The sequence below is a fragment of the Antechinus flavipes genome, chromosome 4, assembly GCF_016432865.1.
Source record: "Antechinus flavipes isolate AdamAnt ecotype Samford, QLD, Australia chromosome 4, AdamAnt_v2, whole genome shotgun sequence".
Classification (NCBI taxonomy): domain Eukaryota; kingdom Metazoa; phylum Chordata; class Mammalia; order Dasyuromorphia; family Dasyuridae; genus Antechinus; species Antechinus flavipes.
In genome coordinates this window covers 297,202,730-297,324,625 of record NC_067401.1, presented here as the reverse complement: position 1 = coordinate 297,324,625, position 121,896 = coordinate 297,202,730, and the positions used below count along the sequence as shown (strand labels likewise).

Sequence of the window (121,896 nt, the reverse complement as noted above, 5' to 3'; positions counted from 1 at the left end):
TGGATCAGGGGCCAGCTTGTGAAGTGCTTTAAAAGCTAAACAAAGAGGTTTCTATTTCCTCCTAGAGATCACAAGAACCTTTGGCGTATATTGGGCAAGGAGATGACATGGATCAGATACAGATCTGCTTAAGGAAAATGCAGTACTGAGGATGAACTGAAGTGGAAAGAAATTAGAGACGAAGAGATTAATTAGGAGGCCATTGCTATAATTCCAATTGATGAGGTCCTAAAGTAAGGCAGTGGCTATGTGACCAGAAAGAAGTACACTCAAAGGCCAAATGAACTTTGGTTTTGAAGTTTAATTAAAATTAGTATACAGTACAACCACGTAAACAACAAAAATGTCAACAACTTAACCCCACAGTGTTGGGAAAATAAGCCTCCATGACATTTCAGCACCCCTCAGTGTTTTCTATATATTTCACAGAAATTATGAAAAACTGTACATAACTACAGTTATATCCAGAATTTAGGGACTGGAATTTTTTGGTCCAGACTTTCAGCTAATACACCCAGAAAGGTCACAGATGGAGAAAGATCTACTTCCTCTCTTGCTTACAGTGTTCACAAATAACTACACATTGCACAGTTTTATTTCATAAAGCCTGCTCAGATAAAAACTACTTCAAATAATTTAAAAGCACAAGTCTGGCCTAACCTAGAATGAATAATATGTGTCAGAGAGTAAAATGTGTTTTTTCCAAAACACCTCTTTCAACCATCTTGCTACAAACAACTATTGGACTGTGTCTTTGTCATTCTTGCAGTAGGATACTTTGAAATAAAAACAAATTAAAACCCCTTTTTCTCAGTCTCATTAACATCTGTTTTTAGAGCCAAATGTGGTTATTTGACCCCAGAGTGCTGAGCTGAGATAAGAAATCATATTCAATAAATCAAGCTGGAATTGCTATATTACCTTCGTCTTCTATTGGTATGAAGAGCAGTATTTTTTGTGTTCCATTTTTATTAATTCACATTTTGGCTTCACAGATATTTTGAAAAGGATAGATACACATGTAAAGAAAGCTTTGTGGTATTACCCAAAGTTCAAGTGAGGAGTATGTGAGAAGTGATGAAACATTAGCATAAAGAAGGAAAACTGTTCTCTTAGGATCTGGATCACTAGGAAGTCTTCTGAAGTTCACAAAAACTGAAACTACTCTTGAAAAATGACCAAGTGTTTCACATCCTCAATAATGATGGAACCTAGGCAATTGATGATCACAAGAGAACAGACCATGGCTGAATTTAAAACAAGAACAATAGCACATAATTGCTAAAAAACCATCATTCTTGTTGGTGTGCTTTTAAAGCTTCAAGTAATCTGAGGTCTTCTAGGAGAAGAAAAATAAAAATACTTAAAACTTTTCACTATTAAAAGAAAGGAAATAAACCACAATAATAAGAAGGTGAAATTTAAACAGGCCTGCTGCTAAGACTCTATCAGATAAAATATATCTTAAAAGTCAATGTAACTATCATATAAGGTTTTCTTTTTAAATAACTGCACATTCCCACTTAACTCTGTGAAGATCTAAAATTTGATCAAGAAAATTTAAGTTATTTTAATTCATGTTAAATAATACTCTGTACAAATTGCACATATTACACCAAATAGCTTAAGATCACAGTTACAGAAAGGAAAATACCACTTACTCATTTGACTTTTGCCAGTCCACAAGAAAAATCACAGACCTTTATGGTCAAGACCAACATCAACTGCAATATTGTGTAAACAGTAAAAAGAGGTTGTCTTTGAACCTCTCCAGCAAGATCCTATTAGAACACATGCACATATCCCATGTATGTCAATATATTTAAAATATACATATATACACCCATATAATGTGTGTATAGATGTAGTATTTATATGTATATATGCGTAGACACAAACATAGTGAGTATGTGTGTACATGTGTAACTAATGAGATGTATCTATACCTATATCAATACAGATATATCTATAGCTATCTATATGCATTTAGATATGTATAGCGAAGGCTTTATTGATAGATTGCATAAGGATACATCTATCAATATAGCAAAATCTCTATACATATAGCAAAAAATATTTAATTATATACATATAAATAGCTAGACATAATATCTATATCCAGATATGGATAGAAATAGATACACACACACATATAATGAAAACAAAAAGCCTTTAGGAAGATCCTATTTTTTTTTTCCAGTGATAGTACACCAGCCTAATGCTCAGTACCACATCAAGTTTCTTTCACAATGGGCTTATAAAAGGGCAGTCATTGCAGTCTGGTTTATTGGTTTGAGACAGTCTCTAGGGGCTGAATAACCATCATTCATTAAAGGATTCATTTGAGGCTTCTGATAGTCAGTATCATAGTCTTCTGTGGGTAAGGAACTTTTGACTTTTGGTTTATCGTAGTCACCCTCCCCTGGCTTAGGACCTTGAGGCAGCTGGTATTCTCCATGTTTGGTATCCACTCTACCTGGACTGGAGAAGCTGCCAGAGGAAAGAGAATGTTTGTGAGCTGGAGCAAGGACAGGCACGTTGTAGCCCCCTTCAGGAAAGGCTTTCTCTCTCATTAAGTGCCGTTCTATAATTGGAGTAGCATATTCAGGCTCCTGATTTGTCAGAGGCAATGCGTACTCATGGCGGCTGGTTGGATGAGGGCAAGCATAGTGGTTTTCTGGCTCAGAGTTTTTCCCTGTCTCATTTGCTTCTGTGTCCATCGGTCTGAAGGTGGAACCTTTTCTCATGACTGTCCCAGTCCCAATCATGAGGGGTTGATGATAATCTAAAAACCAAATAGATGATTAAAGCTGATTAGGTAAATGATGCTGCCATATTATTTTAGTCATTACATTTCTATTTGTCTGCCGAAGGCACCAACTGTATTTCCTAGAGAGGAGAGCTAGAAGTAAATGAATGTTATTTTTTCTGTCCCAGTAATACCTTGCACTTCCATTTCTCTCCTTCCATCATTCCTTGCTCTAAATAACAATGAAAACTTTTAAATTTAGGTATAATGCTGTGTCAATTGGTAGTCAAGTCTTTAATTAATTCTGAGTTTGGAATATTTGTTAGTTGTTGTAGACCAATAAAAAATTAATTATTAAATAGCAAAAGTACCCATAGGAGATTTTTCCCCTCTATATGACACATCAATTAACCTAATTTATGCCAAGAGCTATTCTAGAGATTGGCTATAAGATAGTAAAGGTTCCTATTCTTAAGGACATATACACATGGGAAGATATGACAGTATAAGGCAAAATGTGATAGATTAATTGATTAATCAATGAATTACTTATATTCCTTCACCCTTTTTTCCTCATATATGGCTTATCTTGATATTGCTTGGGCTCCACATCTCCGTCTCCTCACTTGGCTGCTCCACAGATATATGTCTTCACTGAACATATTCATGGGTCTTAGCTTAGCCTTTTGGCCAAAGAATTAAGGTTCATTCTCAATTACTTCAAGGACTAACACTCCCAGACTTACCTCCTACTTTTACCATTTCCCTAATGTCACCAATTAAGACCAATTAATGTTTCTCAATTATTAACTCATTAAGAAGTTGTTCTTGACTTGTAAATTAAGAATAAAAGTCCTCAATGGCCCACTGCCATTGTAGCCAATTCTTCTAGTCCTCTATAAAATTCTATACATGGGGGCAACCGAGTGGTACAGTAGATAGAGCACCAGCCCTGAAATCAGGAGGACCTGAGTTCAAATCTGGTCTCAGACACTTAACACTTCCTAGCTGTGCGACCCTGGGCAAGTCACAACCCCAATTGCCTCAAAAAAAGAAAGAAAGAAAAACAAAGAGAGAGAGAGAGAGAATAAAATGAATCACAAAAGGACATGAGGTGATGGAGGAAAAAGATTATAACCATATATGATAAAGTATAATAGCAAAAGCTGACCAGCTAATTAAAATTTTATTTTACATAAAAATACTTATACTTGGAATACTTTAAGAAACATTATTTTGAGTACATGAGTGTCCCATTTCTTTTTTAAGGTCATACATCTCCTTACAGATAAGCTTTACTCAATTTCTCCTACATGTGTCCCCTGGCAATACAATCTAAAGGCCCCTTGGGTGTTATGTAATGCTAGATTCATATTTTAATAGTAATAATTTTCTGAAGATTGTATCTATTGTCACAAGGCAACCACATAGAACTACTGGAAATATATTCACATTAAAATATGAATATTTTTAAATAAAAGCCTTTGTGAAGTGTTTTTAATGACTTTATCATTCTCTCTAAAACAATTTCCCAAATGCAATCTAGCCCACTCTCTTTCTACTGTTTAATTCTAGGCTCATTTTATTATATATTCTCATTGTCTGCCTAACAAATAAAAGACAGCATTTTACAGTGGAATAGCACTGGATTTAGATCAAAAGTCCTGGCTTTAAACTGATGGTTTGTGACTTATCTGATTCTGGACAAGTAGCATCACCTGTCTAAGCCTTAATTTTCTGTACATTAACTCTTCCATTAGAATATAAACTCATTGAAGGCAAAAATTGTTTTCTGTTTTCCCTATGTATCCCAAGTCCTTAACACAGAATTTGGCACATGATGAATGATTATATAAATGCTTTATTGTTTGATTTATCCATTTGGATCTTTCTGAGTAGAAACTTAGACTGAACTAATAGTATAAAAATAGATTTTTGTAGCTGCAAACATCCAAAGACAACTGAAAATATTTCATAATTCTGCAAATGTGATTTCATCTTAACTGAATCAGGCCCTAGATCATTTCCATATGCTTTCCTTGTCCAAGATAAAAAAACACACATACTTATATCTATAGATATGCAGATTTGCATACATATGGGAATAAGTGTATGTGTGTATATAGTAGGTAATATTCAGTCATATGCTCACTGCACAGCTGACCTTAAATTCATCCCAAACTGTGAAATCTCACTGCTGCATGGTCACCACCTGATTCCTCTAGGTTGGTGGAGTAGTACTGGTGAAAAAAAAAAGCACAAAACTGAGCTGATTTGACTTACTACAAATTCACAGTCTATAAATTAAGCCAGCCTTTTTCTGATGCTTGGTAATCCTTAAGTTCTACTCATCAATTCTTTTATCTTTTTCTCTACATCAATTATGCCAAACATTTTCTTTTCCCTTCTTACTATCAAATCTATTCCCTAACACTTATGCAGACAGATGATCAAGCCTATTTCACTGAGTTCACAAAGTTTTCTTAATTCTAATACCCTTCTTCATTCTTTAATAATATTATTAATATCACTATTATTATATATATTAATATTATATAATAATTTTAATAATAATAATAATATATAAATAATAATATTATTCCCAAAGACTAATTTAAACCCAAAGAGTCTTAGTATGGTATGAATATCACACAATAAGAGCACCAATAATTAAAGTTTCTAGATCTCATTACTATCATCTCTAACTTACCTACATTCTGCAAGTCCCACTATGGGCTTACATAGGACTAAGAGATTTAATTTTTTTTCTGTTGTACAGGTCACTCTGGCCCAAAATATTTATTACTGATGATGAGTTTATTTCTCTATTCTTAAGATGGTCCAAAAACAAGAGGTGGAGCTTGGAAGTAGAAGAGAAATAAACATTAATTAAGCACCTGTGCTAGGTACTCTGAAAGTGCTATTGCCATTTTTATTTTACAATTGAGGAAACTGAGGCAGGCAGAAGTCAACTCACTAGCCAAGGGACATAAGCAACTCAAGTTTCATGATTTCAGGTCTAGCACTCTATCCACTGTACCACCCAGCTACATAAGACAACATCTGAAGTTTTTCCTGAGCTTGATGGAACCTGCTTCAGTTTATATTCTGTTGATAGTCCCTGGGAATCCAGGCTCACTTGGCTCACCCCAAACCAACATGAAGCACTGATATAGGGCATTAGTGGAGTAATACACCAAATATTGTTTTAATGAATGCCAAGCTGGTAATCTATAATATACACAACCCTAAATTAATAATATTAGATCTAGAAAAAGGGCATGCCTACAATATTAGATATATTTCACTTGTTCTCTTTGGCCTTACTCCTCAAAACTTCAATACTTTCAGAAAATCCCTAGAATGGGATAATCTAGTAGACTATTTTAAAAGTTACTGCATAAAGCAAATACCCAGTAATTGGAAAATGGCTAAGAGAGAAGTTGTGGTATGTAAATAAAATGGAATATTACTATTTATAATATCATATATACAAGAAAACATGGGAAGAAGTATCAGAGCTGATGATACAGAATAAAATAAGCAAATCAAATGGGTTAATAGATCTAAAATACTTTGAAATTTTAAAGTGCTATAAAAACACTAGCAGTCAGTAAACAAAAGCAAGAAAATAGTACAAACAATGCTGACAATATAAATGAATAAAATAATTTTTAAATAACTGAAACTAAATGCTGTGAAATAAATCATTATGACCTATTTTTAGCCCCAAAGAAGACAAATGAAAATATTTATTTTCAGAGATAGGAAACTATGGCTACAGAACACGATGTCAATTTTTTTTTTGCTGTTTCATGAATTTTACTGACCTATTACTTTTCCCTTTTTTTTGTCCTTTGTAATAAGGTTCTGGGAGGAAAAAGAGGGAGGAATATATTGGTGATATGGTAATATGAAAGTAAAAGTTTTATTTTTTGGAAATGTAATTGTATATATTATGGCAAGACTATTGATTTTAAAAGAAAAAAATGCACTCAAATGCTATTAACTATAGTGACTATACCATAATATTTCAATTATGGAGAGCATGACCATCTTTCTTTGATAATTTAGAATTATTGTGAAATCTGATAGTGGCTCCAGGTCAGCATCATGCTTATTAGTTATTAGAACTGTTAGCACTTGAGTAAAATCAGTGCTGAACACATGGCACACATCACAGATTCTCAGTTCTTTAAATATCTTTCTGATGGAAGTTTGTTTATGGCTTCTCTGAATTAGAATGCTGTAAAAAAAAAAAAAATCCTGGTAATGATGGTTCTAGTTTTTGGATTAGACATAAATGAGAGCTGAGTAAAATTATGTTTCCCCTCAGGTCATATTATTGCCTGATCACATAAAACTCCTCAGGTCAAAGAAGATAATTTTCATCAGAGGTTAGATATTTACCTGCCATGTCACTTGTGACTAAGTCTAATTTCTGTGTCATCTTTTCATTTTCGTAACTGATGGTGTAGTCTGATGACTGACGTCTGACAAAGGGCTGTTTGAGCAGCTTCCAACAGCCTGGAATAAAGATGAAGCAATTAAAGAAAAAAAAAAAGGAAACAATCCACATGTATACTAAACATTTTGTAGAGGAGTTTTCAAAAGATAAAAGCTCTTTTATAAATGTACATCCTGAAATCTGCTCAGGGTACTAAGGTTCCAAAAGTTTATGACACTAACTGCTATAGGGAAATGTAAGAGATACATACACACACCTGCATATGCATGAACACACAATAGACATTATAGGCTTTATATAATGGTCTTGCTGTCTTGGATATTCAATAACTTAGAAAATCCAGTTTGATTATTGGGATTTTCAGATGCTAAAAAACAGCAGCATACTGCATTTGCTGACAAATGCTAATAATATTCTAATAATATTTACAAAGGCTGTCTCCCATACCTGTCAGGTACTCTCTCCTCACCCCTCTACCTCCTAGAGGTAGTTTCCTTCATAATTCAGTTCAAGGGCTACCTTCTAATATAATACTTTTCCTGATTCCCTGAACTCTTGGGGATGCCCTGCAAAATCATGTTGTATTTATTTATTTTTTCTTATTCTAATCTATTGACTCCCCTCAGTTGGATGTAAGCTCCTTGAGGGCAAGAACAATTAATTTTATTTTTGTATCTTTAGCACCTAGTGTCATTTCTAGCACATAGTAGGCACTTAATGATTGCTGATTGTGATTAATATGGAAGAAGGCTCTTACCTATCTTCACTGATTCCCACATTAGTCTTGTTTCATGGCAACCCCCTGAGCCAAATCCTATCTAATCTTCCAGTTAAGAAGCTCATTCTGCTATAATAGGATCCTGAAAATTGTATAAGCTATGCTATTTTTAGAGGTAGGCAGTCCTAAAAAAAAAAAAAAAAAAAATCCCAATTTTTAAGCTCCTTGGCAGAATAAGGGGAGGGTGGGATACCCCAAAGCTTCTTGGTGGCTACTGAGAAAACAGTTAATTTAAATTAATAGGTAGCCACTTTAAAAATCTACAGAAGAGCAATATCATATATGCAGTGGTCAAATACTGCAGAAGATAATAAGGGACTTAAAATGGAACATAAAAATCTTATTTTCTTTGGATTGTAGAGATAGAATACATTTCTACAATCCTATCGCTACCTTAAAGATGTGACAGGCTTCTGAATTAGTACTTGCTGTTCTAACAAAACTAAGAGAAAGTGGGTATTTTTTTTTTCAACTGGGAAATCCTGCAACTTCATGGAAAGTCAATGAAAACTATTAATATTTTTGATCAACCTGTTTTCTGTGCCTCAGCTGATCCATAAGGATTTCCTTTTGTCTTCCTTCTAGAAAGATTAAAAGAAGAAAAAAATAAGATACAGAATTTAACATCTCTGAAAGCATATTTTTGTCTTTACATCTCAAAAACAATTGCTCATAACTAAAAGAAAGTATTTGTACTTTATATTTTGGAATTTGGCATCTATAAATGTATTTTTCATCATTTATTTTACTACATTATTTAGAAAAACTCAGCCCTAGAAGTATTTGGAAAAAAAAAAAAAAGTACCAAGCTAAAGTGCATTCTTAAAAAGATTAAAATGTAAAATGACATCTCAAATTGTCAAAAATGACAAAAATCTACAGTTAAAAGCTTTCACTGTAGTCTACTATGGACTTTCATCAAATAATGGGCTCTCTAAAAGCATTAAACTAAAATACACTGAAACCAAGACAATTGTTAGCAATTAGCAAATAACAATAGTCTGGAGCTCTAAAATCCAGACATTTTATATCCCATATCAGATATTAATCAGAAAGTTACATCATTTTGTTTACACTAACATGAAGAAAACATTCCTTCCTTACCAGAAGCCAAAGCTTTTTAAATCATGGCAAGAAATTATAGTAAGGCATAGATTAATTAACAGGAAATGCTTTCATTCTTAGTCCTGATCCTACTCACTGTAACCCTGGATAGGAATCATAGGATTTTTGAATTGGAAGATAGCTTAACACCTTATGTTTTTGTTGAATCATTTTGGAAACCTAGACCCTGAAGAGTTTCTAAGATCACATATGTAGCTGAATCAAATCTCCAAATGCTTGGTCCAATGTTCTTTTAATTCTGACACATTGCTTCCAGGAGATATATTTTGTCCCACAGAAACAAAACAAAACCCTAAACTTGTCAAAAAGATTGATTTAACAACTCAAGGTACCTACATTAAACGAACAATGTCATTTCCAGAATGTTTCTTCAACAACGTACTAAATTCATATTTAAGGCTTTTATCTTCCAAAAAACAAAATTACTCACCATCTCCCTAACTTATACTCAAAAATAATGTTATTTTGAATACTTTTTCCAGTGGAAATGGAAGGAAGTCAGAGAAGCAAACTTTTAGGTTCTACTACTGTATTTATTTTAATAAATAAAATTAAAATCACATACTTTTTCACAGCAGCAAAGATACCCATTGCAACTACGAACAAGACCACAAAGAGCACCAGTGGAATGAGTATAGTCCTCAGTTTTATACCTAAAAAAATACATTCTGACTCAGATCAATTCAAATAGATTCCATTTATTTGAAACTGAACATAATATGGCATGAGGCAATAAAAGAATGGAGAAAATTAGTATATAAGTTATTGTAGAAATTGAGGCCCATCTACTAATAACTGTAGTTTTTGTGCATCAATGAGATGAATTTTATTGATATGAAAGGGGAATACCAGAAATTCAAGGTGAAACTTACAAAAACAGCATTTCAAGTAACTGTTAATTAAACATGGGCCTAGTTCCTATGTTTCCAGGATTTATAATATGCTCTGAGAAGGCTTTATAGATAAATCAGAATATAAGAAGTTTAAAACAGGCCTTTTCACTCAGGATTTTTTCTTGCTAGCTGACCAAAATTTACAGTGGAACCTATGAAACAGTTTATTACCATTAGAAGTTCTAGCATTCCCCAACAAGAGACCCCGGGGCTAAACTATTTTTTTAGAATTTGGAGTATGTAGGTTAGATAGGGAGGAAAAGATAGGAATGTAGATTTCCCTACCCCACCTCCAATAGAATGTGAGTTCCCAGAGGTCTGGGACTGTCTCCTTTTTGTCTTTTATATATCAACGTCCAGAATAGTCTCTGGTAGACAAGAAGTGTTTAGTAAATGTTTTTAAAATAAATGAACCCTGCAGTTTGAGAATACTAAACAGTCTTTGCCTTGGGCTTCAGCTTTTAAATCACACTGAAAATATTTTAATATTGCAGGAAGACATATCTAGAAGGAAGAAAATAGAACGGGATGGGATGTTTTTGGTATAGCTCTTTCTGCTTAATGAAATAGTAGGTGATTTAAGTAGCAGTTGGTACAGACCCCAAATTGCCCTTCCTACAACTTATGAAAACAAAGAAAGGGAGACTACTCTTTGCTCCTTTAATTCCAGAAGGTATCTCTGAAAACCATAACTCAAAAGACCTTTAGGAAAGTTACTTTTTAAAGTACTTTTTAAAGCATTCACTTTAAATGAAAGAAGGAAAAGAGGGATAGTGAAAAAAAAATGCAATGAAAGTTGAACTGTTCATTTGGTGCCCTTGTATATGTTAAAAAAAAAGGGGGGGGGGGAGGAAGACCAAGAAAAATATATCAGCATCTTAACTCACAAAACACTTGTATTCAGAGCATCTAAACTAAACCTATTTATCTCTAATCAGCGGAAAAAACTCAGGTGTCCATTTTCAGAATGTATCACAGTCTACCTGGAGCTTCTATTAGGTATCTGGAGCAGTGGAATTTATCAGATAAAAAAGGACCCTAAATGTGCTTCTTTCCTCGCAATAATCTTCTGAGACAGGTAATTCACCTACTGTACTAGTATTTCAATACTAGCTTTTTAACTTGCTCACAATACCTATATATATAATAAAAATTCCAATACAACAGAAGTCCCCCAAAGGGGACTAAGTCAAAGGCAAGTTCCTTTTGGCATGTTAATAACTAAGGCAGGCATTATGACGAATTTCCTTGGGTCATACCATGATAGCTGTATGTTGAAATAAATACCCTTTTGGTAGATCTCAAATCCAATCTTTTATCTGATTGTGTGTGTGTCTATCTACATATATGTATACATCTACTTCTATAGCTATATCTAATTTAGATGTGATAGTAATTTGAGTGTTTATTTCACAGGGTCATCCTGAAGAAACTGCGTTATATATCTTAAAATGTTATATAAATTCAACTTATTATTCTCATTATCACCATAACTATCCTCAGTTACTTCATCTGTAAAAAAAAGGGATAACAATAGTGAATGCTATTTTTAGCACACACTACACACACACATACATATATACATATATATGTATTTACAAAATAACATTAATTTTAAAGTTATTTTGTATGTTTAAAAATATAATTAAAAAAAAAAGAAACTGTTGGCTTAAAAGCTTAGAATAAATCATTCAGAGCACATTCCTCATTTTTCTCTGCAAGTTATCTGTGGAAAACTAGTAGAAAATTAGAGAAAAGAATACTTAGAAGTCCATCAATTCTTAAGTAAGTAGCAATCTTTCTTGATTTAGCAAATGGGTGGAGTACCTTTTGGAGAGGCAATGTGAATGATAGAAAGAACATTGGTTTTATATTTTAAAGCCCTGATTTTGAATCCTAACTCGGGTGCTTTTTGAGCTCTGAGGTCTCCAGATTAACCTTGAGGAGCCACAGATGCTTTCTTTTTAAAATGGATATAATAATAATTTGAGTATCTGTTTCATAGGGTCATTCTGAAGATATAACTTGGAAAACCTTAAAATGTTATATAAATGCAAATTATTATTCTCAATATCATTATCACTATCCTCAATTATCTCATCTGTAAAAAGGGGATACTATTATTAAGTGCCTACTTTTGAGAATCAAAAGAGATAATAAGTATAGTGCAGTTTGCAAATTGTGAAGTACTTTATAAATGTCAGGTATTATTATGATTAAAGGAGATAAAATGAAAAATCAAAGTGTAATTCAGTTATACCTCTTTCTTCTTCTTCAGAAAAGGGGATGGGTTTTGTAAGAGTTTTATCTTCTTTCCCAATTGAGACACCTGTACTTGGACTTGGCTTGTGCCAAACAAATGAATTATTACCTGCCAAAGGAGAATAAGGAAGGGAGAAGGGAAAAGTTTAAAAAAAAAAATCTACATTTGAAGTATAAGAAACAATGGAAACATTAGGAATCATTAATGTTTTCCATGAGTCCTACCTTGGGTAATCTGACAACCAATCAGTTCCACTTTCAGAGCAATTCTCTGATGCCAGGTCTTTGGAATAATTCTCACATATCTGGCCACGATGGGAGGGATGAAATTGTTCCGTACTGGGTCTCTAAAGTTAGAGTTACCTTGAAATATCTATAAGAACAATTCTTTTTTTTAAAAAACAAAACCACTTGTGTATGTGTGTGTATGTGTGTATGTATATTTATAATAAAAGGTTAGTGTACCAATCTAACTGTGAAACTAGTTCACATAAAACTAAGATAACTTGCATTAATTAGAAATTCCTGTGAGTACTAATAGTACCAGACTTGTTTTAAAAAAGCATAAGCCATCTTACTATTTCTACCATGACCCCTTTGCATACAAAGGCAGCTTTCTTTTTTTTTTTTTTGGCCTGAAAATCCCTGGGCTTCATGTTAGTTTATGGTAGTGGCTGTTCAGATTTGTATTTAAGATCAAAACTGACTTTTCACTTTTCTTGTAATCTGGGTGGCCACTCTAAGCATTAACAAAATTGCCTCTCCTACCATTTTAGGGTTATGAATCAACTTTGAGTTTTTTCAATTACTTTTTTTTTAAACTGCATTCAATTAGGCTTCACTGCTAATTTACAGAAATACTTTAATGTTCTGAATGAGTCAACATAAAGATAAAGATTTAGGTATCTTTTAAAAATTCAAACTTTATTTTGATTAGTATATTAATTCACTGTGATTGGCTATTTTTACCAGTTGCTTAAAAAAAAGTTAAAGATAACATCAAAAATTCAAGCATCTCAAAGATTCCCTTTTACTATTTTTATAGCTTACTGTATCAAAGTTAATCTGCTAATAGATAATAGATTGTAAATATCTTGAGGGAAGGAGCTGCATTTAGTCATGTGGTATATCCCATTGATTTCTCTAAGTAGCTCAGAAAAGAAATATTTACTGAATAAATGAGGCTTTTTAAAGGCAGAAAACTGAGGTAGCATGATAGAGGTAGCAGGAATACCAGATATAAAATCCTGCTTTTGATACATACTGGCTTTCTGATCTTCTGTAAAATTTTTAACCTCTTAGCTCCCCAGGCAACTCTCCAACACTGAAAATTATAGACAAATTGCTGTTGTGAATTGGGAGATGGAGGTTCCACCATAGGAGTTCTCTATATTGTTGAAATTTATACTATATTCTAAAAAAAGAGGAATGTTATATGTTAAGCAGGGATGAGAAATTCATCTCAAAATTCAAATATTTCAGACTATGGAACAGTTCTAAATTTGAGATCTATGAACTTTCCAAAAATATGTAATTATATTTTATATAATTATATATTATATAATGTATATATATAAAACATAATTTATATAATATAATTTTCTTTGTAATTCTATGTTTTCTTTTTTACATAACTTTGTTATGTATTCAAAAGGAATAGTACACACGTATTTTATTTTCTCCTTATTCTGAGGAATTCTATAGACTTTACTAGCCCATCAAAGGGATCCATGACACAAAAAAGATCATGTGATTTTTGCAGCTACTTTTCTTATTCATATATGATCAAGAAAGGTATCTAATTTCTCTTTCAATATTGAAAAACACATTCTATAGTTATCATCTCATACCATTTGAAAACTAAGTTTACCAAAATGTCTATATCCCTTGGCTCAGATTACACTGCTTGATATATAACTACAGTGGTTAATAATAGGAAGAAAGGGCTCACATATACCACCAAGCTATTGGAAGCAGCAATTTTTGCAGTGGAAAAGAACTGGAAAACAAAGTAGTACTGTGGTAAATGAATATAATAGGACATTATTACACTATAAGAAAAAATTAAAGGAATACGTAAGCATGAAAGAATTTATAGGAACTCATACAAAGTTAAATAAGCAGGACCAGGTAAAAATATATACTATGATAGCAATAATGTAAATAAAAAAAAATTGAAACGAACACTGTGAAATCACAATGACCAAAATGATTAAACTTGGATACCTACTGACCTCAAGATTCAAGAATTCATATGTATAAAAGCATTTATAGCAGCTTTTTTTGTAGTAGCAAAGGTTTCGAAAATGAGGGAATGCGCGTAAATTGGGAAATGGCTGAAAGAGTTTTGGTCTATGAATCTGATGGAATATTATTGTACTGTAAGACATGATAAAGGGAATAGTTTTGGCAAAAGACAGAAAGACTTGTGTGAACTTATACTGCAGAGTGAAGTGAATAGAACAAGGAGAATAATTTATACAATAACAGCAATATTGTAAAGACAAACAACTTTGAAAAATTCAAGAACTCTGATTAACACAATTACCAACTGCAATTCCAGAGGACTCAATATGAAACATGCTACCTGATAAAGAGGTGACAGTCTCAGAGAATAGACCGAGACATGATTTTTTTGTTTTGTTTTCAACATGGCTGGTGTGGGGATCATTTTGCTTGATTATACTTGTTTGTAACAAGGGTTTTGTTTTTATTTTGGGGGAAGAAGCAGTAGGTAAAAATACACATTTAAAAATACAATAAAATTCACTTAAAAATTATAATGGCTGAATTTGGTTCCAGAGAAGAGATATGGAAAAATACCTCTCCCTGGTTCTTTGCAGAGACAGTGGATGCACTATGGGTATGCAAGATTGGATATTATGTCAGACTTTTTTTTTTAATATATGTTGGTTAACATTGCTGAAGTGGGATTTTAGGGGGAATTTTTTTTTTCTTTGATAGTTTTCTGAGAGGAAAAGAGGACCCTATATTGGAAAGTGCTGGTAATTAGAAAACAAAAGATGACAACAAAAACATATTAAAAATGAAGAATAGTTTCCCCAAAACAGATTCTTCACCTCAGTTATTCTTCTTACCTTTTCTTCATTGTTCACAATTCCTTTGTAGGTCTTCCACTTGGAGTTGGAATTTTTGAAATTCATCACAAAAGACTTAACATAAAAGTTGAAATTTGTTTGGGTGGATCCTGTAGTCCTAATCCCTTATAACAAGATAGTTTCTCTTGGTTAGTTTTCTTTTTAAACATTTCCCCCCATATTTAGGTACGTATACCACATTCAAAATCTTCTAAAACTTCCCCTTTTTTTTTTTTTCTATAATAGAGCACAGACTTCTTAAATATATTAACATGTTTCTTTCTAATTAACTTCATTTTGCTGCTCAGGAAAGAAACAGTTTTATAATTAAGGGAATTTTTCCTAATTCTTGGGGGAGAAAAACCTTCATGTCATGTATTTTTATATAAAGCTTCATACAGCAAAGGAAATTTTTTTTAATAATCTAAAATTTATATATGAAATTGAAGAGCTGCTGAATTATCTTCTCATTTTCATCTTGAAACATATGTTGATTATGTTAGACAAATGGAACCAACCCAACACATGTCCCTCATTCTCTCACACATTGAGATTTTGAAGAGTCATTTCATTTTAAAAAATCTGTAAAGCACTTTGTCCATTAGTAGTCTGTCAATAAGTACTTGTGAAGTACCTACAATGTGCCAAACACTGTGCTAAATACTTGGAATAAAAGGAAAGGCAAAAGACAGTCTCTGGTTTTGATGAGCTTATGTTGATGGGGGAAACGATGCAAAGAATTATTTACAAACAAGACACATACAGGATAAACTGAAGCTATTCAAAAGAGGGAAGGTATTAAGCAGGTCTAGAAGCTTCAAAGAAGGACATTATGTAAATCAAAAAGTATTATTTCAATGCAGCCTATTATGAAATGGATTCCTAAATTCTCACCCTCCTCTATACCTACAAAATTAATTTTAAGTGTTTAGATACCTGTTATTTTCTTTTTCTCGCCTAAATCTATTTCTAGCCACTCCCCAGATTTGTGGTTGGTGCTAGTGTCTCCTGAAGCCCATGATGGTCCTTGGTCCTGGAGCCGTGCTTGGGCAGGAGACCAATGAATCTCTTCTCCGTTTTCACTGACCCAATGCCAGGAAGAAGAGGCTGTGATTTGCTTGGCAGGTTCCAGACTCAGAGATTTATTACACCCTACAATAAAAGAACAGTATAACTCAGGTACAGATCTAGTGATGAACAGTGAAAGAAAGCAAACTAAGAATTAAACCTCTTATTGGTCTAGAATTACTCAGCTGATTTTCTGGTTATTGATGTGATAGGGATGACTCAAGTGACTTAGGTGAATTTGGAAGAATAAATGAATTTGTTTGAATGATCCAAACTTGTATTTAACATATGGATACTGAAGTAGTTTAAAGATATGCAGTTAGCAAGATAACTGTATAAATATGTATACATATGTTGTATTTAACATATACTTTAACATATTTAACATGTATGAGACTACCTGCCATCTAGGGGAGGGGGTGGGAAAGAGGGGAAAAATTGGAACAGAAATTTTTACAAGGGTCAATGTTGAAAAATTACACATGTATATGTTTTGTCAATAAAAAGCTATTAAAAAAAAAAAAAAAAACACCTGCCCAAATGATGAAAAAAAAAAATGTATACACTTTTGTGTTGTCAACTTCCAAATTCCATTAGGAAGTCTAGTAATTTGTTCATAAAAATATCCAACTTAGTGTATATCTTACATCCCATAGATTCCTTTTGTATCCTCTTAACCTTATCCTGATACCTGATGCTACTCCTGGCTTAATTACATAAGAAGTCAGAGCTCAGGGATCTGACAGGGTCAAGATTCATCAAATTTTAAAAGAATGGGGACAATGGTCCTAGAAGCTGGAGTATGTCAGGCTGCTTTGGCTGATTCCCTTAGGACTGGTAAAGCATTCCAGTAAGCCTTCCCTTTGAGGGAATTGTGAAGATTAGGACAAGTGTTTAATTATAGGAATTAAATGTACCACACTGACTCCATCTTGTGATTCAATTCTGGAGTTAGTTCAGTTTCCTTTTTATTCAATTATGGGTTTAATCCAATTTCTGTCTTCTCAGAAATCTTTATTGTGACAATTGAGAGAAAACCTTATTGCATTATTTGAACCTAGTCCTGCATAGCTGGGAAGCTGGACCACCTCTACCTGTTGTTTAGATACCCTTTAACTAAAGACCTAGGTTATGCTGATCAGAAACCTAGTCAGACCCAAAGATTGATGCAAAGAGTTTTCTTACAGTTGTACATCTCAAACACCTCATATAACTATCTGAAAACTAGCCCTGTATTAATCAAAGAATTATTGTTTCCACGTTCCTTTGATTGTTCACAGTTTTGGAGAATGAGATACTGTGTTTTCTGATTTCAGGGAAATATATCGGTTCATTCTCCCCCTCCCAATCTGAAAAGTCCCTAAACTTTCTTTCCTACAATTAGAAATCAGATTATCTAATGTTGTATCCTGATTGTTTTAATTAATTGATCTTATTTAATTCATTGTAATGTAGAACAGTCAGTCTCCCCTGTTCTCAGGTTCTAGTGCCAAAACTGAGGAAAGTGATTAGTCACAATTTATATTAATTATAATTATATAATTATATGATATATTATATATAATGTATATTAATTATAGTCACAAATTATATTAATAAATCAATATACTTGGAAGTTCAAACCTTTGTTTCCTCAGTCATTTCTTCTTTTACCCACCACATGTTGATACATTATTTGCTTTTTTATCTAGGGCTCTGTTTGTATTCCTTTACTCTGGCACATTATATTCACTAATGAAAATCTCATTGTCAAATTAAAACATCTGCCTTCTCTGCTCAGACTGAGAAGCTAAGTGAGTACATTTGTCTATCTGGGTATATATCTATAGAACTATACTGGAGAAAGTTTTTATAAGAATATAAAATCAGATCTTGATATGCTGCTATGGGGAAAAGGGACCTAACAAGTATTTAACCAAGCTCTTATGTTTACATAATCATGTTAATTAAGGCAAGTGAGATGGATTGACTCTGGGAAAATAAGTTGTTTCCTCAATGACTCCAAGCTTCACCCTGAAATAAAGACCCATCTTTTAAAGGTCAATATTCTGACAACAAGTCATGTAGACTGAGAATTAAAGCTGAAGGAAACTTAAAGGAGAGGGGCATAATAGGCAAGAGTAGCCTGTAATTAGTAACCAGTAATTGGACAAGATAAACAGCACAAAAGATGTCATCAGAAAGATGTAAAGAAAGAGAAGAAAAGCCAATGGACATCATGTATGTATCAATATATTTTCAACAATATTAGAGGAAAGTTAAGTTCCTTAAATTTGCTCAAAATAACTAATATTTATCTTGTGTTTTAATGTTTACAAACTGCTTTAAGGTATTATTTCATTTGATCCTCATAACAATTTTGTAAGGAAAGTGTTATTATTAACTATTTTATAGATGAGGAAATTGAGACAAGTTAAGTAATTTGCCCAATATGACTTAGTCAGAAAGTGTCTAAAGCAGGATTAGAACATCCATATCTAGTATTTTACCCACAGTACCACCTAGCTGCTTATAAAAATTAAATAGTGGTGTTGAGATTATCTTTACCTTTTTTCCTCAGATAAAGTGTGGCAGATACTGACCTTAGTATCATTTCTCATTTCACTTCGGGTGGGGGAAAAGGAGAAGATGAAGACCTGAAACAGCTTTGGTGTGTTTAACTTAAAGTAGGCAACTCTATCAACTATAAATCATAGTGCTTCTCATGGGTTATTAATAAGCTTTTTTTCTTTTATAGTTATTTCCTCAATTTTCTCTTCCAAACATCATAAAATGAATGTTGCTTAGCTCTCTTCAATAGCCAACATTTCAAAAGATGAAGAAGGCATATAATAGTAACTAATGGGAAACTATAAACATTCATAATCTCCAAGAAATTATTACAATATTTCTTACCATTGGATGGAAACACAAATCGCTTTTGTGACAGAGAACCACTAGGAGAAAAAAAAAGAAAAAAAAGAAAATGCTTATTGTTAGACGAGTTTCTCCAAGAGCAAAATAAGCATGTATACTTTATATAATGTAGACACACTGTACACAAATGTTAAAGGATATCTAAAGGCCATGAAATGACATGTGCATAAAATATACCATCTCCCAAATTCTGAGAATTTTCCCTGGTTATCTCCTATCCCTTGAATTTTCATCTTCCTTATCTTTGTCTCCTATCCTTCCAAGATTCTTTCAAGTCCCAGTTAAAATCCCAGTTTCTTTAAGAAGCTTTTCCAGATCTCCCTTCATAATAGTGGCTCTTCTCTGTCATTTACTTCCAATTTAACCATAGATATCTTCTTTGTACATAGTTGTTTGTTTGCCATCTCCCAAATTAAACTGAAAAATTTCCTTGACAGCAGGGATTATTTCTTTGTCTTTGTTTGTATCTTTAGTGCTTAGATGATACCTGGCACAGAAGGAGCTTAATAAATGCTTGTTGACTGACTGATATGCTTTAGAAAGCATACTTTCCTTTAGTAGTGACCTCAATTTTCCATTCATTCTCAATATTAAAATTTCAGTTAAGAGAACAAAAATTTTTCATCATTCTTTATCTGATATATTTTCACTGTTGTACAATCTTCCTTTTCCAGATTTAAAAGATGCTCTTAGCCATAAATTTTTTTATTATTAAAGCTTGTTATTTTCAAAACACATACATAGATAATTTTTCAACATTAACCCTTGCAAAACCTTGTATTCCAAATTTTCCCCCTCTTTTTCCCCACCCCCTTCTCTAGATATTGGCCATAAAATTTTACTCTAGAAAATCACCTATGTACCATAGCCATTGCCAATCAATATTGAGCCTTGGTATCAATCGGAACATCTGCTTTCCCTTCTTTCTGGCCTTGGACTTGCTCTATTTCATGAGATGTCCCAGTTCTGCTCATTTCACTCCTGGCTGAATTCACTCTCTGAACTTATATGCCTTATGTGCTATTTTGTTTTCACAAAGGCTACATCAAACATTTTCTTTAAGTCTGCAGTTATCATCCTAGAGAGTACTAAAAAACAAAACAAAACACTGACAATTATATTTCAATATAATTAGATTGTTTTGTAATGCTATGTATTTTATGCATTTAAAAATATTATTCTGAGAAAGCATCTACAGGTGTCATCAGACTACCAAAGGGGTCAAAGACAAAAAAGTTAAGAACCTTTGCCTTAAGGCCTGGGATCTTGCCCCCTTCCAGTATTCTTGGTACATGAGTTTTCATCCTACTTATTCTAAGGAAAAAAAAAAATCAAGGATGCCATCTGCATTCTATTTCCTGTTTGTAGACTTTTGCATAGTTACTCCCAAGTCTAGAATTATACACTTTCTCCTCATCTCTAAGAATTTCTAGCTTCCTTCAAAGCTCAGTTTAGGTATCAGCCATCTATAGGAAACTATTCTGATCCCTCGGATTGTTATGATCCTCTTCCTTGGAAAAATACTTTGTAAATACATTTATATTAAGTTATTTGTGCACATATTTCTTTCAATAGAATGCTAGCTCCTTAAGAGTAAGCATTCTCTCTTTTTCTATGTATCCCCAGTTCCTAGGTTTATACCTGGCTTAAGAAAGGTGCTTACTAAATGCTTGTTGACTGATTTAGAAAACTCCTGTCATTGCTCACCAAATCCTACCAATTCATCTCTCATACAATCTGTTGCATCCTTCTATTTTTCTTCATTTCAATTAGTTCAGATCCTGTCAGACCTGGACAACCTTGTACCCTAAAGATCACGAGACCTTTCTATCTGACTCACAGATGAAATCTTTCTTATATTGTCTCCCTTTTTACAACATAAGCTTCTAGAGAACAGGAACTGTCTTACTTTTCTATCTTTAAGCCTAGGGCTTAGCACACTGCTTTGTGCATAAGTGCTTAATAAAACATTCTAGTAATCATTCATTCACTATTCTAAGACATCAATTCATTTTCTTACCTTTAGTCTTTCTTGATTCATCTTGTATACTACTGTCAGACTAATTATCCTAAAACACCCCTTTCACCCTGTTTTGCTCAAAAACCTTTAGAGATTTCCTACAGCTTATAAAATCTAAAGATTGATGACTCATCAGGAAATTAAACACTTTCCAAAATTTCCAGCTAATTTTCTGTGCAAATCTGATGCTTGTCAGCCTATTCGACTCAGATGCCAAATATATTCTCCCTTTTCTTAGCTTAAGAGTTACCTACCTTACCCACAATACTCCCATCTCCCCATTATACACTTCGACAACGATATTGTATGAGGATGTATTCTGATGGAAGTGGATTTCTCTGACAAAGAGACTTAACTGAGTTTCATTGGATAAATGATGGACAGAAACAGCTACACCCAAAGTAGGAATACTGGGAAATGAATGTGAACTATTTGATTTTTGATTTTCTTCCTGAGTTATTTTTACCTTCTGAATCCAATTCTCCCTGTGCAGCGGGAGAACTGTTCGGTTCTGCAAATATGTATTGTATCTAGGATATACTGCAACATATTTAACATATATAGGACTGCTTGCCATCTTGGGGGGGGGAGGAGGGAGGGAGGGGAAAAAACGAAACATAAGTGATTGCAAGGGATAATGCTGTGTAAAAATTATCCTGGCATGGATTCTGTCGATACAAAGTTATTATTAAATAAAATTAAATTTAAAAAAAAAAAATACTCCCATCTCCCATTTTTACCTTTGCTCCAGCTGTCCTCCATACCTGGAAGACCTCCCCCTTTTTGCTTATGGCTCTCAGAATCTTTTATCCATTAAAACCCAATTCAAGCACCAAGATATTCCAGAGTTCACCAGTTACTAGCAACTTCTTTTCCAACAACACCTTGTATTCATTTTGCATATACTTAAATATATTCCCATTAAAATATAAACTCCTAGAGAGCAGGGACTTTTTCCACTTTTGCCTTTGTATCTACTTTGGCACAATGCCTAAGATTTAACAGGTACTTAGTCAATCAATGTTTTCTAATTGATCACTAACTCTGTTGTCCACACATTCATCTTCCTTTGCCAAATTCAAACTTTCCAATTCTATCCCATTCATCAGACCAAATTCAAATATCACTTCCTCCATGAGTTTCCTGATCCTTCAGACATAAGAGATTTCTCTGTTCTTTGAATTCCTAGTACAATAATTATTAATATCACTTATATACTATGCTTGATGACTTAAGTTTTTTGTTCTATAGTTTGTGTTTGTTTTGTAGTTCTCTGTATTCCAAAATGTACTATAAGATCCTGAATTAAGAATCACTTTTTTCCCCCTTTTGGTGTCCTTCCCCAATTCTGTTGCCTGCCCATTGTATCACTCACTCAATCAACAAGCATCTACTAAATAAAGTAGTAAAAGCTCAATTTTTTTCATCAATCAATATTAGTGAAGGGAAATGTTGAACATTGAACATTCAGAGACTTTTTTTTAACTAAATAGAATTAAATAAATGCTGCACATTTATTTAATTAAAATACAAAAATAAAATATATTTTAAGTAGGGAATTCACACATTTCAAATTATCTCTTGAATGATTGTATATTACTTAATAAAAATGCTTACTTTACTGTGCCTCTGCTCTTGGACCTATTAAGAGGTATTTGTTGTGTGTCTATTCTTGGAAGAATGATTTTATTTATTTGCTTATTTTTAATTAAAGCTTTTTATTTTTAATATATACATGGATAACTTTCAACAGAATGATTTAGTTAATTGATTATTACTAAGACAAACCATTGAAACTAATTCAAACACCCCCAACCCAAATCTGCAATACCAGAATCAATAAATCAAATAATAAATATTCATTTATTTATTTTTGGCAAGGCACTGTGCTAGACATTGGAGATACAGGTATAACAAATGAAACAATCCCCAACTTCAATGAGTTTACATTTTAATGGAGGAGGAAACGTGTGTGTGTGTGTGTGTATAAATATAACATAAAACAAATAAATATGCACACTTACCTATAACTATATATGTATATTATATGTATATACATACATGTATATGCATGTACACATATATGCATATGTACATTATACACACACACAAAGCAGTTAAATACAATTTACTATAAGAGGGAGAACAGTAGACTTTGGCAGAGAATCAGGAAAAGCATCATGCAGAAAATGCTGTCTGCATTTTAAAGGATGTGAGACATCACAAGGAAGAGCTGAAGGAGGAGTGTATTCCAACCAGTACAAAATGAAGAAGAGAAAAAAAGTCCAGTTTGGCTGGATTACAAAGTGTAAGAAGAAGAGTAATGCTCAATGAGACTGGAAAGGTGAAAGCCAGGTTGTGTAACACTTTAAAATCTAAACAAAGGTATTTATATTTTATTCTAGTGGCAACAGAAAACCATTAGAGTTGGTTGAATAGACATCACATGGTTAGATCTGCTCTTGAGGAAAATTACTTTGGCAGAAGGGCATATTATGTACTGGAGTGGTGAGACTTGAGGCAGGAAGACCAACTAGGAGAATATTGCTGTAATTTAAGTGAGAAGTGATGAGAGCCTGAACTAGGTGGAAGCTGTGTGAGAGGAAAGATGGGGTCAAATGACAAGGAGACATGAAAAGATTTGACAATTGCTTGGATATGCAAACAGAGGGAGAGGAAGGAATTGATGATAATGCAAAGATTATAAACCAGCAATACTGGAAGGATGGTGATTCTTTTAAAAGAAATAGGGAACTTTGGAAAAAAGGAGGGTTTAGGGGAAAACAGAATGAGCTCAGTTTTAGACATGCTAAGTTTGCATTTTATTTATTAATGTTGGCAGCTCTCTTCTGCCTGACTGTAGTATAAGTTACAACAATAAAGGGTATGGGAGTCAGCACAAAGTAACTTGGATTATCCTTCCAACTATGCCATCCATTATAATCTTGAGCAAGTAACTTAAACCTATCTGTAACTTATTATTTGAAAAAGCCCTTCATCTTACACTCATTATAGACATATTTGGGGAGCGTCAAAAAAATAGACTATTAATAAATGCAGTATTTCTGGAATTTGGGGGTAAGAGGCAATAAGCTGGAGTGGAAGGAAAAAAAAAAAAACTATCCCTACCCTCTTCTTGAAAATCTCAGATACTAACTACAGCTTTGCTCTATAATTAGTTACTTAACCTGGGTCAGTCTTATTCCCTTTATGGGTTTCTGCATCTCTGTCTGGAAAACAGAGATAATTATTTTACTACCCACCCCTTAAAGGATGACTAAAAAGAGCAAATGAAATAGCCTACAGAGGGCTAGTCTCATGTTAGGAAGACTCGAATTTAAGTCCTAACTGTTGTACACACTGGTTCATAGATCTAGAGCTAGAAGGGAATTTTAGAGCATCCTCATTTTGCAGATGAAGAAACTTAGATGAAGGGGGGTTAAATATTTTGCATAAGGTCACTTATATAGGCATGTAGCAGAAGCAGGTTTGGAAACCAATTCTTGCTATCCCATATTTAACCCTCCTTCCCACTGTACTCTGTTGCTTCTCACAAAATAGGAGGATGTTAGTTAACTCTTTATCCACTCACTACATCCTAATGTCTCTAAGACCCTAAGGGTTGTTGATCTGTGGTAGATAGGGAGAATTCCTATACTGACTTCCTCCACCAATCACCACCTTCCACCTGCAAGCCCTCCAAAGAAAAAGCCAAATAGAAATATAAAATATTATTATCACTATGATACAAAAATCCAAATGGCAAAAATTACTTCTTTGATGAAGAATAAAATGTAAGGACATTTCTGTAAAAGACTGACAGACACATGCATTTGAAAGCAGCTATATGTCCAGGATGTAAGGGAACTTACTTTTATATGTCTTATGATCATGGAGGGGAACTATAAATAATTATGGCAGTTTTTGGAGTATCAGAACAGGATCAGATAAAAGTCATAGAACTGTTAACTGGAAAAATACATGAGCTTTCTTGAAGAGAAGCTTCTTAACATTTATCAATTAGTGTGGATTAACTACTACTAATAATAATTAGTATTTACATAATACAATAAAGTTTACAAAGTATTAATATATTAATTATTTCATATGATCCTCACAACAACTCTGGTATTCAAGTGGCATTATTATCTCTATTTTACAGAAGAGAACATTCAGGATGATGAAGGTTAAGTTACTTACCAAAAATCACACAATTAATATTTGCCCAAGGTAGAATTCAAATTCAGGTCTTCCTGATACCAAGTCCTGGGCTTTATGCCTTGTGCCACTAAGCTCTATCTGTTTATCAAGTTAGTTCAGATATTAAAATACCAAAGATTATGTATAATTATTCAGATGTCAAAATAAACTGTCTTCCAAGAATGACCCAATAGTTTAAAAATCTATTGGTAGGCATTTTCTTCTGTCATATGGTGGGCCTTCTAGAGCTGATAACATTCAATAAAAAACAATTTGGATAGAGTACCAATTTCTTTAATTCCCTTTTGGCTTTGCTTAGATAACACATTTAGTTTTCTTTCTTTCTTAAATATTCAAGAGCATTATCAAAATAAATTTCCTGAGGAATCACTTTTCTTCCTGAATCCAGTAATTCTTTGCCCTTGAAATGTCCTTAGATTTCTGCTCTTTTCTGTTTTCTCTGATAGTTCCTACAAATAATGAATCTATGTCCCTTATCCTTATGAACTTCCTTCCTGGTCTGTATTCTGCCCCTTTCCTCCTACTCCAGGGGAATAGATTGCAACAAAATGTTCTTTAAACATATTAAGATTTCAAGTACTCTTCAGTGGAAATGTTCTCTCTGTGTATAATTGGGCCAAGAGGTCCTTGGCCCATCCCGAACTTTTATTAATCTGTAATGTCTGGGGTAAGAGATTTCACTGTAAAAAGAAATCAAGCAGTTAAACAAAGGCCAAGGCCAAGAATAATTGTGTAAGACTGTTCTCTGATGTGGGGTTTAAAGAGAACTGGGTGTTTACAATTCTACTAGGAATAGTGGGAGTTTGGGAAATATTGCCCATTGCTTCTTTCTAAAATGGTAGAAAAAAGTGTTGAGGAATTGATTAAAGGTGATGACTTATGCCTAAAGCTAATAAAAAATTCTGGAAGGTTGCATTTTTTAAATGTACTTGTAAACCTTTAAAAAAGCTAAATAAATGTAAAATAGATAATGTACACTGTAGTCTAATATATTGGTAGTATACTTTTAATAGTAAAACAAACACACACATACACACATACATATACCCCTTTTAAAATTTAGAGCCAGAAAACCTAAGTTCAAACCTAGTATCATACTACTTAATAATAACATCATATAAAATATATATTATTATAATTAACACTAATTAATAAAATTTTATAAACATTATGTATAATTGTTTTATAAACATAATTTATAAAAAATATAAACAAAATAATTGTAAAATATTTTATGTGCATTATTAATTTTGATTTTCATGACTGCCCCATGAAGCAGGTCATGAAAATGAAAAGAGGAAATGTGTTCAAAGAAGTTGATAAAGTTGCCCAATGTCACAGTTAATAAATAGAAAGGTCAGAAATGAATTTTTGTCTGCAGGACTCCAAATCCAACTCCTTAAAAAAAAAAAAAAACTTTTTTTAGATTTTTATTTTCAAAATATATACATATAGTTTTCAACATTCATCCTTGAAAAACCTTGTGTTTCAAATTTTTCCATCTCCCTTTCTCCCACACCGTCCTTTATATAGCAAATAATCCAATATATCCAATCCTTTTTTCCATTACACTACTTTGAAAAAAAAAAAAGGAAAGAAAGAAAAGGAAATGAAAGAAATTGTGAAAAGAGTGGCTTAGGGGACTAGCAGACATGACTTACCTGATTTGTGACCCCATACCCCACTCCAATCAGGGTCCCCAATTTTCTTCTCCCATATTGTCATTTATTTTCACTTCTTTTTATCAGAATATCTGAAATTCTGCTAATATGAGTTAATGAGGATGCACATCCTTTTTAAAGGAGGCAGCTAGGTAGACCACTGGGTCTGGAATCAAGAAAACTCATTTTCCTGATACAATCTCAGATGCTTACTAGCTGTGTGATTGAGGGCAGGTCATTTAATCCTGTTTGCCTTAGTTTCCTCACCTGTCAAATGAGTGGGGAAGAAAATGGCAAATCACTATCTTTGCCAAGACAACCCCAAATAGAAATCATGAAAAGTCAAACATAACTGAACAAAAACATCATTTTTTTAAAAGTGCAAATACTTCTGGGAAAGTTATGGGACTACCATTCATGAGTATGAATCAATCAATTTAAAAAGAGTGGCTAGCCTAAGAAGTGTCTAGGAATAACAAATAGCCTAATATAAGAAAACAAGGTTTTCTCTTTCTATTTTCCTCTCTACTGGGCTGATACAGCATTTCCAGGATGTATTCCCTCTTCCTGAATCTATTCTTGTCTCCTTAAGTGAGGAAGTGAATTGACCGAGGATGAACTTGCTTCCAGCTGAATGTAGGATCTTTACTTTAGGGACTGAAAGATACAACATATACATTTATGTTGCCTTTTCCCAGATCCAATGAAAGAATAAGCTTGTTTTGTTTGAACTTATTTATTTGTTAAAAGAGAAGCTTTTTGGGGAAGGAAGGGCACGGGAGAAGAAAATAGTGGGAGGGATGATAGTAACACACATAAATACACACAAAAAGAATTGTTCAGTTGTGTCCAACTTTGTGATCCCATTTGGGGTTTTCTTGGCAAAGCTCCTGGAGTGGTTTGCCATTTCCTTCTGATCATTTTACATACTGAGGCAAAGAAGGTTAAGTGATTTGCCCAGGGCCACAGACAATAACTAGTCTGAGACTTGGTTTGAACTCATGAAGATGAAATCTTTCTGTTCCAGTCTAGGATTCTATCTATTGTACCAAAAAGCATCAATGAAACATTTAAAAAATACACAGAAAAGAATAGAAGGAAATTCAGAAGGGAAGAGAGAAGAGGGATTGAATTAAATTTAATATCTATTTTTTTAAAAGTCAAACTGGATGAAATAGAAACTCACGCTGTCATTCTCTTTATCTGTTCTTTGTATGATAAGAAAATGTTTATGTTATCAGGTTCAAAATAACAAAAAAGAAAAACTGTTAAGAAAATAATATCTTTATACAGGGAGAACATTCATATATATATGACTACACAGGTAGCTCCCTAGTTAACAAAATTTGGTTTAAAAAAATGCAATTTTCTTTTGTTCAGATTGGTATTAGTAGCAACTAACAAATTGATGCCACAATTAACTCTAACTTTCTGGAATAATATATTAATGTACACAAGTGTGTATATAGATCATGACAACTACAGTCTGGTACTAAGATCATGTAAAACTAAATAGACCCAGGAAGGTCAAAGTCACATCTGACATTAAGGGCTCACTGCACACAAGCAATAGCATTTGATAAGGATAATTTTTACTACAAATCATAAAATGACATGAAACCTTAATGTACCAAATCACCATAAACTGGCTTATGATCACATCTACATATCTCTCTATCTATGAAATGTTTCATTTTAGGAAAGATTTTAAGCTTTAAAGCACACTGCTTAAGATCTAAAGAAATGGGAGGATGTTACTTAGCTTAAATATACCTCTAATAGAGTTACTGTGAAAAGTCCATAATCTTTTTGAGCCTTTGGTGTTAAAGAAAATGTGAAATAGCAAACTAAAGGGATGTTAAGATTATAAAAACTGGGGAATAGACAGTGATAGCCTCTGTTTCAAACTATGCCCAAATGAGACAATTGAGGGGACAGACTGGGGACCATCTTAGAGGGAATGAATTATGATTAGTGGGGTAGAGAATTTAGTTGGGACTTCCGGCAAGTCAGGAAAACAAGGAGACAGAAATAGAGAATTTCAGGCATGGCAGGCAGTCACTTACTACCAACACAACCTTGGACAAATAAGACAATCTCTTTGGATTTCATTTTCTTCATTTAAAAAGTGAGGGAGTCAGATTAGAAAACCTCTAACATCCCTATTGCTGGTTAGTCATTTCAGCCATGTTTGACTCTTCATCACCCAATTTGGCAAAGATATTGGGCCAGTTTGAAATTTTCTTCTCCAGCTTCTTTTACAGATGAAGAGAATGAGGGTTAAGTGACTTGTTCGGGATTACAGTATCTGAAGCCTTATTTGAGCACCATCTAAGGCTCTAATGTATGATCTTATAATCTTATTGCATATCATATATTTGGAAGATCTTGAAATGCCAATCAATGACAGACAAACCTATATATTTTACTATTATTTATTATTACTAATTATTTATACTCATTTGTGTAGAACTAGACTACAAGGTTATTTACCAGTTTCCTCTTGAATCTAACTTTCATTTCCAGAAGTCTTCCTCAGGTTATCTACTGTTATCAATTCAATTCAGTAATCATGTATTATATGACTATTGTGTGTCAGGTACTGGGCTAGGTATTGGGATACAAAGATAAAAAACAAATAAACCAATCCTCAAGATGCTTGCAGGGACAAATCTACATGTTCTCCATCTATTATACACAACATATATGTATATGTATGTGTATATATGTATACATATATATCCAGTTGCCTTCAACAGAGCTTAGAAGTAAAAAGTATATAAAAAAGTAAAAAGCATGTGAATGACCAAATTGTTCTTAATATTATAATTTTCAAAACAAACATAAAGGATCTATGAAGGAAGATACTCTCTACTTCCAAATAGAAGTATGTATAGTATGGTTATATATTTATATATCTTATATATATATATATATATATATATATATATATATATATATATATATGTATATGTATATGTCAAATGATGGCCTTCTCTAGCCTAGATAGAAAGGTTGGAAGAGAGGGAGATGTTCAAAATTAAAAATATAAACAAAAAATTCAAATTAATTTTTAAAAAGGCAGTAAAAGGTACATTTTGACAGATTTCCTATTTCAATATCTTTTGCACATTCTCAGCTAATTAGTAATTTAGCAAATATGTAAAAACCAGTAATAGATCAAAGCTTCCTATGTCTTGCAAAAGAGGGTGGGAAATGGTGGCAGGGAGAAGTGTGACCTATATCACCTCAATTTAAATGTCAGCACTGCCAATGAGCCCTTTTACAAGCTACATTTATCTTCCACAAGGAAAGGAAATCATCAGAACTCATTATGGCACATACAAATTTCCTCTTAAATGATAAACAGTAAGCATTATATTCCTTCTGCTCTCTCTAATGGGAGCTGGCTAATTATGCCTCCAGGGTTAACTTCTATATAAGAGAGAAAAAGCAAAATGGTGACACTTACACCTTGGAGAAGATGCCATTGGCTAGAATTCCTTCATATGAGCCAATTCTTTCTGACTGAAGTACACTGAGCACATTGATCTGGCCCCCCAGTTCATCGGCAATCACTCCAGCGTGTACTGCTGCTTTGCATAATAAGGAGGTCTGAAATACAGAAGAAACAGTACTAAGATTCTCAGTAAAACATTCAGGGAATTAAAAATAAAGTACCACACAAGTAGGATTTCTATTTCTTTCTTTCTTTCTTTCTTTCTTTTTTTTGGTTTATTTTACATTTAGATTCTTTCTCTAGGTCTATTAGCAGTGAGCAGCTGGAATCATTTCAAAGATTACTACTCCTCACTAACTAGAGTAACCCTAAATCCCAAAAAGATCCTATAGTATAAGGGAAAGAATAAGTCATCTGAGGGTTCATGAAACTTGACTTTGCCACTAATACAATGTATAGAGTCTCTTAACCACTCTAGACCCTAGTTTGCTTATATATAAATAGAAGAGATTAGATTAATCTACCATTAAAGTTTCTTTGAACTTCTACAATATTAAAGGTAATATATCAATGTGATGTCTAACCATGATTCTAATAGACTGCTGATGGTGATACTACTCCTACTTGCAGACAGAGAACTAATGGTCTCTGGGTACAGAATGAGACACATTTTTTTCTGTCTTTTTTTGTTTGTTTGTTTGTTTGTTTGTTTTAAAACTTTTTACTTTTAAATATATGCATAAATAATTTTCAACATTCACCTTTGCAAAATCTTGCCCCTCCCCCAAATAACTAATGCTCCCATATATTAAACACGTGCAATTCTTCTACACATATTTTTACGATTATTCTATACAAGAAAAATCAGAGCAAAAAAGGAAAGAAATGAGAAAAAACAAAATGCAAGCAAACAACAATAAAAAAAGGTGAAAATATTATGTTGTGATCCACTTTCAATCCCCATAGTCCTCTGAGCTTTGATGATAACTTGTAGCTGGTAAATTAATGTACTGAATCATTAGCCCATTTCATAGTCTATCTTCCCAGCAAGCTTCCATTGCCCTCCAAAAAACCTTTCCAACAACAACAAAAAAGCTTGGAAAATGGGGTCTTTTCTGGTTCTTACTGAGAGAGGAAGCATTTCAATCACAACAAGAAAGACATCATTAGAAATTTCCCACACACATCTGATTCTTTCGTAAAAGCAGTAGGTCACCATGATCTTTTCTAGGTTGTTTTACTGTTTTTGGAATACCTTCACTTTTAATGAACTAACAATACTATGAAACAATACCAAGTACTCAGACAACGCTCTTGAAGTCACTATCTTATACCGACAATTAGAGGATTTCCTTAATTCTAATTTAATCACTTTACAGCTCAAGCATGCACTTGGTGCTTCTCAGAAAAGCCAGATAATTTCTTAGTCAATTTCAAGTGGAACCAATGACATTATCTACAATAAACAACTCTGAAACATACCAGCTACCTACAGAATACTGCCAAATGTCACAGATTAGTCATAAGACTTAGAGGCATGTAAAAAGAAAATAATTATCCATTATCCAATAACTGAAATATCTTTTTAAAAACAAGGCAAAACAAAATAAAACCAAAAAACCTTCTCAGGAAAAATAAGTTTGTCTAAAATGTTATGACAAGATTGATAGTACTATGAGATCAACTAAGCTATTATATATAAAATACTTAGGAGCCACAAAACATTAGAGAAATATGGGTAAGTAGGCAGTAGGAAGACCTAAGTTTGAATCCTCCTAATTAGTTGTGTGACCTTGGGAAAGTACTAGGGTCTTTTGGGGGTTCTAGTTTCATAGGGTCCCTTCTGGTTCTCAATATATTAACCTATGATATTATTATTGGAACTTGAACACTTCAAAAGATTTTTGATTTTAATCACAGTTATTTCTCCAGGCTATGTCAAGCTTTTATGTCAAACATTTTAAAAGACCAGATTCTAGGAATATAAAATTATAAATTAGAATGAGAAATGTTTGCACACCCCAAAGCTCTTTTTATGTACATTGTATTCTAAATGTTTTAGAAGAGGAATTTTCTGATGTATTTTTTCCTCTGGGAAGAATTCATAACAAGAGGGTTACCAAGGGACAAGAATTAGGATGAAAGGATTGGAAACAATGTATGAACAGAAAGGAAATGACTAGTTATTTGGACAGAATGGTTACTGCGTTATGAAAAATTTTCGTGACAATCTTCTGGGAGATATGTTTGTGTATGTAAATATGCAGGCAGCTAGGTAGCACAGGGGGATAAAGAACTCGGTCAATGAGCCACAAGTCATTTAAGTGTTTGCCTCAGTTTGCTCATCTATAAAATAAACTGGAGAAGGAAATGGCATCTGTGCCAAGAAAATCCCAAATGGGGTCCCAAAGAGTCCCAACTGAACAAATAAATAAATAAATATAGTTATGTATGTTTGTGGGTAGGGTTATATGTATACTTGTATATGTATACTTATAATATAAAATCTGGAACATAAATCAAGTACTGGTGATGAGGTCAGTGACAATTGCTAGTTCAAAATACTTGTGTGACAAAATCACAATGGCCATTCTTTGCCAAAAGGGATATTTATTTAGGAGAAGAGGTTACAGACAAAATGAAGAGGTAAAATAGACACTGGGAGTGATAAGGAGTTTGGAAGAATCCAATAAAAAGAATATGCCATGAGGCCTTTGACTGATAGGTTAAATCCATAAAAAAGTTATTAGACTAACTAGAGTTAGCCATAGTAAAGAGAAAGATGCTATTAAAGGGAAGATGTTATGAGGGAGAGAAAATACCTCACAATGGGCTTAGTCCTAAAAAAGACTTAAAGATCTTCATTATACATATATCTTTTATAGAGGAAATATAATCTTGGGGTTATCTCAGGGGAGGAAGGTAAAAAAGGCATTAATTAGGATGTTTAGTGAGATGTTGACACTTCTTTGAAGATACTAACAAAAGTAGTCTGGGAAAGTCTAGGTTCCCATCACAGGTATTTTAAAGATGCTAACCAAAGCAGACTGGACACATCCTGGTTGCTGTAACTATGGTGCAGAGACAGTTTCAGAAACTTAGTTCTCAGAATGAGCATTTTAGCATCTTCTGAAAAAGGGAGAGACTAAGTTGATTTTAGGATTCATGAGTGGTTGAACAATTTATAGCTATCATTTAAATTTTTTTCATTGGTCAAGAAATTATCTTTTTTATTGAAGTTTTTTTTTTTATTTTCAAAACATATGCAAGGATAATTTTTTCAACACTGACCCATGAAAAACCTTGTGTTTCAATTTTCCTCTCCCTTCTCCCCATCCCCTCCCATAGATGGCATGTAATACAATCTATGTTAAAGATGGTAAAAATATATGTTAAATCCAAAATAGTCATACAAAATTGTATAGTTTATACAATTATCATGTATGTCTATCATTTAAAGGCAAAAAATAGTGACCATCTTGCTATTTTGTGTTAGAAAGAGTTCTCTTTGCCATTTCACTACCAGTATGTTTGTAAGTTTTACAAATAATATACTGAGAAACCTAAAAGATTTTATTTTTACTTATGTATGGGATAGTATTGACCACAAAAACAGAGATTCTTAGAATAAGAAAAAGCAAAAAAGGGGTCATTAAATCTTGCAAGAAAGGTCATCTCCCATCTGACAAGATGTTTGTCAGTAAAAGGAGTGCAAAATAAAAACTGCAAAACACAAGATTGAGCAGTCTGAATGCAGAAGCCTTCACCCCCAACTGGCCTTTTCTCCCACTATCTGGGGGAGTCCAGGGTTATATTCTAATTGTGGAAATCTATCCCAGAAATAAAAAAACAAATTGTCTATAAAAGAGGTACTTAAATACTAATTAATAAGTGGTGGGAAACAGGAGGGGACAACCACATGCAACTTTTTTTATCTATACCTCCTTGTTATTATAAAGTCTCAAGCTACAATTAAGGTATAGTTTAAAGATATATCCCCATGAGAGTGTCTTTACTCAGTTAATTCCATACACTCATGCTCTCATCTACTTTGTAAAGACAAGAGAATTTGCATGCTGGTATACAGATGGATCCTCTCCAAATATTGGGAACACTCCTATAACTAGATCTCTCTCTCTTTTTTAATTAAAGTTTTTTTATTTTCAAAACATATGTATGGATAATTTTTCAACACTGACTTTTGCAAAACCTTGTGTTCCAATTCCCCCTTTCCCTTGATGTAATCCAATATATGTTAAACATGGTTTTAAAAAATGGTTAAATTCAATATATACATACATATTTACACAATTATCATGCTACACAAGAAAAATCAGATCAACAAGGAAAAAAATGAGAAAGAAAATAAAATTCAAATAAACAACAACAACAAAAAGAGTGAAAATGCTATGTTGTGATCCACAGTCAGTTAGGCCTCTTTCTGGGTGTAGATGGCTCTCTTCATCACAAGATCACTGGAACTGGCCTGAATCATCTCATTGTTGAAGAGAGCCATGTCCATCAGAATGGATCATTATATAATCTTGTTATTGCCATGTACAATGATCTCCTGGTTCTGCTCATTTCACTTAACAATCCGTTCTTGTAATTCTCTCCAGGTTTCTCTGAAATCGTACTGCTGATCATCTCTTATAATATTCCATAACATTCATATACCACAATTTATTCAGCCAATCTCCAACTGATGGGCATCCACTCAAGTTTCCAGTTTCTTGCCACTACAAAAAAGGCTGCCACAAACATTTTTTGAACATGTGGGTCCTTTTCTCCTTTTTAGGATCTCTTTGGGATACAGACCCAGTAGAAACATTGTGAGATCAAAGGGTAGGCCCACTTTGATAGCCCTTTGAGCACAGCTCCAAATTCCTCTCCAGAATGGTTGGATCAGTTCACAACTCCACCAACAATGTATTAGTGTCCCAGTTTTCCCACATCCTCTCCAACATTCGTCATTATCTTTTCCTGTCATCTTAGCCAATCTGAGAAGTATGTAGTGGTATCTCAGAGTTGTCTTAATTTGCATTTCTCAGATCAATATAATTTGCATTTTTCTGATCAATGTGATTTAGAGCATTTTTCATATGACTAGAAATAGTTTCAATTACTTCATCTGAAAATTCTCTGTTCAGTCCTTTGACTATCAATTAGAGAATGCTTGAATTCTTAAAAATTTGAGTCAACTCTATATATTTTAGAAATGAGGCCTTTATCAGAACCATTAAGTGCAAAAATGTTTTCCCTAACTAGATCTCTTTGAAAAGAAAAAGATACATAGAAAAATACTGAAAAAAATAAATTACATTTGTGGTTTTTTATAAACCAGATTTGGAGAGGGAAAAGATTATATATATATAATATGTGTGTGTGTGAGATATTAAAGGTTTCCATCTCCTTTGACTATCTCTCATGTTGCTTTTAAGGAAACAATATCAAACATTCATTTTTTTTCCCTAAGTACTTTCTTATATTGATTACTTACATCACTGTATCCCTCTACCACATTCCCAGAGATAGTGCCTACTATGTCTCTGCAGCCAGCTGGACAGAATTTGCTGTAGTGAAAGGAAAAAGAACTGGTTAAGATGAGGGGATGCAAATGCATCTTGTTTTAAAAGCAAACTTGATCTAGGAAAACCTGAATTTATACAAAAGAAAAATTAGGATGTGATTCTTTTAAAAAGTATTCTCTGCTTCATGTAAGTATTGATGAATAGCTTAAAACTACACTGAAATTTTGGGGACAGATAACAATAGGAAACAGTCCAAAGAGATAATCAAAATAGTAGTTCCTCCACCTGTGTTTCCTTTAGGCTTTCTCCAGGTTATGTATACAACAACCATGCTGGCCAAATAAATAAGTTTCATAAACTTTCTACATTATCCCACTATGTTCACAGTACCAACTCAAGAAACAAAGATGCAAGAACTAAACCTAATCTATGTGAACCTGAGGTTTATATTTATTGATCTTTTCACATTTTTTGGCTGCTTCTTTATATTCTCATATGAGTTTATATCTACCTGTATTTAGGAAAGTTCTCTAAGAAAGAAGTATATATAAGAGGTTCTTGAATGAGGCAGATCTGTCTGAGAATTATCATATCAACAATTGTCTGGTGGTATTTGGACCCCACTTATCTGCCTGCTCTGACTTTAATAGATTTCCAATTCCACTGGACACATTACACTTTTGTTATAGCTTGAATTACTCACCAGAACAGCACAATGGTCCAATTGTACCATTATCCCATGGACCTATTCCTTCTTTTAAGAATAAGTAAAATGAACACCTACTGACCCAAGTATTCATTACCACTAAGTTTTCTTAAAAAGACCACATCTGGATTGGGCCAGAAGGGACACAGGAATATCTATAAACTTTGTACTAGTAACAATATGCCTACAGGATGCACTGTAGACTGAAAATCACAACAAAATTGAAAGAATAAAGGAGCATTGTAAAGATCACTTTAAATCTTTTCCAGGTCAATTCCTAGACCAAAGATCATCATTGGTACTATTAAGAGATTTCTTATTCAGTTAGTGGGTGAATTCTGCTATGTGATTTTGTTTTGGAAAGACCATTACAATAGCACCTGGGATGGTTTTGAAAATAACCAAATACCAACTAAGACAAGATTGTGGCAATCTGAGGGTACTTGAAAATACCAATATTTACCTGTATTCATTCTTCGATGAATGGTTAGCACGAGACAAGCATGTTATTAAATCTGTCACAAGAAAAGAGAGATTTAATTAGCTGACTGAACTGTGGTTAGGATTCACATGCCTTTAATGTTTATAGTCTATGAAAAACGGATAAAGTTTCTAAATTTTTTACATGCAAACTACTAATCTGAATTTTCTTCATTTAAAACAAAACAAAGGAACCCCTCCCCAAAGAAGTATGCATCCCGTTTTCCTTCCTCTCCATTTGTCCTACTCTTTGTTATGACTTTTCAGTTTTAATCTCCTGGGAATATACAGGATCTAGGTTGAATACAAAAACTGACATGCACTACATGTCTACAATGGTCAAGCTCTGTCCATGTAATAGGGAAACAATTTAAGAAGCCAGCTGTGGCTCATGAAGGTTACCATAAATATCCCATATTAGGATAATAATGCACTATATGCAATGTGACAATATGTGGTAAACCACTCTGTGTGGGACAAGATGCTAAATATAAATAGGTATCAAGAAAGATCCAAAAGGTGGAAATTTCTACATTTTCCATTTCTGTGCCTCAGCTTCCTCATCAATAAAATAAGGAGATAGGTAGATTAGAAGTTTTTAATCTAGGGTCCATAAACTCTAATTGATACTGTAATTGTGTTTCATAATTAGTTTCTCCATTAATGCTATGTTTTTTATTTTATGCAAGGGATAATCAGGTTTCACCAGACTGTCAGAGATCCATGATACAAAAAAAAACAACAACACAAAGGTTAAGAAGCTTAAGTTAATGATTTTTAAGGTCCTTTCCAGCTCTAAACCAAACACCTTCTCTACATATTTGTGTGTATTACTGATGTTTAATGTTCAGCACCAAATGATAGTGTTCGGTCATGGGAAGAATTCATGATGGCCATTCTCTTTGGCAAAAATTAGGTTTATTTAAGAGAAGTTACACATGTATTTTTTTTTTTTTACCATGTTTGATATATATTGATTATTTGCCATCTCAGGGAGGGGAGGAGGGGGGAATTGGAACATAAGGTTTTGCAAGGGTCAATGTTGAAAAATTATTCAAGCATATGTTTTGAAAATAAAAAGCTTTAATAAAAAAAAGAACAAGTTACAGACAAAATGAAAATATACAATAGATTAGGAATGGTTAATATGAAATAAAATTGGGAAAGCAATAGGGTTATCAAGGAAAGGAGTTTGGAAGAATCTATTAAAAGAATATGTCATGAAATGAGAATACTCTATTAATGGGAAGGCTAAATCCATAAAGGGCTTTAAAAAAAGGTAGTTAGCTATAAGAAGGAAAAAGATCCCATGAGGCATATAGTGGGAGGGATGAAAGGAGAGATATTATGAAGTATGGGGGAGGGGTGAGGAAAAAGACACCATGAGACAGACTGTTGAAGGGGCTTACCCAAAAGGAATTCAGCAAGGATGGCATGGGCCATGGACAAATTTATAGAGGATATTTAAACTTGGAGGTTTGACATACCTTGGATTTCTGAATAGACACAGCAAGGTGCAGCTACTCAGGACCTCCACAGAGGGTGAGACTTTAATGTTAAAGAGATCCCCATCAATCCCCTCCCCTGCTTTCCTCAGGGATAATTTTGTCAGTACTTCAGTCAGAGAAAGACCCCACCCAGTTAGTTAGGACCTCATTATTACTAATATTAAGCAGATGAAGGGAGTACAACATTTTTTAAACATGTACATACAACTTAGATCAATTTTCAGAATACTCCATTTTCTAGTTCTCTTCCTTTATCAAGTTTCAAAGTGTGTGTGTGTGTGTGTGTGTGTGTGTGTGTGTGTTTTTTAAATCTAGGTACTTTGAAACAGTTCAGCTGGAACTCTTCTTTTTAAATGTGAGCAGAATAAGGAGGAGATGGCTTTCCTGCCTTTTTTTTTTTTTTTTTTTTTTTTTTTTCTCATTTGTTTGGATTAAACTCCCAGTTACAGGGATGTATGAACAGATGAATATTTAGAAAGATAGTTAAAAGAAAACAGGTTCACACCAACCATTTAGTCTGCCATACCTGGATGATCACTACTAGCATAGGACAACAAAAATCCACGCCCAGAAATATGGGATGCACTCTGAAAGTGAACAGTCACTTCATTTGTATCCAGGTTTAATATTTTGGGAATAGTCATGTTTCCACAATATGGACCTGAAAAAGAGAACAAATTTTTTTTTGAGATTTCAAAATTTTCCTGAGTATAAATAATTGAAAGAGTGGTTATGTGAGTCAATGGAGAGAGTGCCTAACCTGGAGTCAGGAAGATTCATCTTTCTGAATTCAAAGATAGCTTCAGACATTTACTAGTTTTGTAATCCTGGTCAAGTTACTTAACCCTGTTTACCTCAGTTTCCTTATCTGTAAAATAAGCTGGAGAAGGAAATGGTAAACCAATCTAGTATCTTTGCCAAGAAAAACCCAAATGAGGCCATGAAAGGTTGGACAGGACTTAAAAATAACTGAACAACAGCAATAAGAAATAATGAGTAGAAGGTTAATTTTTCTTAAAGATCAAATATATCTGAGAACATCCTTACTGAAAATTCCAATCTCCCATTTCCATCAAAATCAATCTTGTTTAATAAGGTATTAATGGTTGCCAGATGCCTATTTATTCAAACAAACCTTAGGAAAGGCTTGGATGTTCCAATGAACTAAGAAAAAATGAGTTCTGGAATATGTAAATAGGCTTACTCATTAAATGTTAGAACTAGAAGGATCTTTAGCCTGGTCCAATCCTTCATTTTACAAATAAGGAAACAAAAAGTCAAAACGAGAGGTGGCTTGATGATGTTAAACACTTAGAATCCCCAGTACTAGGAATAGTTTGGAAGAATCAAGTTCAAATCTAGTCTCAGCTACATGACTCTGCCTTAAATTTCTCAATTGTAAATTAGGGATAATATTGTAAAGCTATGTACTTGGCACAACAAGTACTTAATTTCTCTTTTTCTTTCCTTCCTTCCTTCCTTTCATTCCTTCCCTTTCTTCCCAAGTCTCCTGACTCCAGATCTACTGAAATCTTTTTAGTTGTCACCACTCCTACCTACTACATATGAAAAGAATATGAAGATGATTATTATATACCAATGAGGCATTTATATTTTTTTTAATATTTTATTTTTCCAAATAAATGTAAAGATAGTTTTCAACACTCATTTTTCTAAAATGAAATGTTTCAAATTTTTCTCCCTCCTTCCCCATACTCCTCCCCTCCCCAAGACAGCAAGCAATTTGATATAGGTTAAATATGTACAATTCTTTTAAACATATTTTCATATTTGTCATGTTGTGCAAGAAAAATCAGACCAAAAGGGGAAAAAAGAAAAAAAACATGAGCAGAAACAAACAAAAAAAGATGAAAATACTATGCTTCGATCCATATTCAGTTTCCACATTCTCTTTCTGGATGTAATTGGCATTTTCCATCCCAAATCTATTGGAACTGACTTGAATCATTACATTGTTGGAGAAGAACCATGTCCATCACAGTTGATCATCACATAATTTTGTTGTTACTGTGTACTATGTGCTCTCACTTCTGCTCACTTCACTTAGGATCAATTCATATAAGTCTTTCCAGGCTTTTCTGAAATCAGCTTGCTCATAATTTCTTATAAAATAATAATGTCTTATTACATTTGTATACCATAACTTATTCAGCCATTCTCTAATTCATGGGCATCCATTTAATTTCCAGTTCTCTGACACTACAAAAAGGGCTGCTACAAGAATTTTTACATATGTGGTTCCTTTTCCCTCTTTTATGATCTGTTTGAGCTACAGACTAAGTAGTCAGACTGATAGATCAAAAGTTATGCACAATTTTATAGCCCTTTGAGTCTAACTCTAAATTGCTCTCCAGAATGGCTGGATCATTTCACAACTGCACCAACAATTTAGTTTTCCCACATTCTTCCTAACAGTCATCATTATCTTTTCCTGTCACCTTAGTAAATCTGAGAAGTGGGAAGAAGTACCTCAGGGTTGCCTTAATTTGCATTTCCCTAATTAATAGTGATTAAGAGCATTTAAAAAAATGAGTATAAATGGCTTTAATTTCTTCATCTTAAATTTGTCTGCTCATATCCGTTTACCATTTATCAACTGGGGAATGACTTTCATTTTTATAAATTTGGGTCAGGTCTCTATATATTTTAGAAATGAGGCCTTTAACAGAAACACTGAATTTTTTTTTTTTAAGATTCTTACAGTCAGTATTTCCAACTGTAAGAAACTTTTCCAAAAATATAAATAAATTTTTTAAAAAGAAGGTTTTTCCCCCCAGCTTTCTTTCTAATTTTATCTGCATTGGTTTTGTTTGTGCAAAGCTTTTTTAATTTAATGAATTCAAAATTATCCATTTTGATTTTTCATAATGGTCTCTATTCTTCCTTGGCCAAAACTTCTTCCTTTCTTTATGTAAAAAGAAAATTAAGAATGAGAGAAACTCAAAAGCAAAGGCAAGAAGCCACTATGAACAAAATTTACCTCATCAGAATATGGTTATCTGACACAATTCTATAGCATCTTCCTGGTTTTCCTTAAATAGTACTTATCAATCAATCCACATTTATGGATTGTAGTATAGGATTGTAGGATGAAGTGCTTCTTATATTTGAAGTCCTGTGTCTGGAGGTACAAAGAAAAGCGCTAAGTAGTTCCTGCCCTCAAAGAGCTTACTTTACACTAGAAGAGGTAACACACACACACACACACACACACACACACACACACACACGTGTTTAGGTGTGTGTGATGAAAAAGAAGAAACATGAGAGTTGGAATATTTCTTGCAGCCCAATATTGCCACCATTTAACTTCTTCTTTCAGATTTGTTCATTACAAATACATATCTACTTATTCCCAGAATACTTCTGTTTAGTATCCAACTCACAGTCTTCCTCTCCACCCCAATCACTGCTCTCATAATATGAGAACACATTATATATAGTGATATTCCCACAAATATCCTAACATCTTAGTTCCTCCATCTACTTATTTCTCATGACCTATTCCTCCACTCCACCAGCTGTGGCAGTGAGAATGAAGCCCAATTAGTGAGAATGAAGTGTAAACAACAGCTCCTTTCTTCCCTCTCTATATTTCAGAATATTTGGAAATATTCTAAAATTTAAATCTCTAACCTTTTCTTCAGAAACCCTCAAATTGGCAGTGAGGAGAAAGAGCTGATCCTGGCTGGGAGCCCAGCACAGGTTTGGTTTCATTTTTTTATCTTTCTTTCTATGTTACTTGATATTGCTACTAAGTTACATGGCCATCAACAGACATTTTCTCTGAGCCTTTATGTGTATCGTTCAAGGCTGAAAGGAGAAACTATTCCATGAAAGCAGAGTTCTCTAGAATGAGGGCCAAGTCTACAATTCTGGTAATTGCTGAGATTATTACAAAGCATACCTGCTAGACTATACACCCAAAATGAGAGAATAAAGAGATAAGCCAGTATCTGAGAGGAGTGTCGGTAGGGGGTTGGTTGGATTATCCCCAACTGCATATGAAGGCACTGACTCACACACTCACTTCTCCTAAGAGCCAAAGAAATAGTTGAAGCCGGAAGAGTAAATTAAATTGCCAAGGGAGAAATACATAGAAAAGACAGAAAATTCTAGTTTAAGAATGAACTTGTCTGAAAGGGAACAGAAAGTAATAAATTATGTCATCAATATGTCTTTTCATTTAATTTCTCATCTAACAAAATGAGAGTTGGAGCTTTAACAACATCCTATTACCAACAATGCTGTATGAATAGCTCTATCACTGAGCTGATAGATACTTTCTATTCCATTCAAAAAACACTTAAATGTTTATGATGTACAAGGCTCCATATAATGTGGTGTGGAGATAGCAAAAGATGAGATGTTGCTTTCATGGTTTATAATTTAGTACAGTGGATGAGATAAATATACAAATCACCAGGGTGTGTGTTGGTGCTAATAAATGTTTAACAAGAGACTCTCCAAAAAAAACCAGGAGGAAAATATCTACAGCACACTTTTTTTTAAATTAAAGCTTTTTATTTACAAAACATTTGCATGGGTAATTTTTCAACATTGACTCTTGCAAAACTTTTTGTTCCAAATTTTTCCCTCCTTACCCGCACCCCCTTTCCTAGATGGCAAGTAATCCAATACATGTACAACACACTTTTTAACTTTATCTGCCATTATTAACATTTTCTCCATGACTTTCTTAGAAGTATAGCCAGAAGTATTAAATAAACTGGCAGTTTGTAACGTTCTTGAGTGCTGGATGAATCTTATTAAATTGTAATTTAGAAATATTTAACAAAATAAATAAAAATACCATTCAAACAGCCAAAGTTAATATGTAGTTTTTCCAAGTCAACATATGACTGACCTTAGGTATGATTGAGTGGCCCTATCTCTATTTGAGTTTGACACTACTGGTCTAGATGTTCAAAAATAGAATAAACCACACTTACATTTGCCAAGGAATGTCCATATTTTCCCAAACCAGTATGAGCTAGATCTAGTACACTCCCATAAATAAGCACTAAAAGAAAGATGCAGTCAAGTATAGAACTTTAGAGGATGGAAAGGTTATATTTGAATTTGGATGCGAAGAATTTGGCCTGAATTAAGACAAGTTTCAGGAAGGAGGCAGCTGGGATTTGAAAGATCAGTAGTAGGATCAATGTCAAAATGTGATTGATTGTAAAGAGACAGAGATGGGAAAGATTTTGTTCAGGAGCAGTCAACAGACAAATCTGACAATAGCCAAGTAATTGTGTAATTAATCATCAGTAGGAGTTGTGACTGGAAAGTAAGATTAAGATCTGATTTCACAGAACTTTATATGCCAGGGCTAATGAGTTTGGACATTATCCTATAGGTCAAGGCTTCTTAAAACTTTTTCCACTCATGATCCTTTTTGCTGGAGTAATTTTATGCAATCCTGGATATATAGGTATGTAAAACATGCATACTTAACAAACATTTATTGAAAATAAATCATAATTTTGCAATTCCTACATTCAGTTACATGACCTTTTTGGGGTCGTGACCCACAGCAGTTTAAGAAGCTTTGCTATAGGTAGTGGAGAGTTGTAAGATTTCTGAACAGAAAAGTGATATCATCACAAATTTAAAAATCAAATATATACCACACAAACACACATAGTATAAGTGGAGAGACTTTTAAAGTTGGTTCTCCCCATAACAAAATATGCACAATAATCATGAGGATATGGCTAACTAAACTATGAATCCAAATTAAAACAAAACAAATAAACAACAACCAGATATGAACCAGAACCAGAATAAATCATAACTATATTTTTCCTGGGCCTCTTAATTTTATATAATGAAGTAGAATGTGCTTATGTGTCAAGCTCACCTAACCTAACATCCTCCTTCTGTTATTTATTATTATTTTAGTGAAATCCACAGATAAAATTTAAATGCTTTCTTGCTTTCAGACTTCATCTTTTAAGGATTAAATTTTTCCATATCTGTGCGATAAAAGACATGCATTTTTTTTTGTTTTGTTTTGTTTTTTGTAATTTGAAGGAATTATAAAAGAAAGCAGATGGGAAGGACAGGAGAAAAAAAGAGAATTATCACATTTAAAATACATAGTATGTGTACTCTCTCTGATTGTTGCCCAAGACTTGTCATTAGCACTGTGCTGAAAGGTCTATAAAACCCTTTGATCCGGAAATATCATTATGAAGTCTGTATCCCAAAGATATATTAAAAAAAAAAAAAAAGAGGAAGGGGGAGAAGACCTGTTTGTATAAAAACACTTAATAGTAGTTCTTTTTATGATGGCAAAGAAATTGAAAGATGTCCATCAACTGAGAAATGACTGAATGAATTGTAGTATATGTTTGTAATGGAATGCCATTGTGCTATAAGAAATGATGGGCAGGGTGGTTTTGGAAAAATCTGAATTTACATGAACTGATGTAAAAAGAAGTAAACAGAACAGGAGAACATTGTACACAATAACAGTGATATTTTATGATGATCAACTATGAGTGACAACTATTCTCAGCAATAAAATGATCCAAGACAATCTAAAGCACTCATGATGAAAAATGCTATCCACCCCCAGAAAAAAAAACTGATGGAATTTGGATGCAGATCAAAGCATACTACTTTTCACTTTATTTTTTTTGTAAGTTTTTTTTTGGTCTGTCATTTCACAACATGACTAATATGGAAATGTGTTTTACACGATTGCACATGCAGAAACTATATCAAATTGCTTATAGGTCTCAAGGGAAGTGTAAGAGAAGGAAACGAGGGAATTTGGAACTCAAAATTTTAAAAAACAAATGTTAAAAACTGTTTTTACATGCAATTGGGAAAATATATTATAAGCATAGTAAGAAGACACTGATTATTAGTCTTATTTTCATAGTGATGAATACAAATATCATTCAATCTGAAGTCCAAGGACTTGGGTTAAAATACTGCCTTTGATATTCATTGACAAGTCATTAAACCTTCCTAGATAACAGTTTCATCATTTGATGAGAGGTCTATATTCCCTCAAGTCTCTTCCTGGCACTGAATCTAAGATGCAATGATCCTAAGCATGACAATAAGAAATCTAGATCACATCACATAAACGAGTCAGTAAAGAATCTTGCCCCCTCCCATTTAACACTATTTTATTTTTTCCTATTACATGTAAAAATAGTTTTCAACTCTTTTATAAAAATTTTTGAGTTCCAATTTTTTTTCTTCTTTCCCTTCATTCTTTCCCTAGAACAGCAAACATTTTGATATTGGTTATACATGTACAAGCATTTTAAACTTATTTCCACATTAGTCATGTTGTGAAAGAAGAATCAGAACAAAAGGGGGAAAAATTATGAGAAAGAAAAAAAAAAGAAAATTACTTTGCATTCAGACTTCATAGTTCTTTCTCTAGATGTAGATATTTTCCATCATGAGGATTTTGGAAATGTCAGGTCACTGTATTGCTAAAAACAGCCATAAATGATGAATAGCTGATCATCATACAATGCTGCTAAATATTTACAATATTCTCGGGCTCTGCCCAATTCATTCAGTATCATTTCCCAGGTTTTTCTGAAATCTGCCTGTTTAGTATTTCTTATAGCACAATAGTATTTTATTAGAATCCTATATCACAACTTGCTCCAAGTGATGGGTATCTCCTCAATTTCCAATTCATTACCACCACAAAAGAAACTGCTATAATATTTTTGTACATGTAGGTCCTTTCCCATTTTTTAAAATCTTTTTGGGATACAGACCTAGTAGAGGTATTGCTGGAACAAAGGGTATGGGAATTTTTACAGCCCTTTGAACATAACTCCAAACTGCTCTTCAGAATGGTTTGATCAGTTTGCAACTCCACCAACTATGTATTAATGTACCAATTTTTTCCACATCTTCTCCAACATCTATCATTTTCCTTTTGTCAGTCAAGAATCTTAAGCAGAAACCATAACTCAGGTGATCGTCATTCTTTTCTCCTAATTGACTTTTACAGAAACAGAAATAAAAGATCAACCCATTTTTCTGCCAGCCCACAGATGGGGCACTATCTATATGATCTTTCATCTAAATGTGGCATCCACAAGTATAATGCTGTTTTGTAAATGAACATTTTTCTTTCCTCACTAATCTTTACAGGAGTAAAACAGTTATATCTACATATTATTTGAGCAACTACCATCAATCCCAACATTCCAGCTCTTTTGCAAAGTTCATTTGAAAACAGCAAGAAACCAGTGTTAGCAATGGCTTAATTTGGTTTTCAGTTAGAATGCATCTGAACAATTGGCTGGATCATGTGAAATAAAGTAAATAAATTATTATTCTTTATGGAATTTGTCTGAGAATTGAGAATCGCTAAATTAAGGGGTGTGTGTGTGTGTGTGTGTGTGTGTGTGTGTGTGTATGTAAATTGCTTGTGTCTTCTCAAAAACAGAGAATTTCACAAGGGACATGACTTTTTAAATTTTTTTTTTTTTGGACAGGGGTTGAAGAAAGAAAATTTGAAAACACATTTCACCCTTATCCAACTCTCAATGTTATTACAAACTGTAATAAGAACATAAGAATGTAGAAGAAAGGTCCTTCCCACCTACTCTTCTTTCTTAATCTTTCTCTGACAAATACATATAATTTATTTGAAAAAGTTAATCACAGTCATAGTGATAACAGATTGTAGATAAGGTAGCTCAGCTATATTGCTCAGGGTAAGATAACTACATCAATGGCTATTAGTAGACCTGATATTCTCTCTCTCTCTCGTTTTTTTAATAGCTTTTTATTTACAAGTTATATGTATGGGTAATTTTACAGCATTGACAACTGCCAAACCTTTCGTTCCAATTTTTCCCCTCCTTCCCCCTACAACCTCCTCTAGATGGCAGGATGACCAATACATGTTAAATATATTAAAGTATAAATTAAATACAAAATAAGTATACATGACCAAACCATTATTTTACTGTACAAAAAGAATCAGACCCTGAAATATTGTACAATTAGCCTGTGAAGGAAATAAAAAATGCAGGCAGGCAAAAATATAGGGATTGGGAATTCAATGTAATGGTTCTTAGTCATCTCCCAGAGTTCTTTCACTGGCATAGCTGGTTCATTTCATTACTGCTCCATTGGAACTGATTTGGTTCATCTCATTGCTGAGGATGGCCACGTCCATCAGAACTGATCATCATATAGTATTGTTGAAGTATATAATGATCTCCTGGCTCTGCTCATTTGACTTAGCATCAGTTCTTGTAAGTCTCTCCAGGCCTTTCTGAAATCATCCTGTTGGTCATTTCTTACTGAACAATAATATTCCATAATATTCATAGACTACAATTTGTTCAGCCATTCTCTAATTGATGAGCATCTATTCAGTTTCCAGTTTCTGGTCACTACAAAGAAGGCTGCCACAAACATTCTTGCACATACAGGTCCCTTTCCCTTTTTTAGACCTGATATTCTTAAAGAGTTTCTAATCTGTAATAAGAAATACTTAATATTTAAATAGTATTTAAAAGAAATATTTAATTGTTTTTGAATTCAGAGATAAAATGGAAGTAGATGTGAGAGAAAATGAACAGGAGATAAGAAGTAGAAACAAATTAATGAGAAGCCATAGAAAGAACTTATCTAAAAGTCTGCTATTTCAAAATGTATTATTACATTTTGGTTTTGATTTTTTCATATTCTGTATCCCCATCCTTGAGCATTCTCAACTATAATCAAACTCCTCATTACTATAAGAATTTTTTTCAAAACAAATGCTTCCAAATAGCTTGCTGATTATGTAAATCATATATACATACATACACACATACCACTATTTGTATACTGATGCATGTACATTTACATATATTTAAACTATTAGTAGTCTTGGTTTCCTTCAACTTTAGCTCAAGTCCTACCTTCTGCCACAAAACTTTACTGGTCCACCATCTTCCTTTCTGATATTACAAAACGCTTTGTATATCTTGTATGAACCTAATTATTTAATTTTTTCTCTTCCAGAAGAAACTAGCTGATGCAATGGATAAAGTGCTGGCCCTGAAGTTAGGAAGATCCAAGTTCAAATCCAGCTCAGACACTTGTATAAACCCAAGCAAGTCAACAAATTTCTGAATGAGTTTCTTTAACTGTAAAATGGGAATAATGACAAGTCACCTCTCAATGTTGTTGTGAAGAGCAAATGAAAAAAATATTTGTAAATCCCTTAATAATAGGTACATAACAGGTACTTAATAAATACTTCTTCTTCCTCTCTTTCTGCCTTTCTAGTAGGATGTAAAATCTTGGAGGGCAGATGTTGGTTTTGCCTCTCTGTATTCCTAACAATTAACATTGTGTTTGGAAGATAGTAAATGCTTAACAATAGTGGACTTAACCTAATTTTGCATATGAACAGGTTCCAGCAAAATCTAGCAGAGGACTCACAATTGTAGTTCACATGGTCCTCTGTTTTAAAAGGGCTTCCTGGTCAGATTGGAGTGAGACCCTGACCTACCTCCTAGTTCTGAGAATATCTAAGTCTGTGAACCATATTCTGGTACAAGACTCCTAGGCTTCCTGAGACTGTACCCTAACACATCACAATGAAATGTTCATGTATAGCTAATACCTAAAATGGGGCTTCGAGATTAGACTAATAAGACTCTGGGCATGTCTGTACATCTCACAAGGCTAGACTTGTTAAATTTCTTCATTTATAACTTCAAGTCAGCATGACAGCTAACCCAAGTCTTATTTCACTGGAGTGCATTCTTTTCCAATTAGCCAACAAACAGGTTCACTCCAGTACCTAGTCAACAGTTAGATCAGAACACCCAATGCTCTGAAGGCAAGGGAGGAGTCCTGGGTCACTAGAAGGAGTAGGTGAGAAGTCCACTGGGAAAGTCTTTCTAAGGGCCATTTTAGTATCAAGTCCAGGGCCTAGCACCCAATGAGTTGGCTACACAGCAGAGTGATGTAGTGAGTTCCTAAAAGTGGGAGAGAAACCAAGGTTCAATGCCTCCCATTCATGTTTACTAGTCCCATGATCCTGGACAAATCACCATTTATTTGTGCCTCAATTTCTAATCTATCAAACTGAAAAAAATACTACTGGTAGTATCTACTATCAGGGTTGTCCTGAGGATCAAATAACTGTGTGTATATATAATATAATATAAACATAAAAACATATAAACTATATACATATATAGTTCATATATATATATGGAGAGAGAGAGAGATTGATTATATATATATATAGAACCTGTTAATATGCAAAATTAGGTTAAATCAACAAGTATTATCAAGCATTTACAGAGGAATGTATACAGAGAATACAGAGAGGCAAAACCAACATCTGCCCTCTAAGATTTTACATCCTACTAGAAAGGCAGAAAGAGAGGAAGAAGTATTTATTAAGTACCTATTACTATGCTAAAGGACTTAAAAATATTTTTTAATTTGCTCCTCACAACTATATCTATATCTATATGTTTATATAGATATATATAGAAAGAGACCATATATATCTATATAGATATATATCTACATAGGTATAGATATATGTACACATGTATGCACAGTTGCTGTTTGCAAAGCATGTATATGTATACATATAGTATGTATATAAAAAGTGGGAGGAATATTTCCGGGTTATATTAGGGAAGACAAATGCAGTTTATACTAGTTCTAGTCCAGAACCTTCAGTTATCCAAAAGAGAGCCTCAAGTCAGACAGCAACATTAGTGATATCACAACTCCAGCAGCTGCTGGGGGATAGTGGGTGGGTATGGCATAGGAAATGGGGAAATACCTGACTTCTAGAAGTATACAAAAGTGGAGGACAATGTCTAGAAATTCCTGAGCATCTTCCTAATGTCCAACTGAGATAATGTGATTCAGAGGGCAAAACCCAGGGCTTCATTTTATTCTCTTCATGGCCATACTTGTTGGATTAAAAATTTCTATATCTTCATTAAATAATGATTAATATCACCAATGCCTGATTCATAGAAGGCATTTACTAAATGCTTGTTGATTGACTGGTTATTGGCTCAAACCCTGTAGCTTAAACTCTGAATCCAGGGGTAGTACTTAGGCCTCTGGATTTGTAGGTTTCAATCCATGAATTCAAGCAGCCTCTGTGTCTACGCTGATACTTTAAGAAGCTCTGAGCTATTTGCCTTCTGAGGAGTTCTGTCTCCGCTTCAAAAGGAGTGCCTTTCATATCTTAGAATCATGCAATCAGAAACAAACTGAACCTAAAAGATGAACTCCTGCAAATAAAGAAATAGAGGCTGCTAAAAAGTTAATTTTTCTAATGTTGTACAGGTAGTGAAGTAACAGGTGGATTTACTCCAGATCGCCTGTTGTTTGGAAGATGTTTTTCAGTTAAAAAACAAACAAACAAACAAAAAGAAAACTTTCACAATCCATGAATGAGAATGAGAATATGCAGTGTGGGTGTAGAGGGTTGGAGCAGCAGGATCAGAGGATCTGCTATCTAATGTTGCTTTGGTCACACACTACTCTTGTAACCTTAGCCAAATCACTTAATCTCCCTGGATTTCAGGCTTTTCATTTGTAAAAATATAATTTGATTGGATGGTGTCTGAGGTTCCTTCTAACTCTGGATCTATGTCCCTTACAACACAAAGTTTGTGCAGCTGTGAAAAAAAAAATGCCCAGTTGATAGAAATTCATTCAGTCTCCAACTTCCTGCTATAGAAGATAATTCTGCTCTATAACAGATCTTCCCGAACCCCATTTCCCACCCTACCTTCCATTTTCCCTATATAAATCTTCCCAACTTTGTCAGGACCAGGTGCTATTGAATCACAATCAAACCACACAGAGCTTGAGCTGTAAGTTCCCTTTGGCAAGATCACTGTGTTTAGAAGGTAGCTCTAAAAAATTAATAGGACTATAACATTCCATTGCAGAGAGAACTACCAGAAACAATAGCTCTTCTTCTTCTTCTTCTTTTTTTTTTTTACTTTATTATTATAGCTTTTTATTTACAAGGCATATGCATGGGTAATTTTTCAACAATGACCCTTGCTAAATCTTCTGTTCCCAAATTTTCCCCTCCTTCCTCCCATCCTCTCCCCTAGATGGCAAGTAGTCCAATACATGTTAAATACATTAAAATATATGTTAAATCCAATATATGTATACAGATTTATACAGCTATCTTGCTGCACAAGAAAAATCAGATTTAGAAAGAAAAAAAAACTCTGAGAAGGAAAGCAAAAATGCAAGCAAACAATAACAGAAAGAGTGGAAATGCTATGTTGTGGTCCACACTCATTTCCTCTTTCTGGATGTAGATGATTCTCTTCATTACTGAACAATTGGAACTGATTTGGATCCTTTCATTGCTGAAGAAAGCCACGTCCTCAGAGTTGATCATCATATAGTCTTGTTGTTGCCATGTATAACGATCTCCTGGTTCTGCTCATTTCACTCAGCATCAATTCATGTAAGTCTCTTTAGGTCTCTCTAAAATCATCCTGATGGTCATTTCTTATAGAACAACAATATTCCATAACATTCATATATCATAACTTATTTAGTCATTCTCCAACTGATGGGCATCCACTCAGTTTCCAGTTCATTGCCATTTCAAAAAGGGCTGCCACAAACATTTTTGCACATGTGGGTCCCTTTCCCTCCTTTAAGATCTCTTTGGGATATAAACCTTGTAGTAACACTGATGGGTCAAAGGATAGGCACAGTTTGACAACTTTTTGGAAGCTCCTTTTCTTTAAAAACTAGAGATGTGTCAATTTCATTCTAATAATAAGTACAGATTTTCAAGATGTCAGAATTTTATACAGCACTGAAGTCAGTCATTTATCTAGTATTTATTTAGCATTTATGGTGACTCTAACATTATTAGTAGGAAAAGAGAAAGACAAATCGTTCACAGTCTAGAACTCCTTCAAAAGGGACTGAAATGTTTAAGATAAATTATGACTTTTTTAGAAGTTTTTCCAGAAGTAGGCATTTCACTTTTCTTGGATGAATGACCTGCTCAAGGCCCTCAAGAATATTGTGAATGGGGCCAGAAATATAACTTGGACACCCACTCTTCTGCTCAATCGTCCACAAGGAAAGGAGACAGAACTTTCTAGCAAAAAATCTATGCATGCAAAAAAAAAAATGACATAAATAAAACTGTATATAAATATGAATATATCTATAGATGGATGGATAGATAGGTATACATATATCCACTGTTATATATGTTATGAATGTGTGTCTATTTGCCTTCAGAAGAACTTTGGCAAGCAGTTTGCAAAAAGAGCTGAAACTTCAAAGGCCAGTCGAGTTGGATCAGCCTTCCTGCCCACTGGTTCTTCAGCACAAGTCAAGAGATAAAGCTGACAGGTATTTGTCTCTGAATAGAAATGAAAGTGAATAGTGGCAGTTTGTCCACAATTATCAAGTCCATTTGCTTTTCTTATCTTTTATCTTAAAAAAGAGAAACTTTTAACATGAAAAAAGCATCTTTCATGTTATGTCACAAAACCAAGCTACATCAAGAATCTAGGCATATGTGTTTAGCCAGATCTCAATTAAGCAGCCTCATCAGTGCTGGGATCCTCCTCACCTTCACAAAGGCACAGCTTTCCATTTGGTCAAAGGTTCTTAATTTCTTTGAGGCATAGATTCCCTTTTACTGTTTGCAGAATCTTATAGACTGCTTTTATTTTCAAATGAATAAATTAAAATATTTGGGGCCACAAAGGAAAGAAATTACAGTGAAATAAATTATTAAAATATTATTAAACTGGAGAATGGTTTTTCTTCCTGGAAACCCATTTATGTTAATAGCAGCCAGGTGTAGAGTCTAAAAATACTTGATTCAGCCCCCTTTGAAAAGCAACTAAATATTATACTGTGAATATCCTCTGTATCAGGCTTTTACCCTAAAGAGATGAAAGAAAGAGGAAAAGGATCCATATATACAAAAATATTTATAGCAATTCTTTTTGCTTTGGCAAAGAGTAGAAAATGAAGGGGGTGGGTACCCATCAACTGGGGAATTACTGGACAAGTTATGACATATGGATATGATAGAATACTACTGTGCTGTATGAAATGATGAAGTGGATGATTTCAGAGAAACTTGGAAAGACATATGAATCAATACAGAATGAAGTGAGCAGAGCCAAGAAAACAATTTTTTTTACAATAACAATATTGTAAAGACTTTGAAAATCTTAGAAAATCTGATCCATCCCTTGATCAACCATTCCTGAGGACTCATAATGAAATAGGTCATCTACCTCCAAAGAGAGAGGTGATACTCAAGAGGATCGAATGAGACATAAGATTTTTTTTTTTTGACATGGCCAATGCAGAAATTCGTTTTGCTTGACTATGAATGTTTGTAACAGGATTTTTTTTTTCTTGCTTTCTTAATTAATATCTCTCTCTCTCTCTCTCTCTCTCTCTCTCTGTGTGTGTGTGTGTGTGTGTGTGTGTGTGTGTACAAAAAGGAGGTGGGAGGGAGAGAAAGTAAATCTGTTTTTAAAAATTAGTTTAGAAAAGGATGAAAATAACTTAGATTCTTCTTTTCCCTTCCCTCCTTCCTCTTCTCGGCACCCACCCTTCTTGTCAAGAAGGAGAAACTTTTAAATTTATATAAGGAGTAGAAGCTTTAGTAACTACTCCTTGGATTATAACACCTAACTCTTATGGGCCACTACATTGAAAAGAAAGGGAGCAGGAAAGGAAAAAGAGGGAAAGGGAAACCTGCCTAATACATTTTTTTTTTCCTTACCAGTCAACTCTCCCCACAATTTCAAAAGCTCCTAGTCTACGCTCCATGATTTTATATTCTATTGAGGGGATACAATATATACATTTTTGGTTAACACAAAACAGATATACAAAGTCAAATAGGTTTTTTTTTTATTTTTATAGCTTTTTATTTACAAGTTATATGCATGGGTAATTTTACAGCATTGACAACTGCCAAACCTTTTGTTCCAATTTTTCCCCTCCTTCCCCCCATCCCCTCCCCCAGATGGTAGGTTGACCAATACATGTTAAATACGTTAAAGTATAAATTAAATATAATATAAGTATATCTGTCCAAACAGTTATTTTGCTATACAAAAAGAATCAGACAAAGTCAAATAGTTTTAAGAGAGAACACTAGAAACTGTGGAATGAGGAAAGACCTGGTGTTCCAAGTGTGATATGGGCTTTGGAAAAGCTAGTCACTAGGTAGCTCAGTGGAGTGAGTGCTGGGCCTGGAGTCTTCTCGAGTCCAAATCTGGCCTCAGACATGACCCTGGGAAAGTCACTTAATCCTATTTGCCTCAGTTTCCCTATCTGTAAAATGAGCTCGAAAAGGAAATGGAAAAACATAACTTTTGCAAAAAACAAACAAACAAACAAAAACAAACCAAAAAACCAAATGGATCCTGAAGAGCTTAATGTGACTGAATAACATCAACAAGCATTTCTACAAAGTGGAAGATGAAGATAGAATACATTTTCAAGTTAGCAGATCATTTGTTCAAAAGCACAATGGCAGGGATTTTGTATAAGAAAATGAATTTGTGGGATTAAGAATCAAGATGGCAGAGTAAAGGCAGGGACTCATCGGAGCTACCCCCTTAAATCTTTCAAAATACCTTTCAATAATTACTCTAAGCAAATTCTAGAGTAGCAGAACCCACAAAAAAGATGGACTAAAACAATTTTCCAGCCCAAAACAACTTAGAAAGGTCTGTTATACCCCAGTGACAGTGGAGTGCAGTTCAGCACAGGTATTGAACATCAGACCCCAGAAAACTAAGAGAGAGCTTTTAGAAGAAAATTTACAGGAATCTCTTGACTGGCACCAAGGGCAGAACTTAGTTGCACTGGATCTGGATTGCAGTCATGTTCATAGTCCCAGGGTAAGTAAAACATGCTTGCAGACTAGTGCACAGTACAGGAGAGTTTTAAACACACTTTTTTCTAGATCATATCATGTTGAAAGAGCCAAAAACTCACAGATTCCGAGAATTACCTCTGAAAATGGCAGCATAAAGAAATCTAAAGCTTTGGATAATGCTGCTCCCCCCACTCTGGAAGCAAGGCCCCATTTTTGCATAGAATTGAAAGTCAAGAAATAGACTGGAAAATGAAAAGAAAAATGAGAAAAAGCAGAAAAATATCCTAACTGTAGCAAGCTACTATGATGATAAGGAAGTTCAAGTCACAAGCTCAGAAGAAGACAAAGTCAAAACTTTTGCATCCAAAGAAAATAAGAATTGGCCCCAAGTAATGGAAGAGCTCAAAAGGGATTTTTAAAATCAAGTAAAAGAAGTAAAGAAAAAAATTGGGAAAAGACATGAGAGTGAGACAATAAAATATGAAAAAAAGTAAAAAACTTCATAAAGGAGGCACACAAAATGCTAAAGAAGAAAATACCTTAAAAAAACAAAATAGGCCTAGTGGTAACAGAGGCACAAAAACCCAATGAAGAGAAGATTACCTTGAGAAGCAAAATTGGCCAAATGGAAAAAAAGATATAAAAAGACTCATTGAAGAAAATAATTTTAAAAAATTAGAATTGGCTAAATGGAAAAGTATGTACAAAAATCCACGGAAGGAAATCATTCCTTAAATTGGACAAGCTTAAGTGAGTGACTGCAAAAACAATCAAAAGAATGAAAAAAGTAACAGAAAAAATGTGAAATATCTAAATGGGAAAACAACTGACCTAAAAAATAGTCAGGAGAGATGATTTAAAAATCACTGGGCTACCTAAAAGCCATGATCAAAAAAAAAAAAAAAAAAAAAAAAGAGCCTAGACATCATCTTTCAAGAAATTATCCAGGAAAATTCCTTGATATTCTAGAACAGAGGGTAAAATGGGAAATTGTAAAAAAATCTCCTGAAAGAGTCCCCAAAATGAAAACTACTCAGGAATAATAGCTCAATTCCACAGCTTCCAGATCAAGGGGGAAATACTGCAAGCAGTCAGAAAAAAAACCACAATTCAAATATCATGGAAGCACAGCCAGAATAATATAAGATTTCACAGTTTTTACATTACAGGATCAAAAAACTTGGAATATGATATTCTGCAGGGTAAAAGCTATGATTACAATTAAGAATCATTTATCGAGAAAAACTGAATATAATCCTTCAAGAAAAGAATGAAAATTCAATGAAATAGAGTATTTTCAAAAGTATTCCTGATAAGAAGACCAGAACTGAATAGAAAATTTGACTTTCAAATACACAAATCAAAAGAATTGTAAAAGTGAACAGAAAGAGAAATCATAAGAGATTCAATAAGGGGAAAAATGACATTTGTAATTCCTAAAAATTTTCTCATTCTTAGGGCAGTTAAATGCCTATACATAGGCAGAAAGCATAGGTGTAAGCTGAAAATGATACTATGATTATCTTTAAAAAAATAAAATTGAGGGGTAAAAGAAGAATGCACTGGAAGAAGGGGAATGGGAGAGGCAGAATGGGGCAAATTATCTGACATAAAAGGAGTCCAAAAAAGATTTTACAATGAAGGGAGAAATAAGAGAAAGGAGGGAGAGGAGCATGTGAACCTTATTACCACTGGAATTGGCTTTAAGAGGCAATAACATACCCACTGCAGCTGGGTGTAAAAATGCATCTTGTCATAAAGGAAAGTAATAGGGGAAGGGGATAAGAGAAAAGAGAAGAGGCTGACAAAGATGTCATTTCTCAGACATAAAGAAAACAGAATCAAATTTATAGAAATAAGAACTACTCCTCAAGAGCAATTTGGAACTATGCTCAAAAAGTTATCAAACTGCGCATACCCTTTGATCCAGCAGTGTTTCTACTGGGCTTATACCCCAAAGAGATACTAAAGAAGGGAAAGGGACCTGTATGTGCCAAAATGTTTGTGGCAGCCCTGTTTGTAGTGGCTAGAAGCTGGAAAATGAATGGATGCCCATCAATTGGAGAATGGTTGAGTAAATTGTGGTATATGAACATTATGGAATATTATTGTTCTGTAAGGAATGACCAGCAGGATGAATGCAGAGAGGTTTGGAAAGACTTACATGAACTGATGATAAGTGAAATGAGCAGAACCAGGAGATCGTTATATACCTCAACAACGATACTGTTTGAGGATGTATTCTGATGGAAGTGGATCTCTTTGATAAAGAGAGCTAATTCAGTTTCAGTTGATCAAGGATGGACAGAAGCAGCTACATCCAGAGAAAGAACACTGGGAAATGAATATAAACTGCTTGCACTTCTGTTTTTTACCTCGGTTATTTATGCCTTCTGAATCCAATTCTCCCTGTGCAACAAGAGAACTGTTTGGTTCTGCACACATATATTGTATCTAGGATATACTGTAACCTATTTAACATGTAAAGGACTGCTTGCCATTTAGGGGAGGGGGTGGAGGGAGGGAGGGGAAAAATCAGAACAGAAGTGAGTGCAAGGGATAATGCTGTAAAAAATTACCCTGGCATGGGTTCTGTCAATAAAAAGTTTAAAAAAAAAAACAAAACTATTCCTTAATTGATAAATGGTCAAAGGATATGAACAGGCAATTTCCAGACAAAGTAATTAAAACTATCTACAGTTATATAAAGAGTTCTAAATTACTAATGATTAGAAAAATACAAGTCTTCAATCAATTGTGGAGCCTAAAAATGTACCACTCTGTGACCAATTATTGATAAGCCTGAACTTAGGTTAGGCTGAAAGACATATAGTCTATATGCAGATGAGTCCTTGAAGCCCTATGTGATTGGCAATAGCTTTCAATTTGCATTCTCCTGGCTTTTGAGTATCCAGAATTATTCATATACCATGATGGGATACTATAGTAGGATTTTGGTGTTTTTTTCTTAACTTCTTTATAAAAAGAAAAAATGTGGACACATCTTTGGCTTGTAACAGGAGTTGTAAACTGGAGTTATTTTATTCAAGTGTAAATATGAGTTCAGAACAAACCTATCTATCTTATGCATTTCAGATTAGGTGATATGGCATCCAAGTGATTAATGAATAGGAAGTTCTAAATTGCAAATTTCTGTACTATTTTGTAGTGAAGGATAAAATACAAACAGTTTGAAGAAAGTGCTATGTTTATGTGAAGAGAGGAGTAGGGTATGGGTGTGGGTGTGAGTGTGAGTGAGTATATAGGTTGGAATTAAATTAGCATGCCTAGCATCAGAGCTTTTAAAAAAATGTCTCATATGAGATTTTCAAAGTAATGACACATTGTAAAAATGACTTCAAAGATCCATTTTCTAAAATAAAATAAAACTAGGTTCTGTGTAAAAAAGAAAAGAATGGAAAAGAAAAATGCAAAGTAAAATCATTCTGAGCCACCACCACACAACTGTCAAAATTGGCTAATATGACAGAAAAGAAAAATGATAAAATTTCGAGAGGAAATGGGAAAATTAAAACAATAATGCATTGTTGATGAAATTGTTAGTAGTTATATGTATAAAAACATTTATAGCACCCCTTTTAGTGGTGGCAAAGAACTGGAAATTGAGGGAATGTCTACTAATTGGGGAATTCCTGGAAAAGTTGTGACATATGAGTATGATGGAATATTATTGTGCTTTAAGAAATGACAAGCAGTGCATTTTGTTTTCTTATTCATTTACTTTCTTTTTTTCTTTTGATCTGATTTTTCTTGCAGCAAGAGAATTGAATAAATATGTTTATACATATTGGATTTAACATATATTTTAACATGTTTAACATATATATTGCTAAGGACGGGGTGGGGGAAAGGAGGAGAAAATCTGAAATACAAGGCTATGCAAAGGTCAATGTTGTTAAATTATCCGTGCCTATGTTTTGAAAATAAAAAGCTTTACTTTTTAAAAAAAAGAAAATAAATGACAAGCAGGATGCTCTCAGAAAAAACCTGTAAAGACTTACATCAATTAAAGAAAATTAACTAGTATGTCCCTTGAGACAATGCATGAAGTATAGAAAGAGGAAATAAATCTACAAAGAAAGGTAAGTGAAAACTGTATTGTAGAGATTTTAAAAAGTTAGGCTGAGAGTATATTTTATCCTAGAAGCAATGAAAGCTACAAAGATTTCTTTGTAGAATGACATGGTCAGAACTAGGTTTTAGAAGCATCAATTTGGCATTTGTGGAAAATGGAATGGAGAGGGGAAAAATCAAAAGACTAATGCAGTCAGTGCATTAATACAGGGAAAAGATAAGGGTTTGAATTAAGGGGTAGAAGTGTGAATAGAAAGGAGGCAGATGTGAGAAATGTGTGGAGGTAATATTCATAGAACATGGCAACTGATAGGGCATGGGGAGAGGAAACATTTAAGACTTCAAGGTTGCAAATGTGCATGATTAAAAGAATGGGGATATCTTTAATAGGGATCCCAAACAGAAGGCTAGAGAAAGAGAGGGTCTGGAAGAAAACATGATCTGGAAGAAAACCTGCCTCTTACTAGTTGTGTAACCTAAACAACTCATTAAACCTCCCTGGGACTTAGTTTCCTGAAACATAAAATGAGAGAATTTGATTAGATGGTCTCCATGGTCCCTTCAAGGTCTAAATCTATGAAACAATGATATGAGGTCAAGTAGGGTTAGACAGGTGTTTAGACTTGCATGGAAATTTAACCACCATTGAATATTGTTTCTAAGAAAAAAAATTCTCTCCTTTTAAGCCAACCTTTTTAACAAATAAATTTTTGGTACATAGCCCACTTTAAAGGTAGGGACCACCTATACTATTTATCCATACTACTCTCTTTCCCTCCCCAAACTACAGGAGGCAATTGTTAGATTTAGTCTTAGGATACTCATTAAATTATTATTAAGCAAATCTTTCACTTGCATCAAAAATTTTAGCAGTATTTCCTACTATTCCCATTCCTATTGTCTATTTTGCAAAGTAAAAATCAAGAATTCCTCCATTTCTGAAGCACAGACAGGGATTTAAAATGGAAAAATGTAGATGGGAGGGATAAAAAGTATAGAAAATTCATAGGAAATGCTACTGGCTGTCTTAGTTTCAAAAGTGTGCAAATAATTTAGCAGAATGTGAGTTAATTTGTTAGTAATATAATTAGGATACCAACATAAATTAATTTTCCTTTTATCGTCCACCTTTCCTCCTTGTTCATTTACAATGAAATGTTTTAAACTTTAAAGCATACTTCTTTCTTTATAAATGTCTCAGAATTCTTCTGGTCAAAATGTTTGCCTAAAAGGCAAGGCCATCTGGCTTCAATAGCTGATCAAACAATGATCAAGAAATCTAATGAAAACCTGGAGTGACTTGTTATATTTCTGGACTGTATAAGATATCAGCCACTGACTACTGACAAGAGAAAATAATCTTATTCTCTACCATTCTCTCCTTTCCCTACTGAGGCAAAGGCAGCCCCAATTCTGGGTAGCTTTGAAGTATATCAGAGACCAGAGGTGGAACAAGAGAAGTAACATGTGCAGCCTGAAAGTCTCCATATCTAGAAAAAGTAAGAGTGGTGGAGTCTGGGAAGCAGTAGCAGGTATCAACCAGCCTGACATAGTGTTTAAAGCAGACTATCTCAGACAGAAGAGCAAATATTTTGTCCTTAGGCACTAGAAAGCACCCTAAATAAATGATACTCTGAACCTTAAAGATCTAGGAGGGCCAAACTTTGGGAAGTCTGGGCAAGAAGCCAGGATAATTCCAATTGGGGCCATCAACCCCACCCACAAGTATAAGAGCTTTGCTCTGGCATCATGCCCAAATTCTGCACTGAAAGCTGAAGAGATAAGTAAAAAAACAAACAAAAAACAAACAAAAAACATCCAGAATTCTAATTTCATAATAGCTGAGCAAAGACTCAAAGGAAAACAATATATTTTCTACAAAGACTTATGAACACACATAAGGGACTTCAGAGATCCTCTAGAATAGTCTTGTCACTTTAGGAATTAATAAACAGTTTTAATGGTTGGTGGGGCATATAGGTACTTTTCTTTATACAACTGATATAAGTATCATAAGTAACTATATTCTATAATTGTGTTACATAAGTAAATATAATAAAATAATATAAAATAAGTATCATATAAGTAAAAACAATTTCAAATGCACCAGAGAGTTAAAATTTTTAAATCCTTTTGAAAAGGCACTATTTGCCTGTAGTGTAAATTTAAATTTTCATCATTTCAGTTTCCTTACAGCAAACTATACCAGTACTAGACTAGGGAAGAAGTAATTTGGCTCTATTCAACTCTTAAAATTTTAATTTGAAAAAATGTTTTATAGATTTACCTTTTTTAAAAAAAATCACCATTACTTTTCAAAGACTCTTCCTCATCCACAGCCAAGAAAAACAAATTGACATATCAGTCATGTCTGACAAAGTATGCCTCATTCTGTTCAGAGAGAGAACTACAAAGCCTGAATGTAAATCAACACATGCTATGCTCACTTTTTTTTCTTGTTTTTTTTCCTCTTGTGGTTTTTCCCTTTTGTTCTGATTTTTCTCTCCCAACATGATTCATAAAGAAATGTGTATTTTAAAAAGTAATATACATATATCTATACACAAACATATATATACATATATATGTACATACACACACACACAGAAAAAAGAAAACAATAAAGGCGGGAGAGCTATGCCTTATTCTGCAATTCACCATTTCGTTGTTGAAGGGCAAGAGGCATATTTCACCACCACCCATCCTCTGAAGTTACAACTGTTCCTCAGTTCTGATGTTTTTCAATGTTGTCTTCCTTGACATTATTATAGTTACTAACAAAACTGTTCTCTTGGTTCTGCTTACTATGGCTTTAGTTCATATAAGTCTTCCCCAGTTTTTAAAATCCATTAGATTAACCATTTTTTACTGCACAATATTACAATAAGATTATCTTCTTATACTATAGTTTGTCTAACCATTCCCCAGTCAACAGGAACCTACTCTCTTTTAAATTCTTTATTATTACAGAAAAGTTTGTTCTAAGTATTTTTTTACTCATAGGACCATTTCCTCTATCTTTGATTAGTATTAACTTTTATGTTATAATTATATTGGTCTCATAAGGATAAAAGGTACATTTTAGATGTCATAAAGAGAAATCAGGGTACCTGGGTTAGTTCCAGTCGTGTTGGCAACACACAGTACAGAGATTTTAGGACAAAATCCTTCTTTTTTTAACCTCTTCACTTGCTAAATGGGTTTATTCACAATGTAGCTCAAAATAATAGCAACATTTTGGTGGGGGTGATTGTAATTAATGGCTTCAAAAACATTTGGATTATCTTCTGAGGAAGGTTTTGGTAAATCTTTAGGACACAGATGTTTCTGATGGCTCAGGTTTGAAATGGTCTATCATAAGTCACAAAATTTAAATCTGACTTCACAAAATAAATACCTTTGGCACTGGAAGTATTCTAGAATTTCCTGTCTTTCAAAATATATTCATGTATAAAAGTAATATTAAAAAAATCCCCCTTGCCTTCCCTTAATTTGAGCTCTTCACATTTTCAAGAGATGGAGTGAGGTGGGTTGCAAAGCCACATTTCTTATTCCTTTGAATTGAAAAAGCTTCATGAAGGAAGTAGTTTGATAAATATATTTTTTCAACTAGTAAAAATATTTGGAGGAAAGAGATCAAAGAATAAGAAAAAGGATTTGTAAATACAAAAATATTTATAGTAGCTCCCCTTCAGCTGGGCAATGACTAAACAAATTGTAATATATGATTGTGATGGAATACCGTTGTGCCATAAGAAATAACAAAAAAGATGTTTTCAGAAAACCCTGGGATGACTTACATGAACTGACGCAAAGTGAAATAAGTAGAACCAGGAGAACATTGTACACAATAATGGCAATACTGTATGATAATGAATTTTGAATGTCTTAGCTATTCTCAGCAACACAATGATCCAAGATAATTCTGAAAGACTTAGGATAAAATACGCTATATACCTCCAGAGAAAGAACTGATGGAAACTAGATGCAATATGAACTATACTTTTTACTTTTTTGAAAAGGGAGTGGTCTGCATTTTACATGATTAATATGGAAATATTTTGCAAGAATGAACACATATAATCTATAATAAATTGCTTACTCTCTCAGTGTGAGAGGGGAAGAATAATTTGGAACTCAAAATTTTTAAAAATGTTAAAAATTTTTGTTTACATTTAATTGAGAAAAAAACAAGTATTTAGTGGGTTTGAATCAAAAAATATTTTAGGCAGCATCTGAGAAGTTATAATACAAAACCATTTAAATATATAATGAATACAATGCTATCTATATTTACCACACATATAAAGACAATATGGTTTCACATCTAGGATGTCTCTATTAAATGTAAGCTTCTTAGGGGAAGGAGCTATTGTTCTTTTTGCTTATATCTACACAACAATGCTTATCAGAATGACTATTCCATAAAAGACATTTAATAAATGCTTATTGACTATCAGATTGACCTGATGATGGAATCGAATCTCTGAGTTGATTCTAATCTAAACCTTGTGCTCCCAGTACATCAGCAATTAACAAATCAAAAAGCATTTATTAGGCTTTGATTTGTGTGCTATGTCCTGAACAAATGAACAAACAAAAACCTATTTTCACCAAGCTTACAATAGAAAAAAACAGCAGACCAAAGTGAATGAAGAATAAAGATAGGAGAAGGGGTACAGAAAGAGAAGATAGATTAGGGAGTTCCAGATGGCTTGAGGGAGAACCAGAAAACTGAGGGTGACCTAATGGAGTGCTAATGGAAAAGATTATGAAGATCAGTGAAGGGTTTTAAGGAGAGAGTGATGGATATGGAGTGTCAAGCAAAAAATAGATAATTTAGCTAACAGCACTTTGGCTAACTGCAAAGGAAGAAAAATGAGAGCAACCTGAGGCAGAGAAGAGAAAATGAGTGAAAATAAGGGTCAATTATGTTAAAGAAATTAGAAAGTAAAACCTAAAGAGAATATTCTAGAAAGGCAGAGGCTGATGATAATTGGTTACTGTAAGGAGGGTGAGGTAAAAATTGAGTGTAGAAAGGGTGAAATTTGCTCAGATGGGTAAATGTATAGCTCATTAGAAAACCGATATTTTGGCAAGCATATGTCTCTATGCATATGGGCCATATGTCTTCAGTGTCTTCTTTTCAGCATTCTAAAATTATTACTCTGTTCCCGAAAATACGTATTATAGAGCAACAAAGTTAAATCCTTATGTGCTACCTCATCTATGTCAACAAGGATTATAGGGAACTACAGGTGGTACTGTCCTATAGCAAACCTGTGTCATTTTCCTAATTTCCCAGATATTTGTAGTTTAAGTGCTTATAACTCATTCTTTGTTTGAAACAGCAAGAAGAAGAAATGACAGGCAATTTCTTTCTAAAGGTGGACTATTATTGAGTTCTGTTCACTTGTTATCTCATTGGCTTCACAGGTACATTGCAATTTTTAAACAAATGACTCAGATATAATTTTAAACTTCTTTAAAATTGTTGTATGAGTCACATGTATTAGCTCTTTAAATGAAAGTCAGAAGTCAAAACAGCAAAATAATGAACTACTACCTTTATATTCTTCCAGTAAGTAGATGTATCGTTTATCAATGTCATGAATCTCATTTTAAGTATTTTATAACATCAATGTAAAAACATAGGAATGTACACAAAGCGAATTGAGCTGGGAATTAATAATGATCAAATCACTATTATGGAAGTGGATTTCAAGATGAAATATGCATTCTTGATTTTACTCTTCAAAATTCTAGTGAATTTGGTCAAAGTTACCTAAGAACTTTGGATGGCTAAATCAAATTTCTTATTCTTTCACTATTAGTCTATATATAATGTTTGCCATCCATAGTACCCTTCATGTATATAATTTGGAAAAAAAAAGCTCAAAGCAAAATTAGATAAAATCATTTATAATGAATGAGCCTGACTCATCTGCTTAAAATTCTACTGCCCTATATCTATTTCATCTTGATCTCTTAAAAAAAAAAAATCACCCACAGAATGAGTTCCATACTTTCAAATCCTTTGAAAGCTAATTTTAGATGATTTTTTAAAATTGGCTTACTCTACTTCAGCATTTCCTTAGAAAGGAATCCAATATATAACTGATAAATTCAAATGTGAGAAGTTTCTTCATTGTCCTTTTGAATAAAATTATTCCGTTACATTTGAAGCATATTGGTTTTTTACTGCCAGTTGCAAAAATTATCACATCTAAAAATTATAATATAATTATAGCTATACCTGAGAAAGGTAATAGGATTATTAATGCAATTAGAATATTTTTCTGCATATATAATGCTCAAATCCAATATGTTATTTAACTTGATAATAAATAAGAATAAAGATCACTGTCTTCATTTGGTTATATTTTAACTTTTCTCAAAAGCAGTGAAATATTCTTCCAGATGCCCCATTCTTTTGAGCTGTCTCTTAAATATCCAGGATTCTTTTAGTTGTGGTAAAAAGGAACTGACTACCAAGCCAAAGAAAACTATCTGCATACTTATATCTTTAGGCACTTGACTTGTATAAGAAACAAGCACTTTCTCAAATATTTATTTTCTTGGCAGTATATAAATTGACACGATTTTAAAATCTATAGTTCAATACTGCTTAACTTAAGAAATACCACTATTAGACCTCCACCCCAAGATCCAAAGAGATCAAAGAAAGATGAAAAGGACTCCTATAAATATTTACAGCAGCTCTTTTTGTGAAGGCAAAGAACCAGAATTTACGGAAATGTCTATCAATTGAGGAATGAATGGCTGAACAAATTATGGTATATGAGTAAAATGGAATGATAATATGTTGTTAGAAACGACGAAATAGATGGTTTAAGAGAAACTTGGGAAGACTTATACGACCCAATGAAGAGTGAAGTGAGCAGAACCAAAACAAATATATTTTAACAACACTGTAGAAACAGGTTATCTATCTCTTAATGGAGGCACAAATAGAGAAAATACAGAGTATTTTAAAAGTCTTAATGTGGTTCTAAGTTTCTAAAGCAGCAGGACCAGTGGCAAGATGCCCAGGGTGGACAACTGGAAACTGTGCCCAACATGTTACTGCTGTACATGGTTAAACAAAAAGGCGTGATGGGTGATAATGATCTGCGCCTAACCATCCACAGCAGGATATTTCCAGATCACCCTTCACTGTCAGTCAGCCACCCTGGACATCTTATAACCTGTCCTGCTGCTGTTTTGTTCTTCCACCAGCACTTCCCAACAGCATCATTAGTCCCAGGACTAATAGCTTGGAACTCTGTCCCAGAGCTGAACATAAATGGTCAGTGAGTCAGCGCAAATTCCCCTAACTAACTATATTTGGCTGGTCCCCAGACCATATTTTCACATCTTTCTCCTCTTGCTATCTTGGGACTTTCTGGTATCTGCCTTGCTCCAGCTACATATCCTCCTTCCCCAAGTTTTTCCCATTGCCTCCCCAACAATCTATGTTGAATTTCTTTCTCTGAAAATAGTAATCAAATCCAAAATGATAATACCATTATTTCTGGAAAGGGCATTGATATCCCTATGGTTCCATTCACCATTTCTATGACCCTTTTTTTCCCTAACCCGCCCCCAAGTTTCCTTTTGTGGCCATTAGTCTTTGTTTTCTTCCATTAGATTGTAAGTTCCATGAAAGTAGGTACTCTTATCATATTCTTCCTCCCTCCCTCTGTAATCTAGCTAACTGTTCTTCTCTTTGTTCCTCACTCAGAATACTTAATGTCCTACCTCCATACAGTATATCCACCAAAAGTGAATATCATCTTCTCTTTACCTCTGCCTCTTAGAGCTCTTCTCTTCCTCCCAAATGTAGCTCAGACACCACCTTCTGCAGAAGCTGTTATTGATTCCTTCAACTGCTCATACCATCCTTTCTAAACTACTCTGTAAAAATTTGAATTTACTTTATATTTATGTTGTATATATTTTTATACATACTTGCTATCTATAGAATGTAAACTTACTGAGTATGGATGATTTCATTCCTTTTATTTGTATCTTAGACATTTAATAGTACCTAGCACACAGGGTGCATTTAATAAGAACCTAATATTAATTTTAAAAATAATATGTTGTTATAAAGTAATAAAAAATAAAAGAGCTATACATGTAATCTCACAAAAGATGAGGAAACTGAGGCTAAGAGACTACATAATAAAAGTCATACAGCTAGTAGTTAAGTGTTTGAGGCACAATTTTATCTCAGGTCTTCAGACTTCAAGTCTAGTCCTCTATCTAATGCATTACTAGCTGCTTGATCTGTGTCTCTGTACTCCTAGTGATCAACACATAGTAGGAACTTCAGAAATTATTTTTTCATTCATTCATTCATTCATTCATTCATTCTCATCCTGTGTAACTCTCATCTATTTCCTCCTGCAAATCCTCCTCAGGAAGTTTATCCACTTTATCTATTTACTTATTTAGCCACTATATTTATTCAGATCTTTTGATAATGCATGGATACAAATGGAGACTGTTATCTGTTTTCCATTCTGTACTACATAACTGACTCATCTCTTTTTCTGGTCACACATCTGATGATGCTGTTTACGCTATCTCTCAAATACAATTTATTGGTAATATATTGGAAATACTCTAGCTCATGTTAGTGCTTAGCAAAGTGCTTGATACATAGTTAGCACTTAATAAAAACTTGCTAATTGACATGTCACTTCATAACCCTTTGGGAGATTTATAATTTTAATTCTTTAGAGAATACAGTATAACCTGACTCTTACTCACAGGACTCTATTAGAAGAATGCTGATTTTTTTTTAAAAAAGGAACTTTATTATAAGGAGAAACTTTGTTGTTGTTCAGTTGTTTCGTACTCTTTGGACCTTATTTGGAGTTTTCTTGGCAAAGGTAATGGAGTGGTTTGCCATTTCCTTCTCTGGCTCATTTTATAGATGGGAAATCGGAGACAAACAGGGCTAACTGACTTACTGAGGATCACTCAGCAAGTGTTTGAGGCCAGATTTGAACTCAGGGAGCTGAATCTTCTTAGCTCTAGGCTCAGCACGTTATCCACTGTGTCATTTAGCTACCCAGGGAAAAACTTTGGATCACAGAAAGCACTGAACAATTTCCAAAAAGCAATTTAAATCAGTGTCCTCTTCCTATTTAATTCTGAGCTTGAGTCATTGCCTAAGATATTTGTACTAATGGACCAACTCCATGGTATGTGCATCCATCCACCCACCCAAGTTCTAAAGAAGAGGTTTCACCTATTTGGTATCCCATGTGGATGGTTAGAAAATGCTGTGCAATATTCTGGGACTTGAAACAATAAGCATAATGACATCTACAAACAAGAGTATTTGCACCTATAAGAAATTCTTCAATTTGGCCAGTGAACAGGACTTCCTTTATGACAATAGCAAATTTTGGTAAACATTCAGTTTGATATTAATAAATCAGAGGGTAATTGAATATGGTATTGTTTTGTTGTTAGACTTTTAAAGAGATTTTGACATATGCATAGGAAACATTAGATAAAGGTCTTTAATGGAAAAAATACTGGTCTTGGAGTCTGAGGACATTGGTTCATTTCTCATCTCTTTATATTTATTATGAATGTGACCATTAGCAAATTATTTAGCCTTTCTGGGGCTTAGGCTACTCAGCTGTGAAATGAGGGGGTTAGACTTGCTGGCCTATAAAGTCTTTTCCAATTCTCACTCTATATAATCCATTGATCATCTTGCTCTATGAAATAAAATACTTTTTCACTGTCCACAAACAGTAAGTACAATAGAATCTAATATCCTCTGGTTAAAAATAGTCAACTAGATGGTGAAGTCGATAAAGCACCTGGGCCAGAGTCAGGAAGGTTAATTTTTGTGAGTTCAAATTGGGCTTAAGTTATGTAACCCTAGGCAAGATACTTTACATTGTCTGCCTTGGTTTCCTCATTTTTAAAATGAGCCAGAGGAGGGAAAAGGGAAATCAATCTAGTATTTTTGCCAAGTAAACCTCAAATAGGGTCATGAAAAGACAGAAAGGACTGAACAAGCATGAGAACAATAATTACAAAGATGGGATCCACTATAGAAAAGCATTTGCTAAAGACTGGCTATTCCCTCATCAGAAAGCTTCAGCAAGGATGCTCTCTATATATGCAGAGATTATTCTCCAAGTTTAGATTTTGTAAAGAAAGGAATGAAGACTTATAAACGAATGATACTTCCTTAGTACCCTATTCCGATTTGTTCCAAGTATTTGATATCCTCTCCTCTTACAGCTATTAAATTAAAGATGATACATCTGGTAGTATTGTAAGAAATAGCAAATAATAAAATGGCAATAACCTAGTGTCTGTATTATGCTTCTCTCTGTTCCCAATAATGTGAGAGAGCAAATACAAGTTCTGACTGACTGCTGTGAAACCTGTGTGGGTGGTCAAATTTGTTGATAGTGCATTCTGTTGTTAGGAATGTGAATTACAAAAGTGCCTTTAGTATGTGAGCCAAGAGTTACAAAACAATGCTGACACAGGGGTGAAATTTTTTTTTAAAATTAACTGCAATGATACGTTTTTTTTTAAAGCCTCTTTTCAGTATATTCACAGATGAACTTTTGCAGAGCTTAGTTAATAAAAATGTGATGTATATATACATAAAGAGAAATCAAACTCCTTATGTAATAGCTCTCTTGATTTTTTAAAATGTTAGTGAATTTAAAATATCAACATTTTATCAAGTAAGGATTTGAGTACCAACTAATAAAAACCAAATTGAATACAGCAATATTTCGAATTAACAACAAAAAAAGACATGTTATAACACTTCTCTTTGCTGTCACAAATAGTGTTAGCAAAGTAGAAATTCTATGAAACATGGTGATAAGATTCTAGAAGATGAAGTCTTTCTCTACTCCCTCTAGATGAAATATGTTACCTCTGCAGACTCACCGGCTCCCTCAGGACAATACTCTACACAGTGACACACAGCTGTATCCTACTGAAGCCTGGAGAGTTCTGATCCTGTTGCCAGGTGATAGCAAGGCTTAAGGGATAGGGAGAGCACTGTGCCTGAAGCCAGGAAAATCTGGGTTCAAATCTCGTCTGACTAGTTATGTGATCTTGAGCAAATCATTTAACCTATTTGCCTCAGTTTCCTTAATTGTAAAGTGGGGATAATAAGAGAATCTTACCTCCTAGGGTTGTTGTGAGGACAAAATGAAATACTATTTGTAAAGCACTTAGCACAGCATCTGCAGTAAGCATTATATAAAAATGTTATTATATTATAGTTATTATTAATAATAATTATAATTTATAATAATAGTATTAAATAATAAAATTATAATTTATAATAACAATAGTATTAACTAATAAACTTATAATTTATAATAATAATATATGGAGGTAACTAGAGGTATGTAAGCTCCAGGAATGAGAAGCCAGGTCCATGTTCTGATATACCCCAAGAACTATCTACATCTGAGATAATACTACTATTATTTCCCTGGGAATACACTAAATTTGAGAAATCAGTGCTAACAAATCTAGAACTTCTTTCAACACACTCCTCACCCCCAGATTGACTTTGCCAAAAACTCTGACCTCAGAGGACTTGCCAAACAAAATTCTTTACTGCATAACACACACCAACAAGAGATACTTTGCCCCCAAATTTAAATATTGATAAAATTCATCTTTGATACAAAGGTAACTTATACAAAAATGGAAGAGTTCCAAAAAGCTAGACATTTTCTTAAGTAAAGAATGGAAAAAATAAGCTTAAATGATTCTCAATTGAAGCAAAAATATACTTGAGAGAGGTCTGATCATTTTTATTTTCTTCCTTAAGGACAAAGCTTTGAAGCTCTGGAACCTGAGAAAGATTAATAATTAATTTACTAGCTTTTATTGCTATAAGTGAATTATAGTTCTATTACATATTTACTAGAAGCATCTTAGGAAACGAGTGCAAGGGATAATGTTGTAAAAAAATTACCCCGGCATGGATTCTGTCAATATAAAGTAATTATTAAATAAAAATTTAAAAAAAAAAAAAAAAAAGAAGAAGCATCTTAGGCTCCAAGCTTCAGAAATTCAGAAATTTTATGAAGTTCACCATTTATTTTCAAACCTAGCATGTCTGACACATGGTTAATCTGTACCTTTCTCTATTTACACATCCTAAAGTATTTCCCACCATCTTTATCCACATAATTCAAAACTCCCAGAATCACTACTCACCCCAGAAACCTGCCTAACAGTGTGTGACCTGACCATTCTGGTTACTCTCACTCCACCCATCATGCCTTAGGCAATAAGATGGCAGCAAAGGAAGATTATACCTGCCACTTTGTCAGCAAGTGAAAATTAATTAATTACTCATGACTGGAAAAGATAGGAAGGAGGTTTTCCCAAAGGAGACATAATCTGACCCTGAGGCACCCTACCTTATCATTTTCTACTTCCATTTAGGCTCTGACATACAAACGCTTTTCCAGAAGAAGAGCTATTTTCCCCAGCTAATGTTGTTTTTAGAACACTTCTTAGTAAGCTCATAAACATTTGGTGATGAGAAGTACTAAATAGCAAATTGGTCCCAGAAGCCTCAAGCATTCCCAGATTTCTGATTTTTCAACTTAATGCAAATGGGAGATGCAGCCCCCCCAAAAAACACAGCATCATCTTTATAAGTTTCCAACTACTTGAAGCTTTTGCAGGAGTAATTAAGCAGCCTGTCATTAACAGAGATAGAAAGTACACTGGGATAAAAATCTTAAGGGTTTTTTTTTTTCCATGGTGTCTGTCTGGGAAAGTTTCAGTAACTGAATATGCTCATCACTGGTCTGGACCTGCAGAGTGTGGGAGAACTCAACAGGACAGAAATCAACATTCTGGGCCAAGAACAAAAGGAAGGCCAGTCAAATTTTGTTAGTAAACATGTAGTCTCCATGCTTGAAAATAACGCTTCCACATAATAAGCTTCTACATAATAGCCAATGACTTTCATAGAGCTAAGTGAAATATATGCCATGAAATGACAATTCTGTAAATGTAATATAAAAAAAATAATTTTACATTGATTATGTAAATGTAAAAAGGATTTTCTTAAATCTTTATATTTAAATTTAGCAAACATTTGTTAAATTTCTATTATACCCAGGATTCTTAGGAACCTATAGGTTGGAGGTTCGGGGTAGGCTGGCATTTCAAATTCAATCTAGTATTTCTCACCAATTTCTCAAAAACCCTTTATTAGCAGCTACAAACCTAGCACTGGTGACACAAAGACAAGAAGAAAACAACAGGATTCTTGAGGGCCTTCCCTTCAAGGACTTTTCTTATACTTGAAGGGAAATAGGAAGCATATAGAATAATAAATACAAAATATTTACAGAGATGCTTCTGGGGAAGGACATAAGTCTAATATGCATGAGTGGTTTGCTATCAATAGAACAAGTGTTCCAGAGGGTATAATTAAAAGGGAAAAGGTAGAGTGGAGTAGGAACACAGGAGGAATGGAGTTAACAAGGATGGATATGAGGAATCAGGTGGTGGCTACTGAAAGGAACTTCACTCTAAGCAAACTGCAAGTTAGAATCACAGGGCTTCTAAATAGAACCAGAGGGTCGATTGTCTCTCTTCACAAAAAAGTGAGAGAAGAGAAGAAAGGTAAATACATTTAATTATTTGGGTAATGGTCAAGGCTAAGGTCTGTAGACTCCTGGGGCTTGGTTGATTATAGAGAGATAAGGCTGATTTCATTAGTTTAACATTCAAGAGTCATAGGTTACATAATGTCTAGTTTTTTAGGCACTATTCTCAGAGCTTGTCCATGAAGATAAAGGAAATAGGGCAAATGTGGGGCTTATAAAAAATGCAAATTTGGTAAGTTTCTATATTTGTAGATATGCTACTGGGAAAAATGTAAGCTCCTCACAGGCAGGCTTAATTTTGTTTTTTGTCTTTGTGAGGGAAAAACAGGAAACACAATCACTTCACCACATCTTTACCTGTAACAACACAGAAATCCCACAATCTCCTGATGGTTCAATAATAGAAAGTAAGGATAAATATAATATAATAAACTATATAAAGTAGATAATCTCATCCACAGTTGTAATAAATATATGTATTGTCCTTGGATAAGAGATAAGAAGAGTCTTGTCTAGTTATCCCAATCCTATAGTTTCTCTAAAAGGCCTTCTTTCACAATTGTGAGAGTATTTGGTCACCTCCTTTTGCCTCCTGCCCTTGAACAGGGAATGTGTTTTCATTCAGGTAACAAACCCTGCCAGCTGCATGGGAACTACAATCACAGAATACCATTTCTTTCTTGCTAAAATAATTCCCCCTTTTTCTGCCTTCCCCTCTCCTGTGAAAGATGTTCCTTATGTAGCCTAAGTTGCTAGAGAATGCTGCTGTTTGACTCTATACTCTAAATGAGCCTACAGCATTATAAAAACATACACTTTAGGAAGTTGAAGCCATTATCAGCAATTTTCTTGGCATTAATACATTTCTTTGCTTTCAATATCCCCTCCTATATTTGATCCACAGTCATGACCTCTATTAACAGGTATGTTTCTGTAAGAGGTCCCATTACAGCATTGCTCAACATTTCCATGTGTATCCCTAGCAGTAAAATAGTACCCGACATTAAGGAGGTGGGAAGGTGTTGAATTGAATTGAATTAAGCTATTTGTAGTATTCTGTCCCCATATTCTTTCCCCACAATATATCAATCCAGACAATTTACATACCATACTGAGCTGAGGAATTGCCGAAGACTAAGAAGTTGGATTTACACGTCTGAGATTCAATATCCACATCTGCGAGCCTCAAGATCAATTTTTTCCCCTGAGGGACTGTAATAGTCTTTTTACATATGGTATGATTGGGGTAAGTCGCTGGATAATTCTTAGATGCCAATGTGCCACTGTCTTGGTAAGTCACCATGTGCCCACATCCATCACCTGTATGAAAAAAGAAAAGGATTAGAAGAGTGAGGAAGTACAAGTTTCTTGCAGTAAAATTTCTTTTTCATGAACTCCTTGCTAAATATTCGTTTATTTTTATTCTTTTCTTTTCATGTTTTATATTCTTTTATTTTTATTCTGATATTAAAATACCAAATAGAATGAGCATTTATTTTCATAAACTGTAGATTTCCATTATATTCAGTTTGTCTTTATTTTTAAGTACATAAGAAGTTGAATTTGTAGCTTTCAAAGCTGTCCTGCTTGTCTGTGCTTCTTTCTGGCTTTTCTCCTATTCTCTACTTAAAAAAAAAAAATGCTGCAATGACTCTCTCCTTTTTTTTTTAAACTAGTATTCTCTCCAAGTGACATGTGTGACTCCAATTTTAGATATCAGATAATTCTGAAGTAAACCCTTAGCAGATTTTCTTTTCTTCAATTTAATTTCCTGACCAAAAGAGAAAAAAGTGATATGATAGATAGATAGATAGATAGATAGATATGTAGCACTAGCCTCAGAGACCTAACAAGAACAGAAAATTCAAGGTTGGCTTCTGAAACATTCTGACTCTGAGATTCAGGGCAAGTTATTAAATCTATCAGTGTTTCAAGAAATTCTCTAAATCGCAGATCAATCATTCATCTACTTTGGTAGCAAGAACTTATAAGGAGTTCTCTACATAAAATGATAGACAAAAAGTCCTCTTGCTGCAAATAACTTTAATGGCTTTGCATCTGATCATGAAAAACCTCTGATAAATACATTACTTTATTACAAAGATAACTACATGTAAAGGAGTATGTCTTGGTAAAGAGAAGGCACTTCTCCCTATAAAGGGGTGAAGGAGAAGGGGAAAGGGATTGGAGTGAAGAGAGATGAAGAAGGAAAAAGAAGGAAATCTTAGAGAAAAATCTGTTTTTCTTTCCAGACAAATATGAGGCAGAGAAATAAACTGAGAGGACTGTGGGAAGGAGAGTTATGGGAACTCTAAAGAGATTTTAAAATATTTAGAAAAGCTGTTGTGTCAAGTAAGATAATCATTCAATTAAGGAGGTGTCAAGGGCTTGCCTTTGCTACAATAAGATCCTAGTTGAGATTATATAACACAAATTAGTAATGGTCCCAATCAATATGGTTTCCTAATTTTCTTCAGTTTGGTTCAATAGCATGTAAATAGAAATTAAATATACGTTTGGATGTTTGGAGCAATCAAAAGCTACCATTTGGCAGGACAATGATAAGGAGAACAAGGAACTTGAGAAAAGAATTTAGTATGAAATTGAAACAGTTTACCAGTTTAGTAGTGAAGATGGAAAAGGGAGTAGGATAGAGCTAATGTAGAAATGATAGCCTAGAAAAGAACTGAGTGATGGAGGTATTAGAGGTTGAGAAGATAATGAAGAACAAGATTAGGAACTGCAAGGAATGAAATATGGAATGAGAAAAGATGATAATTAGATGAAGGATTCTTAGAGTGGATTTTTTTGTTTGTTTTAAAGAAATATAATGAAAATGAAGAGGGAAATAGTTTTTAAAGATATACAAATTTACCAGAATTACACAAAGACTTTGTAATGAAATAAATCCCAATGGTTAGCTAAACAGTTTGAAATATCAAATAGAGTAGCATTTCTTAAGAGATAACATGGTATAGTAAAGATAGCATGAATATTGTTGTATTAACTATGGGCAAGTCACTAAATCTCCAGGGACCTCATTTTCTTCATTTATTTAAAAAAAAACCAATAAATATATATTCATCTATAATAATTCTAAGATCATCTGCCTTATCACCAGGTTAAAAGAAAAGCATTCTATAAATGTCATCCATGATTATTTTCTTTATATAACTCCTGAACAAATCATCTAATAAGCTCTTATTGAGCAATGTATTCAGCGCTGTGCTAAAAATCCTAAGATGGATGCAAAAGTATAAGACTTTTGCCATCAAGAAGCTTTTATAACCTGATTGATGAGATATAGTATCATTTGTATAAGGAGAAAATAAAAACTCAAACTCCCACTAATTTTTTCCTGAGAAATTGTGAGTAGATCAGAGTGTCCCAAAAGTCTTGTGCAGTCTTAAGGTATTAGACTTTAAATTGGGACTTTGGGGACTCCCTATATAAGTCATAAACTATAAAACTAGGCCACATAGGTATAAAACTGTGTTGTAATCAAATAGGACACATAAAATTTAATCTGACAGCAATTTAATGATGTGTATAATTGCTATTGTGCTACATAGTAATGAGATATAAATGACAAACAGTTCTAGGAAATGATCATATGTCTACGCAGCTAAACCAAACATGAATGGAAGTCATCTGGAGGAAGCGAGGGAAGAGTAAAGTATACAACAGGAAGCTACTCTGACTCTCTTCTCTTTGAAGACTTTAGGATCCCAAGAAACTAGACTTCCCTATTTTACTGGTGAGTTATCGATTATCTACAAGACCTGGAAAGCTGGAACCATACACTCTCCTCCCTTAGTTGAATAGTTTCTACTACAACAATCTCCTTTTCATTCTTCCATGAGATGCTTGAGTCAATTAGATTGACTCTTTACCTTCATCACTTGAACATTCTAACTGTAAACAGGCTTGTTGTGTCTGAACCTAAAACTTAATTGTACAAACTTTTTTTTCTCCAAAACATACCCATATCTCCCCCCAATACATACACACACATCCTGCTAAACACACAATTTCCCCTTCTGTATCCTTAGGTAGTAAAGGAGAAAATCCATCTCTGTCTCACAATTAAAAAGGCTTCTTACACTTCCTCCTCTCCTTATTCTTTGACTACTGCTCCACTCCTTCCCTGTCAGAAAAATTAAGGAAATCTCCCACTGCCAAGTCACTCAGGGTCCTAATAATATTCAATGATACATACTATTTCCAAGGCCAAGGTAAAGGGATAGCCAGTCCAGCCTCCACAAACTGGTCACAGGATTCTAGCACTCACCAATTTAGTCCTCACTCCCAATATTCGGGGCCTCCCAGAATACCCAGTTTATGGGTACTCACTGCCAGAGTCAGGGAGGACCAGCTACCTATGTCTCTCAGAATCCATATTTAAAAAAAAAAAAAAAGCCTTGACCCATCAAGTCCTTTCTTCCCTCTTCATTACTGGGAGAAGGGCTCACAAACAGCCCTTCTTGATCCTTCTGGGCAGCATTGGGGAAAGGAGAGCTTCACATACTGACAGCATAAACCCTCACAATGTAAGGGGCACCCCTGGCCCAAAGCCTGAAATTCCATCAATTACAAATTCTTTTGCATTAGTAAGGAAACACTCGGGGTAGAAGGGGAAGGAATGGGGGAAATGGATCTTTCTTTCTAAGTTATCTACAGTGATTTCATTTGAAGTCTTCTTAGTGACAAAGTACTGAGGACAAATGGAGAAGAGAACACATTTTGAGCTACGTCAGGACAATTCAAGAGAAGGTATTCTTGAGACTGATGTTAGAAGCTTCGAAGACAGAAAGGATAGAGAGCACCAAAGACAAACCACAATTTTCCCTATAGCTAATACCAGCCCTCTATACAAGGAGTCAAACAAACATGTCATAATTTTAGCAGGTCTCTATTGAACCTTTCCCCTAAGCCCTTCCTGAGAGCCAACTCAAAGTTTTAGTTTTCTGATGATGTGTACAGAAACCAGGGGGTTGTTTTCTTGGGAGAGGCTCTAAACTAGCTCTCCACAACAAAAAGAAGACAGTCTGGGATAATTCTATGCTGTAAGCACATTATTGGAAAGCATGTATAAGACTATATAATTAAGTATCGAACTGTGAGCTGTTGACCACAAGCAAAGTTCAGAAGGGAGTAATCACAGCAACCTTCATGGAAGACAGGAGATGAGCTAGCCTTTGAAATAATAATAGCACCTGACATTTATATAATTGTTTTAGATGGGCAGAATTTCGTGATATCTACAGGAAGGGGAAGGTTGTCTAAGTCAAGCAATCAATCAATCAGTATTTATTAAGCATCTACTAGATGTCAGGCTCTAGGCTAGGTTCTAAGTGATTTATATTCAATAGGAGAATACATACATACATACAGACATACATACTTCTATAGATATATTAGACAAAATAATGGGGAGAAGTATTAGCAATTGGAAAGAAGAAATTTTTTAAAATGTCTTATAGGAAGCGTTCTTCAGCTAAGCTCTGAAAGAAACTAGCTCAATGGTAGGCTGAAGAAGTAATAAATTCTAAGCATGAGGGACAGCCAAGTAAAGGCAGGATGCTGGGAGATAGAGCATCCATTTGAAGAAAAGTAACAAAACTAGTTTGGCTGGACCGTGTAGTCATATATAATAAGGTTATTAAGGTAGGTTAGAGCGACATTATAAAAGGCTCTGTTAAACACAGAAGATTGCACTTGATCCTCAAGGTAACTGGAAGTCAGTGGAGTTTATTGCACAGGAGAATGGAATAGGCAGATCAGTGCATCCATTTAGGGATTTTAGTAAGTTGTGTCTAAGCTGAATCGGAGTACCAAGAAACATGTGGGAAGGATACCAATTAGGAAGCTAGGCAAGGGAAGATGAGAGATTGAGCCAGCTAGGATAGTGACCTGAAGTGGAGAGATTACATATGAGATGTAGAAGCAGCAATGACAAAATTTATCAACTTATGGGATATATGGATAAGTGAGAGTGAATTGATCATCAATTGAGGTTGAAAACCTGAGGAAATGGTGGTGTTCTGGACAGAATTAAGGAAGTCCTGGATTTGGCAAGGAATATAATAAATTCTGTTTTAAATATGTTAAGTTTGAGATGCCTAAAAGTTACTTCATTGGAAATATCCAGTAAGCAAGTAGTAATGTAGTAACAGAGCTCAGAAGAAACTTGATTTAAAGATCTGGGTGTCTTCTGAATACAGACATTAATTAAACCCAAAAGAGCAACTGAGTTAACCAAATAAGAAAAGAGTAAGGAAAGAAGGATCCTGACAGAACTTTGGGATCATAAACATACATGCTCTGTGCACATATTTCCTTGAAATATACCCACAGTTTAGATGTAAAGATGATAAGAATAACACATATAAAAAGCAAAATAACTAGAATGATCACTACGTGTTTGTGGGATGGTGAGGGAGAGAAGAGGATGCTTTTTGTTGTAGGAGTGGTTTTAATTCAGATGTCTAATTTCACCTATATAGGGATTCCACCAAGGGGATCTATAACTAGGCTGCAATTTATTGTCTTAGAGTTAGTCACCTGAAAGTTATGAGAGGTTAAATGACTCCCTTTAATCATAAAGCTAGTGCTATCAGAGGCAAAGCTAGCTTTAACCAATTTTAAAACTAGTCCTCTCTTATGGAGCTGTCTATGATAACATAAAAGTACATTGGGGAAAAGAGATTTTTTTTAAAGAAGAAAAGGATCCATATGCAAAAAATATCAACAACTCTTTGTGGAGACAAAAAACAGCCCAACAAATGAAGAATGACTAGAGAAATTTTGAAATTTTATAAATATATTGGAATACTATTGAACCCTGAAAAATTATGAAAGATATGGTCAGAGAAACCTAGAATTGATGCAAAGTAATTTGCAATGATATGATACAAAGTATGAATTGAATTGATTATGAATTGATACAAAGTAAATTGGGCAGACTCAAGAAAATAATTTGTGTAATAAGAACAATATTGTAAAAAAAAAATGATTCTGAGAGAAATAGGAGAGGTAAATTGTGCCACAACTAACCGCAATTACAAGGACTCCTTATAAAACTTTCTAGCCTCTTCCTGGTTGAAAGTGATGGACTCAGGATAAAGAAAGGAAATATATGTTTTTTGGACATGGCCAATGTGAGAATTTGTTTTGCTTGACTATTGATATATGATTTCCCCCCCTTTTTCAATGGGAGGAGAAGAGGGTGAAAAGAAAAGGTAGGAAGGAAAGAAAATATATTTTTGTTGATTATTTTATTTAAATTTTTATTTAAGTACAAAATTGGCCAAGCAGGATGGAGGGTGGTAAATGGAAGATCCTGAAGAACAAGTAGAAGAATCTAGACTTGATTAAAAAAAATTAAAAAGTCACAAATTTAGAATTAAAGGCCCAGAATTGAAATCCTGGTCTCCCTACTTGTCTAGCAACCACTATACCCTTTTTGAGCCTTGGGTTCCTCATGTATAAAATGAAGGGATTGGACTAGATAGATGACTTGTAAGTTTCCTTTTCAGGTCTCAAAGAACCCAGGACAGGTCATTTAAGTACAATAATTCAGTAGTAGTAGTAGTAGTAGCAGCTACACAAAATAACACCAAGTCCAACTCTGAGGCTATCTACAAGAGTTGATAAAAGTAGTAAAAAAGCAAAAATACACACCTGGTCCCTTGCATAGATATTACATCATTCCTGGATTACTGAAATAGCTTATTAATTAGTCTCCTAAATGTAAGACTACCTTCTCCATTCTTCCACACAATAGCCAACGTGATATTCCCAAAGTATAGATCTGACCATATCACCCCCTTGACTAAAAAGTTCTCAATCACTTCTAGGAGCAACCATAAACTCCTCAGTTTGGCTTTTATCTAGCCCTAGACTCTTACTAACTAGCTGGGCAAATCAATTATGTTTGCCTCAACTGTAAAACTGACTGGTGTCCTCAACTGTAAAATGACGATACCATCTATCTTGCTAAGATTTATGAGGATCAAATTAGAAACACTTCTAAAGTACTTAGGAACATAGTACTTAGTACTATACAGATGCTTAATTCTCTTCCCCTTCTTTTTAAAGCCTTTTATAATCTGGACCCAGACTTAATATTCTTCTTTTGCTTCTGACTTTCCAGGACCCCATTTGAGGTTTTCTTGGCAAAGATAATGGAATAGTTTGCCATTTCTTTCTCCAGTCCATTTTACAGATGAGGAACTAAGACAAAGTTAAATGACTTGCTAGTACCTGGGCCAGATTTGAATTCAAGTTGTTTTTCTGACTGCTACTCTATTCACACATGACAGCTCACTTCTCAACTTTTTTGCCTTTATAAAGGTTGAACAGTGCCCCTCCCCACCATTCCACCCCATAAATACACACTCTTTCATTATGCTTGGAATTCACGGTGTTCTTGTCTCTTCCTTCAGAGCTTAGCTCATACACTATGAGACCTTTCCTCCTATCCCCAGCTGCTATAGTGTTCCCTCTCTGTATTTACTTTAGATATGCTTTATATGTGTTTGTTATAGAATATTTAATTTCTGTATTAATAACTAGTATCAATATAATTGATGAATTTAAGGTTAAATTAAGGTTTGAAAAGCCCTTTTAGTTCATTTAATGGTAGGTAATTGTTATATTATCCCCATTTTACAAATGAAAAAAATGAGATTTGGAGAGGATAAGTAAATTACTTAGGATCACACAGCTAGTTTTCAGGATTTGACCTCAGGTTTTCCTAGCACCTAATACAGGACTGTTTCTGCCTAGCCCACAAGCCCACTTGCTGATTACAAAGCTATGTGTTCTATAAGGAGAAAAAAATGGTGAGCCAGGTGAACCATACGTGAAAGTGGTTCTGGAAGTCTGCTGTTTTTACGTGACTTTTTTCTTACATCTATTTTGTCCCTAGGAAATCATGTGTACTGACTGGATTGTGAGCTCCTTGAGGTCTTGGGTGGAGAACATTGAAAAATCTGGGCAGTGAAGAATCTAGGTAATAGGTGCAACCCCTTGATAACAGTTGACTTGCTTGTCAGAGATTGCAGGGCTCCCAATAATTAGTTTGTCAGCTTTATACAATAAGAATTGCAATAGGGACCTTCTGGAATAGATGAGATTAGTTGGAAGGCTGATGGAAGAGTGAAAGCCTGGAGCCTAATGGAAAAGAGAAAGGCAAGAAAATGCATTTTAAGGAAAATCTCAACAAGAAAAAACTGAATTTGAAAGTCAAGAATAAAAGTAACTGCTAGATATGGAAGAAATAGACAAAGAGATGTCTATTCTTAAGCCTGAATGAGAAAATGAACAATACAATAAGACAGTAACAAAAATAGGGAAGTTTGGAGAAAGAGCTGATTGGGGGAGAGGGGCCAGATAAGTGACATTTAACCTTTATCTCCAGTTCACATGCTATAAAGTAGCTAAGAGTAACTAAATAACTACTACTATTTTTCACTTTATATAATGCTTTCTAAAATATAACATTTTCACATAATATTCTCATCTGATCCTCACAACCATCTGGTAAGGTCACAAAAACATTTTTATTCCTATTTTATACATAAGGAAATCAATTAAGCATTCTTTTCATTATGCAATGATGTTTCTTCTAAAAAATATTAGTGATTTATTTGGTTTTTTAATATTCATTATCATTTCTCAAACCCACCCCAGTTGAATCTTTTCTTATGACAAAAAAAGTCAAGCAAAACACAACTCACAAAGATTTTAGGTCTGCAACATTCCATGTTAGGGATCTTCTACTTTTCTATTGAGAGGTGTTTTTGATCATGGGTCCATGCAACTGATCTAAATGTTGACATTTGTGTAATTATTATGCATATTTTCCGGTAAGTTCAGATATCCTCATGCTGCATCAGTTCAAATTTTCCCATATTTCTTTGAATGCCTCATATTTTTGTTGCCTTTGATACAATAGCACTCAATTATATTCATATGCTACAATTTGTCAGTCATTGCTCAATCCAGGGGAACCAGGTTTTTGTCACCAAAATTTATTTATCTCTTTTTACAGATAAAAAACTGAGGCTTTTTCAGAACTACAAAAACAAAAGCATACGTAAGTATTTTAAACTTGACTATCAGGAAATTCATGTGAGTGTGTCATCAAAAGCTTCCTCTACAACTTCCTCACCAAGTCCCTCCAGTTCTTGAACCAAGATCAAATCAACTCTACCAATGTTCCAGAATAAGGTGTGTCAATCTATTTCTCATTAGCCTTCTGAGATTTCCCTCCCTATAAATGCCCTTCCCAGACGCTACTTCACTAAGTATGTAGTGTCATCCACTAGACTGTAAACTTGGAAAGACTAAAATAGATTTTGTTTGTGTTTTTTTTTTTTCCTTTCATGTAGAATTACAAATTATCATGCTTGGAACAAAATAAGCAATAAGTGTTTCTTTTTTCACTTTATTCATCCTTCCTTGTGTTTAAATGTATTTATAGGAAATATTTTCACCCTTGCCCTTTAACAAATCCTTCCACATAATTTCATAACATTTATCTCTCTATTATAAAAGGCAAGTTGTTCTAAGTTTAAGTTTTTTCAGGTCTCCCTAGAAAGGGGAGCATGAAGAGAACAATATTACACTGTTTTCAATGAGAATTGCTCCCTTTTCCAGCAATAGAGATAAAAAATAGGAGTGGAGAATAAAGAAGGAAAGGAAGGTGCTATACATGTTTTTCTCAATGAATTGCTCAGGCAGCCAAAGATTACAATATTTTCTATTTCTTCCAACTCTATAACTGAGTGTCTTCCCCACTCCAGAATACATGGGCTGGGCTGCCCAGAAAATGAAGTATTTCTAAGTTAAATCCCATTCTCTATTACTCTTCTCTTTTGGTTTCCAAGAAAGTCATAATTTCATATTGGTTTAATCTCAATGGACCAATTATTTTCCTCTTTATTTCCTTAAAATGATCTAGAAAGAGTTCAATTTATAAGATTTTGCTTAGAAAATGTCAAAATCCTTACTAGAATTTTGAAAATACCCCAATATATCTTGCACCTGAAAAGCATTTTTTCCATAGTGAACCCTAAAAAATAGACTAAAAAGTAGTCAAAGCATTACAGCACATCTATCATTAAATATTGCCAAAAGAATCTAAATTTGAATCCCTGCTGGGCAATTTAACACCTGGGTGATTCTGGGCAAATTACCACAATTCCCTGAGTTGCCACATCTAAGAAGGAGGGGTCCAGGATGGAAAAGGTGGTTTCTAAGATTCCTTTGGTTTAAATCAATCATTTCTGGGAGGTTATTCTCTTTTTCCTCTAGATTTAAAAGAGTTAAAACCAAAGAATTGATCAGACCTTACCTTTTAATCTTTAATAATCTTTATTCTCAGAATGCTAAATTGAAATTTCTGGCTAGGCAATATTAATAAAATCAAAAATTAAATTTTCAATGATGCTCAAGTTTCTTTTTAATCTAATCTAATTCCACCCACTAAGAAAGGAAAACATTAACTTCCTTAAAACACTATTTCCCTTTGATTAAAAAATCATATTCCATTAACAGGAAAAAGGAGTGGAACAAAATGAAACCATACCTGAGCAAGATTAGATTCTGTAATTCCTAAACCAGCTATTCTAATTAAGGTATTTAGAAGGACAATGTTTCAACTGAGAGGTCCTTATTGGGAAATGACTAATCTGTATGGCTGTTTTCTTCCCCACTACTGAATTAACCCTTAAGTGAGTTAGAGAGAAAAGATATCACTAAGATAAAAAACATTTCAAGCAACATGATTTCAATGCTGTTGAAACATTCAAGTTGCAGCAAGTTTCCAAGACATTCAAGTCATGAACTTGTGGGTGGGAGAAAAATTTTTCCCATGTCTGAGATCAAGTCTGAGCCCTTGATGATGAAGATCTTTTCAACCACAACAGTAGAGACAGAATCTTATTATAGGGCTCTTTGTTTGACTAGGAAAGCAGTCTGTAAAGTGTGGGATTTATATATCATGACATAGGGAATCTTAGGTCTGAATTTTGCCATTTGACTATCGACATTGTGATGAAAGGAGGCTGGTAGAGGATGTAATAAATCACTGATCCTGCAGTGAGGAAGACCTAACTTCAACTCCAGCCTCAGATACTTCCTAGCTGGGAGACCTCTCTCAACCTCAGTTTCTTCATCTGTAAAATGGGATTAATTACAGCATTTATCTCCCAGGATTGCTGTGAAAATACAATGAGGTCATAGTTGTAAAGTATTTTGCAAACGTTGAAGCATAATATAATTGTCAGCTATTAACTTCTCAAGCAAGTAGGTTATGCAATGGTAGGATGATAAAATCAGAAGAGTCATCTTCATGAGTTCAAATCCAGCCTCAGACACTTACTAGCTTTGTGACCCTGAACAAATCACTTTACCCTGTTTATCTCAATTTCCTCATCTGTAAAATGAACTGGAAAAGAAAATGGCAAACCATTACAGTATCTTTGTCAAGAAAGTCCCAAAATAGGATCACAAAGAGTTGGATTAAAAGAACAAGAAATTATTTTCTCTGGGCTTCAGTTTTCCTTCTCTAGAACAAAAAAGGGAGTTGAACTTGATGATCCTGATAGCTCTTTGCAGCACTACGGTCCATGAACTAATAAACTCTAAGGTTCTCTTTTAGTACAACATCTATTGAACACTATGTTGAGACAAAAGGCCAGAGGGACTTGAAACCAAGTATCAAGTTCGCAGATATTTCTGAGAATTTCTTTAAGTCATATCCCTCCTATCTATGATTGTTCTCAGTTACATCAATAACTTTATTAAACTGATGTAAAAGTTAATGAAGAGTGTGGTTCTTTAATCTCAACAAATAAAAAAGTGAATAAAATTAAGGTAAAATCAAAAGTTAATCAATAGCATATTTGTAATATAATATTTCCTGTCAGTTAAAAATACTATTCAGGAACAAAGCATGGAGTCAAACTTATTTAACTGAGCCTATATAATGCAAGCCTGAATAAAGGATACTTCCATGTAAGAATAAAGTTAGGCTCTATTTTAAGCTTTACAAAGATAACAGACAAAAAAAAAAAAAAACAAAAACAAAAACAATATTCTTCTCTTCTCCAAGAGTAAGTTAGGTGGCAAAGCAGGGACTGAAATAAAATTTTTTGACTTTCAATCCATATTTTTTTCTAGCCAAAAGATTCTTGAATGTGTTTTTTTTTTCTTTTTTGCAATTACATTTTGATGTACATGGGATAGCCATTTGCAACAATCTAGTCCTTGGTACTGTCCAAAGTTCGATAAGTGTTTGTAAATTGTAAGGATTTTCATTGGAAGACTTCAAAATAATTTTATATCTATTTTACTTTACATTTATACTGAAATACTTTATATTTAAATTCCTCAAATCTTGAGGAAAATGCATTAATAATAATGCCAAAAAGATGGCACTGAATTAATGGAAAATTTGAAGTCAGGACATACAGTTCTTAAATCAGGCTGACTAAACAATCTGCTGTGTGACCTTAAGCAAGTCACATATTCTGTTTTCATTTCCTAATTCTATAGGATATGTTAGGATGGAAACTCCTTTAAAGCAGAATTTGTTTTTTTCTTTTTTTCTTTTTTTTTTTTTTTGCATTTGTATCTCTCATGCCTTGCACAGGGCCTATCACAAGAAGCATTTAATATATGCTTATTGATCTTGGAAAAATTACTTAGGAGTGTATAATCAGACTGAATCTTGAGTAACATTCTATACCTCCAGTAAGAGTTCTTAAGAAGTTCATGAAGTTCATGAACTTGTTTTTTGAATGTTTTGATAATTGTATTTTTAATATACTTGATTTCCTTTGTTAGAAAATATGTTTCATTTTATGCATTTAAAACTTTCTTCTGAAAAAAAGCACACACACACAAAAGCTTAAGAACCCCTGTTCTGGATGGTCTGGAAAAATTGTCAGTGATTTTTTAATGGCAATATTTACCTAGTACCCACAAAGTTCTGGGCCAAAATGAGAACTACACATAAAAGAATCAATCCCCCAAACACATACTCCTGGGAGCAAAATTCTGGTGAGAGGAAGCTTTTGACCTTAGAGTTCTAAAAATAACATTGAAATTTTGACTACTCTCATTACACTAGTCCTCAGAAGGAAGTCCCTCTTCTACCATACCCTCTCCTCCCTACTATTACACTATGCCCATGTTTTCATCATTAATATCCTAATTAATCAGCTTTAGCTGCATGAGAGATTTAACGGTAATTTTGTAGATGAAAGATAGGACGGAAAAAACAAGAGCACAAAGTGATCGGTTCAAAGACAATTGTTTGTCTCTGCTTAATAGATGCTCAGGATGAGGAAGTCAGTAGTGGTGGTTGACCTTTATTCATAATAATGTCAGGATGTTGATGCAATATTCAAGCTGCTCTCACTAAAAGAGTTGTGGACACATATGGGAATCTTTCCTTGTCTTTATAAAGGATACATTTGCTAAATTTATTTCCAGTATTTGAACATGCATATTTTCAACTTTTGGATGAAATGAACTATAACTAAAAAGGTCACTTCTCTCCCTTGAGCCCAGAAAGTCACGTATATTATTATGAAGCTAAGTAAAGATAATCTAACTATTCTTAATTAAGGGTGCAAACATCCCCTTCCTTTCTGATATTCCCTCTCTGACACTGGCTTCAGTGACATTGCACTCTCCTGGCCTCCTCTCCTAATAACAACTTCTGGGGTGTCCTAACTGGCTCATTTTTCTCTTGCCTCCTTAATGTCAATGACCCCAAAGTTCTTCCCTTGGCTCTCTTCTCTCTACATTTTCCTCCTGCTGTTCATTATAGGTCTAGCAGGATGAGTGGTGTGAAGGAATCAAGATCAAGGAGTTGTTGTAGCTGGAATGGGAGATGCAGAAAGGGAAGCATACTACAAAATAGGTTGGAAAATGGGTTGGAACAAGAAGTCTTTATGTTTTGTTTTTTTTATATTTTCCAACTATCCAAAGAATTTCCTTATTTCAGCTATTATTACCTTAAATCACTTCATCATATATCCCTCTGAAAGGAACTCAAAGGCCATCTAGTCCAATCTTTACCTGAATAAGATTCCTTTCTACATTATTCCTAACATGTGGTCATTCAAGATTTTGCTTCAAGGTCTCTCGTGAGGAAATACCTATTAACCTGCCAAGAAACCCTTTCTCTTTTCAAGAGGGTTCTAATTATTAGGAACATTTCCTTACACCAATCTTTAATTTATTTTTGAAATTTTCACTGATTGCTATTAAATCCTCCTCATAGCTACTGAAGTACTGTTAACAAATGGAATATACAAAGATAACAAACTAATCTGTGATTTAGAAAATCATTTGGTAACTAAAGTGGGCAAAGGAAATATAGTGGAGTGAAACGAGATAGGGAGACCAACAAGAATGCCATTTAATGTAAGAGGTGATGCATGAAGTAGGAGAATCTACATCAGGGTGATGGCTTTCTAAGTGGAGAGAAAGGAGAAATATAAAAGTAGAGATGTTGTCAACATGGAGGATATGTGGAACGTGACAGAGAAGTTGACTTTAAGGATAGGATACCTGACCCACAGGTGTTTAATGAATGCTTGTTGACTTATCATTCGCCAGGTAAGAGATGTTAAAGGTCTGAGCAAGGGATGAATGAGTAAATGAAAAAAAGGAGACATAAAAAAGGAAGGTTATAGATGCAAAAACAAGATCTGGTGATTGAGAATATAGATGAAGTGACTGGGAGTAAGGAGTTAAAAAAGATGCCATGGTTATTAAAATGGGAGATTTATGAGTACTGTGGGGCCTTCAAAAAGAAGATGGGAGTTCAGAAAAAGGAAGGCTTGAAGGAAAATATGAATTCAGTTTGGGACATGATAGTTTGAGGTAGCCCTGAGCCACACAGTTTAAAATAACTAAAAAGCAACTTATGATTAGAGACTGGCACTCAGGATACACCATTAAGGCTATAGAAAGGTGCTAACTCAATCCCTGAGAGACCATGAGATCACCAATTCAGATATCACAGAGAGAAAAGAGACAGTGGTCCAAGTCGGAGTTCTGGAAAACATTCATAGTTCGTAAGCAAAATCTGAATTAATAGGAGCCTGAGAAGGTACTGTCATGTCAGATAAGAAAAAGAGGAAAGGAGTCATAAAGAACTAGAGAGGAAAGAATATTCACAAGAAGACTGTGTCAAAAGTTGCAGGAAGTCAAGAAGGACTGAGAAAAGCACAATGTATTTAAATAAAGAGATCACTAGTGCTTGTGGAGAGAGCACTTTTAGGGATGGAATAGATAACTAAGAAGACATCTGAATAATAAGAAAGGAGGAAGAGGGAAGAGGAACCTCCTTGGGAATATTTTAAAAGAATTATGAGATGAGGTATGGGAGGAATAGATGCCCTGGGAGATTTGAGAGGGGATGAGGTTTGAAATAGAAGGCTATACAAAAGGCAGATATAAAAGGACTGCCTTGCTACAATTAGGGCCCAGTTAAGACCATGTAATTATATATATATATATATGTAATATATATATACATATTTGTAGTGGATATAGTATGATTTTTATGGCAGTTGAATTGCATAGTGAATAGGACACTGAACCTGAAGTCAGGAAGGCCTAATTTCTAATCCAAATTTAGTCACTTATTAGCTGTGTGACCTTGCATACCTCAATTTCTTCATCTGTAAAATCTACCTCCTTAGTGTTATGGGCCAGAACTCTGAACTTGAAACAAGGATTCTTACAAGGTACTAAGTGGAATTGATGAGACAATGGCTATCTAGTTTAGCATGGTGTTTAATAATTCTCTAAGTTCAGTATGATTGATTTAATCTTACAACAAATAATGGTTTCCTAGTGATATAATGATTGGTTTATACTCAGTGTAGAGCATATAAGTTAGGAGCCTCACCAGGTTCATTCAGAGCTAGAGAAGGCAAGCTGACTGGAGGCTGAAAGCACAAGCCCTTGGACTCAGATTCATTCACACCATCCTGGTGGCAGTCTCTCCCCTTTAGTTTCTCCACTGAAACCGAGGCTCCGGAAGGCCTTTAAGAAAGCTAACCAGGCCCCAGGAAAGGAGACAAGATTTTAAAATAGATAATCAAGGATTTGGATTTTAACCCCTTGGCTACTCTTCTGGTGATTACTCTGCTGAAAAGAAGGCTGCTCCAGAGACCCCCAGGAAAACCGAACCAGGGAACATTACACCTTAGTGTTAAGGAATGATAAAATAAGATCCGTAATATTTGTAAAAAAAAATGTTTTGTAAATCTCAAAACACTAAGTGCTACTTCTTATCATCATCATCATCAAAATCATCACCATTATTATTCTCTAGCTTCATTCAGTGGCAAATGATGAAAAACAACAGCAGCATGATTGATGGTAAAAGGAGAAGGGGGAAAGAGATGCAAGAGCAAAAGGCAACTTCAAGCTGAAGTGATTCACAAAAGTATTGTTGAGAATGTAGCCAGTTCAGGGTGAAAAGCTGGAAAAGAACTGAGGGGTGGAGAGACTGGAGGTCATAATGACAAAGAACAAGGTTAGAAATTATAAGGCAGAAGGAAAGATAGCATGATAAAGGTAACTCAAGTTTGTAAACATCAAAATGGAATAATTGTGAGTGACAGCAAAGCTGGGGAAGAGAGAAGTAGGTCTTTGGAATTGAGAAGAATGAGGATATTTGGAGGAGTACCAATATGTATATGGAAATCTGCTGATGTAAAGCAGGAACTAGAAGAGAGAGAGACTGTGAGCTCATTGAACTCAGAGAGAAAGGGAGGAGACTATCCTAATATATATAAATAACAACCACCTAAATCTGGACTGGAGTAAATTTAAATAGCATGAAATTTAAAGGAAAAGAAGTTGCTGAGGTGATACTGATTAATAGAGAATCTAGAAGCAGCAATGAGGAACAAAATGATACAAAGCTAGCATTTATATAGAACTTTAGGGTTTGCAAAGCACTTTGTAAGGATCAAAAAATCCTCACAGACAACCCTGCAAGGCAGGTGAAATTATTGCTAATTTTATAAATGAGGAAACTGAGGTACAAAGAGGTCTATTTCTGTCTCCCTCAGCTCTACCAACAGGTGAGTCAGGGTTTTCTGAGTGAAAGTGTAACTAGAACTGGAATGAGGACCAGGAATTCAGACAGGAGCCAGATCTTTAAGTGCAAGTGAGAATGGAAATGTTTAAAGTGAAAATACGTTGGTGAAAATTCCAGAGAACAAAGCAGAAGGGATGGATAGATCTAGAAGGAAGGAGTACATCAGAACATGATTTTTAAAACGGATATGGACAAAACTTTTTTTTAAAATAATTATAACTTTTTATTGACAGAACATATGCATGTGTAATTTTTTACATTATTCCTTGTACTCACTTCTGTTTCGATTTTTCCCTCGACCCCCTCCCCTAGATGGCAGGCAGTCTTATACATGTTAAATATGTTATAGTATATCCTAGATATAAAATATGTGTGCAGAACCAAACAGTTCTCTTGTTGCACAGGAAGAATTGGATTCAGAAGGTAAACAGTATAGCCTGAAAATCTATCTGTGTAGTGGGGAAAGGAGGGAAGCAACATGGGTGTTTTAGATGTGTTTATGAGGAGGGGGGAGGATACAGCTGTGGTCATTTCCCTATGCAAACAGTTTACACTCATTTCCCAGTGTTCTTTCTTTGGGTGTAGCTGCTTCTGTCTATCATTGATCAATTGGAACTGAATTAGATCTTCTCTTTGTCGAAGATATCCACTTCCATCAGAATACATCCTCATACAGTATCATTGTTGAAGTGTATAATGATCTCCTGGTCCTGCTTGTTTCATTCAGCATCAGTTCATGTAAGTCTCTCCAGGCCTTTCCGAAATCATCCTGCTGATCATTTCTTACAGAACAATAATATTCCATAACATTCATATACAATTTACCCAACCATTCTCCTCATTTTCCAGTTTCTAGCCACTACAAACAGGGCTGCCACAAACATTTTGGCACATACAGGTCCCTTTCCCTTCTTTAGTTAGTTAGTAACTAACACTGCTGGACCAAAGGGTATGCACAGTTTGATAACTTTTGGGCATAATTCCAGATTGCTCTCCAGAATGATTGGATTCGTTCACAACTCCACCAACAATGCATCAATGGACAAAACTTTTTAAAGGAAAAGAAATTCAGTTTTGTTTTGTTTTTTTAATAAATAGTAACAATACTTGGAAAACAATCATTCATATCTGAGTTTCTGCTAACAGCAACTCTATCTTGTATATATTTTTCAAAGTACTTTCATCACAAACACCCAGAAAATTAAGCCAATTTTACCACAGTCATTTTATAGAAAATGAGACTTTGAGAGGATCATTTGCAAATGGTGATGTCAGAACTCAATTCCTAGTCTCCTGAATCCAAATTCATTATACCATGATCCTAGATAAAATTGAAAACATCATGCTCCCTCCACTTGACCCCAGATTTCCTTTCTATAGAAAAAAATGACTGTGGATATGTCATTACTGAGATTAGCTATTCTTCAAAATTCAGAAGTAGCAAATTGGATCTTAGTAGACTGATAAGGTCAAGTACTTTCTTTTCTATTACAAGTGTAATTAACTCAAGGTATAATAGAATTTTTCTAAAATAACATCAAAGACTTCATATTAAAAAGAATCCTGTTTTCTAAGTATGAATTATTTGATTTGTTTTTTAAGCAGATAAACACTTGTATTTTGCAACCTGCAGGTACACTGCTTTAGGTCAAATTGAATGAATATATGAAAAGAGTGTAATGTGTATTAAAGGTAAAAAAGTAGAAAAAAAGTAGCATTTGTAATATGTAGACAAGTTGGTCAATTCTAAAACCATTCTGGGTTAATTTGACTGTAAGAGAACATAAATAAAAGACAGATGAGTAGGAATATGTGTTAATGCACTTATATGAAAAAAAAGAGAAAAGCAATCAATGTTTACTGAGCAGAAAATAGGAAGTCTTGGTAGGGGGAAAAAATGACATCTTGTCATGTATCTAATGAGGCAAAAATGCTAGTGAGTTAGGAGACCAAAAATTGAATGCTATCAAACTAAATACTTGTCATGCTATCCCTTTCTTCAGAGAGAAAGGGAAATAAGAATATACTCTTCCCAAATGATGTGTACTGCTTTCCTGTACTATCCTTATCTATCATAAAAAGCTATTAGTTATCATCTATCATTTTGAAGGAAAATATCAAAATTTCTTCTATGGCAAATAGAGATGTATAAATGACATAAAAGAATCATTACAAATTGTGGAGAACTACAGTAATTTATTAAATTCCAATGGAGATCTAAATAATGATAGAGTAGATTTGAAGCCAGAATGTTTGGGTATGACTCAGGCAAGTCACTTTACCTTTTATGCCTCAATTTCTACATCTGGAAGATGGAACTAGTAGATGCTCTAAAATCCCTTCTAACTTTAGGTCTTGTGAAATAAGTATACGGTTCTTCTCTACCTTGTTTTCCATTAAACACTAGCATGCATTTAGAAGGGCACGAGGACTGGCAGAAAAAGACATGTTCTATGGCCGTCCAAAATTCTGAAAGTCAACAATAGGGAAATGACCACAGCTGTATCTTCCCCCCTCCTCATAAACACATCTAAAACACCCATGTTGCTTCCCTCCTTTCCCCACTACACAGACAGATTTTCAGACTATTCTGAAGAAACAGGGATATTTTTCTCCTCCTCTCCTTGATAGTATGGACTTAAGTAGGCTCTTCTTTCCCCAGAAAAGTTTTTTGGGGACTAAACAAAGTCGGTGTTGTTTAGAGATTAAGAACGAATTTTAGTCATCCTGATTCTGGAAACAAGATAACTGCTCCCCATTCAAAAAAACAAAACAAAACAAAGAATGGGTTGATAGAAAGAAATAGAGCAGTTCCATGGGCACCAGGGTCTATTTAATCTTCTTTTAGGGCTGAAACCTACTACAGAAATCTAAAGTGTATTCTTTTTTGTGGGTAAGAAGGAAGAGCTCTGAGTTAAAACAACTACTTTAAAATAATGTGACTAAAAACACACGATAGTCAGTCTGCTCAGGTTTTCCTTGAGTGCACTGGTAGTTTAAGGCTAACTGGCTTTTATAAAATATCCATTTGGGTTGTTATTTGTAAGAAATAATATCTTAATCTATTTACCAAAAAATAATAATAATAAAGGCAACATGATGCCATGGTTAAATAGATTAATGAGGAATCAGGAAGTCCTGAGTTTAAATTGCACCTGACCCATACCACATGTAGTACTGAACAAGACACTTAATTTCTAGGGCCTGACACCTCTCTAAAAGAGGGATTCTTAACGCTTTTTTAATGTCATGGACTCATGTGGTAATCATAAAGCTTATGGAGTTCTCCTCAGGAAAATGTTTTCTTAAATGCATAAAATTAAAAAAATAGACAGAATGACAAAGGAAGGCAATCATTCTGAAATCCAACCATATTCTTAAAAGTTCAGTGACCCCAAGTTAAGAACTTCTTTTCTAAGATTATATAAATTTTAGACTTTTGTTGGATATTTGGAGCCTGTGGGATATCCCAAGGCCCTTTCATAAAACTAGATTAGAATTCAGTAAATCAGATTTAAAATATAAGGATCTGGGCCACTAACAACAGCTATGGAATCAGCAGATCTATTTCATATCACAAACTTGGAGTTTATAGGATCTCAGGCATACTCCAATATCCATATACCTCAAGTCACTCTCCTTAGAATTTGGTATGTGCTAGGTACAGCGGCAAAAGGAGTTCCCACAGATATGAAATAAATTTTAGATACTTTGTGTACCATCCTAAGTCACAAAAGTTTACAACCCTGAACCCAGCCTTTGGCTGCCCTCCTTCCATTTACAAACCCTCTATTATAATTCAAATCCTATCATCTCTTTCTTGAAGTTCCATAAGAGGCTATTATAATAGTCTTGTCTCTCATCTCTCCCCTCTCCAATTTATCCTTGGCACAGCTGACAAAAAGATGTTTCTAAAATACAGTTCTGACCATGTTACCCTCCCCCATTAAAAATACTTCTAATACTTTTAGGGGGAAAAACCTCTCAGCCTATGTAAGTGGAGATTTGAGAGATATAAAAGATGGGGAAAGATTTCAGAGAAGTTGTGAAAGCTGAATTGCCAAGATTTGGCAATTGATTGGATCAATTCCTTGGAAGGAATAGCCCATGCCCTCAAGAAGCTTATAATTTAATAATGGTAAATGTGATATAAGATAGAAAGGGCAAAGGAGACATTCATAAAAGGAAACAATGGAAAAACGAGGTTGGGTGAACTACTTTGAGTGATGGGAAAGGGGAGGAATGAATTAGAAAAATTTTCATGGAAGATGTGAGGAAGACCTTAAAGAAAAAGAGAAAGAGGATTAAAAATTGCTTTGGAGGGGAAGGTAGGTTTATTATCAATTTGTGGTCTCTTTCCAGAAAGAGGAGATTGTCTAGAGAGAAAAATCCAACTCAAGTTAAAAAATAATAGAGAGAGTTCAGAAGTAAAACCTGAAGATAAAATCCTTCCTGATTACTGAGTTTCCAAATGATTTCTGGCAGGCTTTTCTATAAATCATTAAATTATCTTAAAATATGCATTTACCACAGGATTCTGTAAACAACAAAAACCTGGAATTTCTGCTGTTTATTACAAACTTCAAAACAGCACACAAGATGAAGGAGAAAGAAAATAAACCCCTATGTATTAAGCACTGATCTAGACTTTCAAGACATGACAAAATAACATGCTATGCACAAAGCGAATATAGGATGACGAAGACGACGCTAGTTGATATTGGCATATAGCTGGAAAAGTGTTTTCTATTTATATTACCACATCTGATTCTCACAACAATCATATGAAGTGGGTACTATTATTATCCCCATTTCACTGATAAAGGATCTGTGGTTCTGAGTAGTTTAAATGTCTTGCCCAAGTTCACATGATTAGGGTCAGAGATGAGATTCAAGCCCAGTTTCTCCTAAGGATTCTTGATATTCTCCAATACAACAATTTCAATATCCTAGAAGTTGCCCAAAGCCAATTGCCTTGTCTAATCAATTAAAAATATTGTGAACAACTAATACCAAGAGGCTATTGCCAGCAAGTTTTTCAAAGCTTCATGATCTTTTGTTCAAATAAGATTGACACAGTCCTGTAACAAATGCAATAATCATATTTTCAATATGTAGTTTCAAATCTAAATCATATCATTTTTCTCTACTCCATTCTCTCAAACTATAAGACACTGTTTTTCTAAAATATTCAGATTCATCTTCCTTCCTTCCTTCCTCCTTTTCTTTTCCTTCCTTCCCTTTTTCCCTCCTTCTCTCCTTCCTTTCTTATACCAAAAGAAGCCCTTTTGCAAGGTTAACTGGATTCACTATACTAGACATCTAAGTCAGCTATTATTTCTACATAAGGAACTGTAGCCACAAGTCACCATATGAGTTCTTTATTTACCAGCTACAAATCCCCACCCCCAAACAAACAACTATTTTTAACTACAACTAAGGCCTGAACATCTGGAAGATTACATCAACATGACTTTTCAACTTCAAAAAGGCAAATTGCTCCCACAGACTAAAATTCTTTAAGGGAGAAGGGGTAAAAAGAGGATGAAAATTCATGTTGTTCCTTCCTCTTCACTTAAATTCACAAAATCTGCCTGGTCAGAAATAAATTTTGTCTTTAAAAAAACAAATTTTTCAGACTTTCCTAAAAAACAAAAGGCTCTTTAAGCAGCTGTGATATATACACCATTTCTTTACTTTGCCTTGGAATCATTTCATAGATGTGACTTGATAGCTCAAATAAAGAACAATGTCTTCAAGACTGGACTTGAAGCTGAACTTGAAGTTTTGGGACATGAGTTCAAATTCCAGTTTGCCTTTTATTTCCTGTGTGCTTCTGAGCAAGTCATTTAACCGGTCTGAGCCTCAATTTACTCCTGGTTAAAATTTGGGATGGGGGCCTGGTCTTAAAGACTGAAGCTTTAGATGTATGATCCCATGGGGACTATGTTTTCTACTCCTTTTGTATTCCATTTTCCAGTACTTGTAGAATGAGTAAAAGACTAGTAAATGGTGAAAAGGATGTCATTTTTTAGTGCACATGGTGATTGATATTCCTATAACTAGTTATGGAATACTTATAATTAAAAATTCCACATTATATGATCATTCTTCATAAACTCCAGAAATATTTGCATAAACAAATTATTTTGTCTCCAAATAAAGGAAACCTTTAAACATGTAATAAATGGTTTAACTTCTCTCCAAGTAGCTTAAAAATAAATGACAACTCACTTATTTAAGGATATGTATTTTCCTTTTCATTCTCCCAAGTCTGTTTCTGGCACCCTGAGGTTTGCAAGTTATTAAGTTAAGTATAAAACAAAAGATCAAAATCCTGTTTTGATCTATCCAAAGTTAAAATCTTAGTTTTTACAAACATTCTTTGAACCATTTTTAGTTATTTTAGTGTAAATTATTTCCTTCCTGAAATACTTAGTGTAAATATTAAGTTTATGAATGGAACAAATCATCTGTACAAGTGACATCATGCCTGCTGGTTTGGTGACTTGTATTTTTTTCTGTCCACATGACTTCCACTTAAAAGACATATAGAAAGCAAATATCTTTCCTGACCCATGGATATTCATAATAATGCTCTAAAGTCTGCTATTAAGGCAATAAGATTGGGACTAATCATAGTCACTCCATCTATACCAGGAGAGTTAAAAGAAAGGACTAGTTTGCATTTTGACACTAAATTTTATTCTCTAAGTGATAAAAATTATGTTTGAACAGCTTGTGCCAATACTTGCTTTCACTTAAGCAGTTATGAGGGACCAACACTGCAATGTGGTGTTGCCAAACTGCAATCCATGCATGACTTAAAATAATCCCACTTATCAGCCTTATGAGTATGTACACTAAATCCTATTATAACATTGCTCATTGTTACACAGCTTTGGATACATGACAGATCAAATTATGTCCCTGAAATATATCAGCTATGTATAATAAAATCCTATTTCTGTATTCCTAAACAAGTTTTAAAAAGAAGTTTCATAATTCCAAAAATGGTCCTTACTCTCCTATCTTGTTTAATATATTCTTACTCCTAAAAGAATAGAGCAAAGATAATAAAATAAAAATTTTGTTTTTTTTTCCTTATGCAGAACAAACTGTTATTCATTCAAGACAGCTAGATGAATGCTTATTTTCAAGGTTATTGCTACTGATCTCCTAAAAATGGAACACCAAAACGTAATAAAAACAACTGGATCAACCCCCTAATTTCCTAAAAAAAACCAATATCTTTCTAGAACTCAAAATTGGATCATTTAAGTAAGATTTTTGAGAATAAAAGATTAAAATATTTCACTATCAATTAAAGATACTATAAAATAATATACTCTTCATCATCAAATGTTCTATTCCCCCCTCCCAAAAAAGAAATACCTCATTTGTTCAAATCTGCAATAAAGTTCAAATCAAATGAACTAGTTTTGTTTTATACAAAACCTGAGAACCTCAGAAAACCAGAAACATACTTAGGGGAATGGGGGAAAAAAAGCCACAATTTTCTTATTTAGAGGCAGTCTGGAAGAGTAGAGGAAAACAAAACAAAACCCTGGATCAAGTTTACCTCCTATTTCTACTAGTTGTGTGATAATAAATAGGAATTTATCTGAGCCTCAGTTCTCTCATCAGTAAAACTGGTACACAACAACTGAACTTCCAAAGTTGTGGAAAACAGTTTTAAAATTCTTAAAACACTCACTATTAGCTATTTACTACATGAGCCTCAGTTTCCTCATCTGGAAAATAAGGGGAATGAACTAAATGAACTGTAAATTCTCTTCTAATTCTAAATCTTATCACTTTTCATAAATGTGTATTGTTACTTAATTTGTTATAATTGTTGTCACTATAATCTCCTCATTCAAGCTTTCAAATCTAAGATTTGATTTTTAACTTGCCCTCATCCTTAATTAGTGCCCTTGACTCTGTCAAATTGCATAATATTTTATTGCAAATGAAATAGTAGCCACAAGAATTACATCACATTCCATCAGGTAATGCATAGTGACATATTCAATTTAAAGCCAAATTGTAAGTGTTTACATAATCACACTGCTAACTTTCTCCAAGAAAGCTGTTAAAAAAAAAAAAAGTTTAGTTAATGGACTGGATGGACAAAGATCTAGAGATTGATTTTAAAAATGGGTAAAACCTTAAATACACCAGCATTATAAATATTGTAAGCTTTTGGTTCACCCATGTCTTGTACTTAAAAAGTACCCCTTAATTTGTATCTCATGACTTGAAAAGAAAAGAAAAAAAATGGTTTAAATCAAGTATTACCAACTATGTATACTATGGGCCAACATTTTAAAAGTTAATTGGAGTTTTTTGGAGGTAGGGGAGGGATTTCAATGATGTAAGAAATTTTTGATAAGGAAAATTCTCAGGCCAAAATAGTTCAATCACTCCACAACCACTTACCTGGCATACGGATAAGCTAAGAGTTTATAAAGACAGACAAAACAAAACAAAATATCACAAACTCAAGCCCCATTCTCAGAGAGTTTACATTCTAATGGGAGGGCCATTAGGTAGTCATCTCAACAAGCAGTAAATGCATTAACAGATGATGAGGGAGTGGATTAAAAAGATTTCAGGCAGAAGGTTGGATCTCCCCTAAATCCAAGGAAACTAAGAGTGGGGAGTAGGAAGGCAGAGCATTCTAGACAAGGAAAATGGAGTATTATGTGTGAGTTTCAGCAAGATTTGATTTTTAACTTGCCCTCATCCTTAATTAGTGCCTTGACTTCAGCAAGTGGTTAAGTAAGGCTGGATTGTAAAGAGTGTAGAGGACAGTAATTTGAAAGAAGCCTGAAAAGTAAGGTGGTGGTCAAATTTAAAGCTTCAAATGTCAGAGAACATTATATTTGATCCCAAAGATGAGAGTAAGCTATTGAAACATCCCAGGAAAGGGGATGAGAGCAAAAGGGAGGGGTGATATGGGCACACCTACACTTTAGAAAAATCATAAGGGGTCATCCAATACTGTGATATGTGAATCTTAGAAAGTTGCCCTGGTTCTTTAGGAGGTCAGTAACTTGGAATTCAGCCTGAATGTTGCCAAAGTATTTCTGACTGAATCCAGTTCTCAGTCCACAGAGCCATGATGCTTCTCTCAAGTTAAAATATTCATTTTCACAATGAATTGCTAATAATTCCTAATTAGTACCACGAATTAATGCTTATAATCTTGCCAGCAACTGTCACACAGCACTGTGAAAACTGCCATATTTTGGTTTATTTTTAGTTTTCTTTCTGTTTTATATAAGTTGGTCCAGAAGGGTTTGCTGATCAGGTTCTTTTAGAGTCACTACTCTTAGACAGTAGCAACATTGTTAGGGAGAGGATGAGGAAGAATCAAAGGAAACTGAGGCAAAAAAAAAAATGACAGCTTGGACATAAAAAGCATCCCTTGGGGTCAGATTGCAACAGTGTAATCTTTCTTTTCTTTCCTTCAGATTATATAGCTAATTAAGAAAGATTAACAAATCATAGTTACATATGTCTCAGAAGATTGCTTGCTACTTTAATCTGGTGAATTCTCAGCCTCGAGGATAAACTAGGTATGGATTAACTAGGTCAAACCAAGCATGGCACCCAGATCAGTCAAAAAGAACAAGCTGAGAGAGGAGTGAATTCCTGGCAACAATTGAATCAATCACTCAAAAGCTAAAGCCAAAGCAAGCTAAAGGAAATCGTAAAACTAAAGGGGTAGGGAAGAACAATGGTATTCATTAATCTAACTCAGATATTCTTAACCTTATTTACATCACGGGTTCCTTAGCCAGTCTGGTGGAAAAAGAAAAGAAACACGGTCAATAAACATTTAAGCTCCTACTATGTGACAGGCGTTGTGCTAAGCGATGGAGAAGCCTATGGACACTTTGTCTGAATATGTCTAAAAAACTGAAGCTCCAATGGGGGCTTTTTACTATTGATACCTCTTTCTCCTATCACACACACACACACACACACACACACACACACACACACACACACACACACACACACACACACACACGGAAATGCCGTGTAAGCCTGTCCCCGCGCTCAAGGGCTTAGAGCTGTGACATTTCTCAGAAGGTCGGCAGCCAGGGAATCTAGCTAGTAGGCAGACTGACCAGAAAGTCAGATCATTTAGGTTTAATTATTTTGGATTATTTATTCGTGGGACTCGCGGAGTGCGATGAGAAACACTCATCCCACGAGCTCGTTTCGTAAAGCAGCGCGGTGTCTGGGACTCCAGGATTAAGGTCGGAGGTTTGCACGCGGGCTGCCAGGCACAGGATTTGGAGAGGTGGCGGCGGCGGTTAATCCAACTTCCTTCCTCCCTCCATCCCTTCATTCTCCCTCAGGTCCCTCGCCTCAGAAGTATTTCAGCTCCGGCGGGCGTCCGGGGCCAGCACCGGGTTCAAGTCACCGAGAAAAGTTGGGGTTTGCCCCGGGCCAGCGGCCCCTCCACTCACCTAGTTTCTCCACGCGCCCTTCCAGCGGCGGCGAGACCCCAAGCAGCAGCAGCAAGAGCAAAAGCAGAGACCTCAGTGTAGGCAGCAGCAAAGGGGCGAGCAGTGGGGGACGCGCTACACTTCGAGGCGCGAGGTCAAGGCTGCCTCTCCAGATCATGGCTCCGCCGGCGGAGGACACTAACTTTCTAGGCACTCCCCCTTCGCCAGGCAGCCCGCACTTTCCTCCTGGTCAGAAGCTCCAGCTGAGCCTCCCTTGTCCTCCCCCCACCCCCTTTCTCTTTGGAAGGGAGTTGGGGGATGGCAGACCAGCTCGGCAGGACTGGCTGAGTCGGAACCCGCGCACCGCAGCGTTTATCCCCTCCAGAGCAAACTCTCTCAAGAAGGCCGGCCACCTCGCCTCTCTACTCTAGCTTCTCATTGCCCCAAAGGAGGTGAGGGGCGGGCAAACCCCGGCGTTCCCATTGGAGCCTTTCCTCTACTCAGCCCGCGCCAGGGGTGCCTCCCTCCCCTTGACCACGCCTTCTTCGGGGCAGGACCATAAAAAGGAGGAAGTCGCTCTCCTAGGTCCAGTGAAGATAGAATCAGTCTGTCTCCACCTTTCCCTTTTTCTCCATGCTCCCTTCTATCCTTATTTCTTTCTTTCTATTCTTCGTTCTCTTTTTCTCCCTGCTTATAGCTCCCTCCTTCCTTTGCTCTCTTCTTTCACTTTTCCGCCTTTCTTCACGTCTTCCTTTCTTACCTTTCTCCACGTCTTCCTTTCTTACCTTTCTGTTTTCCTTCCCTTTTCTGAGATCAGCGAACCGGGAAGTAAAGTACCTGTGTTCAAAAATGTGTATTACTCCTATGTGACCATAGTTAAATTCCATAATCCCTCTGGGTCTCAGTTTCCTCATCTATTAAATGAGGGGGCTGGACAAAATGATATCTGAGGTCCTTTCCATCTTCAAATTTGTGATCTTCATTCTTTCCTTTTCCTTCACTATCTTCTTCCACCACTCCACCCTTTCTTAGCACTTTTCCCCCTCAAGTTCTGTTTTTCCCCTGCCTTCTCTCAGATGTGCCCTACTCGTAAATAAACAAATAATTAATTGAAAATTTAAATTTTTTATTTTTTATTTACTTTTATTTATTATTTATTTATTTAAATAAAAAATTTTATTTAGTCATAAGCTCCGATGAGCTGCTTTTGTTTCTAAGGCAAAAGTGTTCAGATTCGGGTTTTTCAGATGCATACACAGCACCCTCCCAAGTGTGAAACCACTTTGCAGTGTCATAACTCCCAACTGACCCCTCAGAACTCCTCTATTGGAATCTTGTATAGCAGATTATTTAATGATTTGAAAAGACGATAATTAGAATTAACCAAAGTTCTACCTTTGAAGCTTTACTTGGCCACTCCTAACACACACCCTTTTTTTCCCTGAACAATTAATGCACTTATGATTTGTACCACATGGTTTAACTTAATTATACACTGCCTTGAATTTTTTAAAATTGTTGCATGTGTTTTATTGTTGTCCCTATAATTAAACTTTAAGCTTTTTAAGTATGGGGGCAACAAAATAACAATAGGTAATTACAAATTAAATAATAAATGAAATTAACTGTTTGCTTTATAAAATATTTTTTGGTGGAATCATATAAATCTCAGCTTTGATTCTATAAGGCATGCTCTACTCAAGTTTTCCTTTCTCTGATAAAATCTACCCTAAATACCCTTTAGGTTCCTAATTTCTCTCTAACTATTGTTCAGTCCTGTTCAACTCTTCATGATTCCATTTGGGGTTTTCTGGACAAAGATATTGAAATTGTTTTTGATTTTCTTCTCTAGCACATTTTACAGATGAGGAAACTGAGATAAACAAGGTTAAGTGACTTGCCCAGATCACACAACTTCTAAGTAGTTGAAGCCAGATTTCAATTCAGGAAGATGACTCTTCCTGACTTCAGGTGGGACACTCTCTCCACTTCATCCATTTAATCATATAATCACTTTAAAGTTTATAAAGTGCTTTACATACATTGTCTAATGTGGCACAACAACCTGATGACTGTGTTCCCTACCTCATGTAAAATGAAATTCTCATTTTACAGAGATTCAGAGAACTTAAGTGATTTGTCATGGGTAATATAGCTGGTAAACAGGATTTGTCTATGTATATACCCTTAGTCTACTATCTAAGTAGTGAGTGACTAAATTAGTCTAATTTCCCATTTCCCATGGTAAATAAGCTTAAAGAAAGCTCATTAAATCCAAATGAATTGATTCCAGGTCTATCCTAACTCCAAGTACTCCTTCTACTTCTTCTTCATCATCATCATCATCATCATCATCATCATCATCATCATCATAGATGTCTCCCTTCTAAGTCAGAAGTCTTCAGATGCTACTTTGTTAATAGGTATTATCCAAATTAACAAAATCAACTCTTCCTGAATTCCACCAGAATGCATCTAACTGATAACTCCTAACCTCTTTTCTTACTGCTCCCAACTTTAAGCTTTATCTAAATATAGATCAAGGCATTCATAGATTCATTTTTTTTTTGAGTAATTGTGTATCTCATTGAGGAGACCATGTAATTTGTCTGGGGCTGGATGCAATCAGCACCATATCCTCTGCTAATAGGAGCATCTGGGGGAATTTTTCCCTTTGAAAGAATACATTTAGTGTGTTCTTAAACAAGCTCTCCTTATTTTATACCTTACTTGAGGTTAATAATTTGATGGTCATTGAACATAATTGACTCTGCATTTATCAAAGAATCATAAAGTCTCAAAATGGAACCTTTCATAGGACATGTAGTCTGACCCCTTCATTTTACATATAAGGAAGCTGAGCTCCAGAAAAGTTAAGTGGTTTACTAATGCTCATACAGGGAAAAAATGATAGAGGCAAAAATTAAATCCACACCTTCTCACTTCAAATTCAGTGCCTTTTCCAATATAACATATTGTCTCTCAATAACCCTATGATATTTCTTATTGATGGAATTTTTATAAGATTACATTTTGCACTACTGAGGCAAATAATTTATTTTTTAATAAATAAATAATACTCAGAAATGTCATATTTTATGCATTTTTTAGTCAAATGTGTGATTACAAAGTTGATATTTGCCATAAAAAAATAATTTTGCCATGAACTGATCCAACCATTCTGGAGAGCAATCTGGAATTATGCCCAAAGAACTATCAAACTGTGCATACTCTTTGATCCAGCAGTATCTCTGCTGGGCTTGTAACCCAAAGAGATCATAAAAAAGGAAAAATGTTTGTGTCAGCCCTTTTTTATAGTGGCAAGGAATTGGAGAATGAGTGGATAGCAATTAGCTGGAGAATGGCTGAATAAGTTATGGTCTATGAATGTTATGGAATATCATTGTTCTGTAAGCAATGATCAGAAGGATGATTTCAGAGAGGCCTGGAGAAACTTACATGAACTGATGCTAAGTGAAATGAGCAGAACTAGGCCTTATAGACAACAAAGAAGACTAGGATAATCAATTCTAATGGACATGGCTCTTTTTTTTTTAGGCCAGTTCCAATGCTCTTGTAATGAAGAGAATAATCTATACTCAGAGAGAGGATTGTGGGAACTGAGTGTGGATCACATATTATTTTCACTTTTTTTGTTGTTTGTTGCATTTTGTTTTCTTTCTCATTTTTTCCCAGCATAATTGTGGAAATATATATAGAAGAATTGCACATATTTAACATATATTGGATTACTTGCCTCTGGGAGAGGGGTGGGGAGAAAGGAGGAAGAAAAAAATTTGGAACACAAGGTTTTGCAAGAGTGAATGTTAAAAAATATCTATTCATGTGTTTTGAAGATTAAAAAGCCTTATTAAAAAAAGAAAAGAATTTGCAGAAGTCTTTCTATTCCTTCTCATGTCTTCAACAAGAATATCCTTGATATGGGTGAAGATCATTTTATAAAGATGAGAAAGGAGTCATGTAGATTAGGAACTATAAATGTTTTCTTGATCATCTTTTTGATTGATTTTTTTCCATTCTTTTAGTATGTCCATACTGTAAAGTAATCCCCTTAGGCTTTTAAAATAATTCAAAGGTCAATGGAAAGAAGTACAAGTAGTCAAAAGCATTTTTCCCAATGATAACCTTTGCACAAGAGGTGGTAGAAGAGATGCAAAGAAAACATAGATGATTATGTAGTGTAAGATTAGGCATGGAAGGGATTGTAATCAGCACTGATAAAAGGAACACCCATATGATGAAATTTTTCATTAATTGAAGTCAGTCAATAAATATTTCTTATTTACCTTTTATGTGCCAGACACTGTGCTAAGTACTGCGGATACTAAAAGAGGCAAAAGATAGTCCCTGCCCTCAAGAAGTTTACAATTAAGTGGGGGGAGGCAGCTAACAAGTAAATATAGTAAACTAGCCACATACAGGATAAACAGAAAATAATTAAAAGACAGAAGGCACTAGAATGAAGAGGGATTGTGAAAGACTTCCTGTAGAAGATATGGACTGGAGAGACTTGCAGCAGGCTGACTCACAGAAGGTTATTACAATGGTCCAGGTATGAGTTGATGGGGATCTGCACCAGAGAAGAAAAGGGGAGTATATGAAAGACAATGTAAAGGTGACATAAGAGGCTTTGGCAACAGATTGAATATGGAAGAATGAAAGATAGAGAGGGGTAGAAGGTGACACTTAAGTTTCAGACCTGAGGGACTAAAAAGAAATGTTGCCCTTGGCAAAATAAGTACTTTTGGTATTAATATTATGTATGCTATATGAGGCATATGTGTATACATTCACTAAATGTTATCTTTATAAGCTGATATATACAGCATTTCTGAATATACTGTATATATTGTCTACACTATAGATTAAAATAATGGGCACCTCAGAGATAACTAAATTCAACTCTATCATTTTATAGATAAGAAAATTAATAACGAATGAAAAAAATATTTTTTAAAAAGTGTACAAAGCTCTTGGGATGCAGATAGAAAAGTAAATCTGTATTCTCAAGAAACCTCTATTAAGGAAGTCTGCAAATGTGGAACCTTTCAGCTTCAAGTCCAACAGAGAAATCCTATGTTTTTTTTTGTTTGTTTGTTTTTTGTTTTTTTTTTTTTAAAGCAATGGCAAAGCAGATGGTAAAAGTCTTTTCTTTAATGTTGTTTCCATCGGTAAAATGATGAGCAGTTTCTGATGCTTCATCACTTAACAGTACCAGAGATACTGATTACAAGAATTTTCTTTTCTGGGTCTTCAATAAATGTGGATGTAGCACCTGCAGGAGCACTTGCTGGGCTGCATTTCCACAAGAATTGCTTCCTTGGATATTTCCTGCAAGCAGTGGGCTGGAAGCATTGTTATTTCTAAGGTTCTTGAATTGGACTTTCTCCATAGAGTTCCAGGGTGAGAGGAATGGTGGTTAAGACAGTGGTGATAATTTGATTGACTGATTACATGCTGTTTCTATGTCTATCCTCCAGCATGTCTTGATACTTTCACCAGGCCAAGTTGCTTGCTCTACAGAAGGTACTTGGTTGGAAGTTGGAGAAGTTACCCTTCTCCACAGAAGTTGTTTTCCTAATGATAGTTGTGGAGGCTAGGCTGAAATGAAGGACTAGTGGTCTGAAAGTGCTGTTGCTCATTGGGCTCTTGTGCTTATCTGTCAAAAACATGACCCAGAAAAATGAAATGAGCTACTTACAATTACAGAGTCAATTAGTATTAGGCTCCCATCTTTATCTTCTTTCCAGCACACAATGTGCCCTTCCCATGCATTGTACCTCTTTGTCCTGGACAATGTCTACAATGGTAAACACTAATTAAATACTTGCTAATTGTTTGATTGTTAGAGTAGATGAAAACATGGACTCTTGTAACTCACTTGGCTTTAGTCCAATTCTCTAGGAGCCTTCATTTAAACATATTTGGTTATATGCTTGGTATAACGAGTTTGAAACACTGGTGCTTGTACAAAAACTCTTCTGTGTCCTAATTGCTTGCTTGCTATGTGTCTTATATATGGTAAACAATGAATAAATATAGAAGAATGTTACTAGCTTGTAAACTCCAAAAGGCCAATGATTATGAGTCTTTCCCCTCTTTTAGTACAGTTTCTTGGGCCAGTATTCCCTACTCGCAATTCAAGGACAGTATTTTTTCCTCCACAGTCTCCAACATTATTCACTCATCAAGTTTTTATTGAACACTTGTAGTAAGATTAGTACTGTGTGCTGTTCTGTGAGGGACACAGAGAAATTAATCCTTGACCTCCCGGTCTTGGTGGTCAAAATACTCATCAAAGAAATTCAAGTATATGTTTCATAATTTGATGTCCTTGGAAATAGGTTACAATCAAGACTTACACATAATAAACAATTAAATAATAACATATCACATATTGATATATGATAAAGTGTCAATATAACTTATAGTTACAATAGGTAAAAGAACAGCAAGGTAATAAAGCACTAGGTCTGGAATTGTCAAGTTTTGAATCCAAATCAAGCCTCAAACACTTATTAGATGTGTAACCCTGGGCAAGTCAATTAATTCCTATTTGTCTCAGCTCTTCCTTTGTAAAATGGGAACATGATAGAGAAGGAAATGACAAACCACTTCAGAATTCTTCCCCAAAATGGATGAGGCCACAAAGAGTCAGACACAACTGAACAACAGGTAATATAGTATTTCTGAAAAAAAAAAAAGTCCAGATAGACTAGAGCAGTTGGGGACACTTGATGAAGAAATTAGGATTGCAACTGAACCATGAAGAGGAGGAAAGGATGTCTGGAGGGATAACTAGCAAGAGGACAATATATTACTGAAGGCCATGTGCTCCCCATTCTATTTACTCTAAAGTCTTTTTTTTTTTTTTTTTAATTTGATGGGAAAGAAATAAAAACACCAGCTTCATCAAAACTTATATGAAATGGTTTAGAAAAGTTCTTTGAAATTGAGTTTTTATAAACACAAAGAATTGATCCTGAAAAGCAGGATGCATACAGGCTAAAGGGCTGGACCAGGAATTAGAAAGATTGATTTGCTAATTTTTTAATCTGAGAAAAATTACTTAAATTCTTTTAATTTCAGTTTCTTCATCTTTAAAAGGGAGACCCTATTAGCACTTACTTCATAGATTTGTTGTGAGAATCAGATGAAGTAATATATGTAAATTCCACACCTCAAGTGTGCCATATAAATAATAAACTTTTAAGTAGTTCCACAGATAAATAACTCAGGAACATGCATAGAGGATCACATAGGGACAAATAAATTTTATCCTAATTCCCACTGCCTCTTTTCCTAATTTCCTTCTATCCTTTCTAAATGAATGGTTTGTCTTTCTCCTCAATCTTTGACAGAAGCTTACACATTCAACTCCATGTGTTATGAATGAGGTAAAGACAATAACAGCATTGTCTAATAGGTAGGAATTCATGCGGTTTGAGATAGAGAGTCTCCAGGGTAACTGTGTGCATATCAGGTAATACCTTAGAGGGGAGGAGGTAAACTAACATAATAGAACCCTGTGCTGGGACTTTGAAAGAGCTGAGTAAAGATGGGGTTGGGGAGGGAGAGGGAGAGGGAAAAAAGAAGGCCAGCTTGAATTAGGGCTTTTAGCCACTTTTTTCTTTCAAAACATTCTCATTTTAGAAGGGAGCCATGATAAAATATCTGGAATTTCTGGAAAACAGCCTTTTCTCAGATGGAACTCTCCTCTAATTTGCACAATTAAATTTAATCATGTAGAGTTTTATAGTGATAAATTGTATGTATATTTTACCCTTGAATCAGAGGCCTTTGATAAATTTCAGAATGACAAGAATTTAGGAGGGACCTTAAAAATCATGTAGTTCAACCTCTTCATTTTTACAAATGAAGAAACTGAGATCCAGAAAGGTTTAAATAACTTGTGTAAAGTTTCAGAATAAGTAAGAAAGCCAAGATTTGATTCTAGGTCCCTTGATTCAAAATCTTCTATTTTTTTTTAACTGCAATTTACTCCTAATTTAATTTAATCATATAATGCTAGAGCTCAGACTTCAAAGAGTCATTTTGCCAGTTTGGTAGTATTCTTTATATATGTGTGTGTGAAGCAGGGTGGAGATGAGGGTTTAAAATGTTTAACATATATTGTATTACTTGCCATCTAAGGGAGAGGGTCCGGGGAAAAGGGAGAAAAATTGGAACACAAGATTTTGCAAGGGTTAATGTTGAAAAATTATCCATGCCTATCTTTTGAAAATTAAAAAACTTTAATTAAAAAAAGAAAGAAAAATCAGATTAAAAGGAGGGGGAAAGAGAAAGAAAAAAAAATCAAGCAATAAACAACAATAAAGGTGAAAATATGATGTTGTGATCCTCATTCAGTCCCCATAGTCCTCTTTCTTTTTGCAGATGGCACTTTCCATCACAAGTCTATTGGAATTGGCTCGAACCACCTCATTATTAAAAAGAGTCAAGTCCATCAGAGTTGATCATTACATAATCTTGTTGTTGCTGTGTACAATGTTCTTTTGGTTCTACTCGCTTCACTTAAACATGAGTTCATGTAAGTCTCTCTAGGTCTCTCTGAAATCATCCTGCTGATCATTTTTTATAGAACAATAATAATCTGTAACATTCATATACCATAACTTATTCAGCCATTCTACAACTGATGGGCATCCACTCAATTTCCAGTTTCTTGCCACTACAAAAAGAGTTGCGGCAAACATTTTTGCACATGTGGGTTCTTTTCCCTTTTTTATGATCTCTTTGGTATACAGAATCAGTAGAGACAACACTGGATTAAAGGGTGTGCACAGTTTGATAATTCTTTGGGCTGTATTTCCAAATTGCTCTCCAGAATAGTTGGATTAGTTCACAACTCCACAGTTTAGTAGTATTCTAAAACACTTAAAAGCAGTCATTGTTCATTTCCTTCAAAATCTCAGGGAAGGAGCTTCTATAACTCTTTTACAGTTGTGTATACTGGGTTTAACTCCATTCTACTCCTTTATCTTTAGAAAATTCCAACTTATTTTTAACTTAAATTTCTTGCTAAAGTATTTGCTCATTTTTTTCTGGTTCTTTCTTTAGTGAAGATACATAACAGCTGGTCACTGTCTGTCTTACTGGAAAGAAAAACAAAAACAAAAACAAAAAGTATGTCATGATTAGGTAATTTTGTTTTAGAAAAGAACTGCCACACCAGTGAGAGCCCAAAGCTGTTAGAAAGATTCATTCACTTTCACGGTTCAACAGGGGAAAAAAGCATGTCAGTTCAAATTGAAAATCAAATTAATTTTGCCCTGCATTTTGTAACTAACTCTACATTATGAACATGGTAACAAATGAAGTCCTCACATATAGGATTAGTGGTCATTGCAAGCTTCTCCCCTGTTGTTCCCATCTCCAATACTCATTACCAGTGTGACCTTGTCAGTTAATCTTCTGACACTTCAGTTTCCTCATCTGTTAAATAATAGGGTTGGGCTAGATAGACCATTTAATTTTTTTCCAATTCTAGATCTATGATCTTTTGAAATCCGTGTTCCCCTTTTCTCTACTATAATCCCAAAATTGTTGACTGCTGCCCCAAAATAATTGTTATCAACCAGTTTTCAGGTAGGATCATCCTCTTACTCAGGGATTTAGCTCCCAACTCCTCCTCCTCTTACTCGTCATACTCCTCCTCCTTTCTCTCCTTCTCCTCCTCATCTTCCTTCTCCCATCTTGGCTCCCTTCTCCTCTTCCTCCTATCTTGGCTCCCTCCTCCTCCTCCTCCTCCTCCCAAACTCCCTTACATATACAAAAATTGCTCTTTGGCAATTGATCCTAGCCTTCTTCATTGACTTACCTCAGGATATATTGGCTCTTTTATCTCTGACAGACTGTTCTACTCTACGCATCTCTTGTGATATTATACTGTCAACCAAGGCTATACCAGGCTTTCAGGGCAGTTCCTACATTGACCCTCCCTTTCTGCACTTAACTATTTTTTCTAGTCTTCAGACCCTCACATGCTCATATATCTGGGAGGCATTATCCAATTGGACTGAAATTTTCTCTCCTGCTTATCCCCAATTTATCTAATTTCTAAACTCTGACCTGTTCTCTTGCTGCTGATCCTAAATTTGAATATGAAATTTGTGTTTTCATAGGCATGAATAAATTTGCAGAACAAGAAGTTCATCTTCTCATGTTGTAAGCTGAGTGTGGAAGGAGGCTAATGTTTGTGTTGCAGATTTCTCTCTTTCTAGTGTTTTGTTCTCTGATTTGCACCCGATGGATACAAGTTTATAACTGTGCTATTTTTAATAGTGATTAATTGGAAATAATTGAACATTGGCTATGCCAACTGTCATATCAACATGATGAAATATTACATAACTATTTAATATAAAAATATAAGATGTTGTTCAGTCATTTTAGTCATGTCTTACCCTTTGTGCTCCCATTTGGAGTTTTTTGGTAAAGATATTAAAGTGGTTTTGTCATTTTTTTTTCAGCTCATTTTATAAATGAGGAAACTGAAGCAAATAGAATAAATTACTTGCCTACACAACAGTAAGTGTCTGAGGCACCTAGAATATAGGTGACATTAATATAGGGAAATGTACACATTAAATAGAGCTCAGTAAAAAGGCACAACATGTAATAGGATATGGACACCATTGCAGTTAGATCAGAATGTGTTTTCATAAAAGAATTTGAAGCAATGGAAATATAATTTACCATTCATTTCTCTCCTGAAATGTCACCTAAGTTCATAATAATTTTTTCAAAGCACTGGTGGTAATTGCAGATTAATATCCTGTTCATTATCCAAGATCCACTTCATCTACTTTTCCTAACTAAAGCATGTGATTTCTAACCTTACCATTCTTGTTTCAAAGAAAGGTCTGAAGTGGCATCTAGGTGGTGTAGTGGACAGAGCACCAGCCCTGAATTCAGGAGGATCTGAGTTCAAATATGGACTCAGACACTTAACAGAGCCCAGCTGTGTAACACTGGGCAAGTCATTTAATCCCAATTGTCTCAGCAAAACAAACAAACAAACAACAACAACAAAACAAAGAAAGACCTGCATTTAGCCAGATATACCAATGAGCATTTCAGCTTGTTTGGGAGCAAACTGATTCTACTTTAACCTAAAGTGTCTTTCCTAATTCTTTTCAGGTTTTAATAATTGCATTTTATGATTTAAAAAAAAAATCATGATCCAGGAGTAATGGAGAAGAGTTTGGGTCACAAAACACAAAGAATGAGCAAATCTTGAAACTAAGATGATTGGAATCCTTTCTTGGTGGAGAAGCTGTTTTCAAATGAAGAGCCTTCAAAGGGGCTTAATTATAAATTCTTTTTCAAATAGTAATTCTCCAAGTCAATAAGCCTCCCCCTGGACAAAATTAGTAGAATTAGGCCCTTGAAATACACACTTTTAAAACACGCTTATTTTAGTTCTATGGTATTTTGTTTTGTTTTGTCTAGAGTTATTATTTAAACAACAAAAGAAAGCACTTTTACCTTTATAGATTAACAACCACCTGCCATTTATTCTTTTGCTGAATTACCTGGATCCTTGAGGAATTGTTGTCTTGTCCAGAGTGACACAACCAGTTGTTGTTGTTGTTGTTGTTTGTCCTTTGTTCTCAAAGAGGAACAAGCTGGTTCTATTTTAACATAAGTCTTTTCTAATCTTTTTAAGGTTTTAACAACTGTGTTTTATGATTTAAAAAAATCACGACTCACAAACTGATGGAGAATAATTTGGGTCACAAAGAAAGGACAAGTGATCATCAAGAAGAGTTTGTCTTGACTTGCAGGTGTGAATTAGATTTAAGGGAGGCAGGGCTGTGCAAAGTCACCAGCCTCATTCTCTCTTCCACTGCTACGATGGTCCTGGGGCAAGACATAGATCAGGGTGAATGGAAATGGCCCCAGATATAGTGGGAGACCTTGGCCTTCTAAGGCTTTTCCAGGTTCCAGTTTGTCTAAGGCAATTTCCATACCCATGATTAAGATGAGGTAAGAAATGTTTTGTCTACTCAGAAATGAAGCTCATGTTGGGATCTATTAGTGATTAGTTAGTGAGAGCCAGAGTGATTTAAGTTTAAGGCTTAGAGAAAAGGCTCCATTTGAAACCTACTGGCTTGTCTGAGGAAGAACTTGAGCCCTTATCTTTCTGATGGAGGCTTTGTTGATTATCCACTACCATGGTAACACTCATTCATTTTATTTTCATTTTTATGCTTTTATATAATTCATAGGAAAGCCCTTCGAGGGTAAATGACTGGGTGTAACTTCCATCAAGGCAGAAATCATATTTTATCTGAATTTTTTTACTTTTCTCAACTTAGCAAAATAAGTGTTAAATACATATTTGTTGCTGTCATTCACCCCATGTTCCAGTATTTCTGTTTTTCTTCTATGATACTTGTTATATATGTCTTCAGGATTCTTCCTGAATCAGCTCCTATAAATCTCTACATGGAGAAACTCAATTTGCCCCAAAGAAGAGATGGTATAGAATATATAAAAAGGCTGGTGTGTGTGTGTGTGTGTATACTCCCATTATCTTTATGTACAAGAGTGTGCTGATAAATGTTAAACAATTAGATTTCCAGAAAAAAGAAAAAAAAAGAAGCAGAACATGCTTTCAAGTTTACTTCAGCTCATTAGCATTTTCTTTTCATTTTCTTAATTCTAAACCATCAATAAAATAATAAATGGACTTTGGACTTTTTGCTTATTTCTGAGGTATCAGTGATCACATTGAAAATTTAACTGTTGACTCTTAGATTCACTGGCTCCAGAATTACTCTGCATACACAAAGTAAATGTTAAATAAATGCTTATTTAATTTGTATGATCATTCATTTAAAGCTGAAAAAATTTTACTGATCCTCTAGCCCTCTCATTTTACAGATAAGGAACTGAGGCTGGGAGAGACTTGCCAAGGTTACAGGGGTACTAAAGTAGCAGAAGTTGGATTTGACCTGAGGACCTCATGCCAAATCCAATATATGTGATACTGCACCACATTGCTTCACCCACACAGAATGGCTTTAAAACTAGCATGATAAAGTAGGCTCTACGCCAAATTGTGCAGTGGAGCAAAGTTATTATCAGCACTTTTCCCCCTTTCCTAAACAGCCCTTACCCCTACACAAAATTCCATTCTTGCAAGTCTTTGCTCCCAACTGGTTGACCCTGTTACTATTGTCTAATACTTAAGGTACTGCTGAAAGTAACTTTCTCTTCTGCTTCCATGGTTTTTCATTTCTCTCTTGATTTGTCTATCATTTCCATTTGCTGACTCCTCAACCCCATATTTTTCCTACAATTTCAATGAGGATATTCCCTAACATATTCTCATAGATCCTCCTCCTTACTTCTCTTCTCCCTAATCCATCTCTTAATGACTTCATTCATTCTTATGACTTCAGTTATCATTTCATGACTCTCAAAATCTTTATATCCAGCCCTAGTCTCTATCTAGCCTAGAGTTCTTTACTCCTGCATCTTCAATTGAAAGCCTAGCTTTGAGTGGCCCCTTAGTACTTCAAACAGTAATTTTTTATAATATTTTTATAATTAAAATTTCTTTTCCCAAATACATGCAAAAATAGTTTCAACATTCACCCTTGCAAAACCTTGTGTTCCAAATTTTTCTCTTCTCCTTTCCTTTCCCCCTCCTCCAAACAGCAAATAATTCAATATAGGTTAAGTGTGTGCAATTCTTCTAATCATATTTCCATATTATCATGCTACATAAGAAAAATCAGATCAAAAAGGGAAAAATGAGAAAGAAAAAAACAAGCAAGCAAACAACAACAAAAAAGGTGAAAATGTTATGTTGTGTTCCACATTCAGTACCCTTAGTCTACACTCTGGATGCAGATGGCTCTCTCCATCACAAGCCTATTGAAATTAGCCTGAATCACCTCATTGTTGAAAAGAGCCAGGTCCAACACAATTGATCACATAATCTTGTTGTTGCTGGGTACAATGTTCTCTTGGTTCTACTCACTTGACTTAGTGTTTGTTTATGTCTCTCCATGTCTTTCTGAAATCATTCTGCTGACCATTTCTTATAAAACAATAATATTGCATTACATTTATATACCATAACTTACTTAGCCATTCCCCAACTGATGGGTATCCACTCAATTTCCAGTTTCTTGCCACTACAGAAAGAACTGCTACACTCATTTTGGCACACATGGATCCTTTTCCATTTTTTATGATTTCTTTGGAATACTGCTGGATCAAAGGGTATGCACAGTTTTTGTAGCTCTTTGGACATAGTTCTAAATTGTTCTCCACAATGGTTGGATCAGTTTACAATTCCTCCAAAAATGTATTAATGACCCAATTTCCCCATATCCCTTCTAACATTTATAATTATCTTTTCCTGTCATCTTAACCAGATTGAGAGGTGTGAAGTGGTATATCAAAAGTTCAAACAATATTTATAAACTAATTTTGCCCTCTAAAGTTCATATCCTCACTTGACCTTCAAATCTCTCTTTTTTATTAAGGTCACTACCATTTGTGCAAGATCCTGGATTCATCATCTTGGATTCTGATTTTCTCTATCTCTCAACCATACTTCCAAAGAATTGTCATAACCTGTTATTTTTACCTTTACAACACCTCTAACCTCTTCATTCTTAAATCCAGTTTCGATCCTTATCTGTTTTTGTCCTCTTAAATTATTCTAATAACTTATTAGCTGATCATCTTGCCTGAAATCTATTCTTTAAGCCATCTTCTATGGGACTGCCCAAGAAATCTTCCAATGAACACAAGCTAAAATGATTATAAATGCCACTGATTCTGGTAAGCAAATTTAGATGTGTCAAAATATTACATATTGAAATAAAGCATTTTCTCTTGATACTTCTTCATCAGACATTAGATGACCTGTGAATTCCAATTGTTCATTGCAACTTTTTTCCCCCCAAAATAGTTGGTTTCTGTTTATTTCTCTGCTAAGAATTTTTTTTGCCTTTATAATGGATTGACAGAAAATATATAAAATAATATTTGATGGTTCCTATGACCAGAAGCCCTTAGCAATTCCTACAATAATTATGAGGAAATCAGTGCCTTAGGTTCGAGCCTTCAGGGCATTTGCATTCTTCTTTGAGCTCCTCCATTTTTCTAGAAAAAGATGTCCCAGCCAAATAATAATAAAAAGTCTGGCCAGAAATAATTTCATAAAAGTACAAGTTAAAATAAGAGAAATTATTTGGCCTGGAGAAGAAAAGATTTGATAGTGGAGGAAAAAGATGACATAATAATTGTCATGGCAGGTCTGAAGTTCAAGTTAATAAATTGCTCTCTATAGTTTCATATACTGGAAAGTAGATACGGACATCCTGATGAGCAATTATTCAATGGTGAGGGGATATCCAATGCTTAGATACTAAGCTAGACCTTCTCTGATCTAATGAAAGTTCTAGCTTACTGTGGCAATAGGAAGGTGAGTTCTACTCTCCTAAAGCAACAAGAATATTGTACAAAGCTGAACTCCCTATGTATTTCTAATGCTGCTACTTGAAAACTGCATCTCATCTCAGTTACACTAGCATTCCAGTTCTCCTGGCAAGTTCCTGACAAGTAGCACTTCCTCATAGAGTTTAGACAGGAGTTTTAGAGCACCAGGGGCAAGAGCCTGTCACATAGAAAATGTGGAAATTTATTTAACTGTTTCTCGGAAAACACTCTAAGTGCTCCACCCTGCCTCAGATAGTTACCTTCTATTGTTTGAAGTTACTCACATGAAAGAGGAATGAGAAATAATGAACATTAATGAGAATGTTATAGATAGAACTCTTAATTTGTTTAAATGTTGTACTAGATCTCTTAAGTTCCATCAAACTCTAAGTCTATGATTCAAATCTGTACCTGATCTGGTTTTAAGAACTTTTGCTTTTTGTTGAAGCTGTGAATCAGTGCAAACAGTTTGAAATTATGCTAATAAAATGACTAAAATTTTCATATCTTTTTATCCAGAGAGCTGCCCCAAGGAAGTACTTGTTAAGAAGAAATCTCCTATATGCATAAAAATATTTACAGCAACATTTTTTTTGGTAGTAACAAATAACTAGAAAACAAAGTAGATGTCTTTTTTATTATGAAATGGATAAATTGGCATATGAATATATATGAATGTAACAGAATATTACTTCATTATAAATAATAATGCATTTGATAAATGTAGAGAAGATAAGACACATGAAGTGATACAGAGTAAACTAAGCAGAGTCAAGAAAACAATAGACATAATTAAAGTGTCTTTACTCTTTGATACATAGTGTTCCAATACCTGTGATCTTTTAGTAGAACTGCTGTTAGATCTTGTGAAATTGTAATTATGCAAGACTAGCAACAGTTATACAATAAAAAAAAAAAAAAACACAGGTCTTGGAATACTGTATATCAAAGAGCAAAAGAACTGGATTTGTGGCTGAAAATGTCATACACAGTACCCAGCAAAATTAAGCATAATCTTAAATAATATATATATGCATATATATATTTAACAAATTGTCAGACTTTTAGAATTTTGTTGCAAAAAGATCTGAATTTAATAGAAAATTTGACATAGAAGATACAAGAGAAATAGAAGATAAACATCAAAGACTAATTATAAGAAACTCAATAAAGACAAATTGTTCACTTTTTATGTGGAAATGTAAACCATATGTATAAGATTGTCATTAGAAGTTGGATAGTTCGATAGAAATGTTGGGGTAGAGCAGATTGTGATGCGATTCTAAAAAACAAAACCATGTACAAAAAAGATAAAAAAAGTAATTATCTCATACAAATGAAGTGCAAGAAGATACAGAGGAATTAGATGGGGAGCAAGGCTGATAGGGTCTGGAACCCTACTCTCATCAGGAATGGGTTAAAGAAGGAACAATACAAACATATCTAGAAGGATATAAAAATCTTAAATTGGGGAAAGGATAAAGGATAAATTCTTAGAGAGAACCCTACTCACATCAGATGTTGGTTAAAGAAAAAACAACATATACATTTAGAAGGGAATAAAAATCTTCTGCATTTATAGAGATATAAGAGAGTGAGGGAATAGAATAAAGGAATGTATAGATTAAAGGGAAAGGGATAAAGAAGGAACAATAGATAGGAACAAAGAGACAAAGGGATGGGGGAGGGGAATAAAAGAAGGCTTCCTGGTGAGGAGAGGAGTGGAGGGGAGGGGTGTAGGTTAAGTAATAGGGGGAAAGTTAGCAGGCAGACGTAAGAAGTAAGAGGAGTCAGGAGGGATAGATATAGATTGAGAAGGAAGGTGAGGAAGATAAATAATTATAGTTCAGAATGTGAATTGGATGAAGTCACCCATAAAATAGAAACAGCAGATTAAAAATTTAAATTCAACAATATGTTACTTTCAGGAAATGTTATAAGAATGAGAGATATACACAAACATAAAATAAAGATCAGGAGTAGAATTTTTACATAAAAAAGCAGGGGTAGTAGTCATGATTTCAGACAAAGTTAAAGCTAAAATAGATTTAATCAAAAGAGAAAAAATAGGGAAACTATACTATATGTTAGCCATATTAATCAATATTGTATAGATCATTTAAAATGATTAGACAGCATATTGGAATATTATTGTAGTATAAGAAATAAACCAGTAGATTTAGAAAAATATGGAAATACTTGTATTTATTAGAGAAGATGCTGCCTACCTTCAGACAAATGGAAGACAAGTAAAAATAAGCACAATATAGTCTTAGATATATGTGTATGAATCTATATGTGTGTATATATATATATGTATGTATGTATGATTATAGATATCTTATGTATATGTATGAAGGTATGCATAGATATTTCCATGTTTAATTATAGCCTTCTTGGGAGGATGGAACATAATAATTTTGAATATACTCTGATATTCTGCTGTGTACATGGTAATATTTTTTTCTTTTCTTAAGTTTGTATTTAAGTTTAAAATAATCTTTTGGTTGTGAGAAAAGTCTAGTAAGTCTAATGGGTTCTGTGAGTATTTTTGGTTTCCTCTCTTTATTATTATTTATTATTAATTATGTATTACCATTACCTGAGTTTAAATGAAGAAAAGAACAGAGGAGCTTTAGACAAGAATAACTTCCTTTAGTCTATTAGCCTCCTAAAAATGAGGACCCAATCATTAGTATTGGGAGTTGCCAAGAAATGTTCTTTTTTCTTCATTGTTCTGGAAATTAAATCATGGGTTCATCATGAAAAATTAATGAAAATGCTCAGGCTTTCTGCTTCAGTTTTAGCTTCTGCAGATGGCACTGTGAGCAGCCATCACCTAAGGAGATGGTCAATGCTAACACGAGGAGGAAAACCAAGCCAACTTTGCTGAAAAATTTCTTAACAATGGCAGATAGGTATCTTTCGACTTCACTGGTCATGAAATTGCATCAGAGAACTGATTCAAACTATAATTTATTCTTAGAACTTGGGTTTATTAAATCTTCTATCTCTCTTGTAGGGATCTACGCTTTTTGTTAAAAAAAAAAAAAAGGAGAGGACAGAGAATTTGATTTCTTTTGAAGAATTAAAGTCTTAAAATTAGAATGGATCTCAGAGGTCATCTAGTTAAACATAATCTTGAACATGAAAGTCATATCTGATGAGTTATCATTCAGTTGTACCCTTTAAAATGCTTGCTTTATAGGCAATAAATTTATTTTCATCTTAAATCTTTTCCATTCACATTCTTTACATTTTTTGGCTCCTACTGAATCCCGGTTTTCTCCTGATGACACAATCTCCCTGGATGTTCTTTCCAGCAATGGCTGCACTTTCATTCATTTTCCCCAACTCATTGGTCAAAGTGAGGGAATTAGAATACTGTCTCATTGTTGACATTTCCAGGATTTCCCCCATCACCATTTCTTATATTTTCTCTTCTTTTGAAGTTCACATAATCCATATCTTTATTTTGTCCTTCTATTGTCTCCTTCTCTACTGCCTACATGATCACTTGTTTCCTGTTCTCAAAAAGCCCTCATTTGATATTTTCACTTCTGCTATTGTCCCATATCTCTCTGTCCTTTTGAGGCAACATTCCTTGAGAAGGCCATCTAAAATAAATACCCTCATTTCTTCTTTTCACTTTCTTAGCTCTCTAGGTCATCCTCATCCATATCTTGCCACTGGACTCCACTATACTGAAGGAGAAAGAAAGAGAGAGCTTATGACTTTGTACAGCTCTGTCTCACTTAAATCCAATTTTTTTTTTTTTTTTTGCAAGTCATGGCAACACCTTCCTGATATCATTGGTCCTCTTAGAGAATGAAGGACAAATAACAACATTCTACAGTCTAACTTCTGATCTCATCATTCAACTGAAGCTGTTCTCTCCAAATTTATCAATGATCTCCTAATTGCCAAATCAATGGCCTTTTCCTAATCTTCATTTTTCTTGACTTCTCTACAACTTTTGATGCCATAAATCACCCTCCTTCTCCTTGATGTTCTCTTTTCTCTCAGTTTTTGGGACAAGACTTTCTCCTGTTTCTCCTTCTACATATCTAATAAATCCTTCTCTTTGCGGATCTTCATCTAGGACATTCTTGCTAACTGCAGGTGTTCCTCCATCCCTCTCATCTCCCCACTCTGTCCTGAGCCCTCTTCCC

General features: G+C 34.4%; 1 protein-coding gene across 1 annotated transcript; it reads right to left on the bottom strand.

Moving 5' to 3' along the window:
• Nucleotides 1–281: 281 nt before the first annotated feature.
• On the bottom strand, nucleotides 282–103,324 carry DCBLD1 (discoidin, CUB and LCCL domain containing 1). The gene is made up of 15 exons (XM_051997613.1): nucleotides 102,236–103,324; nucleotides 74,711–74,923; nucleotides 39,471–39,605; nucleotides 37,420–37,471; nucleotides 36,220–36,292; nucleotides 30,732–30,874; nucleotides 19,337–19,377; nucleotides 16,310–16,525; nucleotides 15,374–15,498; nucleotides 12,501–12,648; nucleotides 12,274–12,384; nucleotides 9,686–9,773; nucleotides 8,527–8,576; nucleotides 7,160–7,276; nucleotides 282–2,785 (listed from the first exon to the last, which is right to left on the bottom strand). The coding sequence occupies exons 1-15, from the start codon at nucleotides 102,390–102,392 to the stop codon at nucleotides 2,256–2,258; spliced, it is 2,199 nt and encodes a 732-aa protein (XP_051853573.1). The 5' UTR covers nucleotides 102,393–103,324; the 3' UTR covers nucleotides 282–2,255.
• Between the last annotated feature and the right edge of the window lie 18,572 nt (nucleotides 103,325–121,896).

What these genes read in the sequence shown, in the direction of transcription:
- DCBLD1 (XM_051997613.1), bottom strand. Translation starts at nt 102,392, where the DNA reads ATGATCTGGAGAGGCAGCCTTGACCTCGCGCCTCGAAGTGTAGCGCGT. An exon ending in TCATCGAAGAATGAATACAG is followed by an intron (nt 36,293 to 37,419) that starts GTAAATATTGGT and finishes CTTTCACTACAG; the next exon opens with CAAATTCTGTCCAGCTGGCT. An exon ending in ATCTTTGCTGCTGTGAAAAA is followed by an intron (nt 8,577 to 9,685) that starts GTATGTGATTTT and finishes TAATCTTTCTAG; the next exon opens with AAGGAAGACAAAAGGAAATC.